This window comes from Aethalodelphis obliquidens, unplaced genomic scaffold (assembly GCF_003676395.1).
Source record: "Aethalodelphis obliquidens isolate GAN/ISIS:26980383/991018 unplaced genomic scaffold, ASM367639v1 scaffold9, whole genome shotgun sequence".
Classification (NCBI taxonomy): Eukaryota; Metazoa; Chordata; class Mammalia; order Artiodactyla; family Delphinidae; genus Aethalodelphis; species Aethalodelphis obliquidens.
This window is the reverse complement of record NW_020837953.1, coordinates 40,238,507-40,357,204: the sequence shown is the minus strand read 5'-3', so window position 1 is coordinate 40,357,204 and position 118,698 is coordinate 40,238,507. Positions and strand designations below refer to the sequence as shown.

Below are 118,698 nucleotides of genomic sequence, written 5' to 3'. Positions count from 1 at the left end.
TCTCACTGTTGTGGCCTCTCCCGTTGCGGAGCACAGGCTCCGGACGCGCAGGCCCAGCGGCCACGGCCCACAGGCCCAGCCGCTCCACGGCACGTGGGATCCTCCTGGACCAGGGCACAAACCCACATCCCCTGCATCGGCAGGCGTACTCCCAACCACTGTGCCACCAGGGAAGCCCTGAAGACTATATTTTTAAAAGTTACGTATGGGACTTCCCTGGTAGTCCAGTGATTAAGACTCCACGCTCCCAATGCATGGGGACCGAGGTTCAATGCCTGGTCAGGGAACTAGATCCCGCATGTTGCAACTGAGATCCCGTGCGCAGCAACGAAAATCCCGCGTGCTGCAACAAAGACCCAACACAGCCAAATAAATAAATTTTTTTAAATAAAAGTAAGAGTTATGTATACTGTAGTATAGAACAAATAAACGTGAACAGTACTAAAAAAATAAGATTTTCAGTTTAAGGAAAGAGAGACAAATATAAAATCTAAAGAAAAGAACCCTGTAAAGGTTCAAATTAAATTGGAACTATCAATATGAAGTTTTGATTTCTAAAAAACATATTTTCTATCTCTGCCCACTGAAAGGACCTAGAAATAATGAAGACCCAGTAAGCAATGAGCATTCGTAGCACTCAGATCTTGGTTTCTAATGGCATTCTCTGTAAAAGTAACTAGGTCTTCCTAGAAAAATGACTGATTTCGGGTCAAGAACAGAGAGAGTACAAGGTGCACCTGGAAAATCTTGCAAGAGAAAACAACCCAAACACCAAAGGGCACACGGGGCACATCAAAAGGACACAACACTAGCTTGAAGACACTCATACTGGTGAAAGTTCTGTTTTAAAGAGACTAATGGGGCTTCCCTGGTGGCGCAGTGGTTGAGACTCTGCCTGCCGATGCAGGGGACGCGGGTTCGTGCCCCGGTCCGGGAAGATCCCACATGCAGCGGAGCGGCTGGGCCCGTGAGCCATGGCCGCTGAGCCTGCGCGTCCGGAGCCTGTGCTCCGCAACGGAAGAGGCCACAACAGTGAGAGGCCCGCGTACTGAAAAAAAAAAAAAAAAAAAAGAGACTAATGGCTGTAACTAACTGTAAAATAATGAATAAATAAAAATTCACGTGCCTACAATGATACAGAAAATAGAAAAGAAACTCATTTGCTACCACTGAGGTGACCAGTTCTTCACCAAGAAAATTTACAATGAAAAGCAAAGAATTAAACAAAACACCCTGCCTTATTAGGAGAGACTTTTAGTAGTTAATTCTCAGTTGATTCTCATTTATTAGCCAGCTAATAAATGTGGAAGGAACACAACAGTAACAATCATCCTTTTGCAACCTCCAATGAAACAACTGATTCAGGCAAGGATCTCTGACGGACGTTAAAACCAACAGGTGAAAGATGGAATAGAGTAATTGTGTTGTATTAAATTGCTACCCACAGATTACTTGATCCATGTAAAGGGAAACCTTTACAATGGAAAGATCTAGGACTTGCACATTAACCAAGTGATCAAATTCAGCATCATTATAATGGCAAAAGCTGACATCAAGTGTGATACAACTTGAATACACAGTATCACAAAGGATTGCAAATTGTCAATTGTCTTAAAAGGTGATAAAGGAAGGACTTAATTGACACAAAGAAATAGTAAGACAAATCATGAATGTGGAAGAGTCTACCAGAGACCCAGACTGGTCTCTTCAAAAAGGCAGTGTCGGGCTTCCCTGGTGGCGCAGTGGTTGAGAGTCCGCCTGCCGATGCGGGGGACACAGGTTCGTGCCCCGGTCTGGGAAGATCCCACATGCCGCGGAGAGGCTGGGCCCGTGAGCCATGGCCGCTGGGTCTGCGCGTCCGGAGCCTGTGCTCCGCAACGGGAGAGACCACAACAGTGAGAGGCCCGCGTACAGCAAAAAAAAAAAAAAAAGAAAAAAAGAAAAAAAAAAAGGGTGGTTATTTGGGCAAAAAAAAAAAAAAAAAAATGGGAAGGGGAGGAGCCTATTTTAGATTATGAAGCAAAAACTAAACAACAGCCAAATGCAACTTGAGAGTCCCAACTAGATCCTGGTTTGTACTTTAGACCTTTGCGCTAGCTGTTCCTTATGTCCCCACAACTTAGCATTAAACATTCTGCCTTGTGTCTTTCAGCCTGAATATCACCTCTCACTGAGGCTTTCTCTAAACCAATCTCAGTCTTCCCTTTTAGCTAACTCTCTTTTATTTTCTTTGAAGTATTTATTACTGTCTGAAGTTTTGTTCATTCATTAACTGCTTTCTTCATTCTCGAACGTAAGATCCTAGAAATCAGAGCCCTTGCCTATTTTGTCCACTGTAACCCTAATATCTTGAACCATGCCTAGCACACAGCATTTAATAAATGTTTTTTGAATGAATGGACCAATGAACAAAAAGGCAAAAAAGACTCAACAGACACTTAGGATCATGCAATGCCTCAGAAAGCTCACGAAGAACATCAGCCCAAAAGAATCAAACGCATACACTGAATGAATATTTGAGTGCCTAATATGTAAGTACTAAATGTGTACAGAAGACACTAAAAATATTACATGTGAATTATACTGCATGATATATTCCTTTTAAGTATTTGGCAGGAATTCATTAGCACAGGGCAACAGTGGTTAAGTGGTGGAGCATACAGGAGATACTCTACAGAGCTGGATAGAGTAGTTAATGAAAAATATGCCTCCTACCTAGGAAAATGAACATTCCAGTTATAAAAATGAACATGATATACATGAGAGGCAGTGAGACTAGTCTGGCTTGAACAGACCGCATGATGGGTATCATGTAAAATAAGGCTGGAAAGGTACAATGAGGGCCAAATGGAGAGCTTCAAAGATCAGTAAGGGAGTAGGCAATAATGAGTTACCGTAGGTTCCCGATCAGAGGGGAAACATTCAGATCGCAGTCCCTTAAGATTGGTCTGTTGTAGTACTGTCACTTCAATCTTAACCATTTCCAAAAATTACCAAGAAGAAAAACTCAAGTAACAGCAAATACTTCTTATGCAGTGTTCACCATGTGTTAGACACTTAGTTAAATATTGCACACGTATGTCATGCAGTAGGAATTGTAACTCCCATTTTGAAGATGAGGGAGGCTGAGATCATACAACTAGTAAGTAGCAGAGCCCTGGCAACAAGACTAGTTAAGAACTACAGCAGTACTTCAGTCTGCCCTCAGCTCATAAAAGCCTGGTCTAGAGTCATGTCAGCAAGTATAACGAGGAGCAGGGAAACCTAAGGGATACTGAGGAAGATAATACAGATCTACATGGCAGGATACAAAAGATTTTTTTTAAAAAAAGGGTATTAACAAATGACTCCCAGTTTCATGGTCTATCAGACCAGAATAAACGTATTCTATCCACAGAGATGGGAATATTAAGAAGGGAACTTGGTTAGTAAAGGTTTTTATGTTAAGGGCGGTAAGAGGTGAAACAATGGACTCAGTTGTGAACACGTGGACAGCAGAGTTAGAGGATATGCTCTATAAAGTCCCTGGAAAACCAAGAGGCATAAAAGAAAGATCACATCTAGATGGATTTAAGAGACATAAGGGCAGTGATACCAAATGAAGACATGAATAAGCCCAGTTCTCCAATCAAATACAGAAAGGGAAGCACGGGAGAAACCAGAAAACATGTATTCCTGCTACAGGTATGTCTGCGTACAGGACAAGTATGCCATTGGACTATGCTATGAGGAAGCTAGGAGACAAGTTTCCCTTGTCCCAGTTTTACTGTTCCATAAAACAATGTAATAATAATGTGTAAGATTTAAGTGTTTACTATATGCTAGGCAATGTGCTGAGAAAGTTCACACGTATTCCCACATTTAATTGTCCCAAAACGTGGGGGCATCATCCTCATTTTATAGATGAAAAAACTGAGGCTTGGGCTTCCCTGGTGGCGCAGTGGTTGAGAGTCCGCTTGCCGATGCAGGGGACGTGGGTTCGTGCCCCGGTCTGGGAAGATCCCACATGCCGCGGAGCGGCTGGGCCCGTGAGCCATGGCCGCTGAGCCTGCGCGTCCGGAGCCTGTGCTCCGCAACGGGAGAGGCCACAGCAGTGAGAGGCCTGCGAAAAAAAAAAAAAAAAAAAAAAAACAAAAAAACTGAGGCTTAGAGAACCTAAGGTGCATACCCAAGCAAAGTAGCAGAACTAGGGTAGAGGCCTGGGTCTACCTGGGGCCAAAGCCTATGATCTTAATTACTATACTGAAATAAATAATTATCAAGCCAGCCCACAGAGCACACGTAAACCATTAAGCTTCCTGTGTGTGTGTGTTAATATACACCTTGACATAAAAACTGCCATTTTAACCATTTTCAAATATGCAGTTCAGTGGCATCAAGTACATGCACATTGTTGTGCAACCATCACCACCATCCATCTTCAGAACTTTGATCCCAAACGAAAACTCCATATCCATTAAAGGTAGCTCCCCTTTCCCTCCTCTCCTCAGCCCCTGGCAACTACCATTCTACTTTCTCTCTCTATGAATTAGACTATTCTAGGTACCTCATACAAGTGTAATCATACAATATTTGTTCTTTTGTGGCTTATTTCACCTACCATAATGTCTTCAAGATTCATTACCATTAAGTTACTTATAAGTTAAATAAAATGTGAAATTCTAACGCACACATCATTATGCAGCTCTATAGGGAATTATATTCCAAAATTCCATTATGATTTATGAAACACACTTGGAAGAGAGAACTGCATTTACTGGGAAAAAAAAAAAGGTGGGGGGACGTAAGGAAGACAGACAAATCAAAATTTGAAGGACCCACAGGAAAGTAAAACTTCAGATTCAGTAATAAGGAAGACAGCAGCTTGCTTGCTTTTGACTAGACTGAAGGATCTATCTAAGTATCTCAAGGCAAAAGCTAAGAAAGCAGTCCTGCAGAACAGACTGCAAACATTTAACACTGCTGGATCAACCAAGAAAAGACAAGACACTGTCGCTTTTTGGCAAAACACAGCAAGACTACTAAGCAAAAAAGCTTTAAAAATAAATACTGAAACAGAAGGATAAATTCCATTTTCCCTTGATTTGCATCTGAAAAACCAGCAGATGGGAGAGGCAACATTTAGTAAAACTGTATTGATCAATTTATAATTAACATCAATCTTTCTCCAAACAATGCACCAAGAGGTTCATTCTGGAAAAAAATGTCTTGTTCCCTAGATAGTAACATGAATCAAACATTTAAAATGAGAATAATAAAGGAAACACAAATTTGGAAGAGTATGCCATACCAGTGAATTCCTTAAAATAGCTGAAATAAACGTATCCTAAATGTTAAATATTCTAAGGGAATATTAGTAGCTAAAACTGGAACTTGCTTGCCTTTATAGAAATTAAATGAACTGGGACTTCCCTGGTGGTGCAGGGGTTAAGAATCCATCTGACAATGCAGGGCACACGGGTTCGAGCCCTGGTCCGGGAAGATCCCACATGCCGTGGAGCAACTAAGCCCATGTGCCACAACTACTGAGCCTGCCCTCTAGAGCCCACGAGCCACAACTACTGAGCCCCCGTGCCACAACTACTGAAGCCCATGCACCTAGAGCCCGTGCTCCGCAACAAAGAGAAGCCACTGCAATGAGAAGCCCGCACACCACAACGAAGAGTAGCCCCTGCTCGCCGCAACTAGAGAAAGCCGCAGCGCAGCAACGAAGACCCAACACAGCCAGGAAAAAAAAAAAGAAATTAAATGAACTACCTGAAATCTATGTATTACTAGGAGACAAGAGAAAATATGTTACTATTTAAGCTAAGTTACTGTCCAGAGTAGTAAAATTTACAAGTAACTATTGCTTTATAGAATATCTGTACATTTATCAGATTTATATATATAAACAAGCATCAAAGTACCACAAGATACTTCCACCTTTGAAGCAAAACAGCCACCTTTGAAGCAAAACAGAACAGCAACACTAGAAAAAATTAAATAAAAAGCCTAGGAGAAAACTTTAGAAATTAAAAAGTAGAAACTTAATAAAGGAAGAATCAGAATTCAAAGCAAATTTGCTTTCCGATACATGCATGAGTAAGTAAGCACAAAATTAAGCTATACAGGAGTACCACTAATTTTACAAGATAATTAGAAGAATGTCATAAGAAACAATTTTAAAAATAAGCTGTAGTGTTATGAGCTTCATACTGGGCAATTTTAAAATGACTTGTCTGTAGGTCATACCTTTCTACATGTGACAAACTGCCACAATATAGAAGAATGAACAAACACATCACCTTCACTTCCTTGTCAACCACCACCTTAAAGCACTCATGTTCAGTTAAGATACAGATGGTATGTGTTCAATACTGCACCACTTACAGATTCCACTCAATCCAAAAATCCATAAAATTTCTGCAATGTAGGTGACAACATGCTAAATTAATCATAAAATACCACAGCACTAAGATGAGGAACTTGCATTGAACAGAAGTTTAACATCAGAGATGCTAAGCAGCCTCGATCTACATAAATAGATTCTATAAAATAGTTTAGTATACTTCTGGCTTAAACTGTCAGCTTCACCTCAAAAGGAGAAGGACCTTCTTGCTTTATTTATTATTGGGAGACCGGAGACAGTACTAATAATCACTTACAGTCAACATTCTAAGGGACTGACAACTAAACATTTATTAACTGAATGTGATCAAATTCAAATCATACAGTACTTCTTGTGCCAGTTTACAAAACAAAAATAAAAGCATCACCACTCTAGAGCTGTCACCACTTAGTAATTGGAGATATTTGAAACTGCAGCTGCAATGTTTGTGTTTATTGCCTGTGCATATGACTCACTCTCAAAAAGGTTCTCCCAAGACTGGTGGATTTTTGAGAATGCAGAAACCATAACTGGGGCATACTGTGTGGGAAGTGTCATGACAATGAATGAATAAAAGAGGAAAAGAACTTGTGACAGAAAATTTTTAAGTTTTTATAAAAAGCAGGTTGCTCACAAAAGGCATACTTTTCTGCAGAATAACAGGAAAGGTTGGGGAAAGACATCCTGGCTCTGAGAAGCCTTCCTTGACTCCCTTGGTCGCATTCAGTGCATTTCTTACACTACAATATATTTAACTAGTTTCTCAGTCTGGCTCCCCGACCAGACTGCAGGCAACTTGAGACCAAAAGCTGTTAGAATCATCAGTACCTACTTCCCAAAATGTCCAACACACAGAGGGCTCTCAATAGGTATTTTCATAAAACTGGTATTGAATAATCAATCTTACATTCACCTTCTATTTTACAAAGCACTTTCACAAACATTACTCTTTTGCTTCACATTAACAATCTTGTGAAGTGGGAAGGGCAATATTTAAACAAATGGCTTCTAGTTTTATATAGACTAAAACAACCCTGAAATCACAAAGATAATCACGTATTTGTTCATCTTTGAGATAACTTCTCCTTGGGACCTCAATATTCTTGTAAAACCTAGAGGTTTTGCTAGCATTTTCACAATGGGTAGCAATTACACAGCTCTGAGTCCTACAGAAGAGTTTTAACTATATAAAGCGGTGTTAGAGAAGGCTCTTCTAGAAATCAGACATTTAAGAAGCATCCTAAGCTATTTTTCCTGATCCTCTTTCTTTGTGACTCTGAGAAGGCAAGAAATTGCAAAAGGCAAAATGCTGGAGAGTGAATGATGTCATGGATGTCATGAAGGTGCATCAATATCTGATGATGATTTAGCACAACAATGCAACACATTATGCCAAGAAGTATAATGTCAAACCACCAGGATGTTTCATGATTTCATGACTCTATATTAGCAAATTGAAATGGAGAGTGGCTCTCCAATTGTCTAAAATGGAGAAGTTGTTGGTTTAGGTTTATGTCCTTAGCAAAGGCACTAAGAAAATGTACAAATCTCTATGGAAAAGGCTTTAAGAAAAGAAAAAAATGGTCAAAAAATTAGCTACTATTAAACTAAACAGTTGTCATTTTAACAATTAAAAGCTTTTTGAAACAGACAAAACACCCATGGGTCAATGTAGATAAAGTAATATATTCATACTGGGCTTGTCAAAAGCAAACAGTTACAGGATATAAAATGACAACATACAACAGAAAGGAAACCAATCAGATTATACACATGAATACGCTCAAAATTAGGGATCTGAAACAGAGCACCACTATTCACTGTAAAAGCTATAGACTGAATCTTAAATGTTCAATTCTAACTGATGCTATTTCCTCTCAAATTTTCCTTGTCCCTTTAAATCCATGACGTCATCATTCTTAAACACAAATTTAAGTTATAAAAGGTATTTGGTGTGCCCAAGCCAATGCTATCTCCTCAACAATTCCCCGTAGCACAACTGCAACTGAAGCCTTCATTCCTCAAGGAAGAGACCACAAGGCTTCAAACCGGCTTCCCTACTTGAAAGAAACAAAGTCTCCAAATTAGCATTTGAACAACAACAACAAAAGTTGTTCTCAAAAAGGGTAAGTATAGTACAATGTCCCTGCCAGCAAGCGAGAACTGGTAATGTGTCTGAATCTTCACGCTGAGCAGTAGGAATCCCACCACAGAAAAGTCCAAAGACTTTGGCAATTGAGAAATGAAGCATTTATTTTCCTAATAAAATTCGGGAGATTAACAGACAAAAGCAATTGGGTATTCCGAATCTCAACAATCCAAAGGTTTCAAAGGATCGAGAGGACTTCATTAGCCCCGAAGTTACTTTCCAGACACTATCAAGATCTTACGACTGTTTTTTTCTTCGTTTACAAATTGGTTCCCACCCTCCACGGTTCCCTTTGCACCAATTCTCAGCAGAAGCCTTCCACGGTCACAACGTGGGCCGCCGTCTCAATCAAGGAGATCCGCAGTTCCTACCTCACTGGGGGAACACTCAAAAAACTAAGGGGTAGGAAAGGCTGCTTGTGTTTCATTTTTTAAGCCAATTCCAAAATCTTCCTTTTGCAGCTTCAGAGATGCTGGCCCCTCGCCGCAGCCCCAATTTTGGAGGGCACCGAACTCCGGCTCCTCTCAAAAGGCGTTAAAGATTTGGGGGTGGGGTGGAAGATAATTTGACACCCCAAAGCCATCCTTACACTGGTCACACACCCTTTCGTGGCTCCGGTGCGGGGACGAAAACCGCCGTGCTAGAGGGGAGAGGCCGGGTTCGCCCCCATCCCAAGGGCTGCCTGGAAAGGGGTTCTCCTCCGCCCTGCCTCACCCGGGGAGGCCGAGAATGACTACAGCAAGGCCCCCAGGCCAGCCGGCACCGACCCCCGCGCGGGGTGCAGGGCCTGCGCCGGACCCGTGGCATAAAGGGCATAAGCCGCCAGCTCCCCGCCGCGGCCCCGGGAGAGGAAGAGGCCTCACCTGGCCCAGCCAGCGCCACGCTCTCGGGTACGCTCCGCTGGCGAAGAAGGTGAGGGAGCCGGGGATAGGATCTGAGCAGAGGCGCTCCGCCGCAGGCCGCGCTTGCCGCACTCGGGATTCCTCACAGCTGGCGGGACACCCAGCCGCTCCGAGCCGCCATCTTTCTCCGCTCTAACGCCGCAGCCGCCTCCGCCGCCGTCACCGCCGCCGCCGCCGCTCTTGCTGCTCTGGCCGGGAAAAGACCACACGGAGCGCGCATGCGCCGGGGACCGGCACACAGGACACACGCGCGCGCACACACGTCAGTGCGGCGGCACCGCGGCAGGCGGCCTATGGGCGGCGCCATGTTGGGAAGGTACACGCCGCGGCCCGCCGCCCCCACCCCCCACCCCCCTGGTCCCCGGAGATTCTCCGAGGTTGGAACGCCGCCTGGAGCCAAGCTGGAGTGAGAAAACCTCGCGCTTCCGCGCTCGCTTTCTTCGGGTGCCTACAAACGGCATTAGAACTGCACTCACCCTCCTCTGCACTGCTAGGGACAACTGAGCAGTTTTCCCAACGGCTTGAGTCTATGATAGATGTTAGACCAGGAATTAATTCACGTGTACCCCGAGGGCCCGATGAGCACAAGCGCTCTTGATGTCAACTGAAGGAGAGAAACTCAGTGCCTTGGTTATGCAACCGAAGCCTCCCATAATTGTGTACCAACCATTGTGTGACTTGTTACTAGCTCCATGTTTCAGATGAGGAAACTGAGGTGCGGGATATATCAGTTATTTTCCCAAAGCCACATATCTGGGGAGTTGGGGGGGAAGGTAGGATTTGAACTCAGGCGCTTCTGGTTCCCAAGCTCTTGTACTTTCCAGTATCACTATCACTGGTTCCAGCAAAATCCCCCTTCCAAGGCAGCAGCCTGGTGTGTAGGTGAGAACCTCCGTGAATTACCTGCACAGCATGTGGTCTAAGGAAATGCCAGAGATACAGAGCCCAAGGGCTTCAGTCTTCATCCCTTGCGCCTAAAAATGAAGCAACCTTGAGCTGCCAGCCCACCACCCTGGGTAAAGTGGACCTTCTGGGACATCTCTTAGGACATAGGGCTGGGCCAGAACCCAGGTCTGCTCTCAAGTTGGGAAGGCAAGATGCTATTGAACAAACTTGGGTCAATCTCACACTAGAAAGCACTAGATCAGTGTTCCACAAACTTGAATAATGCAAAGACCCCTGGGTAAACACTCATGGAATCCCAGTATGAGAAACACTGATTTAAGAAACTCAAGACTTTCAGTTAGGAAATATCACTGCAAAAGAGAAACTTGGCAATTATAAATATAAATAAATATTAAAATTGTATCATTAAAAATCCCAAGCTTAAAAATTGTCATAGAACTTGTGAACCCCACCACCCTGACCCCCAAGTACCCTGTAGACTCAATGTTAGAAACACTGGACCAGCTTTTGAGCACTTCCTTTTAAAAATGCAGGCTCCACCTTTTGGCTCTCTGAACAGTACCATGGAGGTCAGCAAGAACAAGCACCTTATGAATAGCAGCAAAAAGGGTACCAAGAAGAAAGTGGTTGATCTGTTTTCTAAGAAAGATTGGTATGTTGTGAAAGCACCAGCTATGTTCAATATAAGAAATATTGGAAAAACACTAGTCATAAGAACTCCGGGGGGACTTCCCTGGCAGTCCAGTGGTTAAGACTTTGCCTTCCAATGCAGGGGGTGGGGGTTTGATCCCTGGTTGGGGAGCTAAGATCCCACATGCCTCATGGCCAAAAAAACAAAACATAAAACAGAAGCAATATTGTAACAAATTCAATAAAGACTTTAAAAATAGTACGCATCAAAAAAATCTTAAAAAAAAAAAAAAAAACCTCTGGGAACCAAAATCCCATCTGATGGCCTCAGGGGTTGTTGTTTTTGAAGTGAGCCTTCCTGATCTGCAGAATGATGAAGTTACATTAAAAAAATTCAAGCTGATTACTGAAGATGTTCAGGGGAAAAACTGCTTAATTTCCATGGCATGGATCATACCTGTGACAAAAGGAGCTCCATGGTCAAAAAAACAGCAGATCGTGACTGAAACTTATGTTGATGTCAAGACTACCAATGGTTATTTGCTTGTCTATTCTCTCTTGGCTTTACTAAAAAAATGCAACAATCAAATTCAGAAGACCTCTTACGCTCAGCACCAACGGGTCTGACAAATCCAGAAGATGATGCAGACAAATGACTAGATAGAAATTGTCAATAAGTTGATTCCAGACAGCATTGGAAAAGACATGAGGCTCACCAGTCTAATTATCCACTCCATGATGTCTTTGTTAGAAAAGTAAAAATGCAGATATATATACATATGTATAATAGAATCACTTTGCTGTACACCTGAAACTAACACAACATTGTAAATCAACTATATTTCAATAAAAAAATTTTAATAAAAATAAATAGACAATAAAGTAAAAATGCTGAAGAAGTTCAAGTTTGAACTGGGAAAACTCATGGAGTTTCATGATGAAGGTAGTAGTTCTGGAAAAGCTACTGGGGGTGAGATAGGTACTAAAGTTGAATGAGCCAACTGATATGAGTCATGAGTCCAAGAATCTCTTTAAAATTCACTCTTAACAGTGACAAAAATAAAATCTTACTTGTATAAAAAAATGCAGGTTGCAGGGCTCACTTTAGACACTGACTCAGACTTCTTCTAAAGCTCCCCTGGGATTCCAGTTAGGTTTGGAACTGCTAGATTATGTTAGAACAGGTTCAAATACAGAAACCACTCCACCCTGAATCTCCTAGCTCAAGGACGGCAGGGATTTTTGTCTGTTTTGTTCAATGCTTTATCACATAATTATAGAGACTGGCACCCTGTAGGGACTCGCTAAATATTTGTTAAATGGATGAAAGAATGAATGAACTGGGAATTTGAAAACTAAGAGGGCATTCAGTCAAATATTTAGTGAGCACCTAATATGTGCCAAGCCATGTGGTATGTACAGCAATGTACTTTTAAATAAAACAACAAAGTCCCTGCCCTCATGGAGAGCCCAACAGTTTACTGGGAGAGACAGACAATAAACAAATAAATAAGCCAATATAAAATTATCAATTGTGATAAGCACAAAAGTATTATTATTAAAGCAAAGTCTTTAATAATAATCACAGTCGATGTATATTGTATACTCTCATTATGTACCAAATACTGCTAAGTAAGTGCCATTGTTGAGCTTATTTTACAGATGATGAACCTGAAGCACCCAGGGATTAAGTGACTCAACTCATGGTCATGGGTAGGGTTTGAACGCAGGTGGTCTCACCTCAAAGCCTTTGCTATTGAACTCTACACAATGTTGCTTCTGACAAACAACAGGACATAAGATTGAGGTCAGTTTATATACGGCCTGGAATATCAGGAAGAAAACTGGGTATTACCTCCTAGGTCATGGAGATTGGGGGGCAAAGAAGATATGTGATGAAATGGTGTTTTAGCACAATCTCTCTGCAGTGTGAAGACAGATTGGGACATGGCTGGAGGTACGGGGACAAGATATAAGGCTAGGATGAGAGGAGTGGCTATGGTCTCTCTCATAAGTATCATGCAGAGTTCATCCCCACAATCCATTACTGAAATTCATTTCTTATGCTCTTACTTATTTAGAATAAATAATATATGTACATAAAACAAAAGTCAAAAGGTACAAAAGGACATATAATAAATATTAAGTCCATCCTACCAGTCCCCCCAGCTACCTGGTAAACCTTGCCTCTCCACCAAAGTGACCACTGTTACAAGTCCCTTGTATCTTTCCAGAGATGCATATACAAACACACACATACACATATAAATAGATAAGCCTACAAACAGCAGCCGACTAAACACACTGCTCTGGATCTTGCTTTTTGTTTAAACTTAACTATAGTTCTTCGAGATCATTTAATGTCCGTTTATTTAGAACCATCTAAGTTAACAATTCATTCTATTCCTTTGCATGGCTGGACCATATAGTTTTAAAATGAATCCTCTAGGGATGGACATTTGTTTCCAGTCTTTTGTGATTATAAGCAAAGCAGCAATGAATAGCCTCATAATTTTATTTGCATATGAGCCAATGTATCTACAGGGAAATTTCCTAGAAATGCAATTGCTGGCTCAACGGGCATGTACATTTTAAATACTGGTAGGTTTTGCCATTTATTTAACTGTCTACATAGCCCCACCTTGGAAATCAGATGGAAAGTCTTCTCACTATGGGCTTTGCTCTTATATTCCTATCACATACCAGAGTGTTTCACGTGATAGATCAAAGGGACCTGCAGGTCTGAGTGCAAATCACTAAGCCCCAAACATGAAGGGTATAACAAACATATTTCACAAGAAAGAGAAGCTCATGCTTTAGGGTCTCTGCCCGTGCCTGTTTATGCCACTGCCTCAACTTTTGGGGCTCTCCCCCTGGAGGAAGAAACTTCCACCACTTCCTCAATTTTAGACCTTACTTGGTTCCATCCCCTCATTTTACAGATGAGGAAGGGACTTGCCCAGGAGGCCTATGTGATTAACTAGGGCTGGCCTCTTGATTATCCATTTAGTGGAAGAAAAGCTATTTCCTTTGCAAAGGAAACGAGCTCAATCAAGCTCCAAGATATCTATCTTTCTGGTCTCTTAGTAGATTCAGTCTTAAGAATGCCCGCCATGGGACTTCCCTGGTGGTGAAGTGGTTAAGAGTCCACCTGCCAATGCAGGGGACACAGGTTCAATCCCTGGTCTGGGAAGATCCCACATGCCGTGGAGCACCTAAGCCCGTGTGCCACTACTGAGCCTGTGCTCTAGAGCCCACGAGCCACAACTACTGAGCCCGCGTGCCACAGCTACTGAAGCCCACGTGCCTAGAACCCGTGCTCCGCACCAAGAGAAGCCACCACAGTGAGAAGCCTGCACATCACAATGAAGAGTAGCCCCCGCTTGCCATAGCTAGAGAAAGCCCATGAGCAGCAACGAAGACCCAACGGAGCCAAAAATAAATAAATTAATTAATTTTTAGAAAGATAATTGGAGAATATCAGAAACAATTTAAAAAAAATGCCCAGCAAATTCCTTTGTTAAGTAAGGCTCATTGCCAAATGTAACACAATTGTAATAAACTGTCTCCCTCTGCTGGTAACATACTGCAACTACAAAGCCTAAAACGACTTCATGACTTGCAATTACGGAAAACTAGACATAGGTGATGACTGATTGATGGTCTCATCCACCTTTCTGCTGCCAAGGCTCAGTTAGGATAATTTACTTAAAAGAATGAGTTCACGGGAGGATATATTCAAAGTAAATATAGTTCCAGAGAGTGAACAGACAAAATCTTTTTTTTAAAATTTATTTATTTATTTATTTTTGGCTGCATTGGTCTTTGTTGCTGCGTGCAGGCTTTCTCTAGTTGCGGTGAGCGTGGTCAGTGCAACGGGCTTCTCATTGCAGTGGCTTCTCTTGTTGCAGAGCATGGGCTCTAGGCACGCGGGCTTCAGTAGTTGTAGCATGCAGCCTCAGTAGTTATGGTTCACGGGCTCTAGAGCACAGGCTCAAATTCTTAACCACTGCGCCACCAGGGAAGCCCAAGACAAAATCTTTCATCTTTGAAGTTGGTCAGGCCGTTAACGGTATTAGTGATATTTTAGAATAGAGTATTTGAGCTGCTAGTGGAATAGCCATGTGAAGTGCCAATAAGAAGCCTAGCTATATGAATCGGAAACACCGGGTCAATTCAGGGCTGTAAATCAACTTTGGGAGTCACCAACAGTGGGTGGCTTACACCATGAGCATCTAGGTAAAAACAGTGGACTGAGGACAGACTCAGAGATGACTGATATTCCAGAGACAGGAAGTCATGAAACCAGAAAATTAGTAAGCATGTTACTTTAAATAAAGACTAGTCAGAGTTAATACATGACTGCAATTTATAATAATCATTAGGAATACAAATGGCAACATTTCTCAACAGGAAATTGTCACTTTAGAAAGATTAATGGTGGACTTCCCTGATGGTGCAGTGCTTAAGAATCCGCCTACCAAAGCAGGGGACATGGGTTCGAGCCCTGGTCCAGGAAGATCCCACATGCCGCGGAGCAACTAAGCCTGTGCACCACAACAACTGAGCCTGCGCTCTAGAGCACGTGCACCACAACTATTGAAGCCCACATGCCTAGAACCCATGCTCCGCAACAAGAGAAGCCACTGCAATGAGAAGCCCGCGCACCAAAATGAAGAGTAGCCCCTGCTCGCCGCAACCAGAGAGAGCCTGCACGAAGCAAGGAGGGCCCAACGCAGCCAAAAATAAATTTATTTAAAAAAAAGAAAGATTAATGGCATGCTAATAACACAAGAAAAAACCCATTCAAAAAACCCACTCTAAGTCAGATAACTTGATTATAGTAGCCAAATGCAACACTACTGAATGATATGGTTTTAATACTGAGAGGCCTACAGGAACATGTCAGTGAGAATAAAATCACAAGGTGTTTGCTTTTCCTCCTGCTTTTGTGTTTTGGGGAAAAAAGGATAACTAGAGAAGTGAGAATTATAAGTCTTCTTAAGGCAGGCAAGACACCTCTATAATGATAATAGCTAATTTTTAGAACTCTTACTATGGGTTAAGCATTTTCCTAAGCTTTTTAGCATAGTAACTCATTTAATCCTTACAATCTACCTTTGAAGGAGCTATTATTATTATCTTTTTTTACACTTGGGGAAACTGAGGCACAGAAATCCTAAGCAACTTCCATAAGATCACACAGCATATTAAAGTTGGAAGTGTCCAGGGCTTCCCTGGTGGCGCAGTGGTTGAGAGTCCGCCTGCCAATGCAGGGGATGAGGGTTCGTGCCCCGGTCCAGGAAGATCCCACATGCTGCGGAGCAGCTGGGCCTGTGAGCCATGGCTGCTGAGCCTGCGCGTCTGGAGCCTGTGCTCCGCAATGGGAAAGGCCACAGCAGTGAGAGGCCCTCGTACCGCAAAAAAAAAAAAAAAGTTGGAAGTATCCAAAGTTGAACTTTAAAGTCCAGGGTCTCCAATTCTATACTGTAGAAAAAAAAAAAAAGAACATTGTTTAGGAAGACACATAAAGTAACTTTCGAAGTTAATGTACGTATCTGTCATTAAAGACTCAGGAGAACTTCAGAACTCCAGCTCAGGTGCAATTTTATCAACTAATGTTGATAAAACAACTAATGTTTTCACCTCAAGGATATAAACTAGTGTTAATAGATGCTTGGAATACTGCTTTATGAGCAGGAAATACTGTAATCATTTTCACTCTACCAGATAGAAATAAGAAAATGTTTTATGCATCAGCGGATATTTTTCATCCTTTTGTTACCAAGCAAGGGCTCACTGTCTAACACACATAGAAGCAAATACTATGGCACCAGCTTTTAAGAAAAGAAAGCATTTTATTGTGAGTCAACCGACAGGAGGCAGGGCTCAAATCTGTCTCCCTGTCCAGTGTTCAGGGCAAAATGTAAGTTAGAAGAATTTCACAAGCTTATTGACTAGTGTTGACAGTCAGAAGCTGATTGGAATCAAGCTATTTGGGCAGCTGGAAGCTGGATTTTTCTTACTGAAGAACTTCTTGCTTGGTAAAGGGCTCCAGTAGCAACATGTCTATTGTTTGAGTTCTGCAGACTGAAGATTCTTGGTTCTGGTGTCATCCTGGAGACATGGGTTCCTGTCTTGCACATGGGAGTGCTGTCTCTGTAGAATAACTCAAGATTTGATTAGTCAACAACCTATTTGAGACAAAACCAGGATAAGCAGGTCAATATTTTATGTGCTGTTTTAGTGCCCCCCTTTTACTTTGTACATTCCTCAATCTTAAGGGAAATAGGGCGACGACCGCTCTAGCTGCTTCCTGCTGAGAAGGGGCATAGATTTTTATAAGAGGAATGAAATTGTTTTTGCACTTGATTGTAAATATTCACGAGTCCCACTTTGAACGCTTAAGTCTTGGGCAATCAACATGTGAGTGGGGGAGGCCTTTTTAAATATATGAGATAGACAATAAGTAAAAAATTTGGTGAGTAAAAAGATTAACCCCATGATACACAGAACTATGATTCCTAATTTTAACAGTCCTCCAAAAACAGACCTTATTCTTTGGGAACCAGTGAAAACATGTTATTTTTAACATTCTTAGTGACTGAATTTGGATTTATATCAGCCTGGTCCAGACTTCTAGGTGGAGCTGTCTACTTTCAAGATGTCCTCGTCTTCTCTTCCTGACCAGGTGGAGACTTAGCTGTCCTGTTTCTATTTGAAAAGTAACTTAAGTTCAGTTAAGGGTTTACAAGTGTAATTAGGGGCCGAGAAATCAGTAGTGGGTTTCCAGGCCCCTCTAGTGTTAGGAAGGTTGGGTCCTCCTACTTCCTCCTGTCCATGGAGCGCGTGCCCTGTTTGGGAACTGTAAAGGGGACAAGGGGGGTGCTGGTTAGAAATGGGTACTATTTTTACTCTGGAGGGGTGTATCCAAGGTTTAACTCCTTTCAGCTCTACTGAAGAATGTGTAACCAGAAGGACTTCATAGGCTCCAATCCACTTGGGTTGCAGTTGATCCTCAGGGCAGTCATTTTTCCAAGTTTGAGGAGGACCCAATTCCCTGGGCTTATGCAGTGCACAGGAATGTCTGCAGGAAATGTTAATTGGCTAGAGGCATATTTATATACAGAAAATAAGATAGCACCAAGGGACTGTACACATTTTATAGTATCTACTTCTTTTACAATGAGATCACTTTCAAGACAGCAATAATACTTAGTCTTAAGGAAGGGTCTCCTGTTAACATTTCATAAGGGCTCAAGTGGCGCTTGCTTCTAGGGGTTACTCTTACCCTCAGCAGGACAACTGTTAAGACATTATCTCAAGTGAAGTTGGTTTCTTAACATACTTCGGTGATTGTCTCTTTTAAGGTATGATTCATCATTTCAGTCATAAGGGCTCCATGAAGCATGTAACTTCTATTGTAGTCCGAGGGCCCCAGATACCCCTTGCATTACCTTGGCTATGAAAGCTCCTCCACTGTCACTTTGAATGGAAAGAGGCAACCCAAAATGAGGGCTAATTTCTTTTAGTAAGGCCTTTTTACCTAGGAAGATTTCTCTCTCCAGCACAGAAAAGCTTTGACCCGTCCTGTGAAGGTGTCCACAAATACCAGCAAATATCTATAATGTCCCATGGCTCTTGGCATAACAGTAAAGTCTATTTGCCAGGCATCTCTTGGTTCTGTCCCTCGGGTTTGCACTCCTTTGAATATTGGAGGTGGCCCGGCTTTAGGATTGTTTCTGGTGCAAATCAGGCAATTTTGTATTACCTTTTGGATGGTCCTTTGCATTTATGGACTAACAATAAACTTTAGTAGCCAATGATAGGTTGCATCCTTCCCGTAATGGGTTCCTTGATGTAGATGAGTGATAATTCTTTCCATTAAATGTTGGGGCATAAGCACTAATCCCTGTTCATTATATATCCAGCCTTCTTTGTTTGTTTGGTACTGATCACCATCTATGTCTCAAGAGTCAGTGTGAAATCCCCATTCATCATCTCTCTCTAGATCCATTTCTGAATGCTGAGTCTTAAACAGGGACAGGTCCACACTTTGAATGAGTGCTAGGGTGTTTGGCTCTGGTCGCCTGTTTTGCTACGTGTTCAGCCAAACTATTTCCTTCAGCTATACAGCTATCAGTCTTTGGGTGCGGGCAATGTACTATGGCTACTTCTTCCGGCATTAAAAACAGAGTTTAATAAGGCCAGTATCGCCTCTGCATGTTTAATTTTTTTCTTTTCTGATGTTAGTTGACCTCTCTTTTTCCACATGGCCCCATGTGCATGCATGACAGAGAAGGCATACTTAGAAGCAGTATAAATGGTTACCTTTTTCTTAGCTCCAAGATGCAGGGCTCTCCTGAGGGCTACGAGCTCTGCCTTCTGGACAGACGTACCTGGAGGGAGAGCTTCTGCTTCTATGACCTCCTGATGAGTTGCCACTGCATATCCAGCTTTTCGGAGTCCACGATCCATGAGGCTGTTCCCGACTGCAAACATTTCCGTATCTGGATTCTCTAAAGGCTGATCAGTCAGGTCAGGTCTGCTAGAATACTCTTCTTCAATTTTTTGTATACAATCGTGAACAGGTTCTTCTGTTTTCATGTACAATCGTGAACAGGTTCTTCCGGGGAGCAGAGTGGCTGGGTTTAAAGCAGATACTTCTTTTAATGTTACCTTTGGGTTGTCAAATAGTATGGCCTGGTATTTGCCCAGTCTCCCCAAAGTAAGCCAATATCGGCCCTTTGGTTCAAGTAAAAGTTGCACACGATGTGGGGTGTGCACAGTGGTAGGACAACCCAGGGTAAATTTTTCAGCTTCTTGTAAAAGGTCCCAGGTTGCAGCCACAGCCCGGAGGCAAACTGGCCATCCTTGAGTTACAACATCCAATTGTTTGGAAAAGTAAGCTACTGGCCTTCTGGCAGTATTTAAATTTTGAGTTAGCACTCCAAGACTCATGATCTGTCTTTCATGCACAAAAAGATCAAATAACTTTCTAATGTCTGGGGGACCAAGTGCTGGGGCTGTTGAAATTTTCTCCTTGATGGTACGGAATGACTCCTGGCATTTCGCAGTCCAGCTTAATGGCTCATTGGCATTTCTTTTGAGAGACTCATATAGAGGTTTGACTATAAGTCCGAAGTTAGGAATCCAAATACAACAAAACCCAGCCATTCCTAACAATCTTCTCAATTGCTTTCTGGTGGTGGGTGCTTCCCTTCGATCTGGCAAGTCTCTTTCTCCTTTCGATAACTCAATTCCTAGATATTTTACAGCTGGTTGAGAAATTTGTGCCTTTCCCTTGGAGATTTTATATCCCCGGTCTGCCAAAAAGTTTAAAGTGAAGATTGTATTTTGGTCTGAAGCTTCCTTAGTTATACTAGCGCTTAGTAAGTATACCATCCGCATACTGGAGTAAGATTCCTTCATTTAATTGGAGATCCTTTAAGTCCTTGGCTAAGGCCTCCACAAAGATGGTGGGGGCATTTCTAAATCCTTGTGGAAGTACAGTCCAGGATTACTGCTGTTTTATATTAGTCTCTGGATCATTCCACTCAAAGGCAAACAGTTCCTGGGACTCAGGACTTAGGGGTATGCAATAAAAGGCATCTTTTAAGTTCAGAACTGTAAACCAGCAAAAGTCTCCAGATAAAGTTGTAAGCAAAGTATAAGGATTTGGCATCACCGAATGTACATCCTCTACAATTTGGTTGATAGCTCTCAAATCCTGTACGAAACGATAATCTCCAGTCCCAGGTTTTTGTACTGGCAGGATGGGAGTGTTATACGGGGATTGACAAGGTCGGATTAATTGGCATTTAAGAAAAGTGTTTATCAGAGGCTTTATACCTTCCTTTGGGTGCCTCTTTAAAGGGTACTGCTTTAACTTTGGAGTCTGGGCACCTGGGTGGAGTTTTACTACTACTGGGTCAGCCGTCTTGGCTCTTCCTGGTGTCCCATCAGCCCAAACTTCTGCTCTTACCTTTTTAAGAATTTCTTCAGGGACATCTGGTTGAGGCTTGTCTCCCAATTGTAATGGCGCAGCTTGGAGGGCGCAGTCTTGACCTGGGAGTACTTTGGTGTCTACTTTTTCTGCTGAGAAACCCACTTGGTCATTTAAATTTGTTAGTACCTCTTGCCCTGATGAGGGACTATGACATCCAGGCACATACACAAAGCTGTACTTTACATGTGTTTTCTCTACATGACATTCAAGCCATTGTAGAAAAGGTTTCTGAGAGACTTCCCCAGATACACCAGTAATGGATGTTATCTTGGGGGAGAGGGGGCCCTGTCTGTTTTGGGGACACTCCCTTTTCCAGTGCCCTTCCTGTTTACAAAAGGTACACTGTTGTGGCCCAACAGATGGATGCCCTTTCCGGCTGGGTTTTGGAGGTCCCCAGGGTCTTACCCGTGGTCGTCTGTTCTCTCCTGCAGACGTCCTGCTGGGTTTTGACTGGTTACAGCTGAGCAGAGCAACCTGCCTCACGATGCAATGCTCGATGCATTGCTCCTGCTTTTCCCAAATTTCGTATCAGCCTTTGAACACTTCAAAAGCAATCTGGACCAACTGAGACGTTGGTGTCCATGATCCCCCTTCCAGTCGTTCTAGTTTTTTTCTTATATCTGGGGCACTCTGACCGATAAAGTTTAAATTGACCAGTCCCACGTCATCTGGGTGTTCCGGATCAACATCAGTGTATCTTCGGAAAGCCTCATAAAGCCTTTCAAGGAAGGTGAATGGGCCCTCCTCAGGCCCTGGCTGTACATTCCGGACCCTCTTGAAGCTGTTTGCCCCTTTCTGCAGTCCAGTTATTAAACAATCTTTATAATGATTCAGCCTTGCTTGATCCCCTGGGTCACTGGGATCCCATTCTGGTTCAGTTCCAGGGATGGCCTGCTTTGCTGGAGTTCTGATTGGATTATTTGGTTTTAATTCATGAAGCCTTTTGGCTTCCTGGAAGGCCTTCTCTAAATCATGCTGCGTTCCTCTGGACTGAGTAGGATACACATGAGGGTCTGTATGTCAGCCCAGTTAGGATGAAAAACAGCAAAAATATATGTAAAGAGATTCTCCATATTCCTAGGATCATCTTGATAAGATGGCATTTTAGCTTTATAATTAAGGAAATCTATGACTGATAAACGATGATACATGATTCCAAGTGCTCTGGATTGGCCTTGGTCATCCAAGCCTGCTGGGACCTGCCTTAACGGAAATTGTCCCGCCTACAGTCGAGTGTTCCCTGGGCCAAACTGAATACCCTGGAGGGTACAGGGAGGGTAGACCATTCCTTGTTGACCATCTGCTAAGGGCGAGTACAGAGCCGGACCAGCAGCCCTAGGAGGACTGGTAAAAGTCTTGGCACTGCCTGCAGGAAGATCCCCTTCAGGATTCGCGGGAACCACAAGAGGTGCTGAGGGAGGGGCTACCGTAGGAAGTGCCCACAGTCCGGCTACTGCAAAAGGTGCAGACGGAGGGACTAGATCGTCATTAGACTTTGACTCGGGTAAAACAGGCTTTTTGTGAGGTTCTTCCCTCTGACCCATCATTTTATCAATAAATGCCTTATGCATATTTCTCCTCTTATATAAAGACATAAATGAGTCTACATACGGGATTTCGTCCCATTTTTTCTCTCTCTTACAAAACGAGTCTAACTGTATAATAGTATTATAGTTCAAAGACCCATTTGGGGGCCATTTTTCCCCTGACTCCAGTAGATATTTGGGCCAGGCAGTGTTACAAAAGAAAATCATTTTCTTTTTTTTCATACCTCTTTCATCATTAGAGGTAAACATTGACCAACCTCAAAGAACACTTTTCAAGGGAGTGCCGTCTGGTACGCTGTTATCATTCCCCATCTTGGAAGTATTTTTTTCTCAGGATGACCACAGCAAAATGACATAAAACAGATTCAATAAAGTTTTTCTGTGGTCATCCAATAGTTAACCCTATTAGCCAATTCCTAACAAACAAAACAGTCAGACATAGACCGAGAAATCCAAAGGCCTGGGATTCTAACCGGATCTTTTGGGTACCTCGGTGGTTATAACTTTTTTTTTGGCCGCGCTGTGCGGCTTGTGGGATCTTAGTTCCCAGACAACGGATTGAACCTTTCATACTGTCTCCCTTAGAGTGGGACTCTAACCCACAATCCTGATTAGACATTTATTGTCTAATAATTGTTATTAGACAATTTAGGCACAAGCGCGTTTTAATGAGGTTACTCACCCAAAAGATCCAGGAGCTGTTTCTTTCCCCAAAAGTGAAAGTAGCGCGGAGGAGCTTGGAGCGCAGCTGCTGCGGGAAGCAGGAACCCGACAGCCGAGCCTCGAGACAAATCGGGTCTAGGTGGCCACTCAGGGTCGGTGACGAGGGCCTACACCCAGCCGGGGGCTACAGTGCCTCAGCCAGGCGATCACAGGAGCTTAGTTCGTTTGCGATCGCCAGAAATTCTCACCGAGCAAGGGCTCACTGCCTGGCGCGCACAGAAGCCAATACTATGGCACCAGCTTTTGAGAAAGGAAAAAGCTTTATTGCGAGGTGGACCGGTAAGGAGACAGGAGGCAGGGCTCAAATCTGTCTCCCCCAGCCAGGGTTTGGGGCAAAATTTAAGAGGTTAGGGACATTTCAAACTTGGCACAAGCTGATTGGCTAGTTTTCAAAGCAGTCCATATATGGTAAACAAGGTACTATGGCAGATGGAAGCCGGATTTTCCTTACTGAAGGACTTCTTGCTTCAGCTGGTTTAGGGGTCCGATGGCAACATTTCTATTGTTTGAGTTCCCCAGACTGAAGATTCTTGGTTCCGGGGTCATCCTGGAAACGTGGGTTCCGGCCTTGCACATGCGCAGTAATGTCTCTATAAAAAACCCTCAAGATTTGATTAATCAATAACCTATTTAAGGAGTCAAAACCAGTTTAAGCTGGTCAATGTTTTATCTCCTGTTTCACTTTGTTGAGGTATAAAAATGTTTTCAGAATTTTGAAAAAGCATAATATGCAGTTTATGGAAACTACGACTTAAAAAAAAGTAATTGTTTGCCCTTAGAAAAGATGGTTCCAGGGACTCCCACTGAGAGAGAGAGAAAGGGCGGGGAAGGGGGACGGGGAGGGGGCGGGGGAGAGTGAGAGAGAGAAAAATCACGTTGCCCTTAAGAAAAATGGCAACTTTCTGATTTCTCTGCCCTCTCCCAAGATGGCTTCCTGGATGATCTTGGGCCTTGGACTGAAGCCTCTTCCGGGCTTGGAACGGGGCGGGGTTCATTGAGCAAAACCTTGCGCGCTGGCGCCCGCGACCGAGACGCGACTCAGGGCGCAGGCGCGGATAGGGGGTGGGGGAGGAGGGAAAGCGGCGAGTAAGATGGAAGATGAGGAGGTCGCTGAGAGCTGGGAGGAGGCGGCAGACAGCGGGGTAAGGAGGAGCCGCCGCCCCGGGGCTGGGCCGGGCGGGACCTGGCGTGAGGGAACCCTCCGGGGAGCGGGTCTGGGGATGGTTCTCCCCGAGGAAGGGCCCCGCACGCCGGACCGGGGGCGAAGGAGAGGCCCCCGGCCCCAGAGCGCCGTGAAGGCCTCTTAAAGGGGCCGCGTTCCATTTCTCCCTCCACCTTTGCCCGGTGCGCCTCCTTCCACCCACCACCCCCTTAGCGACGTGCACGTCACCCGGGGCGCCACACCCGCCCCCCAGGGCCTGTTTTTCAGGCGCCTGCTAACCCGCCCCAAGTTCCTTTGATCCTTCCTTTCCCAGTCGGCCCTCCCCCCGCCCAAAGCACCATTTTAAAGTTCATGTGCTTTGAAGAGGAGCTACACACCATGTGGGGAGGGGGTGCGCGGACCTGGGGCGGCAAGCCCGGCTCCGCAGAAGAGCAGGAGGAGGAAATTGAGTCATTTCTGGACCCCTCAACTCTGCTAAAATCCCCCACTGCTTTGCGCCATACGCCACGGTGGGCGAGTCTGGGGTTTTTTTCCTCTTTCAATTTTACTCTGAGAGCCCGCGGCAGGCTCGTCTCCCGGGGACCTCGCCGTAACAACCGAAAGCCCAGCGGGCAGCCTCTCTCCCCGAGGCCCACCCAACGATCTGAGCACCGGGGAAGGGTCTCGAAGTGTGATCGCCGGGGTCGAGGGGGGAGGGGTGCGGTATGTGAAGTAGGCGCATTCCTGGGAGAGGAGGGGGAAAATGGACCGTTCGACTTCGGTTTTTGGAGTTTTGTTTACCTCCATAAACTATAGGAAATTAGTTTTTCTTAAGTCGAATAGCCAGTTCCATTAGGTTCGTGTTTAATTTGGTCTTTTCAGAGTATGTGGTTCTATGGTGACCCTTGTGAAGGTGGGGAGATGTCTTTTTGTCCTCCCCGTGTTCGTGTCTGTTCAGTGCTGGCTCGAGTGACATCCACCGTGAAGGTTTCTGTGTCGGAAGTAGGGCGTGGAGAGCCGAGTGTACCGGGGTAGAACAACGAGCTGGGTTTTTTTCCCCCAAGCGCACTTTAGGGTGCTTGTCAGCGCTTGAAGAGGTCGAGAAACGGATCCCTTAACATTTCCTTAATGTTGAAACTTTGGCGTTGAAGTTTTTCCCGGTGGTGGTTCAGCGTTTCTCTCAAGGTCTTTGTTTCCCACTTAGCATAATTGAGGATTTGAAGAATTAATTCGTTCAGAAGGTATTCGGTACAGCTCTTCTGTGCCGACCATCTTTCTTGGATTTTGACTTGAGTAAGGAGAGCAATCGAAAGATTTTATAGGGAGCAACAGGTGTCAGCTAGGTATTATTCATTCAACAGACATTTGGGAGTGTCTGCTCTGTGCTAGACAGCGTGCTTAGCAGTGACTTTGTGCCAGAGAATTTACAGTCTCCGGTAGGGCGTTTATTGCCTACCACCAATGTGAGTGAATCATTCAGAACCCCTCATGCTGCTCCCTGCAAAAAAAGCTTGGCCTACAGTTTGAATATGACTCAAATGATAAGTTTCTTGAGCATCTTGTCCTTTCTTTGTTTTTCCTCACATGTTTCAAAGGGACATGAGTTTCTCATGTTAAGGAATAAGAAAATAAACAAAAATGAAGGTAGGGTTCAGAAATTGAGGATTGCTTTAGTTTTTCAGAACTGGTAAGCTGCTTAGAGATCAGCTAGCACACTCCTGCATTTTATAGCTGAATAAACACCAGAGATGTAAGATTTAACTTAGATCTTTCTGGTGCTCGTCCAGTATTTGTACTGTACTTTACGAAAACCCTTTATAAGTGCCAGGTACAGAAATAGAACCCAAACCTTATTTCATTGACATCATGAGCAGTACTGCCAAAATGCAAGTTCCCTTATATAGCTTTTATTTAATTGAAGTAACCCGTAGAGGTATTACCTTCCTTTAGTAAATAAGGAAACTGGGGTTTAGGGAGTAACCTCTCTTGCTCAAGGCACACAGATAGTAATTGGGAAGCTGGGATTTTGACCTGACTCCAAAGCTGGATTCTTTAGCATTTTGCTGTCTCCCACCTGGGGACCTATGGAAAATTTGGGAGTTGGGCATTAACTTTCATTTTTAATATGTTTGTTTTGGGCTTATATTTGAAGGTTCTCTTGAATTTGATTCCCTTTGCGAATTTCACAAAGGGTCTTGTAAATGTGCATGTTAGAAGGAGGGGATGAAGCATAGTGTCCATATCACTGGGAAACCAACTAACTATACACCGTCTTTCAGAGGTACCCGGTTGCATATGTGAAAGTCTTAGCTTCAGGTTACCCTGTCTCTCAACTGATATATGGTAATGAGTGTTAAATTACACATACACAACCCCTTGCAAAAAAATGAAACACCGGGATGGCAAGACTAGCAAATGGGGTCGACTAATTCTAAAAGTGAGCATTTAAACTTTATATAATTTAGAGGCAGTTCTAATCCTTGAAAGTAGAGGCTTTTGGTGATCCCTTTCCTCCAATACCACAAAAGAATTTTGCCATCATGCTAGAATTTTTTTCTTATTTGTCAGTACATGTGAGGTCATTGTCTCCTTTGTATTTTCAGAACACTCAATATCAAGTTCTGTTGTGTCCTTCAGGGGAAGACTGACTTTGAGAAACACCTCAAATATTCTGTAAATACACTGCTTTTTGCTTTTAGTTAATATGGTGTATCTGATATAAAATTGTCCCTTTGCCTGTTCTCCCAAGGAGTTACATCCTCAAAAAAAGGACAATTCAAAAAATGTAACTTACATTCTGTTGAGGAAATGCTTCTTTAAAAATATGCTGCCTTTGGGAGAAATGAAAATGTAGAATTGAGTTTATGTTGATTCAAACTCTAAATTGTGTCCTTGTCTTAAGCACATCTCAAGGGACAAATAGCGTACAGTAGTTTGTAATCCTTACTCCCCCCCGAAATCAGATCAGCAGTTTGCTCAAGTTGAAAAGACGAAAAGGGCTCACGTGCCCAGGGCACAGCAAAGTAAGGTGTTTGCAGCAGAGTAAGGATTTTATTGCAAGGTGCCAAGCAAGGAAGTGGGAGACAAGTCTCGGATCCACTCCAACTTGGTCTTTTAGTTAAGAGTTGGTTTTTTGTTTTGTTTCTGTTTTTGTTGTTTTTTGTTTTGGGGGGTTTTTTGGCTGAGCCGCACGGCCTGTGGGATCTTAGTTCCCTGACCAGGGATTGAACCCGGCCTCTCAACTTCAGAGCATGGAGCCCTAACCACTGAACCTCCAGGGAATTCCTTAGTTAGGAGTTTTTAAAGGGGAAGGAGAGGGGAAGCTGGTGGTTAATCATGCTCTTGTGACATTTCTTAATCATAGTTCCAGGAGCCAGGCTGTCTGTGGTCTATGTGCCTCCTGCCCGGTGGTCTGTGACCTGGTGGTCTGGACGTGGAGCCTGCAAAGGTCATCTTGTTCTGAAAACAACTTAGGCTTGTGCATCAGTGATGTTATCAGAGGTTACAGTCTTCAGATATCTGGTACTGGTTAATTATTACTGTGCAAGCATGGGGTAGAATTTAGAGGAGGAAAAAGAAAAGGGAGAAGGGGAAAAGTTTCAAATCAAAGCTTTCTTAAAAGCTGGTTAATGGACTCAGGCTCAAATTTCTGATAGTTTGAAGCTTTATATTCACTTGTTGTTTAGACACACAAAAAAGATACGACCTAGTCCATCTTGTTGGTAATGAGCTAACCCAGTCCTAGGGGAAGACAGATAGTACATAAATGGAATTGGACTGGTATTTATTATAAAGAGTTGGCAACCTTTCTAATTTCCTTGCATCTCAAAAGTTGCGTTTTATTCTTTTTTGCAAGGGCAAGTCATGTAGCTAATTGGAAAGAAATGCATCTTGCGTAAGTTAAAGGATACTGGTCTTCTGGATTAAGAATTTAAATTATGTTTACTTTCTACCCTCATTGAGCTAGTCATCTAAACATTAGCCCTTCAGCAGTACTGCATGGTATATAAGTCTCTAGTAAGGTGCCAGTAAACATGGAATACCTGCTGTATTCCAGGTACTAGGCACAGCACAGTCCAGTGGAGGAGTCAAGTGGGGCAGCACTTTCTTTGGAAGAGGCACAGACAGGGTACCGTGGCTGGGATCAGAGACAGTCTTGTAGAGAAGGTGATAAGATTTGAAGGACCAGTTGAATAAAGCAGTAGTAGGTCTGAGAGGGGAGGGGCAGGTAGAATGTAGGACAAATGCACATATAGGCAAGGAGGCAGTGAGAGAAGAGTTTGCAGCATTGGGAGAGCTACAAGTATTTCCTTCTGGCTGGAGGGTAGAGTGTTGGCAGGACTGAGTGGAAAGAGATGAGGCCCGAGAGGTATGCGGAGAGGTATGCAGAGGCCAGATCAGGAAGAGCCTCCTTGTACTTGGTTCTGGGGAGCTTGGACTTTGTCCTGAAAGCAGAAAGGAGCTTTGGAGGCTTTTTTTTTTTTTTTTTTTTAGCAGAGTAGTGACATAGTTAGTTTTTAATTTAAGAGATAAGACCTTTGATTTGCTTATCTTTCTTTAGAGAAGAGGCCATTCTCCCTGAAGTGTGGCTGCCACCTCACTTTGGGGTCTTCAGTGCTACCTGTAATTGCTGTCATCACAGAAGGTGTACAGTGGCTGTGGATAGTGGGCAAATACTAGCTATTTGGGGGCTACCTGGTGCTGATTTCCTTATGTCTGTCCTTACAGTAAAGAAGATATTTAAGATTTGTGCTATCAGCACAAATCTAGGTGTACTGTGCCCAAAGGAACCATTTCTAAGCTGTTTCTGGTCCTTTTGGAAAGATTGAGTTCTAGGCACTGATGTCTTCAGAAAGGACTTTCTATAAAGCAGTTAGTTTAGACATGATTGTGCTGAGCAGTCTGTCCCTGGGACTCTGGAGAAAGCTTTTCACTCGTAACTGCTCAGCTCTTTTCTTTGAGGCTGCACGGGGGTCTTGTTCCCAGCATGCTCTGGGTGTACAAGAGAACTGCCATGGTGCTGTGGGTTGGAATTCGGAAAGTTGCTTTTCCTTCTACAACAGGACAGAATTGTGTGTCTTTCTAAAGCTTTTGGTAAAATCCTCCAAGAGAAAAGGCACTGTTGTCTAGATCTGGTGACTCAAAAGTATTCTTGGGGCCAGCCCTTTCTTTCCAGTTTCTCCCTTTACACTGCTGTGGGCCTCCCACAGTTAATGTCAGTTTCTGGCTGTATCAGTTAGCTAGCCTTCACAAGGTGGAGTCGGTTCTTTCCTGCACACTTTCCATGGAAATGGAAATTTTTTCCTGTCATGACAACTACTGACTTGTTGGTTTCCTAGGAGAAGATTGAGTTTAGCTACTTTTATCTGTGGCCAAAATACAAAATGAAATGTTTTTTTTTTAAGTGGTAGCTATAGAGATTTCTCTTCCCAAGGGTTTTTTAAACTATGCTAGACTCCGCCAAGCATCCTTCTCCTTAACATCCAGCTCAGCTCTATGCAAGATAAAGGTTAAAACCAGCCACCACAGAAATTAGCAACAAATCCTAACAGTGGTCTGTGTGTACTTAAAAGAGTCTTAGCCCTGAGGGTAAGAGATTTTAAAATGTCCCTCACAGTAAGTTATCCACTCCCCACACCCAAAACTCTTTTCCTTATAAAATGAACACAGGAAATAGTCATTCCTTTCTAAAAGGAATAATAAATATGTACAGTTAAAATTGCATTCTTTGGGACTTCCCTGGAGGTCCAGTGGTTGACTCCATGCTTCCAACACAGAGGATGTGGGTTTGATCCCTGTTTGAGCAACTATTACCCTGCATGCCGTGTGGCGTGGCCAAAAAAAGATTAAAAAAAAAAGTTGCATTCTTCAGGGGTGTGATCCTTAGATGAGATTGTACAGGACAGTTATGACTCGAGTCTGGAAAGGTCAGGACTGTCGTTACTCTTTATAGACATTGGGAGCCAAATTACCAGCCCTCATGCTCTTGCCTTCTTGGCTTATAAAAGCATTTGCGACCCTTCAGCTGTCAGTTGTGTTTCTGCTACCTAGTTGCACATCGCGGTGGTGAATGAATGAACACTGCCTATAAACCTGTGAACTCCCAAATTCCACTGGCCTTTCTGAAAGGGCTTCTTAGACAGCATCTTGAGAGCTCGTTACTGGGCAGGTGGAGTGCCTTTTTACGTTCATTATCCCATTCTGTTTCAGTGACCTAGTGAAGTGTAGGTACTATTATTCCTAGTGTCCAGGAGAGGAAATCACATGGTCGGTCTCAGCCGAGGCTTTTGGCATCCTGAGCCTACACTTAGGGATCTTATTGGACAGTTTGTTTACCTTTGCTTCTTGGCAGATATTTAACTAGTTAAGTGCTTTAGGGTGCTTAGTTGCTAGTTCCTTTGAAGTATTGTATTTGTTTTGCCTGGGATTGATCTCCTGCTTCTGGATGACCAGCTAATAAATTTTGTGTATCTGAGAAACTTGAACTCGGTGCTCAAGAGCCAGAAGGACAATGCTTCTGTTAGCTGTTAATACTAAGAACAGTGACTGCAAGTGATTGAAGTCTTTCTTTTAATCTTTTTTTTTTTTCTGGCCGCACTACGCAGCTTGCAGGATCTTAGTTCCTGAACCATGTATTGAACCCAGGCCCTTGGCAGTGAAAGTGTGGTATCCTAACCAGTGGACTGCCAGGGAATTCCCTGAAATCTTGATTATAAATGGGAAATAACTTTTTAACATCTAGCCAAGCAGAGAGAGAGAGAATGTAAATAATTTTTGCTCAGATCTCCTGAGAAGATTGAACATCTCTGCTATCTTAGGATCCCTTTATCTGTACTTCACACTGCCAGCCCTCAGGTATTCGACCTATAGACTTTTTTGGGGTGCACGTTGTTTTTTAAATATTGAGTCTGAATGTCTTTACCTACGTCTTGATTCCTCTCAGTCTCCTCTCTTCCATAGTCCCCACCGCATGTTACCTACCTACGTATTGTGTTACCTGTTGTGTTTTGTCCTGTCTGCTTTATTGATTGACTTGGCCCTGGAGGCATTGTTTGCTGACCCTCCTGAGTGCGCGATTCTCACTAGCCTTTGGTGAAGGCGCCCTTGGGTGTTTGAATAAAACCTTGTGTTGGGGGGTGGTAATAGTGACTTTGCTCCGTCTCCCAGTCTGTATGCCTAATGTTTCCTTTGGGAGAGGAGACTTGCTGTCTTCATTCTAAAAGGTAGCAAGAAAGAATAGGTTGCCTCTGCCAGTCAATGATGCACTTCCACCATCCGTGGCAGAAGTCAGAAGTCTAGGCTAAGGGTTCAAGTGCCATGTCTGATTTTGGGGCAAGTCACTACCTACTGTCAATGAAAAAATTAATCAACAGTCAGTCTAAGTAAGAAATGGAAAATTTTATTCTAGCCAACCTGAGGATTATAACCCGGAGACAGTCTCTCAGAGAGCTCTGAGAACGGTTCCGAAGAGGTAAAGGGAGAGGCCAGTAGATGTGTGATTTTGGCGAAGGGGTGCATGTACTTCAAGCACACATCTTGGTAGAAGGTTACTGCTGTTTACGAGGAACAGGTAATCTCAGTTAATGGTTTTAGTGCTTTCTAAGTATGGGAAGATGTGAGAAACTGGGTCCGTACAATCTTCTCCTGAAAATATCTGAGGGCCATTTCTGCCAGTTTTCCCAGAGCACAAAATGCCTCATCCTGATCATCACCCTGAATTCTTTTTAGGTGTATTGTTAGGTCAGTGACTGCAGTGGCTAATGGCCTGATTCTTGTAGAACTGGATGGTGGGCAACATTCTTTATTGTACAGTCCCTTTCCTTTCGGTCTTAATTTCAACCAAGGTTTGGGAGACATTTCCTGACCAATTTGCCCCATGGCACTAGGAATGCTCGTTCCCAGGTCAGGTGAGGATTTTGTTGATAGGCCACTTAATGTGCTATTACTCGACTAGGCCCTGTTAACAGTAGCCAAAAGCTTCTGGACCACCTGACTTACTAGTCTGTTATGGTCCAGGAAGTGGTTCCCTCTTGTTGCTTCTTCCTGTATGTAGGGTTAGACTATTACAGTCATTGATCTTACAGAACTGTATATCTGGTCAATTGTTTCAAGTGACCTAGTCATCATTAATTTTATTAGAGGCTCAGTCATACATTTGACAGTGCAAAAAATTATAATCTTGTAAAACAGGTAGAATACGAGTAATAGAGCTAGTAACGTTAGTAAGGTCATAAGTAAGTATTTAAGCTGAGAACTTGCATTAGGTGCAACCCAGTATCTCCCCAGGTTGTCTGACCAGTCTGTTCTGCACCAATCACTGTGTTTAAGCAAACTGATATATTGGCATTGTACATAAAGTTCACCAAAGATGTCTGCATGTACAAGGCAAGTGGTAGGTCATTCTGACTCCTTACAGGATTGAGAAAGGAACGTTATCTACTAAGGAGGTGCGTAGCCGACACCAGAAGAAAAGTGGATCTTTACCGTTGAGCAGGTATTTCTGCCATTGGGAAGGTGTGGTTAATGCATAATACAGGTGCACAGTGCACACTAGAGGGGGAGGGAGGGGGCCCAAACGGGCAGAGGAATCTTTTGTGTTTAAATTTTTCCTGTTTTGTCTTAAAATAATTTTTATTTCATCACTACCTTTCAGCTTCGTTTTCCTCATTTGTAAAGTTAGATTAATAAAGTCTGCCTTGCCTGGTGATGAGAGGTAAACAAAGCATCATTCAAAGACAGTGCTGGAGCAGAGCGTGTTGCTGCTCTGAGTGTGAGGGCTGCTCTCCAGCCATTGACAGTGTGGCCTCTGTCCCATTAGGGTGCAACAGGACTGGCTGAGGGGTCTCTTTCTTGGCGCCCCAGAGGACTAATTTGTATGTTGTTTTACTCTAAGAGTTGTATTGCTTAGTGTTGTATGAAAAGGGAAAGGAGAAAGCAATAATAAACATGGAGAAAGGGGACCCCCATTAGACTCTGCTTCCTGTTTTATTCCAGGGGTTGGGCTCACCACCGCTACTCCCACCCCTGCCTGTTCCACTCCTTTAAGGTAAGGGACTGTGTGGATTCCCTCCCCCATGGAGACCCTCTGAAGAGGCACTCGAAGCAGAATAATACATCGTCTCAAGATGGCAAGTTACAGAGTTTCTGAGGGATACATCTAAATTGCTAGGCCTGTTCTGGAAATTTGTTCCTTTGGGGCACTTCTTAGATTTAAGACCTGGACTTTGGAATTGAGCTCTGCTGTAGTCCTTCCTCAGGAACTGTGGGCTTGCACTCACCTGGCTCGGGGTGCACAGGCAGGCAGGCAGGTTGGTGATCCCTGTCAGTCTTTTTTTTTTTTTTTTTTCTTCTGTACGCGGGCCTCTCACTGTTGTGGCCTCTCCCGTTGCGGAGCGCAGGCTCAGCGGCCATGGCTCACGGGCCCAGCCGCTCCGCGGCATGTGGGATCCTCCCGGCCCGGGGCACGAACCTGCGTCCCCTGCATGGGTAGGTGGGCTCTCAACCACTGTGCCACCGGGGGAGCCCTCCCTGTCAGTCTTTATTCTGCTTCTTAGTTCCTGCGGCCACACACCAGCCACACTCCTGAACCTTTTTGCTTCCTCCTCTTGAGGTTTAGGGTTCAGTTCTCTCACTTACTAGTTGCGTAGCCTTTGGTAAGTCAGTTAACCTCTGAGCGTGCAGCAGGGGTGCTGTACATCGCTTGAGTTGTGGTGAGGATTAGGGTGGTGAAGGAAGGACCTGGTGCCTTCCTGACACATACCTGTGGCAGGTGTTTGGAGAGTGTGCTCCCACCACCACTACTGTGAAGTGCTTAAGGCAGCCTTAGATTTTATTTGGAACATGGAGAGTGTCACTACCTTTGGATCCGGATAGACCCAGTTCATATTCTGGCTCCACCCCATAGTAGCTGTGGAACCATGGTCAGGTTACATAACCGCCTCTGAATTGGTTTGTAAATCATTTGTAAAATGGGGATATAGCGCTAAAATCTTGTTTCATAGGATTGTTCCTTGATTTATGTGTTGGGTACTGTTTTAGGCACTCCGGACAGCTGTAGTGAATGAAGTTTCTACTCTCATAAAGCTTACTTTCTAGTGCAGAAAGATGGACAATAAATAATAAATAATATTTTATGTACACACACAATGAAGAAAAATAAAACAAATAAAGGAGCATAGAAAGTGACTGGCAGGAGTACCTTTTTTGTTTTTTATTATTTATTTTTATTTTTTTAAAATTTGGCTGTGCTGTGTGGCTTGCTGGATCTTAGTTCCCAAACCAGGGATTGAAACCGGACCCTCGGCAGTGAAAGCGTGGAGTCCTAACCACTGGACCACCAGGGAATTCCCCAGGAGTACCTTTTCTTAAAAACAGTCAGAGAAGGCCTCTCAAATAAAGATAGGCTGAGAGAGCAAGCCATGTAGAAGCTGCAGAAGTACATTGCAGGCAGAGGGAACGCAAGTGCAAAGGCTCTAAGGCTGAATTGTGCTTATTTTATGTAGTAGGAATGGATGAAAGAGAAAGTGGCAAGAGATGAGGTCAGAGGTAGCAGGGAGCCAGATCAGGTAGAGAATAGGAGGCCGTGGTGGAGATCGCCTTGAAATAGGAAGCCATGTGAGGGTGTTAAACAGAAGTTAACTTGGTTTTTAAAAAGGTAGTTTTGGCTGCTGTGTGTAAAATAAACTTCAGGGGCAAGAATGGAAGCACAGAGACTAATTAGGATACTGTTACAACTGACCATTCAGGGGCTGTTGGTAATTCGGACCAGGGTGGTCACAGAAGCAGAAGTGTTGAGAAAATTCAGGGTACGTTTTGAAAATAGAACCAGCAAGATTTGCTGATGTGGGTGTGAAGGAGGCATCGAGATGAGTGCAGAGTCTTTGGCCTGATCCCTAGAAGACTGGAATTGCTGCAGTGGGGTGAGTAAAGGGAATGTGGGAGGAGCAGGTTTGGGTGATGGGGTAAAATCAAGAGTTGGGTTTTGGACACAAAAGGTTGAGATACCTTTTGAAATGCAAGTGGGAATGTCAAGTTGGCAGTTGTGTATCAATGGTTTTAAAGCTGTGGAACTAGATGAGATCACTTAATAAGCCAGCTTGGATACAGAAGGGGCAAACTCTTCAACCTCAAGGGATCAGGAGAGGAAAAGGAACCTATCTTGTTATAGGAGAAATCAAATATGGAATGTGAGAGGGAACTACCAGGAGAGTAGTGTCTGGAGACTGAGTAAAGAAAATGCTTTATGCATTCTATATATAAAAGCTTACTTCAGTTAATTAATGGACTTCCCTGGTGGCACAGTGGTTAAGAATCCTCCTGCCAATGCAGGGGAAACGGGTTCGAGCCCTGGTCCGGGAAGATCCCACATGCCGCGGAGCAACTAAGCCCGTGTGCCACGACTGAGCCTGTGCTCTAGAGCCCGTGAGCCACAACTAGTGAGTCCGTGTGCTGCAACTACTGAAGCCTGTGTGCCTAGAGCCCGTGCTCCGCAACAAGAGAAGCCACCGAAATGAGAAGCCCGCACACTGCAACGAAGAGTAGCCCCTACTCACCACAACCAGAGAAAACCTGTGTGCAGCAACGAAGACCCAACGGAGCTAAGTGAAGATTTGGAATTTACGAGTGATTTTGGCCAATGACTGCATGTCTTTGGCAACTTCGACAAGAACAGTTTCAGTGGGACAGTGGGGCTTAGAGAGCTGGATTGAAGTGAGGTGGTGAATGTTACCCAGAGCAGGACCTGAGCCAAACATTGGGCGCTGGATGAGTGCTAGTTGCTGTTATGCCGACATGACAGATAGGACCCACCAAAGTAGGTCTTGCACATCAATACACACCATGCCTCTTGGGTCCTTAAGACACTCAGTCACTAGTTGCCGACAGATGAAATGTACAACAGAGGCACATGTTATTCTAGGGTTAGATCTAAAGCAGTGTTGTCCAACAGAAGTGTCATGCAAGCCACATAGGTAATATAAAATTTTTCTAGAAGCCACATTTGAAAAGTATAAAGAAACAAGTGAGGTTAATTTTAATATTTTTAATTTAATCCAGTATATACAAAGTAGTATCATGTCAACATATAAATATTGAAAATATATTAATGAGCTATTTTACACTCTTTTTTTTTTGTACTAAGTCTGGGAAGTCTGCTGTGTATTTGGAACTTAAAGCACGTCTCAGTTTGGACTGGCCACATGTCACGTGCTTACCAGCCACACGTGGCAGTCACCACTGCACTGAGTGGTATAGCTGGATCTAGTGCAGAAGAGAGTGTGCCCAAAGGATTCCCTCTTCCTGGGCAGGCGCAGAGAGGTCCAGAAAGCTGTAGCGAACTTGGAAAAGAAAGCAGGAAGTGGTTGTTCCTTACGAGCAAGTACGAATTGTTTGGTCTTTACAGTGTACCACCCCAAAGCCTTTTGTGGTTTTCTGGTGTGCCTAAGTTCTTCCAGTTCGTATCATGCTGGCCCTATGAGTTACAACTAATTTTATGCAGTAGTTTTTTGTTTTTTTTTTTTTTTTTTGTGGTACGCGGGCCTCTCACTGTTGTGGCCTCTCCCGTTGCGGAGCACAGGCTCCGGACGCGCAGGCTCAGCGGCCATGGCTCACGGGCCCAGCTGCTCCGCGGCACGTGGGATCTTCCCAGACCGGGGCATGAACCCGTGTCCCCTGCATCGGCAGGCAGACTCTCAACCACTGCGCCACCAGGGAAGCCCATGCAGTAGCTTTTTGAGTAGTGTTGACACCAAATATGTTTTGTTTTTTTGTTTTTCTGGGGGGTTTTTTTGGCTGCTTTGGGTCTTCGTTGCTGCACGCGGGCTTTCTCTAGTTGTGGCGAGCGGGGGCTACTCTTTGTTGCGGTGCACGGGCTTCTCTTGTTGCAGAGCACAGGCTCTAGGCACACGGGCTTCAGTAGTTGTGGCACGTGGGCTCAGTAGTTGTGGCTTGAAGGCTCTACAGGACAGGCTCAGTAGTTGTGGCTCATGGGCTTAGTTGCTCCATGGCATGTGGGATCTTCCTGGACCAGGGCTTGAACCCATGTACCCTACATTGGCAGGTGGGTTCTTAACCACTGTGCCACCAGGGAAGTCCCCAAATAATAAGAACCATTGCTGACTGCAGCTAAAGTAATCTCAGATGGTTTTCCAAACCTAGATTTTTTAAAAGAGAGATGGGTCCATTATCAAATACCTTTCTAGATTTGAATATCTCCATTTAAGAAGTATCTTATTTGGGGTTCCTTTTTTCTTTCCCTCTATTCATGTTTTCATTCTTTCTCCCCAACTTTATTATGCCCCTTCTCTTCTCCTTGAAACTCTAGTCCTTTAAGTTTCTGCAGCTTCCCTGACTTCTCATGGCAGGCTCGTCCCGCCTTCATTTCTCTTTCCAAAACACTGTTGTTACAACCAACATGGCAACTGTGGTTTATCTGTCTTCTCCCACCTGGCTAGGCTCTCCTCATCAGCGGGGATTGCCTTACTCATCTCTGGGTTTCCAGCTTCTAGCATATCTACTTTATAGTAGGTTTTCCATAAATGCTTGTCTCCAGCTTTTTTTTTATCACTGTAAAGCAAAAGGAAAATGGCCTTGAGATACATTAACAAAGCGTAGACTTCCTTAGGGAGGGAGCTTTAGAACTATATCCTGTGCCCTACAGTGGCCCACGTAATTAAGGTGGAATGTTTTCCTTGCTGTGGGAGTAACAGAGGAAGGAGGAATGTTTTGCGGGAAATGGAACCTTCAAACAGACTAACCTGCGTCTGTATTAAAAAGGCAGCTGATGGCCTAGCTGTGCCCCCACAGGTCTTCTTTGTGTCTCAACTTCTGATTTCTGCCTTTTGCTTTTTCTGAATTACCCAATCATGTTTGCTCAGGAGTTGAGTTGACTGTCTGAACTTGACAGTAATCCTGAAGCATCACTGTAAAATCAAACCTGGGGTGGTACGACTTTGGGTGCTTCCCTCCCTGGAGTTAGTCGGGGGAGGTAGAATAAGCAGAAGCATTGGAGACGGCCAGCCCCACTGGGGCAGGACAGTGTCACTGCCATGCCACTGATGTAGAGAAGCAAGGCAGGGATGAAGCACGGAGTTACACACGTCGATATGAAGGTTGTTTGGAAACGTCTCTATGGATTGCACATCTGGACTTGAAATGACCAGTGGTGCACTTTAAAAGTTACAGGGACCTTCTTATCTGGTTTTAGACCAGATTTTGCTGGTTCTCCCCATGAATTCTTTTTGCTTTATTCCTGAATGAAATTGAGGCCCTCGTGGAAGGAGCCAGAATTCCATCCTTGTGTGTGGTATGGAGACACAGGCACCTTTCTGGGGAGACTGCTCTCCAGGAGGCCCTGACACAGGCAGTCTTTTAGCCAGGGGAATGGGCGCTGATGTCCTGCCCAAAACTTAAAGACATTAGGCCCTGCTTGGGCACTTCCTGCTGTGGTGGGAGTTCGGGAGCCGGAACGTACTTGGAAGGTGGTCTCACCATCAACTCCTTGACAGCGTCTTCTCTTTGCTTTTCATCAGGACCGGTCAGGCTCTGGTTCTGAGAGAAACACTTGTACTTTCAGGACTCCTATCTCTTCAGATCCCCCCAGTGGTCTGCTTGTAGATATGTGCTCCCCAATTTGGGATAGCTGGACGAGACCAGATGAGCCTGTGGGGCATAGTGGTTCACAGGGAGCCCAAGACCAGTTATTAATTCCTTGAATCTGAGAGGAAAATCAGAAAAGATCCTCTTCTGAAATGGAAACTGACAAAGAGAGGCAAATTGCCCCGGAAAAGTCACTTAAATAGTAACTGTTGCTGATAAAAAGATGTTATTTCCTGACTCAGAGCCAAGACCTCTTAGACCTCCATTCAATACAAGATTACTTGGATTCTTTGGAGTTGTGCTGGCTGCATTGGTGACCAGAGGATTTGGGTTATCAGCGAGAGGGGTGCTGTGGTGGAGCAGGACACCGTGCGGTGGGGGGCCCTGGGGAGCTGGTAGCCGGAGGTCAGGCTCCGGAAAGGACAGGACACCTCCTCCCACCCCTCCTAGTGTAACAGATCAGGATTGGGGTTTGTTCACTCTGTCTCCTGCGAGTGTGGCTAGTGTGGGTCAGCTTCACCGTCCCTAGGTGAGCTGATAAAGTCTGGTTTTTGGGACAGTAAGCTGTAATGGTGCTGTACTTGCTGTACTTTGCACCAAGGCCCAGAATAACCTATCTGTTTCTCTCTTCTGCCTTTTTTTCCTCACCTCCTAACCTCACTTTTCTTTCTTCCTTTCTCATGCGCCTCTTAGTGTTACAGGAGTGAGGCTCTCACTGTCGTCTGCCTGCCCTTGCACATACATCCTGGTCCTCTTTGTTGCCTCTGCTCCTTTTGAAGGTTGTGGCTGGGTCACGGCTTAGGCTGTTTGAGGCGTCTCCTCCCCTCCCATGCTTCCATTCCCAGCTCTCTGCTGGAGGTTCACGTGAGCATAATCATTGCAAGACTAAGGTCCTCGGCAGCCGGTGAAGCTGTGCTGCTTCCCTGGGTGAGCTGAATTTGCAGATGTTGATGTCTTGTGTCGCTCACCCGGTGGCTGTGGCCTCCCCTCTGCCTCCCATGAGGACGAGCCCATCCAGAACCACCTTGCTCCCCACTGTGGCTCTTCATGACCTCCTGCCCCCATGCTTGCTTTCTTTATGGTTTTGCTTGTTCTCTCAGACCAAGAAGCATGTACCTCATTTTTGTAGAGGGGTAGCTCCACAGGAGAAGTGATACCTGTGCTTGGTAACAAGAGATCTTTTGTTTAGAATTTTGACCCAAAGAGAGGTGGCCACCCCACTTAGCAGAGAGCATCATCTTCTGGAGTATCTTCAATGCTACTTGACAAACAAAGAGCTTTTCTGGAAGGAGAAGCCGTAGGAAATCAAACTTTCTTAACACCTCCCCTCTGATTGCTTATCCCCTAAAACTTGCCTTGTGTCCCGGTGACGCTTCCTCACTCAGAGCTGAGTTATAAAGTGATGAGCTTATGGGTTTCTTTCACTAACACAGAAGTCCTTGGTCCTCTAACACAGGAGCCTTGACCTTGGGCCGGGCCTCTGTGCATCTTTTTAAAAAGAGAAGGTGCCCTTAGATAACTAGATTCTTTGTTGGGGCCCACATCTAGATGCTTCCTCACACATTCTGAGGCCTGTTTAATTCCTTTGGGCTATTGCATCTCTGGAGGAGACAAGCATTCTCCTTGTAGTGCACCCTGTAGGAAAGTTTCCACTTGGTCCAGCTCTTCAGAGCATGAGTCTGAGAGCAGATTGATTGCAAAGCCTTGTCCAAGGAGAGAATGGACTGACTCATGGTACCTGGACAGACTCCAGAGTGAGGTGCAGTGCCCTCTCTAGCTGCTGGCAGAGCACCCCTCTCCTGCTTGGACGGCGCTGAGCATGCTGGTGTACAGCTGGCCATCCGGAGATGGCCAGGATCCGCTTTCCACCAGAGCTGTTGGGTTCATATCTTGTCCTCTCATCTGATGGAAGAATTCTTCAACTCCGATAAACCATCTGATGCGATGGAAATTGATGGGAGTATTAGTTATTGGAGTGCCAGGGAGCAGTGTAGGATTCAGGGGCTATATGGAAGAGGGGATCAATATCTAATGACTCTAGCAGCATTTCCAAGGGTTTGAGCACTCCTGGGGGTGTGGCAGCACGGGACAGGGCCTCCAGAGGCCGTGGTTCTAGGGCTGCCTCCATGATGTACACCTTGTGACCTTGGCTAAGTTCCTTAATCTCCCTGAGCAACTTGCCTTCATCTGACAGAGACGGATACAAGCTACTTTGTTTATCAAACAGAGTTGGTGTGCCAGAAATGAGTGTTTGGGAGTGTATTGACAGCCATTAAGCATTATAGTCCGTATGCCCTCTTGAAAGGCTTCTTTCCACCCGAGCTGTATTTGCTGGGCTTGGGCAGATTCCTCGTCTTCCCTAAGGCCCTAGAGAAAGAAGGAAGCAGTTTGCCTTCCTGAGAGGAAACCCGGATGCGACCTCTCAAATTCAGCCACTGTAATGTGTATTTTTCCACAGTGTTTTAAAAAATCAGCTACCGTGTTAGGCCCATTTGCCTCTTGTCTTATTTGGCCCTTAAGGAGATATGAAAGCCAGAGTTCACATAATGACGTTTAAACATTTAGAGCTTTCCCATAAAAATCTCCTAAAATAGCAGCCCTGGCCGTGTCCTCCAGGGCTTGGCTGCCTGTCTGTAGGAGGAATGAGTGTTCTTTGGTGCCTCACAGCCCCGCACCCCCTCACTGTGCTGCCTGCTTATGGAGTTTGGTTACTTGCCCGCCTGTGGAGGCATTTGATTTTGACTGTTTGAAGACACCTGAATCCCACAGATGTGAAACCTTGCATTTATGATGGAGAAACTTGAATAGGAAGTCTCATCTTCAGATTGGAGCAGAATGATAGTGTGGAATTTTAAAACTGCACGTTATTTGTGAAAAGCCCATAAAAGGTAGTGGGCATTAGACTAATGTGAAACATAGTATTTACTCAGGCAGTAACACTGTTATTAATCCAAAAATTTAGAAGAATTACATTACTGACTGTGCTGTGGCATAGATTCCCTTAGAGTGCGTGTCTGTCTGTTCACAGAAAACATCTAGGCCATTCTCTTACCCTCCGTGCACCATTTCTATTCAGTCATTTAACAGCCATCGGGTGCCAACTTGTGTTCCATGCTTGAGTGAGAGGTTTTTGTTCTGTGGCTTCCTACCCCCTCCAGAGAGTTGATGGTGCCCTCAGAATACAGTTTGTTGTGCTTGCCTAAATATACTTTGGGTTTTTCATAAAAACAAAAAATTTTAAACACAACTCAGCATCAGTCATAATGAGTGTCAGTGTCAGACTCGATTTAAATTCAGCTTCATATGGTTAGGCTAGCTTCATCTTGCTCACAGGAAACAAAAATAAGGACATGGAGAGACAAGAAGTAAGAGAGAAAAACATTTCAGGGGATACTAACCAAAAAAAAAAAAAACTGGCATAGCTTTATTAATGTGAAATAATAGATTTTAAGGTAAAGAAGATTACTTCACAATGATAAACTTTAATGTACTAGAAGGAATAATTCTTGATTCTTTCTGTAGTCCATAGATCAAACAAATCAGTAAGAATGTAGAAGATTTGAATAATATGGTTAACCAGCTTGAACTGCAGAAGAAATACAGAGCATTTGTGAAAACTAGCTACACGCTGAGCTCTGAGATGGAACTCAGCAAATTTCAAAAACTTTTTACTAAGGTAGTCATTCTTAACATTTTGCAAGTAACAGACTCCTTTGAAAATCCCATCCATCTTATAAGTCAGGGTTTCTCAGCCTTGTCACTGTTGACATTTGGGGCTAGATAATTCTTTGCTGTGGGGCTATTCTGTGCATTGTAGGATTTTAGTGGCATCTGTGGACTCAACCCACTAGATGGCAGTAGCAGCTCCCTTCCAGTAATGACAACTAAAAATGTCTCCAGACGTTGCCACACGTACTGGTGGACAAAGTGACCCCTGGTTGAGAACCACTGTTGTAGATCTACTCTCCAGAGAAATACATAATTTTGCATAATCTAGTAGCTGGATGGTCTTGCCGTTGCAGGTTGGTGGAACGTTTTTTAAGAAAAAGCAGTGGGACAGCCAAGGAGCCTGGAGGTTTGGGCTGTGCTCTGTTCACAGCTTCCCTGTCCCGTGCATGGAGGCTCGTACACGAGGCTGTGGAGGAGTTCCTGGTGCTGAGTGCCTGAGGACTCTGACTTCCATCCAGTTCCACAGGTGTTAGGCTTCTGTTTTGTTCTAGGCCTTTTGCTAGGTGCTACTCACAGTTCAAGTCCATACGAGTAAGAAAAATAGATCATAAAATATGTGACACACATGATCATGAAGGAATGTAAAAGGGAGAGCTTATGTCTGAGGAGCAGGTGATTAACTGTATGGGATCAAAGAAGACTTCAGAAAGAAGAGGTGGACATTCAAGCTGGGTGTTGCAGGATAAATGAGAGTTTGCAAGGAGGCGGAGATTGCAGGCAGGCGGATCAGCACGCTGGGTTCTGGGGGTTGCCACAGTTCGGTTTTGCTGTGGTGTAGCACAGGGACAGAAGCTAACGGGATGTGTGGGCGAGGCACGCTTAGGAGCTTGGACTGGATCCGGCCAGCAGTTGAAGTGTTTTAAGTGGGGAAGTGACACAGTCAGACTTACGTTTGGAAAGTTGATACAGCTGGCTCTGTGAAGGACTGATTGGTGACCAGGAGACTAGTTGGAGGCCATGCAAAGAACCCAGCTGAATGATGAGGTCTAGAACTCTCACCACAGCCACGGGGCTGGAGGGAGATGAGCCTGCAGGGAGTCAGAGCCCCAAATCCCGGAGTCTCATAAAGGGAGGGCTGCATCCGTTACTTCAAAGGACACAGTAATGTCCCTGGTCAGAAAGGACAGTGCCCTTAGCTCTGAAAATAAAGACGTAAGTTTTTATTTGAGAGAGATTTTTTTCCACTTTTTATATACATTTTTTTCCTCTAGGAAATAGACAGACGGTTGGAAAAAAAACTGAAGATCACACAAAAGGAGAGGTAAGGCTGCTGTCTGGTCTGAGGGCTCATGCTCTCTGCCGTGAGAGCTGGGCAGTCAGTGGTGGTCTCCAGCTGGCCGTTAGATACAGGCAGGTCAGGCTCCTGGGCAGCGAACCCTTCCCTTAGGGACACGGTGGCTTGCGGCTTTGGCAGTGAGGCTGGAGTGTTGCACCTGCCTCCTGCCTTAGTGGGCACCCTGTGTGAGGTGGGGGGTGACAAGTCAGAAGGCTTCGGCTTGAGGCCTGACTCTGAGGTTTGGAGCAAGTTGTTTCCCTTTCTGGACATCACTTTCTCTCTCTGTGACACGAGGAGGTTGGACAGATGATTTCCCTGGGCCCTCCGTGACTTGGTGGCTTGGGGCATTACGAGGGTATCCTAGAAGAAAAGATTCTTGGGAATCCTTCAAGACCTTTAAGGATAGCTTTTTTCCCCCACCCAGGCAGCAGAGGAAGTGGGTTTCCGAAGCAGGTGAAAGTTGACTTCAGCAGTCTGTCTTTGCCCTGGTGACCTGTCAGCTTCCCCCAGGGACAGGCGGCAGGGAGGAGGGGGGGCCTCTCTGGACTTGCTTGATGGGCTGCACAGTCATCCCCAGGGAACTGGGGGTGCCCTGCCCGTCTGCTGACTTTCCTGGCTCCCTGCCTCTGTGATCCGAGTGCTGGCTCCTTGTCTGTCTGCTCATCTCAGCAACGACACTAGCGCCTGGTTACAGTCCCCTGGCCATGCTGTCCTGTCCCACCCAAGACTTGTTCCAGCCCCCCTGGCAGCAGCCCTCCAGTACCTACTCCTCCTGACAACCAAGGCTCTGAAAACAGGCCCCTGAGCGCTATTTGGTTCTGAAGAGAAGCTAGTTGACTGCTCTGGGGAGGGTCTCTGTGGCTGTTGAGGGGTGGCTGTTCCTGCCTGGATCCCTTGTTCTCCTGTGGCTTTTGTTTCTTTCCCTTCCTGTGTCGTTTTCCTCCTCCCCTTGTGGACACATTGCCCGATGTGCACATCTACCAGCCTTGGACAGTGCTTTTCCTTTGAGCACTGCCAAGCACTGTTTCCAGGGTCATCCTTGACCCCAGCCCCGCCGCGTCCAGCAGACCAGAGAGCCCTGGTGAGGGAGGGGTCTCTGCTCAGAAACTCTTCTGAAGAGGCCATCCAGTGTCTGGAGTAGCTTGTCTCTGGGAGGCACAGGACACTCACCAGAGGCTGAGGCAGTTTGGTAAATCCTGTCTTGATGCCAGGCAGGGATGGCGGAGCTGGAGTGTTTGGTCTGAGCGCATGTTGTGGGACCTTGACTGGGAGTGAACACTTTGCTGACCCCCAAGCTAAGGGGCTCCCACCGCACTGGCCTGTTACACGCTGGTCTGTGTAGGGAAGCTGGGGTTTTAACTGAGGCCATTGGATTCTGGACAAGAGGTGTTTTGCCGCAGGGGCCCGACAGTGGTTGATGTGACTTTGACGAACACGGGGATAGAAGTTCCAGAATGAGCTGACGTTCCTGCCCCCCTTGCCTGGGGTTCGGTCTGAGGAGCAGACCTGTGGGCTGCGTTGCTCTTTCGAGAGCAAGGCAAGGTTGCTCTTTCGAGAAACCCTTCTTGAAGAGTGAGAATTTTGATGTCTGGTCAGAGGCCAGAGAATAACGAATAGAATTAGGAGGGGGAGGGAGAGAAAAGTGGTGAGGGGTGGGTGTGGGACATGGATGGGGCCTCTGTAGTCAAAGGGTAGGACTTGTGAAGCTGTGTTTGCTCTTTGTCAGCAGGAAATCCAAATCTCCTCCCAAAGTGCCCATTGTGATTCAGGACGATAGCCTTCCCACGGGGCCCCCTCCACAGATTCGCATCCTCAAGAGGCCCACCAGCAACGGTGTGGTCAGCAGCCCCAACTCCACCAGCAGGCCAGCCCTTCCCGTCAAGTCCCTAGCACAGCGGGAGGCAGAGTACGCGGAGGCCCGGAAGCGGATCCTGGGCAGTGCCAGCCCCGAGGAGGAGCAAGAGAAACCCATCCTCGACCGGTGAGTGTAGCTGGCAGGGGTGACCTGCCAGCCAGACTTGACCACTCCACCAGGCCACCTTGAGGAGGAGGAGGAGAGTGGGCTGGCTGCCTGCAGAGTAGTGAAAAGCAGGCAGAATCATGGCTGGAACCATCGTGGCTGCAGCCGCCCACCCCGGCTGGTAGGGCTGGTTTGTTGTCTGCACTGGCTCCGGGACTGCTCTGAAAGCTTTGCTGGCATGCTGCCTCTGCAGGCGCCAGGGGCCAGTGTGGCGTACAGGGTAAAGGCATGGACTTTGAGTCAAAATCAGCCAGTCTGAGCCCATCTCTGCCACTTAACTTCTTTTTTTTTTTTAATATAAATTTATTTATTTATTTATTCATTTATTGGCTGCGTTGGGTCTTCATTGCCGCCCGCGGGCTTTCTCTAGTTGTGGTGAGTGGGGGCCACTCTTAATTGCGGTGCGTGGGCTTCTCATCGCAGCGGCTTCTCTTTGTTGCAGAGCACGGACTCTAGGCACGTGGGCTTCAGTAGTTGTGGCTTGAGGGCTCTACAGCGCAGGCTCAGTAGTTGTGGCGCACGGGCTTCGTTGCTCCGCGGCACGTGGGATCTTCCCGGACCAGGGCTCGAACCTGTGTCCCCTGCATTGACAGGTGGATTCTTAACCACTGCACCACAGAGGGAAAGTCCCCCTTTGCCACTTAACTTCTGCTTAACTTAGACCTACTTAACCCCTCTGTGCCTAGTCTGAAAAATGGGATAATGATCGTACCTGCCTCGTCCATTTGTTGTGCAATTAAATAAGTGGGTTCTGGATGTTATCTTTTGGGCCTTATAATGGCCCACTGTGATGTTTCTGTGAATTTTCTAAATTCTTTTTTATTCCTGGCATTTTTTTCTTTGCAGTCCTAGAGGTTGTATTATGTAAGTTTGTCACCTCCTGGTAAAGCAGTATTTGTTGAAACAGCCTCTTTCTAACTTTGAGACTCCTCCTTGGATGGTGTATTCTGGGACTTGAAGTGCTAATCTGTACCTTATTTCTACGCCTTCATTATTTTGATGGACTTCTGTTATCTCTCCTGTAAGCCTTCATTTGGCAAAGTAGAAAAAGTCCATTTTCTTTTAGTTTTCCACAGTAATATGAGTCAACCATTAATCCCATGATTTGGAGAGAAGCAGGAGAGCAGCAGTGGCGGGAGCCAGGTCACTCTGATGAGCTCTTGGTTAGAGGTCTTTACCTTGGCCCGACCTCTGGGGAGTCTGTGCCATGAAGTTCTGTGGAAGAGATGCTATCCATGGTCACTGCCTCTGTACAGGATGGGCCCTTGAGCACTTCCTCTGCCTCCGGTGAATGATGGCGAACCAGCCTGTGGGGAAGAGTGCTGCAGGCGCTAGAGGTGAACATGGACCGTCCACCCCACCTGCTCCCAGGGGCTTCCCAGCTTGGAGCTGCACTGAGTCCACTTGCCAAAGAAGCAGGCTCAGAGAGCCAGAGCTGGCTAATAGCCACTGTGACTTCTGCCCCAGCTGCAGAATTGGTTGATTTTAAGATTTGGGGGCCTCTTTTATACCCTTTTTCAGGCCTCACTCTGATCTTCTTCCCTTCAGGCCAACCAGGATCTCCCAACCTGAAGACAGCAGGCAGCCTAACAATGTGATCAGACAGCCTTTGGGTCCTGATGGATCACAAGGCTTCAAACAGCGCAGATAAACGCGGGCAGGGAAGGATGCCGCCGCCACCGCCGTCACCACCTCCTGGGTCGTCCGCTGCGGGTCGCATTGCCGTGGCAGACAGCTGGACTTGAGCAGAGGGAACGACCTGACTTACTTGCACTGTGATCCCCTTTGCTCCGCCCACTGTGACCTTGAACCCCATGCACTGTGACCTCCCTTTCCCCCCCTTCCCACTGTGATTGGCACTTCTACAAGGGCTGTCCCACGTCCATGGAAAGGGAAAGGGTGGGGGTTAGAGGAGGGTTGGGGGGACCCACCAAGGACTCAGAGTAGAGTCAGACAGTGCCACTTGGCCGCTTGGGGTGAAGCCAGTGCCAGCAATAACAGTTTATCATGCTCATTAATTTGGGATTTCAAAACACAAATGAGAACTCCCGTCCACCCACCCTCAAGTGCATGTCTTCATCACTTAAAAGCAAGTTCCATTTGAAGATATCCTTTCTTTTTTTTTTTCTTTCCTTCCTATTTTTGTTTGTTTATACAAATATTTGATTTGCAAAAAAAAGTACATGGGAGGGGTTTTAGCAGTTTAATGAATTTTTAATTGAGAAAGGGTAGTTTGGTAGTCTACTTAAAAATGTTTCTGGTCAATCCACTAGAAACATTAACCAATAGGATTTTGGTGAGCTTAGCTTCTGTATTCCTACTGCCGCCGAGAAAAGGGGCAGGGCTCTGCAGCCCAGGACAGATGAGCACCCCATGCCTATACCTCCCTCCCCCCAACTAAGTACCAGAGCATCTGGGCCCTACCTGGAGACTGGGCCAGCTCTGTAGGCTCAGAGAGCCTGGGGAGGGTGCCAACCCCTCACCTTTAGTATTTTGGGAGATAGGGAAAGTGAACAGACTTTCCCTTCCAAAACCCCTCAGGGTGGTTCCCTACCAGCTGGGCTTACTACTTCTAGAAGAGGGCAGGGAGTGAGGCTGCACTTCCGGGCTTTAGGAGTGAGGCTGCACTTCCGGGCTTTAGGAGTGAGGCTGCACTTCCGGGCTTTAGGAGTGAGGCTGCAAGCCGTGCTCAGTATTTTGCTGTCAGCACAAGGAAAGCCAGGAGAGAGTCTGACTCCAGGACTCTGAGCCTCCTGCCTAGTGTGGTCAGAAGGTAGGTGGGTCTTCCCACTCCAGCAAGGCTTAGAACTCTCAGGGGTCTGTGGAGCACCATCTCTGTTGATGGCATCAGCTCGGTAACTCTACCCGGTACATTTCCCTTGTGAAATCACTACCTTGGGAGCAGACCATTCTGAATAACATTTGGGGAAAGACAAGCTGTACATTGCAAAGATTGGTAATGACAGACGGGTTCCCCATAGGCCTAGGTTACCCTCGACCCCTTTTTCCAGAGCAAGGGCCTGGAATGAAGGCAGTTTCCCCTCGGTCTTTGGAGCCTGGAGATTTGCTTTGGCTCTTTGAGGTGGAAGAGGCTTAGGGGGCCCAGCCCAGAGCAGCTGTGTGTGTACAATCTGGTCCCTCTCAGGCTGTCCGATCTCTTCCGTTGCACTTCGCCTTATATCCCTCAGCCAGCCAGACGGCCTCCTTGCTCAGCAGATGAGTTTTGGAGTGGTTGGTGTGACATTTGTGATTAGGGCAGCTCGCGGTGGCCAAGGTGGCAAGCTAGGTCTTGCAGGCTCGCTCCACCTTTGGTTTGCTGGCTCTCAGCCTTGCCCTGTGGGGATGTCAGCCGGGCCCAGCAAGCCTTGGCCCACTACATCTTCCCATTAGGAGGAAAGGTCAGCTGTCGGTTAAGTCAGTAACTAGTCCATAGCACAGGCTTATAACTGCGTGAAGCCAGGATATTGTCCGTGAGCAGAGCTGGAACAAAGCTTCAGTCAGTAAGAACCCACAGAACATTGAATGGTGCCCACATTGCTGTTCTGAGGGGAAGTGACCTCCAGGAGTGGGCAAGGGAGAAGGTTGCTGCTGTCTTTACAGTTCCACTGCCCTGACCAAGTTTCCTCATTCTAAACGGATAGTGTCCATCCCTCATGTAATAGTGGTTTCTGGCCCAAGATGAGACTGTCCTTTTCAGTTGGAGAAGGCACAGAGGTAGGCCAGGTGGGAAGGCCAGAAGTGCTGATTGCTCAGCTGTCGGGACCACCTGTCCTTGCTGCCCTCCTGTAGTGGGAGCCAAGGGGAGGCTGGCTGATGGGTGTCTGTGGATCAAGGATGTAGTGGGGACTGATGCTCCCACCTCCCTGCGGCCAAAGATGGGGCTCTGCCCGCTGTGTGCCTATCACCACCCACCAGCGGTCATGTCCTGGCTTCCCAGATGGAGAGGTGACAGGCAACATTTTAAAGAGAAAGAAATGAAAACAGGAAACTATTGTGTTGGGGGGAGGTGGGAGGGGAGATGAGAGAACGGTTTGGATTTTGTGTGTGTGTTTGTGGTTGTTTTGGGGGTTTTTTTGGGGGGGGGTAGTTGTCTGTAACTTTCCTTAAGTGCTTTTTTTTTTTTTTTTTTTTTTTAATTTTTTAAAAGTAAGCTGCAGGCTTTGGCTTGGAAAACCCCAGGGGAGTTGGGGGCAGAAACCTGAGGCTGCTGCCCCTTTATCTGCCTTCATGGTACTGTCCCCTTCCCCCAGCTCCTCCCTGACTCCGTGAGCCAGGCCTCAGACCTTCCAGCTAACTGCTTCCCATGAGCCACTACTCTGATGTCAGCCTATAACCAAAGGAGCTGGGGGTCTGGGCCTGGTGACCAACCCTTCTCCGCCCACTCAGTCAGGGTGCTCCCCACCTGCAGGCAGGAGGCAACACCCTATCTGCTACCATCAGCCCCTTCCAGAGCCCACTGCCTCACCCCACCCTGTCTAGCCCAGCCGTACCCTGCTCTGCCCAATCTGGGGATGCTCTGCTCAGGGATGGGCCGGCAGGGCTGCCCCAGCCTCCCTGGTAGGCAGAGACTCTGGAAACCTCTGGGGTCCTGTTTTCGGCCATGAGATCCCAGGGGTGCATATGGGCCCCTTGGGTATCTGAACAGAAGGGCATGGGAGGGAGGGCCGCACCCCTGCAGTCCTGCTCTGCTGGTCTAGCGGGTAGCTGCCCACCCTACCCCACCCCGCACCGCGGGCTCCTGAGTTGGCAGATTAAGCATTTTATAAATTGTATTTTAAATACATGTTTTAAACTTGTCAGAACCTTGTCCTCATTTCAGTTTCTGGCCTCCTAACCTCTTGCTGTGGCTGCTTCTTTAACCACTGGGAAGCTATCTCTGCTCAGTCCTAGGGAGGGGCTCTCGCTTTGAGTAATAGGCCTGGGGTGGTGTATGGATTGGGGCCACGGACCCACATGCTTAGGCTCCAAGGGAAGGGCACCCCTGGGTCCTGGCCCTCTGTTGGTGAGAGCATGGCTGAGGCCCCTCCTGCCCTTCCACAGGGTCTGTCCGTTTTAGGGGCCAGTGTCTTTCCCAGGTACTTCCATTATGTTCACCATTCCCTTCAAGCAAGTGGGAAAGAGAATTCCTGCCCTTATGGGACTCCTAGTCCAAGGCGTGGAGGCACCCATCTGAGAATAGTCCCAGCTCTGTGCTTTGAGAGTGCACAGGAGGTCAAGACTTTGAACCCAGGGCCACCTCTAGCAGGACTCCTGACCCTCGGCGGTGTTTTGAGGCGAGTCTTGCTTCAGGGGCTCCGAAGCCTGAGGGAGGCTGAGGCCCTCCGCTCTGAGAGCCGAGTGGAAGGGTGAAAACCTGGGGCCTTCCCTGGCACCAGGCACAGAGGCTGAGGTTCTTGTTGTTTATTGGCTTACCAGGCCACAAAAGCAAAATCCAGCAGCAGTCCCTGCCTGATGACCCCTCCGTCTGCAGGCCCTGATTGCTAAGCTGCCCAGAGTCAGGACTCCGCAGGGTCAGTGGGTTCGAGCCGGCACAGAACTGAGCCACTTTCGGCTGTCAGAGCTGGGTTCCCTAGGGAGAGAGGTGGAAGAGAAGGGTGGGAGGAAGTGAACCACCCCATGTGCCCAAGGGGAGAGGAGTCCTTCCCAGGGAGGTGATGGGGCCAGCAGTCGGGCTCAGAGGCCTGATTCCAAGTCCAGTGTTCTTTTATCCCAGGATGCCTGGAAGAGGACTGCTGCAGGGGAAGCTTCCCTCCACCCAGCTGCTAAGCCTGTTTCCTACTACTCCTAACATGGAATCAGACTCAGGCAAAGGACTTAAACCCCCTGCATGAGAAAGGCAGGTAGTGCTACCGAGTCCCGGGCACAGAAAGGCTTAAGTACCATGACTTAGGAACAATCTACCTGGGACACAGACTCTCAAAGGTTAGTTTCTTCCCCCTTCCATCCTTTCCCCTTTTTCCTCCCTGGAACAACAGTCTCTGAGGCATCTCTTGGAAGGATGGATTTCCCTTGGGTTAGGCCAGGGACTTCATAAGGAAGGAGGTGGATGGGCCTGGGCTGCAGTCCCTGCCCTCTGGGTACCCACCTGCTTCCTTGAGATCTAGTCTGGAAGAAGAGGCTACGGGTGTCAGGGCCCAGGCTTGTGGGGGTACACAGCTCCAGCATGTAGTGGCTGCCCTGCTTCCGGCGGACCGTATTGTCCAGCCTCGGGCAGAGCAGGATGCAAGGCACCTGGGCATAGGGGCTTTGCAGGTTGGCAGCTGGCAAAGGTGGAAGAGGCAGGAGAGGGGAATGTTTCAGAGCACGTCCAGTGCTGGGAGGCAGGCAGACCCATGTGAAATCCCAGCTTTGCCACATAACGACCTGGGTGGGTTTGGGCAAGTAACTTAACCTCTCTGAGCTTCTGCATAAGCTGGAGCTGATGGTGGTATCCGCCTCAGAGTTGATGATGAGGATTAAAGGGATAATATATGCAAAGCACTCAGCTAAATGCTGGGAACAGTGTAAGGGCTAATATGTGCTTAAAAAGGAGCACATGTCTTTGGGATGAGTCCTGGCAGAGTCTGATAGGCACACTCTAAAGACTCTAGAAAGCTTCTAGCCCATCACTTGGCACACAGTAGAAGTCTACTATTATGGGAAGGTAACCTTGCCCAGAGGAAAGAGCACAGGTTTTAGAGTCAGACCTGGGTATAATCTCCCCTTTCTGACACATGCTAGCTGTGGGACCTTGGGCAAGTTGCTTAAACTTCAGTTTTCTCATCGTGAATACGTGGGGTAAGTATGTGATTATGAGGATTAAATTCTAGCATGTCTGCAAAGGGCTTAGCATAGTGAGTGACCCCAGAGGGTGCTCAATAAATGATGAGGTGGGATTGCGAAGCACTCTTCCTTCGCAGTCCAGGCTCTTGGGACCAACCTGTGCTCAGGGCTAAGGCTCAGGGGAAAGGGTGTGCGGAAGGCTGGAGATGGGTGGTGATTATCAGCCAGCTGGCTGATGGCACACAGTTAAGCCCGAAGTGGGAAACCATGTCTCAGCTCCTGGGCCTGGCTGTGTGGCACCCAGGGCCCTCACCATAGTTCTGCTGCTTCAGCTGGCTCAGGATCCTGAGGGCTCTTCGTTCTGGGACTTCCAAGGTGTCTGCCTGCTGTGGGTTGTAGGGAAGCTGCTTCTGGGACTGCAGCCGGCCAATGGCCGGTTCCATCTCTCGGGCCTTACAGGTGCCTTCCTTCAGCTTCTTCTGGTAATAGCTGGGGAGGCAGTCCCACCCAGCCTTGCCCGGCCGTGTTTAATTCACTCTCCTCCTCCCTCACTCTTTCTGAGCCCCTGTTCTGTCTGGCCAGCTCAGGAGCAGGGCCACAAGAGATCTGGGTTTTAGTCCTGGCTCAACCATTAACTTCCTGTAACTGTGGGCGAGTCACTGCTCTGCTCTGGGTCTCGGTCACCCCTATAAAGTGGGGGGAAATGGTTATCTCTGCCAGTCATTGGAAGTCACTTGACTTCTCTAAGCAGATCAGTCAGCGTTTTTTATAGGGTTAAAAACAAAGATTAAATAACAAGACCCATTAAGCATTCAGCAAACTGACTCAAGGAAAGAGCTTGGTAAATGTTGCCCATGATTTCTATCACTGGTATTTTTACTTAGATGTGCAAGTGCTTTGTAAGCCAGCTGTGCAGTTAACTCCTCCTCATCTTCCAGATCGCAGTTTAAAGGCCATCTCTTCCAGAAAGTCCTCTCTCCTCCAATAGACGGGTTAGGCTCCCACTATAGGCCCCCTGACAACTTGTACTTAACCCTATCACAGGCCACTTAATACTCTTAACTCATCACTACTTGCCTTTTCCCCACTAGACTGCAGCACCATTCATTCATTCATTCAAATATTTATTGAGTGTTTACTGTATGCTGGCCACTCACCTAAATGCTTGGGAAAGAGCAGTGCAGGAGATATTCATATAAGGTCCTTGTGTCATCTCTCAGCCCCACCTCTTAGTCCAGCCACTGTCACAGCAACCACTTCTACGTGGGCCTCAAGCAGCTCTGCACAGGGACAACCTGGCCCAGTCTCACCTCAGATCTTACCTCTTGCTGCTTGCTCCAGAGCCTCTCTGACACATATGTGCCCCAGAAGTGCAGGGGAGTTAAACATCTGTGTGGGGCACCCTTGACAAAGGAACCAGCAGCTGAGGTATACAGGCTCCTGTCTCTTCCCCTGATGGTTCTGAACCACCATTCATAGTCTCCTCAGAAGATCCTGGGGATGGCTGACTCAGTAGCACATCATTGTATTGGCTTGTCCTCCTCCTGTGTTCATGTCCCTTCCCTCACTTCTGCTCCCTGGTGTCACTTTTTAAATCAACTACCTAGGCACATATCTAGTGGGAGAGTCGGACCATGAAGAAGTAAATAAATTATGGTACCATGTGGGGAGTGATGGGTGTTCTGAGAGAAAGTAAAAGCTGAGTAGGAGGTAGTGATGAGCTATTTTGTCCATAGGAGTCAGTGAAAGTCTCGAGGTGGTGGCATTTGAGCAAAATGAGGGGAGGAAGCAAGCTAAGTGGATATCGGGAAGAAGCCTCTTTCAGGCAGAGGGAATGGCTTGTGAAAAGGCCAGGAGGTGTGAAAGATCTTGGTGAGCTCTAAGAACAGAGAGGTGCTAGAGCTTGTGTGTGAGGGAGAAGGGGGTAGAAATGGGCAGCAGGATGGGAGGGCCAGACTACCTGAGACTTTGTAGGCAGTGATGAAGGCTAGGCATGCTACTCAGAGTGTTAGGAAGCCCTTAGGGCTTAAGCAGGTGGTTCTGCTAGGACCTTTGCCTATCCCTGAAGCCTGGAATTTTGGGTTTTAATGAACTTCACACAGAGAAAATAGAAAATGAATACCAGAGCCCTCAAATGGAGATTGGATCTAGACCCCTGTGTAAAATTAGAACCTGAAAAGACAGCATCCTGAGTAAAAAGATGGACTAGGAAATAACTTCACCCCACAGGGGCCAACAGGACATGAGCAGAGTGTGCGCAACTTTCTCAGTCGCAATTTTAAAGGAAATTGCTTGCTCTCTACTTCCTCTCCTTCCCCTTCTTACGGGCTTGAATTTAGATGTGTTGCTGGTAAATTGGCTTAGGATTGACCTAGGGAATGGTGGAAGAATAAGTGGGAAAGAAACGGGGTGCTTGAGCAACCTTGCCTTCCTGCCTGCTTCCTCCAAGCCATCAATATGAGAGAAATAAACTATATTGTTTGAACTGTAGTACATTGGGGTCTATTCCTTAATGAATACACTAATCTAGAATTCTGTACCTAGCTAAATTATTCAGTAAGTGTGATGGTAGAATAAACAATTTTGTAGACATACAAAATCTCAAAACTCATGCCTCCCATTCATCCTTTCTCAGGAAGGTACTGGAGGGCATGTTCTTCCAAAATGAGGGCATAAACCAAAAAGAAAAGGAAGATATACATACAGAAAATAAGAAATCTAACACAGGAGAAAGACAGAAGTTAAAGGAAGATGGTGAAGGGAGATCCCACAATGGCAGTGCAACTGCCATAGAGGACAACCAGTTTAGATTGGATCACTATAGCTTAAAAGACAGAAATTTCAAGGGCTGGCATTCCCATATCTGTCGCTGAATTACTCCCTTTCTGACCCCAAAAAGCTACTGGTGAAACATGCTCCCGTTATTATTTTTTTTAAGCAAATGAAACCAAGAAAGAGTAAGCAAATCAAGGAGAAGTAAGACATGTGACCCAGCAGACAGAATTCCAGTCAGGGGAAAGGAAGGAAGAACTCCTAGGATGACAACAGACTCCCAGGATGACGGCTCTGCAGCATGCCTAAGAAGCAATTAATCCAAAAATGAGAAAAATGGAATTATTTAGAAAATGCCTCCAAGAAAAAGAAGCTCTAGGAAGGTACAAGAATTGTCAGTGAGTACAAAGAAAAAAAAAAAAGGCAATTGTCAACTTTTAGGAAATGAAAAAATAAGAAAGGAAATGAAATCATTATATAAAAAATGCTCAGCTATGAATAATTGTGTAGCCATAATATTAGAAACCCCAAATATTTAGTAAAAAAATGATAATATATTTGAATGGGGAAGGAGGAGCTGAGGGGATAGTTGTATCAGACAGCTAAATTCTTACCATAACAAGAAGTCAGTAGATACAAGTCTAAAAATCATTAACCAAAATATTGTAGTACATCCATATTATGTAGAAGTAACTGCCAGAAATACTCAAGAAGAAAGAGAAAGCCTGGAGAGGGTGTGGAGAAAAGGGAACCCTGCTACGTTATTGGTGGGAATGTAAATTGGCACAAACCACTATGAAAGACAGTATGGAGGTTCTTTTAAAAACTAAAAATAGAGTTACCATATGATCTAGCAATCCCACTCCTGGGCATATATCTGGAAAAGCTGAAAATTCTAATTCAAAAAGATACATGCACTCCAATGTTCATAGCAGAACTATTTACAATAGCCAAGACACGGAAGCAACCCAAATGTCCATCAACAGATGACTGGATAAAGATGATAAAATATAAAATGGAATAAAAAAAGAATGAAATAATGCCTTTTGCAGCAACATGGATGGACCTAGAGATTATCATACTAAGTGAAGTCAGAGAAAAGACAAATATCATATGATATCACCTGTATGTGGAAAATAAAAAAATGATATAAATGAACTTATTTACAAAACAGAAATAAACTCACAGACATAGAAAACAAACTAATTGGTACCAAAGGGGTAAGTGGGGGGGTGATAAATTAGGACTTTGGGTTAAAATATACACACTACTATATAGAAAATAGATAAACAACAAGGACCTACTGTATAGCACAGGGAAATATATTCAATATCTTGTAATAACCTATAATGGAAAAGAATCTGAAAAAGAATATATGTATATATGTAACTGAATCACTTTGCTGTACACCTGAAGCATTGTAAATCAACTTCAATTAAACAAAACAAACAAACAAAAGAACCTCCCCACAAAGAAAATAAGGTCCAAGCGGCTTCACTGTAAGTTCTGTCAAACCTTTAGAGGAGACTGAATACCAAGATTTCATGAACTCTTTCAGGACATGAGAACACATAACTCATTTTATGATGCCAGCATTATACTAACAGGAACACTAGATATCACCCAAAAAGCAAGTTAACGACCAATATCTCCTTTGAACATAGGTGCCAAAATTCTTAACAAAATAGCAGGTTGAATCCAGTAATATATTAAAAGGATAATACATTACAACTAAGGGGAGTTTTGCCAAAGAATGCAGTTAGTTTACATTGAAAAATCAGTTTTATCTACTATATTAACAGAATGTAAGAGAAAAACCTTATAATCATCTCAAGATGCAGAAAAAGCATTTGACAAAATTCAACTCCCATTCATAATAAAAACTCTCAGCAAACTAGAAATAGAAAGGAACTTCCTCAACATGATAAAAGTATCTACGAAAATCCTGCAGCTAAAATCAAGCTTAATGGCGAAAGATTGATTGCTTCCCCCATGATCAGGAGCAAGGCAAAAATGTTTGCTGTCATCACTTTTGTTTTACTTAAGGTCTTAGCCAGTGCAATAAAACAAGCAAAAGGAATAAATGCTAATGGATTGGAAAGGAAGAAGTAAAGCTGTCTTTATTCACAGATGACATCATTGTGTGTGTAAAAATCTTAAGAAATCTATTATAAAAAGCTACCAGCACTAATAAGTGAATTTAGCAAGGTCATAGGATACAAGATCAATATACAACAATAAACTATACTTCTATAATACCAGCAATGAGCAATAGGAAAATGGAAACATCTACAACAGTATAAAATATGAAATACTTACGGATATATATATATATATTTTAAACTTCTTAACCGTGAACTCTCATGCTTTGCAGAGGTCTAAACTCTCAGCACCTTATCACTACTTACGGATATATTCAACAAAATATGTAAAAGATCTATATCTTGAAAACTATAAAATCCTGCTGAAATTAGAGACCTAAATAAGTGAAGAGTTACACCATGTTCATGGACTGAAAGACTTGTTATTATTAAGATGTCATTTCTCCCAAAATGAACATATAGATTCAATGCAATCCCAACAAAATACCAGCAGCCTCTTTTATAGAGATTGACAAACTGATTCTAAAATTTATATAGAAATGCAAAGGACCTAGAATAGACCAGGATCTAGAACTCTTTGAAAAAGAACAAGTTGGAGGACTTACTCTACCTGATTTGAATACTTACTATAAAGCTGTAGTAATCAAGACCTATGTGGTATTTGCAGAAATATAGACACAGGAAGAGAATAAAGAATCCAGAGGTAAACCCAAGTGTATATGGTTAATTAATTTGGAGGGGGGGACTTTCTATTTATAGTGTATTTTTTTTCTTAACTAAGGTTTTTTTTGATAGACTTTTTTAGATTCACAGAAAATTGAGTGGAAAGTACAGACAGTTCCCATTTACCCGCTGCCCTTCCCCCACACACACACCCACAGACTCCCCCATGATCAACATTCCCCACTAGAGTGGTACATTTGTTACAACTAATGAACTTACACTGACATATCATTATTACCATAAGGCCATAGTTTACCTTAGGATTCACTCATAGTGTTGTACATTGTATAACGTTGTGACAAATGTGAAATGACATGTATCTACCATTATGGCAATACAGAATAGTTCCATTGCTCTAAAAATCTGTGCTCCACTTCCCTCCCTCTCCCCTCACTCCAGTAAGCACTGATCTTTTTACTGTCTCCATTGTTTTGTCTTTTCCAGAATGTCACATAGTTGGAACTGTAAAGTATGTAGCCTTTTCAGATCAGTTTTTTTCACATAGCAGTATGCATTTAAGTTTCCTCTGTCTTTTCATGGTTTGATGGCTCTTATTAGTGCTGAATATTCCACTATGTAGGTGTAGCACAGTTAATTTTGTGTGGACTAAGTTTTCAGTTCTTTCGGGTAAATACCAAGGAGCACAATTGCTGGATCATATTGTAAGAGTTTGTTTAGTTTTGTAAGAAACCACCAAACTGGAACTTCACTGATGGTACAGTGGTTAAGAATCCGCCTGCCAGTGCAGGGGACATGGGTTCGATCCCTGGTCCGGGAAGATCCCACATGCCGCAGAGCAACTAAGCCTGTGCACCACAACTACTGAGCCTGTGCTCTGCCTGCATGCCACAACTACTGAAACCCACGCACCTAGAGCCCAAGCTCCACAACAAGAGAAGCCACCGCAATGAGAAGCCCGCACACTGCAACTAGAGAAAGCCCATGCGCAGCAACGAAGACCCAATGCAGACAAAAATAACTTAATTAATGAATTAAAAAAAAAAAAACCACCAAACCGTCTTCTAAAGTGGCTGTACCATTTTGCATTCCCACCAGAAATGAAACGAGTTCCTTTTTTAAAATAGATTTATTTTTTAAATTTATTTATTTTTGCTGCATTGGGTCTTGCATGTTTATTTATGCGCATATATATATGTATATATATAATATGTAAGTAATGTTTTTCTACTCCAGATGGTATTGATAAAAATTAACTTGTAAGAGAGCTGTATTTAATTGGCTTAAAGAAAGGGGAAAAAAAGCTTATGTAAATTAAGACTAGTCAAACAAGCATATGTTATCTCTACCAGATGTTTAACATTATAATGCTATGAATTCAACCTAAGAACAAAATGCACAATTAAAGTGCACTGTTTGATGTTTGTCAACCATGACAGTAAATTAAAAGTAAAAAAGAATGGAGAGAGCCATACGTTTAACTTTCTAGGTTCTTTGTCTCTGTGATTTCTTTTTTTCTTTTTTAATTTTGTCCGCGCTGTGCAGCTTGTGAGATGGTTCCTGGACCAGGAATTGAACCCAGGCCTCCACAGTGAAAGCGCCAAATCCTAACCACTAGGCCACCAGGGAACTCTTTGTGATTTCTGATACTTGCCTGATTTGTCCACAAAGAAACTAATATATATACACACGCACACTAATATATATATACACACACTAATATGTATATTAGTATATATTAGACCTGAATCACTTTGCTGTACACCTGAAACTAACACAGCATTGTAAATCAACTACACTTCAATAACAAAAAAAATTTTTACAGACAAATTAGTCTTACTTTGATTATCTGATAAAAATGGAACTGATTGTGGAGAGAAAAATTCTGTGTTTCAATAAAAGCTATAACACCCCTTTGTAGGTTGCTGAACAGTTAGTTCACTTTGAGCTTTTTGTCTTCTTTATAAACTGGCTCCTGCCACTTGTATTCACAAAGTGAATCAACATTTCTAGTTTCCCTCCACCCTCCTGACCTGGCATCACTGAAAACTAGGGCTGCCCTTTTCCCAATGCCCTGCAAGCTAAAGCAACTTAATATAAACGTCCATAAGAAAAAATCACTGCAGCAGATCATGTATAACAACCCTGTATGCCTGCTGCTGTTAGTTCACGGGAACACCCAGTGCCGTCACCAAAGACATTGAAACTGCAAGCCAGAAAATTCATCAGAGAGCCACCAGATAGCCTCACTCCACCTTTTTTTTTTCTTTTTTGGCCACTGTGTGGCATGCAGGATCCGAGTTCCCCAACCAGGGATCGAACCCGTGCCCCCTGCTGTGGAAGCGCAGAGTTTCAACCACTGGACTGCCAGGGAAGTCCCTCCACCATCTGAAGATGCTTTGAGACTGACATGTAAGAATCTCACAATTAACTGCCCTCTGGTCTCAGAAACTGAGTTTACAATTTATTCTAACCATTAACCTCTGTTTCTCTTTTTCCAAAGAAATGCCCCTCAGTAAATGCTTGCTAGCAGCTCACCATATAAAGGCCTAAGTTAGGCGGGTGCCCTACTCCCACCTATACCATTGCCTCCTAAAGTGAGCTCCGACTGTCACTGAACTGACCTGTTCTCAGGACTAAGAGACGGATCCAGGGAAATACAGGATCATGTGCTTAGATTTGTTCTTTCCTGCTTGTTCCAATCTGTGTTTTCCTCCCCCTTTCACAGATCTCTTTGCAACTTCTAACCCGACTTTTTCTCCACGGCCACCAACTCGGCTTTTAATAGATGAACCTTCTAGGGAAGTGCCAGATGGAGGGAAGGAAGGAGTTTAGGACATGCCGTCCCAATATGTGCCACTTCAGCATGTTGATTATTTTGAGTTAAAGGCACTTGAAAAACAGTAGATGCAAGAAGGGTCCACTGACTTTTTCTTTCTAAAAGCAGGAGACAAAATTCCCAGGTGAAAGCTGCCCTCCCTGAACCAGGAGGAAGAAACATTCTTATCACAAGAGAGGAAGAGGGAACTTCGCGGCGGTCCAGTGGTTAGGACTCTGTGCTTTCACTGCCGAGGGCCAGTGTATACGTGTGGTGCGGCCAAAGGAAAAAAAAGAGTCCAGGCCAAGAGAACTCTGTACAAACAGACATGGTTAAGATAACTCTTATCTTCCTAATTCTGCCCATATATATATATATATATATATATATATATATATATACACACACACACACATATATATATATATTTTTTAGACTGTGCTGGGTCTTCGTTGCTGCGCACGGGCTTTCTCTAGTTGCAGCGAGCGGGGGCTATGCCTCGTTGCAGTGCGCGGGCTTCTTATTGCGGTGGCTTCTCGTTGCACAGCACAGGCTCTGGGCGCACGGGCTTCAGTAGTTGTGGCACACAGGCTCAGTAGTTGTGGCTCGTGGGCTCTAGAGTGCAGGCTCAGTAGTTGTGGTGCACGGGCTTAGTTGCTCCGCAGCATGTGGGATCTTACGGGCCAGGGCTCGAACCCGTGTCCCCTGCATTGGCAGGCGGATTCTTAACCACTGCGTCACCAGGGAAGCCCCTGCCCATATGTTTTAGTTACTCTTCTACAGTTGCTACTCTTTTCGTCCTTGTATGCAAGCCCCTCGGGCTTCTCAGTTCTTTGGGTCTTCATTATTCTTGTCAGGGCTCCCATGTGCGTGTAAGTTAAACGTGTATGCTTTTCTCCTGTTGGTCTGTCTTACATCAGTCCCAGCTGGAAGCTCTAAGAGGGTAAAGGAAAATTTTACCTCCCCTACACACTAAATGTCATTTTTTACTTGAAAAAAGGACAAACTATGGTTATGCAGCCTTGCGTATTTTGGCAGGTATTTTCTCGAAAATGGATGAAGTTAGCCCATCCTTTCAAGGAAAAGAGCTGACAGCATTTGTTACCTATGACAAAATGAAAGCTTTCAAGTAAAAAATTAGAATTGGGGAAAGCAAATCTATTATCATGGGACTTCCCTGGTGGCCCAGTGGTTAAGACTCCGAGCTCCCCATGCAGGGGGCCCGGGTTCGATCCCTGGTCAGGGAACTCAGATCCCCACATACTGCAACTAAGCCCGAGTGCTCTAGAGCCCACACACTGCAACTAGAGAGCCCGCACACCGCCACGAAGAGCCTGAGTGCCCACGTGCCACAATGAAGACCCAGTGCAGCCAAAATAATATAAATAATAAATAAAATTTTAAAAATCCATTATAATAAGCATGTGTCATATGCATGTTCATACACAGAATAGTTTATAACAGTCAAATGAGTGAACTGAACTGTAGCCTCACACGACACTTCTAATATTTAAAAACGTTTGTGGCTTGTGGAATCTTAGTTTCCCAACCAAGGATCTAACTTGGGCCCCAGCAGTGAGAGCGCCAAGTCCTAACCACTGGACCGTCAGGGAATTCCCTAAAGACTTGTCTGACATTAGGGGTGATATTAATAATTATACATATAATATATGGAATAACTACAATGAAATGTGTCAACATTTAGAAGATACGCAATATGTTCTAAATGAACAATGCATGTTACAAAAGCCATTTATGGGAAAAGATCCATTTAAACTACAAAAACAATAGATTTTTTATTTAAAAGAGTACAACGAGGGTACTTCCCTGGCGGTGCAGTGAATAGGACTCCGTGCTCCCAATATAGGGGGCCCGGGTTCGATCCCTGGTCAGGGAACTAGATCCCACATGCATGCTGCAACTAAGAGTTCGCCTGCCACAACTAAGGAGCCCTGGAGCTGCAACTGAGGAGCCTGCCGGCCGCAACTAACACCCCACACAACCAAATAAATAAATATTTTTTTTAAAAAGTACAACGAACAGTTCACAGATATGGCATCAGATTCCATATTGCAACCAACTTTTAAGACACTACTGCTCGTCAAGTTTGGTGTACTATCAAAGAAAACTACCTCCATGATATATGGGATAATAAATGAAAAGGCTATTAAAATACTTTTTCCAATTACATATTTGTGTGAGGCCGGATTTCTTCATATACTTCAACCAAAACAACAGATTGAATGCAGAAGCATATAGGAAAATCCAGCCAACTTCTTTTATGTCAGACACTGAAGAGATTCTCAATATTGTAAAGCAATGCCATTCTTCTCATTAACTTTCTTGTTTGTTTGTTTTGGAAAATATCGTTATTTTTTCATGTAAAATGTTTTTTTTCTATTAACATGTAATGGGGTTATCTTTGTTAAATAAATTAATATTTTTTAGATCTCTCAGTTTTAAGTTCATATATAGAAAATATTGACAGTTTCCTAGATGAAAAAGTTTTAAAACTGCTGCTCTTGAGAAACTCTTGCCCAGGTATCCTGGAAACATATACAAAATTTTAACACTGTTTCTACCATGGCTGGAAACTGAACATAGACCTAATGTCCATCTGCAGAACAAATACATATATTATGATGTAGTCATACCAGATAATAGTATGTAGCAGTGAAAATGATAAATGATCTACAGCTATGCATAAGAACATGGATGAGTCACAAATACCTAACACTGAGAAGAAAAAGTAACAGAGGACTTATAGTATGAGTCCACTCCGATAGAGGTAAAAAAATATGGAAAGCTAAACAATAAGGTATTCAGGAATACAAACAAGTGTGAGTCAAAATTTAAAAGTGCCACTGCAGGGCTTCCCTGGTGGTGCAGTGGTTAAGAATCCGCCTGCCCATGCAGGGGACACGGGTTCAAGCCCTGGTCCGGGAAGATCCCACATGCCGTGGAGCAACTAAGCCCATGCGCCACAACTACTGAGCCTGTGCTCTAGGGCCTGTGTGCCACAACTACTGAGGCCACGTGCCATAGCTACTGAAGCCCGTGTGCCTAGAGCCCATGCTCCACAACAAGAGAAGCCACTGCCATGAGAAGCCCGCACACAGCAACGAAGAGGAGCTCCCATTCGCCACAACTAGAGAAAGCCCGCGCGCAGCAACGAAGACCCAACGCAGCCAAAATAAGTAAATGAAATTTTTTTTTTAAAAAGTGCCACTGCATATCCACCAGACTGAAACTAGCAAGACTGACAGTATAGATATGCACAAGATGTGGAGCAACTGGAACTCTCGTACGTTGTTGATGTGAGTGTAAAATGATAGAATCACTTAGATAAAAAAGTCTGGCAGTTTCTTGTAAGTAAAATACACCTATCCTGTGACCCAGCAATTCCATTTCTGGGTACTTACCCAAGTAACAAAATATATGTCCACACAAAGACTTGTACAAAAATGTTAATAGCGGCTTTACTCATTATAACCCAAAACTAAAAACAGCTCAGAAATCTACCAATGAAAGGATGGATGAATGAACTGTGGTATATTCATCCAATGGGATACAGTAATAAGGAGGAGTGAGCTGTTGCTGCCCACAGCAACATGGATGAATCTCAAAAGCATTATGCTGAGTGAAAGAAGCTAGACACTAATGACTATATACGGTTTGTTTCCATTTATATGAAGTTGTCAGGCAAAACCACTCTGTAATGGAAAAAAAAAATTAGAAGAGTGATTGCCTCTGGATGGCGGGGGCAGTTCAGGGACCAACTGGTAAGGGTCATGAGGGCACTTTCTGGAATGATGGTAAAGTTCTGTATATCTTGAAAGGGGTTCAGGTTGCTGGGGTGTGGGCATGTGTTGAGACTCATTCAATGATACACTTAAGATCTGTGCATTTCAATGAATGTACATTATACCTCACAATATGCAGCGGGGGGGAAGCTCTATTCAAATATTGATTATTAGCTAATGCCATGTATGCTGAAGTATTTAGAGGGAAATAACTATCATTTACTTTGAAATGAGTAAAAATATAGATCGATGAACAGATGGATAGAAGCATGGCAAAAGAAGTATGGCAAAATGGCAACAGTAGAATCTAGGTGGTGGGTATATAAATGTTCACTGTAAAATTCTTTTAACTTTGCCGTATGTGTGAAATTTTCAATGAACGATAAGGGAAAAAATAAGCAGTGAAATTTTAAAACAAAAAGCAAAGGAATAAGGGTTGGTTCTTGTTAGGGAGAAAGTACTTTGTGATTGGGGTAGGGCACACACGGGCTTCAAGATTACTGGAATTTTTATATATATATATATATTTTTTTTTTTTTTTTTTTTTTTTTCTGGTACGCGGGCCTCTCCCGTTGCGGAGCACAGGCTCCGGACGCGCAGGCTCAGCGGCCATGGCTCACGGGCCCAGCCGCTCTGCGGCACGTGGGATCCTCCCAGACCGGGGCACGAACCCGTGTCCCCTGAATCGGCAGGCGGACTCTCAACCACTGCGCCACCAGGGAACCCCTGTTTTTAAACTGGAGAAATTGATACCTGGCAATTTGTTTTATTGCTTTTAAAATCATACATTTGTCGTCTTCAGACTTATATATGTTTAGTGATTTATAGATGCCGGGAGGAAGAAAGATCTCTTGTCTTTGGGGTTTGCTAAGTTGGTATTAGTGGAACAGCCTGCAATCATTGCCCCTCCTCCGGCCCCTGCCGAAAAAGCCTGGTCTGTGGCAGGAAAAAATGATCCAACTTTCTGAGCGATAGGGACAAGCTTCTGTGTGCTGCAGGAGAGACCAGGTGGGCCGTTCTGCCTTGACCCTCTGCTTCGAGCCCTCGAATGTTCGTGTTGTTTTTGTACACAGCCGTCTCTTCCTCAGGTGAACCACTAACCACCCACCAGCCCACTCTGGCAACACGGGGAGGCTTCCACCTCGTGTTCTCTAGCCCTAGACAGGCCCTATCACATTCCCTTTCTGGGACTGCTGTATGAGTACTGCAAGAAGGTATTCCTCTTGCTGCTGAGGTTGCAAGACAAGGAGGGTATGCGTAGAGTAGAGGCTGCCGGTTGCCATCCTTCCCACTGTGGGAAGAGGCTCGCTGAGCTTGAAGCTAATGCAGAGATGAGCGGGAGAGATAAAGCCTGAATGGTATCATCTGGTCTCCTAGATCCAGCCATTCCTGAGGCCCTGAGCAGTGATGTGAGCCAATACATTCCCCTGTTGTATAAGCCAGTTTTATGTGGGTTTCACTGGCAACTAATAGTCCTAATTATCAAAAGTCCTCAGCTGCCAAAACGCTAGGTGCCATTTCCGTGTCCGCAGCCCTCCACTCCCAACAGCCAGTCCTACTCACCTGGTGATCTCCTCTAAGGCTGCCTCAGGTAAGGCCAGCATCTCCACCAGCAGGGACAGGATCTCAAAGAGCAGAGTGCGGGGGTTTGGGGGAGCCATGTCCGTCAGGCCTTCTCTTCTGGGGACGTGGGATGGTGGCTGCTGTTACCACTTAACAGCCCTGGAGGCCTAAGAGCCCCAGCAGCCACCTGGCCCCTCCACCCAGCTCTGAGTGCCCTGGGCTCACCCCTGCTCACCCACAGAGCAGAAGAAGCTCTTGGTGTCTGTCATCACGGCCAAGAAGTCTTTGAAGTTCACGTGGCCGTCTCCTGTGGAGGCCAGAAGAATACAGTGTGGCCAGGGGCCTTTCAGAGCAGGCTCGGGCGTTGCGACCCAGGCACGGTTATTAGCATTTACTCATTGGGTTTGATGATAAAAGTAACGCATATTCAATGCGGAGAGCGTGGTGCACACAGGAAAGTAGAAGGTGAAAATTAAAATCTCCTGGGTTAGAAGCTCCCAGAAGTTCCTGGAAGCAGCAGACTGGGTTCATGTCATAGATATACCACTTACTATCTTTGTGACCTTGGCAAAGTCTCTTAACCCCACTAAGCCCTAGTTTTCTCATGTATAGGGTGAGGATGACCTTAACACCTTTCTCATGGGAGAGAAATTGAGGCAACGTGCTCAGAATAGGGCTATGCATATAATACACGCTCATTAAACATCAGCAACTCTTATTACAGTGTGCTAGTCTCTGCATGAGAACATATTTGTACCTACAGTTTTCCCACTTTGGCCTTCAAAGTCCTGCTAGACCTGCCCGTTACCTGTCTCCAGCCTCACCTGCTACCAAACTCCCCAGCGCTAACCTGCTCTCCCTCCAGGGGCCACATTCTTCCTTGTTGCGGGCCTTTGTGCACGCTGCTTCCTCTTCCTAGACTTCTCTCCACCACCCTCCAACTCTTTTTGTTTGTTTGTTTGCTTGTTCTTGTTTGTCTGTTGTGGCCCTGCAGGATCTTAGTTCCCCAACCAGGGATTGAACCGGGCCCCGGCAGTGAAAACGCAGAGTGAGAAACGCGGAGTCCTAACCACTGGACTGCCAAGGAATTCCCTCCAACTCTCTCACTTAATGCTCCCCCTTGACCATCACTTCCTTAGGGAAGTCAGACCAGTGCAGGTCAGACCCCCTGTTGGACACTGTCATAGAACCCTTGTACTTGAACCACACACTCATAAGATCTGGGATTTAACTGAAGCTCTGGGAGACAGGAACTGGCTGTTTTGTTCTGCACTGTGTCTTCAGGGCTTAAGACAGAGAGGTGCTTGGCAAATGTTCTCTGAACTACTTGACAAATTGATGAGTGGTCTTTAATTCTTAAAGCCACCCTTGTGGGGGGGTGGGGGGGAGGAGGTGGGGGGGGTCGCCTAATACTCTTATCCCCATGTCACAGATGAGGCCTGAGGCATAGACAAAAGTAGGCAGTTGCCTGGGGTCATGTAGGGGCCGAGCTGAGGTCCATTCTTAGCTTGTGTCTGAGGATTCACGCTCAGGCAGTGATGGAGGAAGCAGAGCTGACACTCAGAGGTCAGGAGCCCAGGCCCCCTACGGCTCCGCTGTGTTCCCTGCATCTAGCCAACCAAACCACATGTGATGCTTCTCACCCTGTGCCCTATTCCCTTTGTCCAGGTTATTTCTGCCACCAGCAATGCCCTTCTTCCTTCCCCTCTCCCTGCCTAACTCCTGCTTCATCTTTCACAATTTGGCTCAGGCATCACCTCCTCCAGGAAGCCTTCCTTCCTGATCCCTTCCTCCAAGCCACCTTAAGCGCTGCTTCCTTTAGCAACTCTTCCTTCTGTGTCATTGACTGTGTGAGCACCTCGAGGGCAGGTCTCATAGGTCTTACACATGTCTTTATTCCCCGTGCCCAGCACAGGAATGGACATACAGTAGGCAGTTAATAAATATTTAGTGAATGAATAGTACCAGCAGTTAATGTCTCCCGGATGCATGCTCTGCACCAAGTGTTGTGCTCCATGCTTTGCCTGGATTATCTCATTTAATTATTTTAACAGCCCAGTGAGATGGGTATTGCTGTAAGCCCCATTTTACAGGTGGGGAAACGGAGACTTGGTGAACTTCAGTGATTTGTCCAAGGTCAAACAGCTGGTAAAATGAGTGACCAAGTCATGGAGGAATGTCCAATGAAGCACACATAAAGCTCTGGAAGGAGTGATCTCAGAGATCACCTACATCTTAGGTCATGAAATAAGTCTTGGTCATCCCTGGGTCCCCAGAACCTGGCACTGAGTAGGTACTCAGGGAGCCCTAACTTTGGGGCCAGGACAAGCTACATCATTTGTGGGGCCCAGTTCAAAATGAAAATGCAGAATAGGGCCCCTCTTTCAAAGATTATCAAGAATTTCTAGACTGTAACAGCAGAGCATTAAACCAAAGTTAAGACCCTGTACGCGCAGAGCCCTGTGTGACTGCACAGGTCTTATGCTGCCCATGAACCTGACCCTGCCTGGGGTTCAGGATGAAGCCTCCTCCAACTCACCATCGATATCAGCACTCCTCAGGGCATCCTCCACCTGGCCCGGCGTCAGGGACATGCCCACGAGGAGCAGGATGTTCTCCAGGCTCTGTGCATCCACCTCGCCATGACCACTGAAGATCTCAAAGTAGCTGCGGAAGGCTGGGGTGGGCAGTGGGGTTGTTTTTACCATTCATCCCATCTGCTCCAACCACCACCTGTCCAGCCTTCTTTATCACCATGGCTGGGTAGAAGGACAAACTTAACGAAGAGTGAAAGTGGAGGGGTGTGGGCCCATTGACTCACTTCACTGTCTAGTACAAGGTCAGACCAAGGGCTCAGCTGGTGTGGCAAAAGCTCAGCTAGTTAGCTGCCTTCACCTGGCACCAGAACATGCCCACTTTAGGGCACCCTGCTCTGTGCCAGGCACTGTGCTAAGCTCTTTATAGCCGTGTTCTCATTTAATCCTTACAACAGCCTGGTAAGAGTAGAATGCTTATTCCCTTGTAAAGATGGGGAAACTGAGGCTCAGAGGTTAGAGGACCAGATAGATCTTTCTGACTCTGAGTCTGTGCCTTGGCCTTGGGGCTCTGCAGTTACTTATCTGGATAGACATAGCCTCTAAGACAGCTCCGTTTGTCTGGACCGGAGCAGAGGACCAGGAAAAATGCTGAGAAAGTCCCAGAACAGCACCACTTGATAGAAAAGTCGTGTCCTGGTCATAACATGTGTGGTGTCTGGTTTCACAGCCCACAGCAAAATCCAGGTTAGAATCAACAGACCTAGTGATAAGACTGGCTCTGCCATTTACTAAGAAGCTGGGTTGCTGTTACGAGCTAAACTGTGCCTGCCGCCTAAACTCATGTGTTGAAACCCTAATACCACCCCACCCCCATACCTTAGAATGTGATGATGTTTGGAGATAGGGCCTTTAAAGAGGTGATTAAGTTAAAATGAGGCCACTGGGGTGGCCCCTAGTCCAACCTAACTGGTGTCCTTAAGAGGAAACTTGGGCACACGAGAGACACCAGGGATGCATGTGCACAGAGGAAAGACCATGTGAGGATACAGGGAGAAGGCAGACGTCTGCAAGCCAAGGAGAGAGGCCTCAGAAGAAACCAAACATACCAACACCCTGATCTTGGACTTCTAGCCTCCAGAACTATGAGAAAATAAATTTTAAGCCACTCAGTTTGCGGTACTTCATTATGGCAGCCTGAGCAAGCTAATATAGTTGCCATGGGCAAGTCACTGTGCTTCTCTGAGCCTCAATTTTCTTATCTGTAAGATGGACAGAACAACAGTACACCCTCCCAGAGAGGTTGTATTAATTCATTGCTTGGCACATCGTAGACTAAGTCTCTGATGAACAGAACTGAAATGTGGGGAAGAGGTAGGGCTGGGATTAGGGTTGGACTAAGTGGTGAGCTGCCACAGGCAGGCACGCTGAAGAAGGAAAACTGAACAGCTCTCAAAAGTGGTAAGATCATCCCAAATGCAGTGTGGTTTGGACCATCAGAGCAGGTAGCCAGCTCTTTCCTCACCAGGCAGGGCTGAGCCTTGGGGAGAATGCTGAGTCTCTAAGCCAAAGTGGCACATTGTCCATGAACTCAGCTCAAGAAGATGGGCAGTGGGCGCTGGACCTAGAAAAGCCCCTCTAAAAATGACTAGAGACTTTTAATGCTAAAAGGAGTGAACTTCAAAGATGGGGTCCTAGGGAGCCAGAGAGTGCACTCAGGGAAGGCAGAAGAAGGGGCCGCTCTGGCCCTGCCTGGGGCCCAGACTTTGGGGAAGAGCGGAGGGTGGAAGGAGGGCACACACCTCCTCATCCAGGGCAAGAGCCGGGTGTGGCTGGGTTGGCAGTGGATGTGGACGGCTGATTAGGCCACCTCCAGAGCCCAGAGGAAGCAGCAATCACTCCTCAAAGCGCAGGTAAGTGGAATCACGGGGCCCAACCCCAAGGACGTTGGGGAGCAAAGGGCACAGTGCCTCGCCCAGGGTGCATGTTCAGAACTTTTAAATTTTTTGGTGGAGGTGGGATGCAGTGGAAAATGGGGACCTGTGTGTAACTGAGCAGGACCCTATGGGGCCTTCCTGGGACAGACCCCACACACACACCTCCCATGTCCTCTGCCTGCCTCTTCTTGTTTGTAGAAAAACTTTAGCCTCCTAGGCTTTCCCCAAGTTCCAAAGAATGGATTTAATCAGAGAAGTGAGAAAATGCAGAAAGAAAGGAAAACAGTCAAACAAGACAAACTAATAATAGTTCAGACATTAAACAAAGTTAAACAAAACAATAATAGTTCAGACATTAAACAAAGTCAAGGACATTTAGTTCCTCCTCAAGGGCTATAGATAATATTCTGAGCCATGTCCTTTGAGCTGTTTTGCAGATACTGAAACCCCTACCAAGTGGAAGAAGTTAACTGTGTGCTGACCATGAGCACGTAGACCCGAGACCGGTTGAAACCAGGTTGATAATGTCAACTCTCGATTACCTCACCACCAACCAATCAGAAGAATGTCCGTGAGCTGATCACACACCCCACAACCCTGTCTCTCACCCTCTCTTTAAACACCTTTCCCTGAAAGCCATCAGGGAGTTTAGGCCTTTTAAGCGCTAGCTGCCTGGACTCCTTGCTTGGAGCCTGCAATAAACGCTGCCCTTTCCTTCACCACAACCCGGTGTCAGTAGATTGACTTTACTGTGTGTGGGCAAGCAGACCCCAGTTTGGTTCAGTAACATGTCCAGGGCGGGTGGTCTTGTTAGATGGTGAGGGATGGTCTAGGACAGGTGGAGGCTCTACAGCCCTGCGTCCCATCCAGGTGGCCTCTGCAGAGGACCAGTAGCACGGGCTTGGGTTGGGGTAGGCACAAACGTCTCCAGAAGCGAAAGAGCTTTGCAAGGCTTGCTCCATTCATTCAGACAGGTGGCTCTGGAACAGAGAAGAGAACTGGACCCCAGGTGAGAGGACCCAGCAGGATTGTGCTCCCCGACTCCGTGGTGTGTGAGAGTTTGGGTCAGCCTCCTACCCCACTAGCCAAGTGCAGGGCTGGGGTAGGTACCAGGGCAGCAGCACGATCAACAACCCTGTCCCCCACCCCGGGCTCATAAACCCAAGGACTGAGCATTCTGCCTGCCCCGCAAGGGGCTCCCCTGGCCAGGCCCACCCTCACCTTCCTCTTGCTTCAGTGTGAGGTGCTCTTCCGACCTCTCCTCCCAGATCTGACACACCTTCAAGAGGCAGTGTTCTTCCAGCTCCTGCCTGCAGAGGACAGAGCCCGGGCAAAGGGCACACATTCAGCCACCCACCCCGGCCCTGCACCAAAAGCTGGGGGCGGGTGATGGGGAGCCGAGGCAGAGGGGGTCATGGGAGGAACCCCGGGGGAGGCTTTAAGAGGTCAGGAGAGTCTACGAGTGACCCAGAGGAGGAGCAAGGCAGAGGTATGGGGAGTCTAAAGGGGGTTAGAGAGAAAAAGGGGCCTAGATATGAAAGATCAAGAGCTGGGAAAGACAGGAGACAGAAGTGAGGGGAAATGGAGCGGGGACACATGGGAGGGAACAGACAGGTGCAGTGACAGGGACAAGAATCTGGAAGAGAGTAGCCAGGGGCCCTGGGACCAGGCCCTGATCCCAGACACCCTTTCTGGGGTGGCTCCTACCGTGCCTTGGGGTAGTTCAGGCTCCTCTCCCCGCTGTGGTGCAAAAGTTCTGTCCTTCTCCAGCCCAGGTCTGATGCAGGGGCCGGCAGGACTGTGATGCGCACTGAAGCTGGGGCTCCCATGGGGGCAGGAAGTGGCCCAGGGGCTGGCGGTCGGGCCCAGCATGGGGCCATGGCAGGAGCTGAGGCAGGACTCTGAGGCAGGGTCAGAGGCAGGGTTGGGGCTGAGTTGCCAACCGGGACAGAGACAGGCACGGGGGCCAGGGTCCTGGGGGACTTCCGGCTTGGCAGCGCACGGGCCTTGGTGACCCTCCAAAGCGTGGCCTTCTCCTCTTACACCTCCAACAAGCACTTCATGAAGCCCGGCCGGGGGTTGCCAAGGTCCTGGGCCCCCGTGGCCCCCGCGGGATCCTGAGGCTGCTTCTGGGTATGGTCCATCTCCCTCCTCTCTCCGATGCCCCTCGCCTCCTGGGGACAGGACCGGGGAGGGGATTTGGGAGGCCTCCGGCCAGCCAGATTGTCCCACAAAACTTCTCCCAGCCACCCACTCTGCAGCGGATCCTCACCCTGCCCCTCCCTCTCTGGGCCCCTGGGGAGGCCCACCTCTCTCCTGCAACCTACTAGGCTCCCGCCCCATGTCCTCCCCCACCCCTGACCTGGGCTCTGCCCGCTCCTGGCTCTCTGAGCTGTGGTCTTGAGCGAGTTACTCCCCATCTCACCACTTGTTTATTTGCTTCACTGCAATCAACACAATTTGCAATGGCCCTGTCCGTGCCTGTTGTTTGCCTGCCTGACCAGAAGTAAGTTTCCAGAGGGCAGGACCTCGTCTGCCTCTTTTATCCATATTGACCCAGCAGCCAGCTTGTGGTAGGCGCTCGATAAATTCCCACTCATTCATTCAGCAAATGCAGCACCTCCTGCATCCGTCCCATTAGAGGGATGAGCTGTCCCCTGCCCACCTCCAACCAGGCCACGCCACGCAGGCTCCAGCCCAGCCCTTTCTCTGGTTCAAAGATGTAGCTCTCAAAAAAAAAAAAAAAAAGATGCAGCTCTCACCACACACCCGCTCTTCCTAAAGTATCAGCACTACCCTCTCCGCCAGATTATTCCCATCAGCATGGAAACATGCTGTATTATCTTCCCTCTTTAAAAGAAAAAACTCTCCCCGACAGTACAAAGCCTTCCAACTACCATCCCAGTTCTCTGCTCTTCCTTTAGAGCAAAATTCCTTGAAAGATTTGGCTGTACTCCATCTCCACTTTCCTCCTATCTCCAGTCCGGCTTCTGCCACCACGCCCCAACCAGACCCTTGCAAGGCGGTGGTCAGATCTCTGCCCTCCTCAGAGCCTACCACTGACTGGTGATAGACCCAGATGACCACTCCATCCCTCTGGAAACGCCTTCTTCTCCAGACTCCCGCTCTCTCACCAGCTGGCTCCCTCCCTGAGTATTCGGCAGCCTCCTTCGCTGGCTATTCCTTGCTCTTGCTCCATTTTTTTAAAATTAATTAATTTATTTATTAATTTTTGGCTGCGTTGGGTCTTCGTCGCTGCACGTGGGCTTTGTCTAGTTGAGGCGAGCGGGGTCTACTCTTCGTTGCCATGCACAGCCTTCTCATTGCGGTGGCTTCTCTTATTGCGGAGCACAGGCTCTAGGCGCACGGGCTTCAGTAGTTGTGGCGCATGGGCTTCAGTAGTCGTGGCTCGCGGGCTCTAGGGCACAGGCTCAGTAGTTGTGGCGCATGGGCTTAGTGGCTCCGCAGCATGTGGGATCTTCCCGGACCAGGGCTTGAACCTGTGTCCCCTGCATTGGCAGGCAGATTCTTAACCACTGCACCACCAGGGAAGTCCCTCCATTTCTAAATGTGGTAGAGACCCAGTGACTTGTCCTCAGATGCCTTCCTGCTCTATATTCACTCTCCTAGATGTTATCCCCATTTTTTTCACATTTACATCTCCCATCCTGACTTCTCTATCCTTCCTAACTCCAGACGTCCTCCTGGCATTTCTTTTTTTTTTTTTTTTTTTTTTTTGCTTTACGCGGGCCTCTCACCGCTGTGGCCTCTCCCGCTGCGGAGCACAGGCTCCGGACGCGCAGGCTCAGCGGCCATGGCTCACGGGCCCAGCCGCTCTGCGGCACGTGGGATCATCCCGGACCGGGGCACGAACCTGCGTCCCCTGCATCGGCAGGCGGACTCTCAACCACTGCGCCACCAGGGAAGCCCTGGCATTTCTTCTTGGGTGTCTAGGACATGACCAAAGCAGAACCTTAGGTTCTTCCTGTCTGCTCCTTCCCCAGTGTCACCACCTTGGTTAATGACACCACTTGTTGCTCAGGCCCCAAACCTAAAGCCTCTTTTTTTAAATTGAAGTACAGTTGATTTACAATATTATATTAGTTTCAAGTGTACAACATAGTGGTTCAATATTTTTGTAGATTATACTCCCTAAAGGCTCTTTTGATTCCTCTTTTTCCAACCTACCATTCCACCAGGCAGACGATGACTGTATATTCACAGGTTGCTCAATGAAATCAAAGAACTGGGAAGTGGCAGAGTTGGCAGAGGTGGGGATGGCTGGGAGGGGGATGGGAGCCTCCCAGGTGTTCAGGGAAGCTTTGGGTTGTGTGCTGTGACTGAGAGCAAATGGGTGGAAGAAATCCGTGCTGATGTGGAAAAAGCCACGACCTGGGGTGAATCCAAGGACTCTAGAGTATAAGAGCATCCTTGACCCCCACCCAAGATGCACACACATGCACATGTGCAAACACACACACACACGCATGCACATACATGTGCACACTCATGCAAACACACAGGCACACGCTCACACCTTCCCCAGTTTGACTCCAAATACTGTCCCATTTCTGCCTCTGCCCCCTTCATCCTCCTGATCCCCAGCCCACCCTTTCCCCATCCCCACTGTGGCTCTACTTACAGGTGGAGGAACAGGCCCCAGTGCTGCCTGGATCTCCACAGCCTTGTCCCTAAACAAGGGAGGAACTCCCAGGTGAGGGAGGGGCTCGGCTCAAGTCTTGCCCCTTGCACACTCCTTCTCTCAGCCCCCAGGACACTCAGGTCCACCGCCCCAGCTTAGTTCCCCTGGCCTTCTAATCCCAGACGGGCTCCTCATACCCTCACATCCCCTGTGGGGACATGGCTCTTGAAGAATAGGCCCGTGGAACAAAGAATTCTGGTATTAGAGCTACTATACAGATGGGGAAATGGAGGCCCAGCGGGGCATGACTTGACCAAGTTCTACATCATATCAGGAGCTGTCAGGACTAGAATTGACCTCCCCTGTAGCTTAGCAGAACAGCAGTCTTGTTGGGGTCAGGGAGTGGGGTGGGGGGCCATCAGAGGATGCCTTACCTTTCTTTGGGTGTGTTAGGTCTTGGCATAGATGGTGGGGAAGAGTGGGCCGTCTTTTCCTCCAGAGTTGCCGTGGGCATTAGGGACATTGCTTCCTGGGGACTGTCCTCATGTCCCCCTGAGCCAGGCTCTGGCAGAGCGCCCTGTGGCCTGATGGGTGGGGTGTCCACTTCCTTGGGGGGCTTGTCCCCCAGTTGCTGTCCACAGCTGTCCAAGGTGCAACAAGCCTCTGTTGGCTGCACTATGTCTGACTCATTGGTGGCCAGGTGACCTGGGAAGGGCTGACACTCTGGGTCCTGCCAAGGACAAGGACATCAAGATGGTGAGCCCTATCTTGGCTCTCAGTTGACCCTCAACACTCACCAGAGACCAGCTGTCAAACCCTTACTCAAGCAAGCACTGCAAGCATTACCTTACTGAGTTCTCCCAGCACCCCTAGAAGGTTGCCCACTTTCCATCATTTTGAGGGATGAGGACATTGAGGCCCAGAGGAGGCAGGACCTGCCCAAAGTCATATCCAGGCTTCTCTGTGCAGGTAGAATGGGAGCCTGCGGAAAGTGAGATGATCCTCTTTAAATGGGATTTCCCAAGGGATGTTTCAAAGAACCAGAGTCCTTCACGGCACTCCCTACAAAGGGGATTTTTACACTAACTGATTTTAAGACTTTAGTAAGTTGCTATAATCAAGACAGTGTGGTGTTGGAATAAGGATAGACAAATAGATGAATGAAACAAAGTAGAGAGACTCACACATATGTGGTCAAGTGATTTTCGACAAAGGTGCACACTCAGCAGAGAAAGGATAGTCTTCAACAGATGGTGCTGGGATGGTTGGACAGCCATATGCAAAAAATGAACCTCAATCCATCACTCAGACCATATGCAAAATATTAACTCAAGGTGGATCATAAACCTAAATGTTAAACCTAAAACAATAAAACTTCTCAAAGAAAACATCGGAGAAAATCCTATGTGACTTCAGGTTGAGTAAAGATTTCTAAGAAATAATACCAAAAGCACAGCCATAAAGAAAAAGCTGATCAATTAGACTTCATCAAAATTAAGAACTTCTCTTCTTTGAAAGTCACTGTTAAGAGAATGGAAAAGACAGCTCCCAGACTGGGAGAAAACATTTACAAATTAACATATATTATAAAGGACTTGTATTCAGAATATATAAGAACTCTCAAAACTCAAGAATAAAAAAACAACCCAGTTTTGTAAAAAAAGGTCAGAAAGTGAAATGACAATCCATAGAATGGAAGAAAAAATTTGTAAATCGTAGATCTGATAACAGTCTCGTATCCAGAATATATGAAGCGCTCTTACAACTCAACAATAAATTGACTAATTCAATTAAAATGATGGGCAAAGTATTTGAATAGGCATTTCTCCAAAGATATACAAATGGCCCATAAGCGCATGAAAAGATGCTTGACATGATCATTAGGAAAATGAAAATAAAGACCACAGTGAGATTCAACTATACACCTATTAGAATGCTTAGAATTAAAAACTGACCATACCAAGTTTTGGGGAGGATGTGGAACAAGTGGGACTCTCATACATTGCTCATGGGAATGTAAAATGGCACAACCACCTTGGAGAAAAGTTTGGCAGTGTCTTAATAAGTTAAACATACAAATACCATATGGCCCATTCTACTCCTAAGCATTTATTTGCCCAAGAGAAATGAAAGTACATGTACATATAGACATGAATGTTTCTGTAAGTCTTATTTGTAGTAGTCAAAAAGTTGAAACAAACCAAATGTCCATCAATAGATGAAAGAATGAAGAAACTGGTTTTTGTTTCTTTCCACTGTACAGCAAAGTGATTCAGTTATACATATATAAACATTCCTCTTCATATTCTTTTCCTATATGGTCTATCACAAGATATTGAATATAGTTCCCTGTGCTATATAGTAGGACGAGAAATTGTGACATATCCGTACAATGGAATATTACTCAGCAATAAAAAGAATAAAGCATTCGTCCACACATTAACATAGCTGACTCTCAAAATAATCATGATAATTTAAAGAAGCCAGACTAAAAGAGTGGATACTGTATGCTTCTGTTTATGGAAAATTTTGGGAAATACAAACAAATTTATAGCGACAGAATGCAGATCAGTGGTTGCCTGAGGCTGGGGGTGAGTGGGAAGAGAGATGACAAAGGGGCACAGAAAATTTTGGGGGGTGATAGATATGTTTGTTTTCTTGATTGTGGTGACGGTTTCATGGGTATACACGTGTCCAAAACATCAAATTGTATACTTGAAGTATGCGCAAGTGTATGTCAATTATACCTCACTGAAGCTGTTTGTTTTTTTAAAAAAAACTTAAATCTTAAAATAAAAATAAATTAAAAGATATTTTACATTCAAATAAGTTTGGAAAAGGTACCACACTCTAACCACATCTTGCAGGGTCCCATAGTGCTCAGCAGCTAAGGAACAGATGCTAGAATATCCTAGCATTAAAAAAAAAAAAAAATTGAGGGCTTCCCTGGTGGCACAGTGGTTGAGAGTCCGCCTGCCGATGCAGGGGACACGGGTTCGTGCCCCGGTCTGGGAAGATCCCACATGCCGCGGAGCGGCTGGGCCCGTGAGCCATGGCCACTGAGCCTGCGCGTCCGGAGCCTGTGCTCCGCAACGGGAGAGCCCACAGCAGTGAGAGGCCCGCATACTGCCAAAAAAAAAAAAAAAAAATTGAGCTTTGTTTTTGTTTTTTTATAGTGAAAACTTTTATATTGAGAATTGGCCAGCTGGACTCAGTATAGATGATCCCAATTTTGTTGGCAACATCTAAAGCATCATAGTCAGGAGCCAGTCAAACATGTGCCTTCTTCTCTCCATCAGGCCTGATCAGGGTGTGGACCTTAGCCACGTCAATGTCATAGAGCTTCTTCACAGCCTGTTTAAACTGGTGCTTGTTGGCCTTGACGTCTGCAATGAACACCAGTGTGTTGTTGTCTTCTATTTTCCTTTCTTTTGTTTCCTTTTTATTTATTTATTTTTGGCTGCGTTGGGTCTTCGTTGCTGCGCACAGGCATTCTCTACTTGTGGTGAGCAGGGGCTACTCTTCGTTGCGGCGCGCGGGCTTTTCATTGCGGTGGCTTCTCTCGTAGCAGAGCTCGGGCTCTAGGCGCGCGGGCTTCAGTAGTTGTGGCGCACAGGCTTAGTTGCTCCACAGCACGTGGGACCAGGGCTCGACCCCGTGTCCCCTGCATTGGCAGGCGGATTCTTAACCACTCCGCCACTCCGACAAGGAAGGGAAGTCCCTTGTCGTCTTCTATTTTCTTCATGTCTGACTCGGTGGTGAGGGGAACTTGATGGTAGCACAGTGGTCAAGCTTGTTTCTCCTAGGGGGCTCTTCTGAGGATATTTGGGCTGCCTCCCGAGCCGCAGTGTTTTGGGCCATCGGAAGGTGAGTGACGTCCGGATCTTCTTTTGTGTGTGTGTGTGGCTATGGACGCCTTTCCACACTGCTTTCTTGGCCTTCAAAGCCTTTGCTTTAGCTTTGGCTTCAGGAGGGGCAGGGGCTTCCTTCTTTGCCTTCGGCGCCATCTTCGTGAAAAGCTGTCTGAGCTTTGTTAAAACCAGCATGTCCCGATTTTAATTTTACACAGAACCCCCCATCATCTCCTCCACCAATTCCCTGCTCCCTCGCCTCCCCTGTGGGTCAGTCATTCCATACCCTCCTGCCCAGGTCTCCATGGACATTACCTGGCGGCTCTCGGGGAACTGACCCTCCACAGTTCCTAGGTTCTGCTGGCTCCGCTGTTGGTCCTTGGTCTCCTTCCATGAGCTCTGCTGCTGCAGCCTTTCCTGTGCTGCAGGGACCCTGGAGGGCAGCACTTCCAGCTCACTTCCTGGCGTGGCCTGATTCTGGCCTGCTTGCAGCTCCCCGGGCCCTTCCTGTGGGGGCCAAAGATGACTGCTTCATCCTGGGGAGAACAGACAAAGGGACACCTCAGCTCCCAAACTGGGGCAGAGTTTTACATTCTTATATTTCTTCATAGTTCCCAGAGCACCCGCACAGGGCTCGGCACAACATAGGTGCATAACTTAATGCCTAGGAGAAAGAATAAAGGACTAATGTGAATTCCCCCAATCACAGACACTTTGAGGTCAATGTTTAAGAGAGTTAGGATTTAATATTTTATTATTACTTATTGCTTTTTAGAAAAAAAAAAGAAAGATCAGGGAGAATTGAGATTCAGAGAGGTCGGAAGACTTAAGCCTCGGGTCATTAAGCTGAAGTTGGCAGGTCCGGATTTGAATCTGCACCTATCTGATCTCACTTTAATATTCCGGAGTATTTCCTGCAGGCTTCTTCCTAAGGATATACATACATTTTTTTAATGGGGATTCATTTAAATACCATCTTCAATTATTACATAATTTTACCTAGTTGTATTGCGAATACAATTTTGCAATCTTTTTTCAATTAACAGTATAATCTAAATTTTTCCCATGCCAAAAATCTCTCATAAGCATGCTTTTTAATGAAAGTATAAAATTCTCTCTCTCTCTCTTTTTTTTTACTTTTTGGCCGCACTGTGTGGCATGTGGGATCTTAGTTCCCTGACCAGGGATTGAACCTGCGCCCCCTTCAGTGGAAGCGTGGAGTCTTAACCGCTGGACCGCCAGGGAAGTCCCCTAAAATTCTCTATTTTATAGAAAATCATAATTTACTTAACCATCCCCCTATTGTGAGCATTTAGTGCACACTGGCATTTCCAATTTTTTAGCATTTAAAATAATGTGGAAATCTTTGTGCATAAAACTTTGCCTGAATATGCACTTATTTCCTAGATATTTCTAGAAATAGATGAGGGTAAAGACAGTTTTAAAGCAGTTTAAACAAATTGCCAAGTGTGTAAGCAGATGTGTGGAAATGGTTTCTATTTCTGCCAGCACGGTGCGCAACGCCTGTCTCAGGGGTGCTGACACCTGGCTTTGATTGATTCCCCTAACTTATCGTGTAGAAGAGATTATTTAGAGGTTTTTGGTTATAATCAAATTTAAATGATAAGCTGACCAGTCTCCCAAGTCTTTCACTTTGCCTCTTTCTGGCTCTCTCTCCATTTTCTCTCTTTTTTTTTTTTTTTCTTTTTTTTTGCGGTACGCGGACCTCTCACTGTTGTGGCCTCTCCCGTTGCGGAGCACAGGCTCCAGACGCGCAGGCTCAGCGGCCATGGCTCACGGGCCCAGCCGCTCCGTGGCACGTGGGATCCTCCCGGACCGGGGCACGAACCCGTGTCCCCTGCATCGGCAGGTGGACTCTCAACCACTGTGCCACCAGGGAAGCCCCTCCATTTTCTCTTTTTAAAAAGAATATATTCTCACTGTAGGCAAGCTTAAAGATATATACAATATTTAGAAAGTAATAACAATAATTCCACATAAATGTGTGTTTCTGTGTCTCTCAGCCTCTCTTTTGTTCATTCTTCTATGAATTCAGTGAATACGTATTTATTGCTCATCTGCTACAGGCAGAGTCCACGGCATGAGGGATGTGAGGTTAAACAACACATAAATGCCCCTTGAACAAGACACATCACAGAAGTTTGTGGTCTAGTGGGGGAGCTCAGACAAAAGGTCAACATGAACAATTATTTAGTGTGATTCATGCTATGAAAGAGAAGTACAGGGGCTGTGACTTGGTGGATCCACCTTAGCCTGGAAGTTGTCCCTCCTCTCCCTCCCCACCAGGTGAGTCACAGGGGATTCTCTCCTGGAGCTGCTCTCTGGGAAGCCCCTGGCTCACCTTGGCCCCGCCGGAGGCATCTGCTCCTGGGTGCTGAGCTCTGGAGACCCCTCCTCTGATGCCTCTCTGTGTCTGGGCCCGTCCTCTGGCTCTCCTGGTTCTGATGAGGGCTGCTTCCCACTGTCTATCCCTTCAGCATCTGTAAACACAACCTAGAACGAAGATGCCCATGGTACTGGCTCAAGTGTTGGCCCATTCTGGAGGGATTCTCCCACTCTCTGGCATCGTCCTGGCCTCAGGGACGGGGAGATCCCGTGCCTAACTGGGGAAGACATTGGAGAGAGGCAAGGAGGAGACAAGGGGCAGGGGGAGAGAGGCTCGGTCAGCACCGATGGCTCCAGCGTGAACCTGGAGTCCAGAGTAGTACCTGGGCCAAGGGGATGCCACTGAGGACAACTTGACTGAGTGCCCTGGGGGACTTCAAGACCCTCACAAGTTCCAAGAGAGGCTTCCACAATTTCCGCTACTTCAGAGCTCAGGCTCTGGAGCTGGGTTTTGACGCCCATCACTCTCTAGTTGGGTGACCTTGAGTCAATGACTTAGAGGCAGCTCCAAGCCTCGCCTGAGGCAGCAAACTCCAGGCAACCTGGCTCAATCAGTTGATAATACAAGCTTTCACTGTGAGCCAACACTAAGGGCATCTACCACGGGGCAGGGCCAGTGTCAGGTGCCTCCAGGGCCTTAACTCAGTTAATCCTCGACATGACACACATGAGCCCATGAGGCTCAAAGGGCTGCAGTGACGTGCCCAAGGTCATACAGCTGGTTAAGTGGTGGCACTGAGACCCCCCTGACTATGCACATTGGAAAAATAAATGGGCAGGTAAAGGAAGCCCTGAATGTTTACCCCAGCCTCCTTCCAAGACCCCCATTTCAGGCCCTCTCCGGGGGCCTAGGAGAAGCCATGATTTATAACAGAGGCTACAGGGAGAGGGTGATACTTAATCCAAAGGAGTGTTGACTATTTTTATGGTGACATTTTTGGCTCTGGGGACACAGAAAGGAAGATCCTCTCTGTGCTCTTCAATTCTTGCCACTTGGCATTTTAAAAAAAATTTTTTTTTTTTTGATGGAAAGAGGCCGAGAGGAGCACTGAGAGCTTCGGTTGCAGGCTAGGGGATGAGGAGGGTCATGGATGGAAGATTTGAGCAGCTGTCAGGGGAATAAAGGATATAAGGGACAGGGAGGCTAAAGGCCATGGAAGTAAGTAGGCAATTCTTGTTTTGCTCACCCAGCCAGCATCTCTTTTGATAACAAAGCCAACATTCTTTTATGGGAAACTTCCTGTCTCCATTCGGCCCACGCGGCTCAGCGGAGCAAGCTGAGTACCACCTCTGGTTCCATTATACCAAGAGATCCAGGCCACTCTGCCCTGCCATGGTGACTGGTTCAGGGATAAACATATGACTACAACCTGGGCCAATGACACTGATACCAGAGACTTTCTTCAACTATTGCAAAGAGGCTCTCCTCCTGTTAGGAATGCTAAGGCAGAGGATGTAAGATGGGAAGATTTAAGCCTGGAGTGGCCAGGGCAATTCTTGCCATTTTGCAGAGAGAGCCTGCCTGGGAATGCCACAGAGGAAGGCAGAGCTGAGAGACACTCACTGAGCACCTTGATCCAGCCATACCTGAAGTCTACAGGTAGATTTGTCAGTTACGCAGGCTGATGTGTTCTCATTCCTGCCTAATCCAGTTTGAATTGAGTTTTGTGCCACTTGTAATAGAGGCTTAATTAAAGAAGTTGGGGAGGGAAGGAAACCTGGGCAGGGGAAAGGAAAGGTGGCTGCTGGGAGTAGAGATGCAGGTCCCTACCTGGCTGACTTCTGATATGGTGGGCTCAACACCAGCCCTGTTGCTGGCAGTCCTCAGGCCAGGACTCAGCTGGGCCTCTGGAGCCGTGATCCTACACTCCACGTACATCTGGGCGTTTCTGTTGTGCATTGTGCCAGGGCCAACGAGGGTACCGAGTGAGGAGCATCAAATGCTGTGTTCCCAGAAAAGAAATCCAATCAAAGTTCCACCAAGCCCATTACCTAACTGCCTCTTCAGCAGCCCACGTGGAGTCTGTCATGCAGAGAGCCTGGCTCAGGGGAAGAGGTAGGACCAGGCCTGGCATAGGAGAGGCATGCAGCAAGACCAGAGAGCCAGCCACATGCGTTACCCACATATTTTCCCCAATTCTCATGATGACTCTGGGGAAAAGGAGGCTCTGGGAAACAAAGTGACTTGCCCGAGGTCCAACAACAAATAGGTCACAGAGCAGGAATCAAACCATGGCCTATTGGGTCCCAAAACCCACACACTTTTCCCTACAGCAGCATTTCCTAACAGGTGTTCTTGGGGATATTGGTCCCATGAGGTACACCACAAAAAAAAAAGGGTTCTGAGGCCAAATGTGTCGGAAAGTGCTGAGTTAAAATGAAATAGGCTCTTTCCTGCAGGATTTCTCAGAGCCCTTAATATCCTAAGATGCATTTTAAGGAGAGCCCAAGAGGGAATTCCCACTGGCGGTCCAGTGGTTAGGACTCCACGATTCCACTGCAGGGGGCGCGGGTTCAATCCCTGGTCGGGGAAGTAAGATCCCGCATGCTGCACGGCGCAGCCAAAAACAGAACAAAACAAAAATAAAGAGAGCCCAAGGGTGTCACGGCTGCTGCTGCTAGAGAGGAAAATTCCGTTCTTCTTGGAGCTAAGGAATAGGAATGGGGAACGTCTGTCTTGGGGGCCCTAAAGTCACCAATGGCAATAGGTAGTTCACCAAATCACCCTGACCCTGCCCTGGACACATCCCTTTCTAAAGCCTTTCTTAGGGTCATTTTTTTTTTAAATAAATTCATTTATTTATTTTTGGCTGCGTTGGGTCTTTGCTGCTGCGCGCAGGCTTTCTCTAGTTGCGGCGAGCGGGGGCTACTCTTCGTTGTGGTGCGCAGGCTTCTCATTGTGGTTGCTTGTCTTGTTGCAGAGCAGGGGCTCTAGGCGCGTGGGCTTCAGTAGTTACAGCATGCAGGCTCAGTAGTTGTGGCTCACGGGCTCTAGAGCACAGGTTCAGTAGTTGTGGTGCACAGGCTTAGTTGCTCCACGGCATGTGGGATCTTCCTGGACCAGGGATCGAACCCGTTTCCCCTGCATTGGCAGGCGGATTCTCAACCACTGAGCTACCAGGGAAGCCCCTAGGGTCTCTATTTTTGCTTCTCCTACCCAACCTCCTATTTGGCTGTACTGCCACACCCTACACAAACATTCTGTTTTAATCTGGGCAGACTCCTGCGATCCTAACCCTGCAGATCCCCCAGCTTCTCTGCTCGTTTCCCACTTCTCTCTCTTTCTCCAGCACCTCCCACCCCATCCTTCAAGCTCCCACCTCTTCTCCAAGCTTCCAACCACCTTAGCCCTCTCTCCGGCCTCTGAATTCCTTTGAGGCAACATCAACACCCTTTCTACGGAGACGCCACGGACCTCTCTTCACTGTTAACTGGTTTCTAAGGGTAAATCCTACCCCCTCATTGAGACCTTGAGGATCTTGATGTTGCTTCTTCCACTTTAAATCATGACAGGCCGGCCACCATCCATGGAGGAACGTTCTGTTTGCTGGGCACGTTTGCCAACGGTATTCTAACCACCCTGTCCTTGAGGTCAGTGGGTTCAGCCCTGTTTTAAAGATATGGAAATGGAGGCTCAGGGTAGCCCAGAGTCTTGTCCAATACCACACAGCAAATCTGCAGAAGAACCGGCTTCAAACCCAGGCCTGTGTGACTCCCAAGACTGCTTATCTCACCACATTATCTTGCCTCCAAAGAAGCTTAATTCATTCCCTCACTCACCCATGCAATCACCAGTTGTTTAACAGACATGTGACATCAGGCCTTGGGGATACACTGGGGGTCTGGTAGCTCTCACAGTTTGTTTACAAGGGGCACAGGGGAGGTACCCTTAACAGCTGCCGACCCGAATCCCCTCTCCCTTCTCCTTTCCTCCCAACCTTGCCTACCCTCCAGCCCTACCCTCTGGGCCTGTATCACCACAATGCAAACAAGCCTCCGCTCCCAGGTGACCCCCACTCCAGGTGCAGCTCCAGCCTCCCAAAGGACCTAGGCTCTCACCTGGCACAAGGAGGTCAGCTCTGTGACCGAGCCCCTCTCTCTCTCCTTGGAGTTCCTCCCTTCTCTCCCATTAGGGCTCCCTAAGCCTTCCCCTTTCCTCTGAGCCTTCCTGCCCCAGGGTTAGATGACCCATCTGGGGGAAACCTGCCCCCCTCCCAGACCCCTCAAACGCACCCCCCATCGTCTCCACCTCAGAAAGCGCAGTCTCAACCTCAGAATTCTCAGGTCCCAGTATTCCACAAGCTGGAGTTTTAAGGGGGCAGAGGCTCCGGAGGGGATCCAGCCCCCTCTCCATCCCCATCTGGAGCTTACAACCTCTGTGAGAATCTAGATGAGAAGAGGAAGCCCCAAGCCTAGCAGAAAGGCATGGGATCTGAGGATAGAATTGAGGGGGGTGGGTGGCCAATAGAGACTCTGTCCCCCTTTCAGGGCACTTTCTTCCTCACAACTTCATTGAGATTTGATTCATGTATTGTACCACTCGTCCACTTAAAGTGTACAATTCAATGGCTTTTAGTATCTTCACAGAATTGGACAATCCTCACTCCAATTTTAGAATATTTTCATCACCCCCAGAAGAAGCCCCACACCCCTTAGCCATCACCTCAGTCCTCCCACCCCACCCCTAGCCGTAGGCAACCACTAATCTTTCTGTCCCTATAGACTTGCCTATTCTGGACATTTCATTTAAATGGAATCATACACTATGTGGTCCTTGGTGACTGGCTTTCACGGGGCAGATGTTTTCAAGGTTCATCTGTGTTGTAGCTTGTATCAACCCTTCATTCTTTTTATGGCCAATATACTACTTTTTTTTTTTTTTTGGCCGCACCGTGCACCTTGCGGGGTCTCAGTTCTCCAACCAGGGATTAAGCCTGAGCCATGGCAGTGAAAGCCCGGAATTCAAACCACTAGGCCACCAGGGAATTCCCCATTTTGTACATCCATTCATCAGTTGATAAACATTTGGGTTGTTTCCACTTTTTTGGATTATGAATAATGCTGTTGTGAACATCTGTGTACAAATCCTTGCTCTGCTTACCTCACAGGGATTATTGTGTCAAGGTAACCTCTTCCAGAGAGCCTTCCCTGACTGCCCCCAGGCTGAGTGGGATCTCTCTTCTCTTCGCTCCCACATCCCCCTGTGAGTTTCTTCCATCATAGCACTTTTCACTCCGCATTCTCTCTGTCTCCTCCTCTCTGTTAGCTCCATGAAGGCAGGAGCTGGGGGGGCCTCATCTCTGTGGTCCCATCACCCAGCACCTGGCCTATAGTCGATGTTCAATGCCCATCTTTGTTAGACTGAACTGAACGGGAAGTGCTCTGAACACATTGTAAAACCTGGCTGCCCCCTGGCACGGAGTGAGCATTCCCTTCCAGATTCATGAGAGGAAGGTGTCCTACCAGGGGCAGCTTCATGGGGAGGCCCAAAACAGTCACCGTGGGCTTCCCTGATGATGCAGTGGTTGAGAATCCGCCTGCCAAGACAGGGGACACAGATTCGAGCCCTGGACTGGGAAGATTCCACATGCCATGTGCATCACACTACTGAGCCTGCACCCTGGAGCCCGCGAGCCACAACTACTGAGCCCACGTGCCACAACTACTGAAGCCCATGCACCTAGAGCCGGTGCTCCGCAACAAGAGAAGCCACGGCAATGAGAAGCCTGCGCACTGCAACGAAGAGCAGCCTCCCACTCGCCGCAACTAGAGAAAGCCCATGCGCAGCAACAAAGACCCAACGCAGCCATAAATAAATAAATAAATAAATAAATAAATAAATAAATAAATAAAAACAGTCACCGTGGGCCACCTTCACACTGCTTGGCTTCCAGAAAGGAAGTGACGGATGTTGGTGCTGATGGTGGATGCTATCCCAAAGTTTAGCTCTTAAGAGCTGGTCCTAGATGCTCTCCCAGCTGAAATTTTCTCCAACTCAAAGGGTCCAGGTGCTTTACTCCTGGGATACCCTATTTTCCCCTACTGTTGTGCAGCACATACTGATGCAAAGACAGTGTGAAAGAGGAAACACAGTGCCTCATTCCCAAATTGCCCCTTGGCTTTGGGATGTAACCAAATGAACGCACACACACACACACACACACACACACACTCATTTACCCATTCATTCACTGAGCACTTACTCTGTACCAGACCCTGTGCTGCTGAACACAGGGATTCACAAAGGCAGGGACAGGGTCCTGCATCCAAGAAGCTTGCAGTCTAGGGACTTCCCTGGCAGTCCAGTGGTTGAGACTTCGCCTTTCAATGCAGGGGGTGTAGGTTCGATCCCTGGTCGGGGAGCTAGGATCCCACATGCCTCATGGCCAAAAGACCAAAACATAAAACAGAAGCAACGTTGTAACAAGTTCAATAAAGACTTTAAAAATGGTCCACATAAAATAAAATAAAAAACCTTTAAGAAAAAAAGAAGAAGCTTGCAGTCTAGTGGGAGAGCAGACATGTAAACAGAATGATGAGAATGTGAGGGGACAAGATTGTCAGTGTGGGAGTGTGCTCTCCCCTCCCATCTCAACATCTCTCCCCTCCAGCTTCTAAGGGGACTTCTGTCTCTGCCACTCCAGGACTTTAGGAAAATGAGTTAGGAACAAAGAACTAGGAGGAAGAAATCTCACTTCTCAATTTCTTCTTTGCTGTGCAGAATCAGGGTAAGGAGCAAAGTTGAAATTAGAAGTTAAATCAATTCACGTAAAGAGAGGTTAACTTCATACCCACTGGGATGACTATTATCAAAGGAAATGGAATATAAGTATTGGCAAGGATGTGGAAAACTGGGACCCTTGCTGGTGGAAATGGAAAATGCAGCTGCTGTGGAAAACAGTTTGGTAGTTCCTCAAAAAGCTACACATAGAATTACCATATGGGCCAGCAAGTCCACTTCTAGATATATACTCAAGAGAACTGAAAACAAGGACTTGAACAGGTATTATTCACCAGTAATCCACAGCAGCATTATTCACAATAGCCAAAAGGTGGAAACAACCCAAATGTCCATCAGCAAATGAATGGATAAAATGTGGTGTATCCGTTGTTGACCTGAAATAAATAGACCGCCAGAATTTCTCCAGCAAAGATGGGTTTACATGAGATCAGCAGAGAATTGCAACTCAGAGTCTGCAACAATGGCCAGCCATGTGCAAGTTCCCTCGGGGCAAGGGAAGCAGAACTCTTTCACAGAGGGGGAAAGGAAGTTGGGAAAAAGAAGGATACAGTAAACAAAGAGTTCGTGGCTTTTCATTGGCTGAATTCTTGCCAGGAAAGAAGAGGAGTCTTTCTTCTTCCTGTTGGGCTCTGCTATCATCCCAGGGTGTAAGAGCTCCCCATGCTGGTCTCCTATTTAATTGCAGTTTCTGTTTATTAATTGTTTTACACCATACAATAGAATATCATTTAGCCATTAAAAGGAATGAAATTCTGATACAGGCTATGACATGGATGAACCTTGAAAACATTACACTAAGTGAAATAAGCTGACACAGAGACAAATTCTGTATGATTCCACTTATATGAGGTACCTGGAATAGGTAAATTCATATACAGAAAGTAGAATAGAGATTACCAGGGGCAGGGGGTGGGTAGCAGGAAATGGGGTGTTATTGCTTAATGGGTAAAGGGTCTGGGATGATGAAAAGTTCTAGAAATAGATAGTGGTGAATGTAGTTCATTTCACTGAATTGTGCACTTAAAATGGCTAAAATGGTAAAGTTTATGTTATGTATATTTTACCACAATAATTTTTTTTTTAATTTAAGAGGGTAGATCAATCCTATAATAAAGAGCTTATAAAGAGTGAGTGATAGGAGAGAGAGAGGAGAGGGAAGAAGGGAGTGGAGAAAGTTTGGGAGCATTCAGTAAATCAGTGAATTTGGGATCAGCTGTGCCCCACAGAGGACCTGGCACATTGTAAGCACTTAATTAAATATTTGTGTAATGAATGAGAGAATGGTAGAGGAGGAGAAGAGATTTTGAGAATTTGACTCCGGTTAGACATTGTAACTCCTACAAGATTCTGTGAGAAATCCAAGTTAAGACTGGGATACTTTTTAAATTATTTATGTTATTACTAAACTTTGCTTCTTTGAATACAACCTTTTGCTGAGTCTAGGCAACAGGGGCCCTGGGCCCACAGTGGGTAAGGATAAGGGTGGCAGGGTAGGGACATCGCATTTAGCTGGTGGGACAGGTAAGGATTTCTCTAGGAGGAAAAGCCTCAGTCGCGGCTTACGAGTCAGGAGATGGCGGGACATTCAGGAAAAGCCGAGGGAAGCAGAGGCTGGAGGAGAGAGAGGCGTCAGGCTGAGCTGTCTAGGTAGCTACAGCTTTGAATCTCAGCCAACTGGACACCAGGTGTAAGTGTTGAGGCGATGGGGATGACCCACAACCAGACAATGGATTGCAGTGGGATCTGTATTAAAGTTTTCTTTGCAAAGGCCCGCGAGACCTCGTGGAAGAGAAAGCCCCCAGACAACCCTAGTCCGCTCCGCATCAAATGAGCTCCTAGGTCCGTCCGCCGCATGTCTTGAGCCAGAGCCTCCAGCAGAGGGCGCGTGGGCGATGAGCGGCCGAGGCCCGCGAGCTGCCGCTCTAGCCTGACATGGACCATAGAGTCGCGCCGCTTCCGCCCCGCGGCGGGGAAGGAGCCGGAAGTCCAGCGGGCTCCGGGCGTCGAGATGGAGGAAGGCGAGTACGAGTCGGTTCTCTGTGTCAAGCCAGAGGTCCACGTCTACCGCATCCCGCCGCGGGCCACCAACCGTGGTTACAGGTGACCACCCGCCGCCGGGCCAGGCTAGCCACCACCTAACCCCTTCCCTGTCACCCCCGACACGCCCACTGTGGGAGCTGAGGACGGCCCCGCCAATTGACGGGCGAGGGGCAGGGTGCGCGGGGAGGTAATGCTGCGGTTTCTTCCAGTTCGAGGCCAGAGTAGGGAGGGGGACCCAGACTTTCGCCTTTCTCAGTCTGACGCATGGGGCTCCCGGCAGCGGGGAAGGCATGAAAGCCGAATCTAGCGCCGAGCGGGCTGCCGGGGACCCAGGTGGGCCAGGGACCCTAAACGGGGTCAGGAGTGGTGGTGTCACAGACCTATATTTTTCAGAGCTAACCGATGGCCTTGAAGGGATCCTTGAAAAGCCTTCGGGAAAGGCACTCTGTCACTGGCAGAAATCCCCGAGGGGAAGAAAGGGAGCCCCGAATCGGTCAAAAGAACTCGTCCCGGGTAGTTTTAAGCTGATGTTGAAAGCCCAGGGACCCCTCCCTGCCCAGCTTCTTTGGCACGAGCTGCAGTCCTTATCACAGCGTGTGGCAGTTGGGAAGCATCCATCCGTACTTCGCTGGTGAAATGTTCACCTGAGAGAAATAAATACCCGTGTTTGTAAACGTAGAGTGTGTAGAAGGGAACACAGGAAACTACCCCACCAGAGGAAAATGGAGGTTGAAAGGAGACTTCCTGTGACTTGATATCTCTTTGTACTGTTTGCATTTTGTCACCATGTATCAAAAGAAGAAAAATATTAAAAGAAAATATGATGTACCTGACACAGACAACCTGGCCTATGGCTGTTTGTGCCACCGGGGGTCGGGGGGGCTCTTGAAAGCAATGTTTGTCCAAGTTAGTTGGAAATACAGGATTGGCCTGCGCCACAAGAATGGTGGAGTGTCCACATACCTGGCCTCTTGTTACTTTCCAGTTGTGTTAATGTGGGCTTATAGCTGATTTTCTTTTCTTTTTTTAAAAAAATTCATTAATTTTTGGCTGCGTTGCGTCTTCGTTGCTGCATGCGGGCTTTCTCTAGTTGTGGCGAGCGGGCCTCTCATTGCAGTGATTTCTCTTGTTGCGGAGCACAGGCTCTAGGCATGCAGGCTTCAGTAGTTGTGGCATGTAGGCTCGGTAATTGTGGCTTGCGGGCTCAGTAGTTGTGGCTCACGGGCTCTAGAGCGCAGGATCGGTAGTTGTGGCGCACGGGCTTAGTTGCTGTGCGGCATGTGGGATCTTCCCGGACCAGGGCTCAAACCCGTGTCCCTTGCCTTGGCAGGCGGATTCTCAACCACTGTGCCACCAGGGAAGCCCTTATAGCTGATTCTCTAGTGAACAAATATTTTATTGAATACTTACTACATCCATGACATAATTTTAAAATAATATGAAAGCAACAATAGTAAAATAACAAACATTTTGCATTCTATTGTCAAACTGGAGATGGGCCATCAAACCAGAGGTGATCATCTGCCCCCATCCCCTTCAGGAGGATGAGCTTGGTCCCTCTTGGTCCCAAGAGATCGAGGTTACCAAGTGTTAGGACTGGCTAGGTTGGCATAGAGGAAACTGCCAACCCCTGCCCTTCAGCCTCAGAACTCTGCTTATCTTGAGTCTAAGGCCTCCTGCCCCAATAAGAGGAACTGAAGCTGAGTCAGCTGACTTGTGAATCGAGAGTCTGCATTTGTGTGGCCTTCAAAACAATCTGCGTCCACAGTTAATGGTATCTCTCCAAGTCCTGGCATATGCTAAGGGACTTCCAAGAAAAGCCTCTTGGAAACACCCAAGGTTTTTGCTTTTGGGGGTTTTACTGAGCTGCTGCTTAGAACTAAAATATGAAGTTAATACTTTAAAAGAGCCAAAAGAGGCCATTGTGATAGGTCTGTGTTTTCCTGGGTTTATTTCTTCTTAGGATACCTTTGAGGATGTATTTCTTGAATGCTCATTCACTTATCCCACATGTCCTGTTGCTCTCCTTTTCTCTTCTACTGATGATTGCTCCCCTCTCTCCTTTTCCTTCAAGATGGTCTCAGTGGTCCCAAATGATGGCTCTGACCACTGCAGCCTAGCAGTGTCATAAACAAACCATGGGCCCTGGTAGCTGCTTTCTCTACAGAAAGAAAACTGGAATCCTACTTCAGAGACAGTCTCTATAATCTGAAACTGGGGTTGGCCAACTACGACCCACTGTGTTTTTGTTTGACTCATAAGCTAAGAATGGTTTTTACATTTTTAAGTGATTGGGGAAAATTTGAAAGAATATTCCATAATGTGAAAATTGTATGAAATTCAGGTTGTCCATAAAGTTTCACTGAAATACAGCCATGCTCAGTAGAAAATATTTGGTTAAAATAATTAAAGCACCCACATGTTCATGCACCATGACTGCTTTCCCTCTGCAGTAGCAGAGTGAGTAGTTGGGACAGAGATCGTATGGCTCTTCTCTCAAAACGTTTGCCAACCTTTGGTCTGGAGCGAGCAGCCCACATGTCCTTCCCATTCCCACCCCCAGCATTGGAGTAGTGGAGCAGGAACCTCTGGCAGAGGCACAATGGTTTTTGTCCCTTTAGGGCTGCGGAATGGCAGCTGGACCAGCCATCATGGAGTGGCCGGCTGCGGATCACTGCAAAAGGGCAGGTGGCCTACATCAAGCTGGAGGACAGGACCTCAGGTAAAGGCAAGGGAGATCTGCGTGGTACCATACCTCCCACTTTGTGAAGGGATGGGTGGCCCGAGCCTGGCCAAGCCACTCAGGGATCGTGGGGCCCTGTCCTAGAAATCAAAGGCCCGGGTATACTTACAAGCCGCTTCCATTCCCCCAGCCTTTAGTTTAAAAGGCAGTATTTCCTGTCAAACACCTGTTCTTTTGGGCATCCTTAAGAAAATACTAATTTTGGAGCCCAGGGAGAGAAGACATGCAGGTTGGTCCCAAGTAGGAAGCTCCGGAGCTTGCCTGGAAGATAAGCCGGGTGAAGACGCATAGCCCTCTGCTGCTGAGCTCGGGTTCTTAATCAGGAATTCTGCTTATCGACCAAATGGTAACCTCCCAGGTTGACCACACCCATTAACTGAAAGAACTGGAAACTGTCCTTCTCAGCTCTTTCTGTGGTGAGAGGACAAGCTAAGCTGGGCTGTGCTGGGGTCAGCTGGCAGTTCTCACCTTTGGTGAAATCTCTCTGAAGTCCTGCACCACCAGGGCCTCTGGGTGAGCTGTGCAGGGCAGCATGGCCTGGAATAGTGCCAGCCCCCGCAGCCAGAGCCGGAATCGGGCGCAGGGCTTGCCCAGTCAGATGCCCCGGCATTCGGTCATTTATTTTTTCTAACATGTAGAGATTTTCCTTGTGGGGCAAATAAAATGCCAAGATTCATAGGCAGAACCGGCTGCCTCTTCTCAGGTCTGCATCACTTTTGTCTGAGCTGTGGGACCTTGGGCAAGCCACGTGACCTTTGGCACCTTGGCCTCCTTTTTGGTGAAATGGGGCTCACATTAGCTCCTACTTCACAAGGTTGTTGGAAATACAAAGTGAGCACATATTTATCCGAATGCTTTGTGAACTGCAGGGTGACCCAAAGCATTGATTTGTTTTGAGCATGACTGAGCATTGGTGGCAGAGGAGTTTGAAGGGACAGCTGCTGTGGCTAGGCCAGAGAACTCTGGCTGTCAGAGTTGCTGGGTTGTCCCAGGTGGTGTCACAAGGGAATGGCAACACCTGTTCTCTAGGGGCCTTGGGAACTGACTTTAAGGTACACACCTGGTGTACCAGCCACTGCTCAAAGCTGAGCCTCACCTGCAGGACCCACCCCAGGACGCTCTTAGCTTGAGGTCATGCCCACTGGGTCGTTCTCGTCTCTCACTTTCCAATCACTCCAGGCCAGAGTGTCTCAGCCTCAGCACTAGTGACATTTGGGGCCAGCTGAGTGTTGTGGTCTAAGTCATATTTCAGATATTTAGCACCATCCCTGACTTCTACCTACTAGATGCCAGTAGCACCCCCCAAGTTGTGGCAAACAAAAATGTCACCGCATATTGCCAGATGTCCCTTGGTGGAAGGGAGGGACAAATCAGCCATGGTGGAGAACCACTGCTCTAGGCTGAAGGCATCCAGGTGAATCCCAGTCCCCAGGTGCAAAACTAGAGAGAGAAATTAACAAGAAGCTACAAACTCAGGCCACCGATTTGGATTCAGTTCAGCCTTAATTACACAGTCACCTCTGAACCATAGGACTTAGTGGAAACTATTGGTTAAATACTTAAAACGTCAACTGAGATCAGCACACGCAAAAATGATGCGAGTCGTAAATGTTCACAGAAGGTGTGTGCTGCACTGCACCCTGGAGAGCCGTAGGTAATGAGGGGATGCATTTCACAAGAGCTCCTTTTAAAAGCAGTCACTCTTTTGGCCTGAGATTAGATTAAATCCACTGGCTTCAGATTCTTCTGTGAGTGCAAAAACCCTCCCCCCTTTCCACTGGGTTCACCTGCTCCTCTGGAGGCCTGCCTCAGGCACCAGGTCTTTTCTGAAGGTATGATCTCCGTGAGCCAGGGCCCTGGGGGTGCAGGCCGTGGCTGTGAATGGCTGAGGCAGGTGGAATGAGTGGCCAGCAGCTCCAGCCCATCGTTCTCATGTAGAAATGGAGGCCCAGCGTTGCTAGAGCTTTTGATTTTAAGAGAAGCCAGACATCTGGATTATTTTACAAGTAATCTGATTTTGAAGTGTTTGGCAGTTAAATTGAAAATGCTGAAACTGTGAGTGGATCTGACCTGTAAGCCACCTCTGACTTAAACCTCTCCTTGGTTATATTCCTCTGTTTTCCCTTCGGCCAAAGTGGATTTGACTTGAAACCCAGAGTCAGGTTTGCCCATCTGCCTCTCAGGAAAAGGCCCCAGTCATGTGATAGAAACAGTCTGGGGGGTCCTCAAGGCTCACCCTCCCTTATGCTTTCAGGGGAGCTCTTTGCTCAGGCCCCAGTGGATCAGTTTCCAGGCACAGCTGTGGAGAGCGTGATGGATTCCAGCAGGTACTTCGTTATCCGCATCGAAGATGGAAACGGTACGCATGGGACTTGGAGCTTCTTCCTCTGAGAAGGGTTTTCTCTGCCTCTGGGAAGTGGGATTGATCGTGTGTTGTCCCCCAGGGCGACGGGCGTTTATTGGAATTGGCTTCGGGGACCGAGGTGATGCCTTTGACTTCAATGTTGCCTTGCAGGACCATTTCAAGTGAGTGGCTCCAGGAGACACATACTCATGCCTCCTCCCTCTCTCCCCGGACAGAATGGTCTCCCAGGTTAGGATACCCAGGTGGTGGTGTGTGGTACGTCTGCCAGCAGAGCCTCAGGAAAACTCACTTCTCCTTCGGGGCAGGTCACCTTCTCTGCGCTCTGCCAGTCCTCATCTCTGCTTTGAAGTCATTTCCTTTACCCGAGGTGCATCTCTGCCATCCCAGTCAGCTGGCCCAGCCTTTGAGGTGTCACATCTCTTCCCTCATCAGGCCCCTGAGCGGCTAGAGTCCTTGTCAGGCTCCTTTGGCCTTTCTGGGGCTGTCCCTCCATGCTGTGATAAACAGTGCTCAGATTCCCAGGCCACTCAGCACACACCCTGGTGGTGCTTTCTGAAGCTAAATGGGCAGGAAAGCCTTCTCCCCTGCCATCTGCAGGCCTCCACCTCTGGCTGCGGGGAGTGTGCAGCTGCTCTCGTGGGCCCCTCTAGCTCTTCTCTGCTTCGGGTGGCTACTAAGAGGGGTGTATGGAGGGTAGGAGACCTTTTTGGTTGCTTTCAATACTTTCTGGGCACTTGTCCTGTCTCATCATCTACTTTTTAAGCCCCTGGAAGGATGTGGAGAACTTGTCTTAGTCTTCATGCCACATGCTGAGGAGGAGATGGCCAGGTTCTCAGATTTCCTAAAGACCAGTGTTAGGACTCTCTACATAAGTGACCTCATGATTTTCATAGCAGTCTTTAAGGCATAGAGAGTTGTCATCCCATTTTGCTGATGAGGAAACTGACGTGCGTGCAGCTGCGTATGCGTCAGCACTAGGATTTAAATTCACACCTAACTCCCAAGCTGCTCTCAGTTTCTGCCCCGCTGCTGCAGTAAAAGCCTCGTCCTGGACTGGTGGCAGGTATGAATGAAGTGAGTGCGTGAAGGCAGGGCAGCTCGCCTCCTCCTCACCTTTTCCTTCCTGTTCTCTCCCCAGGTGGGTGAAACAGCAGTGTGAATTTGCAAAACAAGCTGAGAACCCAGATCAAGGTCCCAAATTGGACCTAAGCTTCAAGGAGGGCCAGACCATCAAGCTCAACATTGCAGTGAGTCCCCCCCTCACTTGGCTGTCACGGCCACCACACCAAGCCCAGCCCAGAGCCCATCACTCTTTTCTCACAGTTCAGCACATGTTCATTGAGCAGCTGCCTGGTGCCAGGTACTGTGCTGGGGGCGAACGAAAGGGCTCTGCTGTCATAGAGCTCAGAGTTGAGCTGAGATGGGGGGAGTCTGGGTGTGATTACAACATGGCGGGATGGTTCTACGACCTAGGGATGTCTTCAGTGCCATGAGCTCCTAGAGGAGGAGCGTGCAGTCCAGAGTTAGGGGGAACCAAGGAAGGCTTCCTTGCAGAAGCGACCTGTAAGCAAGGGAAGAGGGGTCAAAGGGTGGTTCAGGCAGAGGGAACGGCATGTGCCAAGCCTCTGCTTTAAGGAACGTCAGTCACTTGCTGCCAGAGCTGGTGTTTCTGTCCTGGCTTTGGGGGCTGGGGTGGGGTGGGGGGGTCAGTGTGCTCATCCCAAGCTGTGTCTTGGTCTGAGCCTTGAGGAAAGAAGATTTGGTAGCACTCTGGGCAGGAAAGCCTCGAGGGTGGGCACTGGGAGTCATGGACAGCTTCTGCTGGTGGTGTTGTCCTGGCTCCCTGTGTCTTGTCCTGAGCTGCCCTACATCTGGCTTTCCCCCGTTAGCTCCTGTTGAGAAGAGGGAAAGGTCGAGCTGGGCTGGACAGCCATGACTTGGCCTTTACCTGGCTATGGGGGTGGAGATGAGTGATTTGGGGGAACCAAGGACCCCGTGGATTTGTTTTCTGAAGAAAGTTTGTAACCCTAAAATAACGCTCTTCCTCTTTACTTACTATCTCTTTCTCCTCTTTTCTGCTTCATGCTGGTGATGGTTTGGGACCCTTGAAGTTGGCCAGCTGGCCCTTAAGAGAAAATCCAGGTCATGTCCAGTGAACTGTTGGGGATGTGAATCTCTATCTTGCTGGGAGGAAACTAACATTTAATGAGCATCAGCTCTGTGCCAGGTAGTGTTTTTTTAGGTACTTCTCGTGTGAATTAAACATCCTCCCCTTTTATAGGTGGGGAAATTGAGGTTTAGAGAGCTTGAGGGTCTTGCCCAGGGTCGTAGAGCTAGAAATAACTGGCACAGCTGGGCTCACGCCCAGGTCTTTGAGGGCTTTTGCCTTCAGGCTGTGGTCTCAGCACGTGATTAAGCTGCTGCTCTCCTGACAAGGTGGGAACCACGTTGTCTTCACCTTTGAGCTGCTCTGGTTTCTGGTTCACCTGGGTGTTCAGGTTTTTGTTTTTCTTTTTTAAATGTTTTGTCGAAGTATAATGCGCGTACAGAAAAGTACACACGTTATAAATGTAGAACTCAGTGAATTTTTAAAAACCAGGTTTACCCCTACAAACTAGCTCCCAGATCAAGAAAGTGGGTGATTCTCAGCACTCTGGAAGCCCCTCTCCTGCTCTCTCGCACAGGATGGAGTGGCCACTGTGCTGACTTTGAACACCCTAGGTTTTGTTTTCAGTGTTTTATTAATTGACTCATACACTTCATACCCTTTTGTGTATGACTCCTTTCCTTTACTCTGTAGTATTTGTGAGAGCATCCATATTGTTCTGTGTAGTTGCTTTATTCTCGTTGTGGCATGCTCCGTTATGAGAATGTATCCCAGTATCTACCCATTTAACTGATGGTGGACATGTAGGTAGTTTCCATTTTGGGGCTATTGCAAGTAGTTCTGCTGTGAATGTTCAAATGTGCGTCTTTTGGTGCACATGTGTATGCATTTCTGTTGGGTCCATGTAGGAGTGGAATGGCAGGGGTGTCGGTTCATGCGTTCAGCTTTAAAGATCCTTCCAGTTTTTCAACGTGGTTTTCTCTGGTTACACTTCCACTAGCAGAATGTGAGTGTTCTGGTTGCTCCATACCCTTGTCAGTGCTTGATATGCTACGTCTTAGCCGTCCTGGTGGGTGTGTAATGGTATATCATTGTAGTTTGATTTGCATTTCCCTGATGATTAATGAAGTCGGGTGCTGAGTTTTTAAATTAAAAGCATTTGTGATAGCTTTAGAATTGTGATGCATTGAATACACCCCATAACAATGGAAGTGTTGGATGGATGGCTCTTGACCATCTTTTGGTGATACGGACGTTTGGGGCCCAGGGGTCACCTTGGGCCTCCTCTTGAAGTTTTCTGATCGCAGAGGCACTCCAGCAGAACTGACTGATTCGCATTCCTGCCCTCTCTTTAGAACATGAAGAAGAAGGAAGGAGCAGCTGGGCCTCCCCGAGCCCGGCCCGCCAGCACAGGAGGACTGAGCCTGCTTCCCCCTCCCCCAGGGGGGAAAACCTCCACCCTGATCCCTCCCCCTGGGGAGCAGTTGTCTGTGGCGGCATCCATTGTCCAGCCAGCAGTTGCTCCCAGTTCAGGTCAGTGCTCGAGGGTGACTATTCTCGGTGCTAAACCTGCACCTTTGGGTTCTTCTTCCTCTCTGGCAGCTGGGGCCCCATGGCTTTCCCTCCTTCACTCACACTGGTCACACTTAGTACCCGTGTGTGACAAACTGGAAGGTGGGTGCCACAAAGCTGGTCCTGTCCACACTGGGTAAGGGCTTCCTCTCTTCCCACCACTTACCCCTTCAGGGCGTCTGTCCCCCATGATGGGCAGGGGCTACAACTCATTTGTTGCTGTGAAATCATCAGCATGTGGGTTCCTGGTTCTCAGAGGCTGCTCATTGAGTGAGTGAGTAAGTGATGGAGACATGGTCTCTGCTCACAGGGAGCTCAGTATAGTAGGAGAGAGGAGTCATGGGCACAGAGACCAAACGTATGGGGACCAGAGTAACTACCAGCCAGCATGATCTGGGGAGGCTTCATGGAAGAGGTGGCATTGAACTGGACCTTGAGGGAAGAAGATTGGGGCTGGGGACACTTGCCATTCCAGACAGAAGAAGAGCGTGAATAAGGCTTAGACTTTTAATGTTTAAAACACTGGCTGTGTTTAGGGGATGAAGGCAGCATAAGTGTTCCAAGGTGAGTGGTGGGAAATAAGATTGGAGATTTAGTTTGAAGCAAGCTCCTCAGTGAGGCTGTTTGGCGCTAGAAAGCTGGGAGGCAGCTCCCCCAGCAGGTGCACTGGTGCTTGTTCCAGGTTGTAGGGAATGCCTTTTGGAGACCCTGGGATTCCAGAAGTTAGTGTCTAGTGCCAGCCTCTGGCAGTACTGGGATGCCAGCCCAGTCCTTCAGTGTCCCTGCCCTGCCTGCCCAGCACGGCTTGATGCTCCTGGCCTTCCCCAGGCTGGGTGACTGTCGCCAGCCCGCTTTCTCCACACAGCTCTCACCAGCATCTTGGGGGAATGGGGGGCAGGATCCAGACAAGAAGCCTGCTTTCTTGCCCTTTTAATGGTCATGGACATTGGCTCCCCTATCTGGAGGTCAGGCTTCAAACCTCAGCCCTGTGGGAAATACCTTAATCTAGGAGGGTGGCCGGAGTAGCAGTCAGGGAGCACCCCTGCCTGGACCCTAGCAGTTATTCTCAGAGTAAGGTCAGAGGACCACCTGCCTTGGCATCACCAGGGACGGGGGCAGGACTCTGCATACTTAACGTTATTTGTGTGCTTACTAAGGTCTGAGAGCCACTGTCCTAGGCCGTCCCTCCGTTGCTGGTGCATTTTTTTTTTTTTTTTGTGGTACGCGGGCCTCGCTGTTGTGGCCTCTCCCGTTGCGGAGCACAGGCTGCGGAGCACAGGCTCCGGACGCGCAGGCTCAGCAGCCATGGCTTACGGGCCCAGCCGCTCCGCAGCATGTGAGATCTTCCCGGACCAGGGCACGAGCCCGTGTCCCCTGCAGCGGCAGGCGGACTCTCAACCACTGTGCCACCAGGGAAGCCCTGCTGGTGCATTTTTAATGGCCAGTTTGGAGATCCTGCTATGTGCCAGGTAGTGTTTGAGACCCTTTTGATACTACAGGTACAGCCCAAGTCCTTGCTCTCAAGGCCTTATGTTTTAATGTGTAAGACAGGCAGTTGGCATGTTTACGAACAAAATGGTGTCATGTAATGAGAGTTGTGAATAGCTAACATTTTTTGAGCACTTACTCTATGTTCCAAAATCAGACTGGCTGAGTTCAAATTCAGAAAATTGCCTACTACTTTGTTCCTCAATTTTCTTATCTGTAGGGTGGGGGTAGTAATAATCCCTACAGTACAGGTTTCTTGTGTGGATCCGATGAGCCAGTCCACATACAGCACTCAGAACAACGCCTGGAACATTGTAAGCACTCGCTGAATGTTAGCTCGCATTTTAGTGATGTTGTCGTCATTATCATCACTGTTTGCTGGGCCTGTTCTAAGCCTTCCACATATATTAACTTATTTAATCCTCAGACCAGTCAGTCTTATGAAGTAGTCACTGTTACTGTCTATTTTAGAGATAAGGAAACTGAGACTTAAGTAACCTGCATAAAGTCAAACAGCTGGTCCTGGCCTGTCTTCCTCCAGTGACTGTGATGAGGTTCAAATGAGATAATGTCCGTTAGGCACTTGGTGAACTGCAAAACTAAACTGTGGAGGGCCCTAGTTTTATCTGGTTTCCCAGCCCAGAGCACATTAGACATAGCAAAAAAAAAAAAAAAAATTTTTTTTTTTTTTTTTTTTTTTTTGCCACACCACGTGGCATGCAGGATCTTAGTTCCCTGACGAGGATCGAACCTGCGCTCCCTGCAGTGGAAGCATAGAGTCTTAACCACTGGACCTCCAGGGAAGTCCCTAGACATAGCAAATTGGTGGGAAGGTGGAGGGTGGCAGGCACAGGCCCTTCAGAAAGGACAGCTGGCAGCACTGGGGGAGGTGCCAGAAAGACACAAAAGCCACCCTCCCATCATGCCACCCACCCCAGTGAAGAGATACACGCAGCTGTATAACTAAAAATGGTGGAACTCTAGGCATTCTAAGCAGTAGATATGGAAAGACTGATAATGCTATCCATAGCTTCCAAAACAGCCCAGGGATTAAAAAAAAGCCAAAAGGAGTAAATTAAACTTTATCATTCTTATGAAAAGTAGGAAATTAGAAAAGAAATTAAGCAAGGTAAACAGAAAATACGAAGTAAAATGGTAGAAACTAGTTCACGTGTTCAGTAAAAAGGATAAACTGGCAAAATATAACAAGAGAAATTGCGGGATCAAGTCTAATAGTGGGAGAGGTCCAGAGGCCAAAAGCCTACAGTGCAGCCCTCAGCTCCCCACAATACTGCACATACACACACACTTAAAAAAAAAAGATACACACAGATGCCCACTTCTTTGTTACTTCTGGAAGGCTCTCCCCAGCCCCTAACCAGTTTGGCTCCCAGCACTTGGTACTTGTCTGGCACAGAATTGTCTCAGCTTGTTGATGCAGACTCTGGACTGAGGACTTTATATGAAGATGACCTTGTGGTTTTGGTGGACATTCTCCATCCAAGAGGTCAGGGCAGGAGATAGTAAATTTTGAACAGATTTCCAACATAAACGGTTGAAACGAGGTCAGCCTCAGGTACAGGTGATGGTGTGTGACTCGCCCTTGCTGGTACCCCTCCCCTCCACCGGGTGTGTGGCCTTCTGCTGTCTCTAGGAGCCCCTCAAGGGCTCGTAAGAAGACAGTGGAAATGTGGCTGCTTGTAGGTGTTTTGTTGCCCCAAAGCACGTCTCTCCGCATATGTCTTTCTCAGTCACCTGGAATCTCGAGTCTGATTTCGGGGTCACTGAGACAACCAAGAGGGAAGATCTCTGACTCCTCTGTCTCCTTCTCTTCTCTCCCTTCCCTTCAGACTTGGAGACATCAATTGGAGGTGCCACTGTGTCCTGGCCGCAGCCCAAGCCTGCCGCTACTGCCACCGCCGACATCTGGGGAGACTTTACCAAATCCACAGGGTGAGGAGGGTCATGTTCTCTGTGGGGGACTGGGGCCAAGGCTCTTTCTCTCAAAAACCTGGGAGCAACAGCTCTGGTTCAGACATTTTCCGGCCAGCCAGAGGACAGAGCCCCAGAGTGGCCACTTTGGGAGGCATGTTTCTCTCCGGGAAGGCTTTTTGCTGGTGTCCACTGCTGGGTGGCCTGGAGCCACCTTCTGCAACTCTTTCTGGTCTTTAAACCACCTCACCAAGTGCTTTGGCTTGTCACCAGTACCTCCCTCTTCCCCTCCTCCCCTGCAGCTACCCTAGGATACTGGGCTGAGAGTTAACCTGGGTTCTGGCCTTGGCCCGTTGTCATGGGACCTCTGAGGCAGGGTCTCTTGCCTTTTCTGCTTCCTTAAAATTTCGAGCCTTTACTTGGTGTCAGGGTGAAGAGATGCTAAATACTAGTCACACAGTTGTTTATGTGGACAAGCTCTAGGACAGGAGTCAGCACACATTTTCTATAAAGGACCAGGAAGCAAATAGTTTAGACTGTGCAGACCATGTGGTCTCTGTTCCGGCTGCTCGGCACTGTTCTTGTAGCTCAAAAGCAGCCACAGACAGTATATAAATGAATGAGCATGGCTCTGTACAAATGAAACTTTATCTACTAAAAAAGGCAGAGGACTAGATTTGGTCTAGTCCTGGGCTGTAGTTTGCTGACCCCTGTTCTAGAACATTCGGGGACTGGCCTTTTGGAGCTCTTTCTGCCCAGAAATAAGTCCCGTCTTATCTGCTTTGTATTTTCAGATATCTGAAATCTCCCACCCCTCCCTATCTAACCTTTCCAGGTCCACCTCCAGCCAGACTCAGCCAGGCACAGGCTGGGTCCAGTTCTGACCTGAGCACAACTCCTTTTCCTCACACAACTTCTGGAAAGGAGCTGCCTCATCTGGGCAGAAGGAAGGAGGATGAAGCACTCCCTGGCCAGCCTCTGTTTGGAGCATGACTCTCTCCTCTCCTCTTCCTTGCCTGAACTCGCCTGACAGACTGGGCGTGTCAGGCAGTAAATGGGCACCATGTCGCGCTGTTTCCTGGGATTCGAGCGTGCAGCCAGAACACGGGAGAAGAGTTGCAGGATCCCTGTCCCTGTCTGTCCTCTTGACTTGAGAGAGACTCTGAGACTTCTTCCATCGCAAAGACTCGTGTTAAACACAAGCCCCTGAAGCAAAAGAAGGGGTCGAGTGTGCTGCCTGGATTCAGATCACCCCTTCTCGGGGGGTTACAGGTGTCACGTGATCAGTGTCTGGAGGGGGGCTTTCCTCACTCCCATTGGCTGTAGCCATTCCAGTCAGGTGCCTTAAGAGGAGGGATTCCTTCCTGATTTCTAGCAGGTTTATAGGCTGCAGCTTGGACAGATAATCAGGAGGGAAATCAAGAGTATTATCCAGACTTTTAAGATTTTTTTGATACTTGCTTTGCTAACATGCTGATCTGCACTAACTCATTGTCTTTGCAAAAGGCTTGCTTCTGTAGTCTGCGCCCGCAGGGGCCTCTGAAAGCATTCCTCACTGTCACTCACAGGAGCTGCTCCGAGCCCCAGGAAGCAGTGTTCATCTCGGCTATGGGGCCTGGTTTCCGTGTTTGCCGGGCCGGGCAGACGCTGGAAACCAGGTGCGACAGTGTTTGCGCTGGAAAGTGGCAGCTGTTCTCATGCAGGTGGGGCTTTGGCCTTCCCGTTCGCTGGCAGCTCTCTGGGCTCACAGTGCAGTTCCTGGCGGACTTGGGTTTTCTCCTGGGTGGTTTCTGAAGTGCCTTGTCTGCAGACAACCTCTTACTTTCTTTTCTTCTTCAGGGACTGTACATGAAAGACAGAAGGAGTTCTGAAGCAACTGGAAGTCTAGAGTTGCCTGGTTTATAAGAAATAATTTTATAAGAAATAATTTTATCTGAGCACAACCTCTAAAATTGCTTTTATCGACGTACGTTACCTCTTAATTGAAAGATTTCTTTTTTTGAAGGGTCAAGATGATGAACTGAAAAGAAGTGTTAGCCCCTTTGTGGGACCAGATTTCTAAGATGAAAAATAAATATTTCTACTCTGTCAGTGTACATCAGAGATGGAAGTGTTTTGGCAGCATGGCTGCCAAACCCTCCAGGATGCCTCAGCCACCTCTCACCACTGAGCATTTGTCCAGACTTAAAAGTCTAGGGCCATGGTGACAGATTGGCCAAAATAGGGGAATTTGGCCCTCTTGCCCTAAGGCAACCAGCAATTTCCCTTCCACATAGAAGAGACAGTCTTTCTGCCATTCTGGGACATTCTGGGCTCCTTGCCTTCTAATGTGGGAGGAGAGTCCTGCCTCCCACCAAGACCTCCCCATAGAAGCATCTTCCTAAATAGTAAGGGTATCTGGGCACACAGAGGCCAAAAAATAAGATAAAGGCCTTGGTGCTTGTCATGTCTGGGTTCTGTAAGAAAGATGCATTTTTGTTGTTGGTTATAGAAATGGCCACTCTGGCTAATAAACTGTCTAAGGGAGGACAAAGAAAATTGGAATTGAGGATCCTCATGTCCTTTGAATAAGGAAAAGGAAATTGCATCAAGGGATTCTCAGGAGTGGTAAACTTCTTTGTGTCTGCTTCCCATTACTCCCTATCTTCTTTATAAGTGCTTAGAGGCTAGAAAAGAGGAAGCTTAGAGTTAGAGGAGAGCCTTAACCAGAAGCATATACCATTGAAGGTAAGCCCTTGGGTCCTGCAGACAGACCTGGGCTTTGATCTAGGTTGTCTACTGGTAAATGTGTGACCACAGGCTCCTTAAGCCAAGTGTCACTCAGATGAGGCATATGAAGCACTAACGGGTGCCCATCCTATAATTTGACCTTAATCACCTTGATGTAGAATCAGGTAACGCATCCAGAACCATTACTCATAATGGTGCTGATAAGGCAGCTGATGAAGAAACAGCAGTCACAAAATCTAATTCCTGAAAAGCACCTTGAGGGGTCTCTGGTGGGCAGGGGATAGTCTGGTGCTCTGCATCACCAACTGGAATCCCAGCTATGGGACCAGGGTCCCCAGGAAAACTCCCAGTACCAAACCAGGCATCTCTTCATTTACACCCTTGACTGGAGCTTCCAAATTGGTGGGGTGGGGGTAAGAGATGGGTGTTGGGTTTCGGGATTTTGAGACCTGAGCTGCTCTCTGTACAGCAGGAGGACTTGGACACATTGAGGTGGCAGGCGGACTACAGCAAGATGTTTCCATGATTAAATGACATGGCATTGCAACATCTGTCGTGCTTTAAAGAAACCACCTGCCATGTTGTGTGAGTTGCCCTAATCCGAGGGTCACAGTGTCAAGGTGGCAAAAGTAGCCTCTGCCGAGAGCCAACAAATAGCTGAAGCTCAGGGCAGCAGTCTGCATGGAACCGGATGCTACCAAAACCACCTGAGCTGGGAAGCAGAGCCCTCCTCAGTTGATCCTCGGATGAGCCCCGCCTGCCAGCACTGTGAGTGCAGCCTTACGGAGGACCCAGCCAAGTTGTGCCCAGACTCCTAACCCCCGGAAACTGAGTTAGTAAATGTGTTTCAAGCTGCCAAGATGGTAATATCATTAGGCAGCAATAGATAACTAATACAAGAGGTGAGTGAAGGGCATTGGAGATGGGAGTCAGTGTGAGAAAAGAGTCTGGACAGGAACCTCCCTGGTCATGCGTGGTTAAGAGTCCGCCTGCCAGTGCAGGGGACACGGGTTCGAGCCCTGGTGTGGGAAGATTCCCATGTGCCGTGTAGCAACTGAGCCCACGCGCCACAACTACTGAGCGTGCACTCTAGAGACTGTGAGCCACAACTGCTGAGCCTATGTGCCACAACTACTGAAGCCCGTGCGCCTAGAGCCCATGCTCTGCAACAAGAGAAACCACCAAAATGAGAAGCCTGCGCATCGCAATGAAGAGTAGCCCCTGCTCGCCGCAACCAGAGAAAAGCCCGCGTGCAGCAACGAGGACCCAACACAGCAAAAAATTTAAAAAATTTTAAAAAGAATCCTCCTGCCAATGCAGGGGCACGGGTTCGAACCCTGGTCCAGGAAGATCCAACGTGCGATGGAACAGCTGAGCCCCTGCACCACAGCTACTGAGCCTGAGTGCCACAGCTACTGAAGCCCAAGCGCTTAGAGCCTGTGCTCCGCAACAAGATAAGCCACCGCAATGAGAAGCCCGCACACCACAATGAAGAGTAGCCCCTGCTCACCGCAACTAGAGAAAACCCGGGAACAGCAACGAAGACACAATGCAGCCCAAATTTTTTTTTAAAGTGGACAGATTTAATGGCTGTATGGCCTTGGGAGGTCACTTAACCTGCTCCTTGGGGGCCTCACTTTCCCTGTATGTGGACAGCAACTATTGCTTATGTGCTGCTTACTCTGCACAAGGCACTGTTCTATGCACTTAACATAAAATTCATTTCAGGCGGTCCAGTGGTTAAGACTCCTCGTCCCCACTACAGGTGGCACGGGTTCGATCCCTGGTCAGAGAACTAAGATCCTGCAAGCCGGGCGGCCAAAATAAATAATTAATTTTTAAGATTAATTTCATTGTCACAACGGCCCTATGAGATAGATACTCATCCCTGTTTTACAAGTGATGAGACTGAAGCACAGTGAGATTATGTAATTTGCCCAAAGTCACATAGCTGCTAAGTTGGAACCCAGGCAGCCTGGCTCTAGCATCCATGCTTTTAATCAGGTTGATCTTGAGTGGTGCTGCTGACAGGGCTGGCACCTAAGACCTGCCTAATACATGGAAGTTCCCATTCCCTCCATGTGGATTAAGAAAGCCCTAATATGGGGGCTTCCCTGGTGGCACAGTGGTTGAGAGTCCGCCTGCCGATGCAGGGGACACGGTTCGTGCCCCGGTCCGGGAAGATCCCACATGTCGCAGAGCGGCTGGGACCGTGAGCCATGGCCGCTGGGCCTGCGCGTCCGGAGCCTGTGCTCCGCAACGGGAGAGGTCACAACAGTGAGAGGCCCGCGTACCGCAAAAGAAAGCGTCCCTAATATGGCAGGTGTTTAATGACAGACCAAGGGGTGGGGCTTTATTCCATAGGTAATTGGAAACCACTGAAATGCATTATAGACACACAGTAGGTGCTCAATTTCTGTTGATTTCTCTGAGCAAGGAATGACAGGAATATACCATCCTCTGTGGGCAGAGTAGACCTGATTATGGGTGTGTAATGCAATAAGAAAACAGAAAAACACAATATTAACAAGCAAATGTAATATTATCATAGCAAAGACTGGAAATAGCCTACATGTCTATATTAGTTATCTATTGCTGGGTAACAATCACCCCAAAACTTAGCTTAAGACATTTCTTGTCTGACACCTGGACTGCAGCCTGTGAGAGGTGTGGAGACAATACCCAGCTAAGCTGCACCTGGATTTCCCACCCACAGAAACTGAGACAATAAATGTGTTAAGCTGCTAAGTATTGGGGGTAAGGTGTAGACGTGCTCTCTTTCACATAAAATGGGAAGAGGAAAATATACTTTATGTGCATAAAATATCTGGAAAGATATATAGGAAACAGCACCACACAGGTTGCCTGCAGGGAGAGACTGGGTGACTAGGAGACAGGGATGGGAGGGATACTTACTTTTACTTTACAATGTTCTGCACTATTTGAATTCGAACCATGTAAATGTACCATCTTTTCAACAAAAGAAAATCTATGTTTAAGAGGTCATCTGTCATCCTAACACCTAAAGATAGCATGGTTAACGTTTTAGTGTCTTCTCATGTTTTTCCTATTATATCTATATACAAGAAATATTTTTCGGGAATTCCCTGGTGGTCCAGTGGTTAGGACTCGGCACTTTCGCTGCTGTGGCCCAGGTTCAATCCCTGGTCAGGGAACTAAGATCCCGCAAAAAAAAAAAATTTACAAACAAGGGCTAATTCTGTCCTACTATTCCGAAACTTTTCCCTTAATATAACAATTTCTGGACTTTCCTGGTGGTGCAGTGGTTAAGAATCTGCCTGCCAATGCAGGGGACACGGGTTCAAGCCCTGGTCCGGGAATATCCCACATGTCAGGGAGCAACTAAGCCCGTGTGCCGCAAATACTGAGCCTGCGCTCTGGAGCCCACGAGCCACAACTACTGAAGCCCGTGCGCCTAGAGCCCATGCTCCACAACAAGAGAAGCCACTGCAGTGAGAAGACTGAGCACTGCAACAAAGAGTAGCCCCTGCTCGCTGCAACTAGAGAAAGCCAGCAAGCAGCAATGAAGACCCAACGCAGCCAAATAAATACATACATACACACATAAAATTTTAAAATATATATGTATAACAATTTCTCCAGTTGCTGAACTTTTTTTGTAACATTTGGAATGACTTCATAGTATTCCATTAAATGAACAACTTACATATGCAAGTCCCCTATTGCTGGACATTTTGGTCTTTCTAATTTTTTGCTGTTAAAGCCAGGCATTAAAAGGCATTGCCAATTAGCCTTAAGATATCTGGCAAATCCAGTTAACCAGAACATCTGTCCTCTAAGCCTCCTGGGTAATGTGGTTTTGCTGTTGGTGGGCAGAGTCCAACCCAGCCTAGCACCTGGGTTCAGCAGGCACTTGGCTCCAGCAACCTGGGGTTGGTAAGTCCCAGTCACTTGTTTCCCAGTTACCTGAGTTGCAGACTTAGAACCCTCCGCAGTGAGTGGGTGAGTACCCAACACAACTCCCTTCTGGTGGCTGGACCTTGGGGCTCTGGGCTGGGCACCACCTGGTTATGGAGCAGTGACCAGTGGGCAGCAGCCCTGGGTATTCAAATGCTCACAGGCCAGGCCGAGCTGAGCAGAGTCACTGAGTCAGCACAGCAGGGGAGCTCAAGGCCTCTGGAGGAGGGTTGGTGTAAGTATGTGCCTCCCTGCAGCAGGATCCTGGGGCCCCCGGGGATAGGGTCAAGGAGAGAGGAACCGTGTTTGCTGTCCCTCCCAAAATCTCACATTAGGCAGCATGGTGTAGAGGAAAGAGCATGGGTTTGGGGACTTCCCTGGTGGCACAGTGGTTAAGGATCCGCCTGCCAATGCAAGGGACACGGGTTCGAGCCCTGGTCTGGGAAGATCCCACATGCCATGGAGCAACTAAGCCCGTGCACCACAACTACTGAGCCTGCGCTCTAGAGCCCGTGAGCCACAACTACTGAGCTTGCGAGCCACAACTACTTGGCCTGTGAGCCACAACTACTGAAGCCCGTGTGCCTAGAGCCCGTGCTCTGCAACAAGAGAAGCCACCACAACGAGAAGCCCATGCACCGCAACGAAGAGTAGTCCCCGCTCGCCACAACTAGAGAAAGCCCGCGCGCAGCAACAAAGACCCAACATAGCCAAAAATAAATTAAAAAAAAAAAAAGTTAAAAAAAACCCCAAAAAGCCCAGGCTCCTCTTTGATAAATAAAACTCCCACTTATCCCCTCTGACTGATGGCGAAACCATTGGCTGTAGGCCTGCTGCTTTTCTTTCTGGGTATTTACTTTTTTTCAAATGTAAAATCATAAAATGAAATACGCTTTTATAGACAAAACACCCCTCCCTAAGCCCTAGAGATTCAGACCTGCCTCCCCCCCACCTTTTTTTTTTGTGTGTGGTACGCGGGCCTCTCACTGCTGTGGCCTCTCCCGTTGCGGAGCACAGGCTCCGGACGCGCAGGCTCAGCGGCCATGGCTCACGGGCCCAGCCGCTCCGCGGCATGTGGGATCTTCCCGGACCGGGGCACGAAGCCGTGTCCCCTGCAACGGCAGGCGGACTCTCAACCACTGCGCCAGCAGGGAAGCCCTGCCTCCCCCTTTTGAGGTGGATCTGGTGCCTTCAAGAATGCAGGGAATGGACTTCCCTGGTGGCGCAGTGGTTAAGAATCTGCCCGCCAATGCAGAGGACACGGGTTTGAGCCCTGGTCCAGGAAGATCCCACATGCCGCGGAGCAACTAAGCCCGTGTGCCACAACTGCTGAGCCTGCTCTCTAAAGACCTCAAGACACAACTACTGAAGCCCACACGCCTAGAGCCTGTGCTCCACAACAAGAGAGGCCACTGCAATGAGAAGCCCGCGCATCACAACAAAGAGTGGGCCCTGCTCTATGCAACTAGAGAAAGCCCACGCACAGGAACTAAGACCCAATGCAGCCAATAAATAAATAAATAAATAAATTTATGTAAAGAAAAAGAACGCAGGGAAGTTGAGGCCAGGTGAGAGGATGGACATCTAACCTATTGTTAGAATAGACAGGACACATCACTGTTTAGTTCCAAAAGCATGGTTTTCTCTATGGTCTCATCCCCATCCCATGTGGAGAAGGCACCTGAGCTTGTGAGAAAGAATGGGCAGCTCCACCATTTTACCGATGAACAAACTGAGGCCAGAGTGCCCCAACCAAGGTTGCAGGTCAATCAGGAAAACAAAGACATTCTCCCTACAGGTCAGGTCATTGAGGTCTCGGGCTCTGAAATGGGGCAGGCATGCCCCCTTAGTCTGGTTGGGCGACGGGTCAAGGCCAGACCTTAGGAGTTTAAGGCCTTTTCTTTTCTTTTTTTCCTTTTTTTTTAAAACATTTTTATTGGAGTATAATTGCTTTACAATGTTGTATTAGTTTCTGCTGTACAGCAAAGTGAATCAGCTGTATGTATACATATATCCCCTTACCCCCTCCCTCTTGCGTCTCCCTCCCATCCTCCACATCCCACCCCTGTAGGTGGTCACAAAGCACCGAGCTGATCTCCCTATGCTATGCGGCTGCTTCCCACTAGCTATCTATTTTACATTTGGTAGTGTATATATGTCATTGCTACTCTCACTCTGTCCCAGCTTACCCTTCCCCTCCCCGTGTCCTCAAGTCCATTCTCTACATCTGTGTTTTTATTCCTGTCTTGCCCCTAGGTTCATCAGAACCATTTTTTTTTGATTCTATATATATATGTGTTAGCATACAGTATTTGTTTTTCTCTTTCTGACTTGCTTCACTCTGTATGACAGACTCTAGGTCCATCCACCTCACCACAAATGACTCCATTTCGTTTCTTTTTTTTTTTTTTTTTTTGCGGTACACGGGCCTCTCACTGTTGTGGCCTCTCCCGTTGCGGAGCACAGGCTCCGGACGCGCAGGCTCAGTGGCCATGGCTCACGGGCCCAGCCGCTCCGCGGCATGTGGGATCCTCCCAGACTGGGGCACGAACCCATGTCCCCTGCACTGGCAGGCGGACTCTCAACCACTGCGCCACCAGGGAAGCCCTATCATATGGTTTTTATCCTTCAGTTTGTTAATATGGTGTATCACATTGATTTGCATATATTAAAGAATCCTTGCATTCCTGGGATAAACCCCACGTGATCATGGTGTATGATCCTTTTAATGTGCTGTTGGATTCTGTTTGCTAGTATTTTGTTGAGGATTTTTGCATCTATGTTCATCAGTGATATTGGCCTATAGTTTTCTTTTTTTGTGACATCTTTGTCTGGTTTTGGTATCAGGGTGATGGTGGCCTCTTAGAATGAGTTTGGGAGTGTTCCTCCCTCTGCTATATTTTGGAAGAGTTTGAGAAGGATACGTGTTAGCTCTTCTCTAAATGTTTGATAGAATTCACCTGTGAAGCCATCTGGTCCTGGGCTTTTGTTTGTTGGAAGATTTTTAATCACAGTTTCAATTTCAGTGCCTGTGATTGGTCTGTTAATATTTTCTATTTCTTCTTGGTTCAGTCTCAGAAAGTTGTACTTTTTTAAGAATTTGTCCATTTCTTCCAGGTTGTCCATTTTATTGGCAAATAGCTGCTTGTAGTAATCTCTCATGATCCTTTGGATTTCTGCCGTGTCAGTTGTTCTCCTTTTTCATTTCTAATTCTTTTGATTTGAGTCTTCTCCCTTTTTTTCTTGATGAGTCTGGCTAATGGTTTATCAATTTTGTTTATCTTCTCAAAGAACCAGCTTTTAGTTTTATTGACCTTTGCTATTGTTTCCTTCATTTCTTTTTCATTTATTTCTGATCTGATCTTTATGATTTCTTTCCTTCTGCTAACTTTGGGGTTTTTTGGTTCTTCTTTCTCTAATTGTTTTAGGTGTAAGGTTAGGTTGTTTTTTTGAGATTTTTCTTGTTTCTTGAGGTAGGATTGTATTGCTATAATCTTCCCTCTTAGAGCTGCTTTTGCGGCATCCCATAGGTTTTGGGTCATTGTGTTTTCATTGTCATTTGTCTCTTTTTGTTTTTTTTTTGCTGCGTTGGGTCTTCGTTGCTGTGCACAGGCTTTCTCTAGTTGCGGCGAGCAGGGACTACTCTTCGTAGTGGTGCACGGGCTTTCTCATTGCAGTGGCTTCTCTTGTTGCAGAGCACGGGCTCTAGGAGCACGGGCTTCAGTGGTTGTAGCATTTGGGCTCAGTAGTTGTGACTCATGGGCTCTAGAGCGCAGGCTTTGTAGCTGTGGTGCAAGGGCTTAATTGCTTTTCAGCGTGTGTGTATTTTTTACAGTTTTTTTCCTGTAACTGATATCTAGTCTCATAGCGTTGTGGTCGGAAAAGATACTTGATACGATTTCAATTTTCTTAAATTTACTGAGGCTTGATTTGTGACCCAAGATATGATCTATCCTGGAGAATGTTCCATGAGCACTTGAGAAGAAAGTATATTCTGGTTTTTTTTGGATGAAATGTCCTGTAAGTATCAATTAAATCCATCTTGTCTAATGTGTCATTTAAAGCTTGTGTTTCCTTATTTATTTTCATTTTGGATGATCTGTCCATTGGTGAAAGTGTGGTGTTAAGAGTTTAAGGCCTTTAAGGCTGGGCCAGGGAACACAAAACCGAGACTGCAGCTGGGTCTTTGTTCCCAAGCATCCAGCTCTGCCACCCTTCAGCTTCGAGACCCTGAGCAATTAGCTTAATCTTCACTTTCCCGTTTATGCATAAGGAGCTAATAATCCCTGTTTCCTGGGTTGTCCGGCGCAGTAAATGCGATCGTGTATGAAAAGCCCCCCATCTAGTGCGGCTCCCAGATAAGCGCTTGTAGACTGACGCTGCCGCACGCTCCCAGCGGCCGGCCCCGCCCCAGGCCCAGGGCGCGCCCTCCACCCCAGGCGACGCGGGGACGCGGGCGGGTCGGGCGCGGGCTCCGCCCTCTGGCTTCGCCTGGCCCGGCCCGCTCGGCCTCGGCGGCAGCGGTGGTTTCTCGCCAAGGTAGGAGGTCCGCGGCGCGCGCTCCCGTGGGTCAGGGGCTCGGGCGCGCGGGGCGGGCTGCGGCGGGAGAAGGCCGCGGGGCCGAGATTGCGGCGCGCGCGGAGGGCGGGAAGGCGGGCGCGCGCCAGGGGGCGGGCTGGAGCCGCCGTCCCGGCCCTGGAGGCGCTCAGGGCGTACGCGCCGCACCCTCCGGCGCTGCCCGGCTCGGCCTCCTGGAGAGCGCGCCCGGGGCCTCTGCGGACATCCTGCCAGCCGTCCTGCTCCAAATCCTGCCCGGGTTCCCGCGGGCTCGGGTAGGCGGCAGGAGGCGGGGGCCTGCCCGGGCGCAGCGGCCTGCAGACAAGCGCCTCTCCGCCCCGGGGGTCACCTCTTTCCAGGCTGAGCTGGGGTAGGAGGCTTTTCCCAATTGTCACCACCAGCAGCGATAACTTGCTGCGGCTTCGTGTGGGCCAGGCACCGTCCCTGCCCTCCTCGCTTGGGATTGTGTTTCAGTGCAACCTACGGCGTCGAAAGTAGCTCCGTTTTACCGATGAGGAAACTGAGGCCCAGAGCAGCCAATTGAACTGCCCAAGATGGCACCGCCTGTGCAGGGATTTGGGCCCTCCTTGGGTTACTCAAAGTAGGGCTGAGACCCCACCCTCGTGCCAGTCTCTGGGGTTGCCGTTACGAGCAGGCTCCCTTGTGATCTTTTTGCCAACCCGAGAGGACAGCGCTCTGAGGCAATGTCTGCCCCCTTGGTGGCCAGTCTCCCCAGCTCCATCTGGGACCTTGACTTGTCTGGGGGATTGGGACACTGGGGGAGGGGGCCCTGTTTTCCTTAGCTAAGCTCACAGTAGGTGCTTAACAAACAAATCCTGTGGCCGGATCAGACCAGAGGCTAAGGCTAGGCTCCTCAGCCAGGAAAGACCTCAGGAGTTAGAACCCCTGGATCTTGGAGGTTTCCTTGACTGAGCTCCTCCTCTCTGGTCTTTCTCTCAAGCCCTGGGGATGGGGGTCAGCCCTCAGAGACTAGGAACCCCTCCCACCCAGGAGTCCCCTGTGGGGGACACTGCCTGGTTTTTACCTTGAACTCCTGCGAGGTGTTCAGGGGTTGGGTATGTGTTCGCTGGGGCCCTTATGGGAACTCAGTCTGTGGGTCACATCAAACATGGCCAAGACTTGCCTTGTGTGACCCCTGCCAAACCGTTTCTTTTTTTTTTTTCATTTAATTTCCTATATTACTACTTGTCTCCTAGCATTTATTCACTCACTCAACAGCTGTTCATGGCGCTTTGGGCCTTAGGCCCTGTGGAGACAGCAGTAAACAAGGACGACTTGGTCCCTGACCTTGGAGCAGACAGACAACGTACATGTAGAAGAAAACAGTGAACAGTTACTGGCAGGAACCACTTTGGCTGGGAAGTCAGAGTTCACAATCTCAGAAGGTGACATTTTTGGCCAGGGTCTGGAGTCAGCCATGAAAGGAAGGGAGAAGAGCATTCCAGGCAGAGAAAATGACAGATGCAAAGGCCCTGAGGTCGGAGCATGCTTGGTGTGTTTGAGAATCAAGAAGGCCAGCATGGCTAGAGTGGAATAGCTGGGGGAGAGGGGAGATGAGGTGGAGAGGTAGACCAGGGCTAGACTGAGCAGGCCTTGTTCACTGCGGTAGGACTTTGAATTTTATTTTGAGAGTGATAGTAGCCAGCGTGGGGGTTGAATAGAAGAGGGATGTGTGAGAATAGACTGGGCTGGGGGACAAGAGAGGAAGTAGGGAGACCCATGAGGAGCCATCTCAGCAGGCCAGGCAAGCAGTGGCAGTGGCTTATATAATATACATCAGAGACCTAGGGTGGCGCCTGGCATACACTAAGCACTGCATGATGGTAGCCATTGTGTGATTGTTTAAAACTTTGGAACCAGGCATACTTCTCACCTGTGGCTTCAGCTCTTCATGGCTGGATGACTTTGAGCAAACCATTTAACTTCACCCAGCCTCAGTGTTGTCATCTGTAAAGTGGGTAGAACAGTACCAGCATCATGGAACTGTCAAGAAGGTTAAAACAGATATGGTACAGATGCAGAAACTGGGGCACAGAGCCTGGCTCATGGTTGGCTCAATATTTTTATTATAATTTCTAGTCAGCAACTGGAGGATAAAGAAAGGATAAGTGGGTGAGAGCAGCTGGTATGTTTGAAACTCATGAGTGGCCTTTGAGGGACTTTTTGGCTAAGGCCTGCAGCTGGACCTGGTAAATGGCAGCTTTGCAGGGTGGTCAAAGGACTAAGCAGGACTGGGGAGGGAGCAAGTGCAAAGGGTGTCTCCTCTGTGTTTATTCGCCCAACCATGGCTGAGGGTCTACTGTGTACCAGGCAGGGTTCTAGATTGGGTAGGGCGCTGGCTGGGGAGAGGCACAGAATAATTCAGTTCAGTTCACCAAGCACACTGGGTACTGGGAGGAGCCAATAATATTAGTGATGATAACGCTAATAATAGACAACATGTATGCACTATGTAACAGTGGGTAATCATTAAAGTAATTCTAGCTGATAGGATAGTGAAATCCTGAAATCTCAGTGGCTTAACACATCAGAAGTTTATTTCTCATTTGTGAAAAGTCCTGTTCGGTGGCTTTCTACATGGTGACCCATGGACCCAGACCCCTTCCAGCTTGTGGCTCTCGCATCCCCTAGGAACTCAGCGTTATTTCCTTCTAGCTGGGGGGAGGAGAGGAGTCCTTGTGGGAGGTTTTTATGGGCCAGGTCCGAAGTGGCACACCTTCTTTCTGTCTTAATTCTGCTGGTCAGAACTTGATCACATGGCCATATCTGACTGCAGTGGAGTCTGGGAAATGACTTCTAGCCATATTCCTAAGAAGAATCAGAAATGTTTTTTGGTGAACACAGAGCAGCTTCTGTCACACCATATCCAGGCACATAGCTAAGCGTAGATCATCTTTTTTAATCCTCCTAATAGAAGCAGGCACTGTTATTATCCCATTTTACAGAAAAGGAAACTGAGATTCAGAGAGGCAAACTCATTGGCCATTGGCCCAGGGTCACACAGCTTGTGGGGAGGCACAGCCAGATTGGATTCCTGGCAGTCAGACGCTGAAGCTGTAACATCCAGATCTTTCCTATGAGGAATTCAATTGTTGTTCTGAGAATTGGGTGGAAGCTGCAGACATTAGAAAATGCACATACACGCAGGGTTTAGATACGGTTTCTTGGGCTTTATAATAGAACCCAGAAGGACCAGAGGGGGAGAACTTTGTGGACAGAGCCAAGGGCTGGAATCACTCAGCCCAAAGGGTTCTGGTATCCTGCTCCCTTCCCCCATCCCCTAGGGCACTGGCTGGGGAAGGGCACAGAATAATTCAGTTCAGTTCACCAAGCACATCTGGGGCCCCGTCTCTGCCAAGCTGGGCAAGCAGGTCTGGAGAGCCTGGCCTGCGGGTGCTTGTGGCTTCCCCCTGCTCTGGTTATGGGTGTGCAGCCTGTAGAGGGGCTTTCTGGAGGCTGTCTGGAGGGGGGAAAATGGAGTCCCAGGGTTTTGTAGTGACGGCTTCCTGCCTCTGGCTGCGTTTAGTTTTGCCTAAATCTGGCCTTGGTTGCCATGGCAATGTGGAGGCACTTATTATTTTGGCCCAGTGTACCCTGTTTCCTGGTTTTCCATTTCCAGAGCAGATTCCCTAGTTGCGGGTGAGGGTTCCAGGCTCCGCTTAGACTGATGTACGTTTATGCAGCACCTGCTGCATTCCTGGGTCTGACTTAGACGTGGTTGGTAGAGCGTTGAAGTGCCAATGCCCCGGTCTTGCCCTTGAGGCACTTATTGGGAGGCTGCCTGGCTTAAGTGGAAAGAACTTAGGGCTTCCCACTTCCCTGCAGCAGTGTGCCACTTTGAATAGGTAAGAGCCCCAACCTTTCTGTGTCCCGGTTTTCTCATCTGGAAATGGGTTGAGGTGAGGATTTAATGAGATAACATGAATGTGCCTCCTATGGGACACGGCATTAGAGCAGAGGGCACCCTGAGGCCGTGGGCCAAGAGGTAGCAGGAGCCCAGACACATGGTGCTAATGACAATGGGAAGAGCAGCCGCCGTTTACTCACTGCTCACCACGTGCCAGCTGTGGTGCAAACCCCTTACACTGTTCAACCCATTTAATCTTCACAGTGACTCTATGTGGTAGCTGCTATCAGTTTCATTTTAGAGATGAGGAAACTGAGGCTCAGAGAGGTAACTTGTCCAAGGTCATACTGCCAACAAGTGGCAGAGCTGGGGCTCCGATGCGACCCCATATCTGACCCTGATTTCAGAGCTGACAGCCTAACCACTACACCGCACAGCCTCCTTGCCTTAGGGAAGGAACAATGGCAGGCAGTGGGTGGACCTCTGAGCCCCAGGGTCCGGGGTACAGGGACTGTACACTTCAGATCTTCAGATGAATGAAATCAGTACTGATCACATGCTCACTCTGAGCCCCGGTGCCCAGTTGTAAGCTCTCTATGCCCCCAGGTGACTCCATGGGATGGGTGCCAATATTCGCATCTTGCAACACGGAGGCTCAGATAGGCAAAGTTGCTTTCCCTGGGGCACACAGCTAGTGCGGGGGTGGGGCTGGGAGTTGGAGAAGAGGGATTCAGCTCCTTGCCTGGA

General features: G+C 47.1%; 5 protein-coding genes, 1 long non-coding RNA gene and 1 other non-coding gene across 17 annotated transcripts in view; 3 read left to right on the top strand and 4 right to left on the bottom strand.

Annotated features, from left to right (window-relative positions):
* The window catches only part of FBXO42 (F-box protein 42), a 98,560-nt gene extending 89,059 nt beyond the window's left edge, over nt 1–9,501 (bottom strand). The window contains exon 1 of the mRNA XM_027110030.1: nt 9,383–9,501. The gene's annotated coding sequence lies outside the window, so the exon portion shown is untranslated. The remainder of the gene's footprint in view (nt 1–9,382) is intronic.
* A 7,294-nt stretch (nt 9,502–16,795) lies between these two features.
* LOC113622148 (uncharacterized) lies at nt 16,796–23,974 on the bottom strand. Of its 2 annotated transcripts, none has more exons than XR_003433420.1 (2): nt 23,196–23,974; nt 16,796–18,044 (listed from the first exon to the last, which is right to left on the bottom strand). It is a non-coding gene; the product is annotated as an uncharacterized LOC113622148 (long non-coding RNA). The 2 variants fall into 2 exon arrangements; XR_003433419.1 differs by lacking the exon at nt 23,196–23,974 and adding an exon at nt 20,943–23,189.
* Nucleotides 23,975–24,286: 312 nt separating this feature from the next.
* Nucleotides 24,287–48,106, top strand: SZRD1 (SUZ RNA binding domain containing 1). Of its 7 annotated transcripts, none has more exons than XM_027110024.1 (4): nt 24,309–24,378; nt 43,913–43,962; nt 45,704–45,958; nt 47,546–48,106. In XM_027110024.1, the coding sequence occupies exons 1-4, from the start codon at nt 24,328–24,330 to the stop codon at nt 47,646–47,648; spliced, it is 459 nt and encodes a 152-aa protein (XP_026965825.1). In that variant the 5' UTR covers nt 24,309–24,327; the 3' UTR covers nt 47,649–48,106. The 7 variants fall into 7 exon arrangements, with proteins under 7 accessions (XP_026965828.1, XP_026965827.1, XP_026965825.1 ...); XM_027110025.1 differs by having other exon boundaries at nt 24,313–24,378; nt 45,707–45,958; XM_027110021.1 differs by lacking the exon at nt 24,309–24,378 and adding an exon at nt 37,434–42,648 and having other exon boundaries at nt 45,707–45,958.
* A 3,402-nt stretch (nt 48,107–51,508) lies between these two features.
* On the bottom strand, nt 51,509–74,183 carry LOC113622147 (spermatogenesis-associated protein 21). Its single transcript, XM_027110028.1, is given in 8 exon segments — nt 51,509–51,566; nt 52,083–52,257; nt 53,073–53,248; nt 66,499–66,612; nt 66,730–66,805; nt 69,038–69,175; nt 72,191–72,279; nt 72,677–74,183. Coding segments are annotated over 8 exon segments (1,539 nt in total). The 5' UTR covers nt 73,390–74,183.
* Nucleotides 74,184–74,930: 747 nt separating this feature from the next.
* LOC113621465 (spermatogenesis-associated protein 21-like) lies at nt 74,931–83,768 on the bottom strand. Its single transcript, XM_027108295.1, has 4 exons — nt 83,640–83,768; nt 81,825–81,976; nt 79,778–79,991; nt 74,931–76,341 (listed from the first exon to the last, which is right to left on the bottom strand). Exons 1-4 carry the CDS (start codon nt 83,766–83,768, stop codon nt 76,042–76,044), a joined length of 795 nt encoding a protein of 264 aa, XP_026964096.1. The 3' UTR covers nt 74,931–76,041.
* A 6,818-nt stretch (nt 83,769–90,586) lies between these two features.
* NECAP2 (NECAP endocytosis associated 2) lies at nt 90,587–105,205 on the top strand. Of its 4 annotated transcripts, none has more exons than XM_027110019.1 (8): nt 90,587–90,710; nt 93,272–93,372; nt 95,648–95,752; nt 95,838–95,919; nt 96,897–97,005; nt 99,221–99,398; nt 102,776–102,878; nt 104,697–105,205. In XM_027110019.1, exons 1-8 carry the CDS (start codon nt 90,619–90,621, stop codon nt 104,707–104,709), a joined length of 783 nt encoding a protein of 260 aa, XP_026965820.1. In that variant the 5' UTR covers nt 90,587–90,618; the 3' UTR covers nt 104,710–105,205. The 4 variants fall into 4 exon arrangements, with proteins under 4 accessions (XP_026965820.1, XP_026965818.1, XP_026965817.1 ...); XM_027110017.1 differs by having other exon boundaries at nt 103,693–104,958; XM_027110016.1 differs by having other exon boundaries at nt 103,652–104,958.
* Nucleotides 105,206–108,691: 3,486 nt separating this feature from the next.
* TRNAE-UUC (transfer RNA glutamic acid (anticodon UUC)) lies at nt 108,692–108,763 on the top strand. Its single transcript has one exon. It is a non-coding gene; the product is annotated as a tRNA-Glu (tRNA).
* The last annotated feature ends 9,935 nt before the right edge of the window (nt 108,764–118,698 follow it).

Coding starts and splice junctions, on each gene's coding strand:
- SZRD1 (XM_027110020.1), top strand. CDS start 42,541: ATGGTTAACCAGCTTGAACTGCAGAAGAAATACAGAGCATTTGTGAAA. Junction 42,649..43,912: donor TTCAAAAACTTTTTACTAAG/GTAGTCATTCTT, acceptor TTTTTCCTCTAG/GAAATAGACAGACGGTTGGA. Junction 43,963..45,703: donor AAGATCACACAAAAGGAGAG/GTAAGGCTGCTG, acceptor GCTCTTTGTCAG/CAGGAAATCCAAATCTCCTC.
- NECAP2 (XM_027110016.1), top strand. CDS start 90,619: ATGGAGGAAGGCGAGTACGAGTCGGTTCTCTGTGTCAAGCCAGAGGTC. Junction 90,711..93,271: donor GCCACCAACCGTGGTTACAG/GTGACCACCCGC, acceptor TTGTCCCTTTAG/GGCTGCGGAATGGCAGCTGG. Junction 99,399..102,775: donor AGCAGTTGCTCCCAGTTCAG/GTCAGTGCTCGA, acceptor CCTTCCCTTCAG/ACTTGGAGACATCAATTGGA.
- LOC113621465 (XM_027108295.1), bottom strand. CDS start 83,768: ATGCACAACAGAAACGCCCAGATGTACGTGGAGTGTAGGATCACGGCT. Junction 79,992..81,824: donor ATGCCTCCGGCGGGGCCAAG/GTGAGCCAGGGG, acceptor CCCAGGATGAAG/CAGTCATCTTTGGCCCCCAC. Junction 76,342..79,777: donor AGTTCCCCGAGAGCCGCCAG/GTAATGTCCATG, acceptor TGTCCTTGGCAG/GACCCAGAGTGTCAGCCCTT.